Here is a 137,710-nt window from a genome sequence, read left to right on the forward strand (position 1 = left end):
GGGACCTACTGATGACTTGCTATTGGCCAACCAGAGGTTGCTTATGTTCCTCCTCCTCTTTTTTGGGGGGTGCTGGGGATGGAACCCAAGTCTTGAGTATGCCAGGCAAGTGCTCTACCACTGGGCTCCGTCCCCATTTTATTTTTGAGGCAGGGTCTTGATGAGTTGCCCAGGCTGACCTTGAGCTGGGGATCCTCCTGCCTCAGCCTCCCGGGTTGCTGGTATTAGAGGCACGAGCACCGCACCCTGTACCTGTGAAGAACGTGCTTTTTAACTACTATCTTCTGGGCCAGGGGCTGGCAAAGTAGGAGCCAGGGGCCGAATCCAGCCCACTGCCTGTTTGAGTTCTTGAATGAAAAACAATTTTTATAGACAAGGATTTGCAATTGACTTGATTATTGAGAACATGAACTTTGAACTCAATCATGCAAAATGTCTAGATCCCTAGAAGAAACTATGGTGTTAGTAGGATAGTAACATTACAAAAATATTGTACTCTGTGGAAATTTGCTTTCTCATATATAATTACGCACTTACGTAAGAATCCTGACTTTTGCCTGTTGGCCCAAAAATCCTAAGTATTTTTCTACAAAGGACCAACGAGTCCCAAAGCATCTGAAGCATTAATACCTGCCAAATTAATATGCCAGGAGGAAGAACAGCACAGCCTGTGAAATATCAATGCACACTTTTTTATTATATTAAAATCAGGCAATGGTCTGACAAGAAAAAGGCTGCTTATGGAATACTGTTAGGTTAAACTCCTTAGAACTAAGATTTCCCCCAGAAATAGATTAATGGGAACATCCATTGCTTCTCAGACTTGATAGTTGCTGCTTCAAAAGGTGATTTTACACAAAATAGTAAGAAAAAAAAAATCAGCCCTTCAGAACACCACGAATCGCCTTTATTTGTTTGCATCAGGTCTCAGCACAGTGATCCTGACCAGGAAAAGTGGGAGGTGCAGCACGTGCCGGGAGGCCAGGCCCCACCAGCGCTGGGAGCTGCTGTGCACACCAGCTCCTCCTCAGTCCCTGCTGAGCACCTGGGAGGCAGCGGCACCAAAACCAGTATCTGCGCTGGGTCCAGGTTCCTCTAGTTCCAGTTGTCAGATTCCACTCTGGGCCTGCGGGGATGGCAGGCGCGCCCCACAGGGAGCCCTGTTCACCCTTCTTCACGTCTGAGAGCCACGTCATGACAGGAAAGGGAACAGTCCACAGGGGCCCTGTGTGCTCACAGGTGTCTCCAGGAGGCCTCCTGCAGGTCTAAACAGAGGGACCCTGAGGGCTGGCAGGTTACGTCACCCTGGGGACTGCCCTGTCCACCTTACAAAGACCTGGGCCAAAGATGCATCGGCTGAGGGTGACAGCAGAGTGGCAGGACCCAGGACCCAAAGCTCATTTCCCGGGCTGGTGGAAAGTGGTCAAACGTGGTTCCAAATGTGGAGGAGGAGGTCAGAGATTTCCAACCTGACCTGATGGCTTCTGGCCAAGCCAGGGGGGAGGTGGAGAGTGCCGGGTGGTGAAGGTGGACAAGGGAGTTGAGGAGGAGGGAAAAAGCAGCACCCCTCGATCAAGGTGGGGGAGGGGGAAAGCCCTGAATTCTTCGTGAAGGCCAATTTCAAAGGGGGCGGAGGGTTACAATCTATGCTTCGGCCAAGGACAGGAGTGGAGGAGAGTGGGGCAGGACGATGGCTTGGAAGGGGCGTCACTTAAGACTTAAGAAAGTAACCAGGGTGCAAGCAAAGCACCCCACACCCAGCAGCAGTCCCCAGGGTGTGACCTGAAATCTTTGCTCTACTCTAGCAAGCCTCTGCTGGAGGGCTGTCCCAGGGCTGGCAGGGCAGGGGGGAAGAAGGCAGAGCCCCCAGGCCGAATCATCAGCAGCAAGGAGATTGTGTGACGTGTCTTTTCACAGTTGAGTTAGATGTGCCCCACCGGTCAGGATGGGAATCAATTTAAATAGACTCTCTTGATCTCAGAAGTTCAACTACACGGACAGTGGTTACACTTGACAGGATGATTTGTTATAGCACAACTTATATATTTCAAATGGACAAAAAATTAGTATCATTTACAGTATCTTAAGATAAATTGCCTTCAAATGGGAGCTTCCTTTTCAGTACTTTGAGGTCTACAAGACGCATCTAGAAAATTTACTACGGTGGAGAATGAAGACTGCTTAAATCGAATGGGGGAGGGCTGGTGGTGTTGCTTTTGATTAATTGCTGTAACACTGTCCTTCCGGAGGCTGGGGGAGTTTCATATTTTCTTTAGACATCATTAAGCGCCGCAGCTCTTGCAGAACAACTTTGATGCTATATGAATTCTGCCACTTTGCTAGCACTGATATGGCTCTTGGGTCCACCTACAAAAGGCAAACAAAACCAAATTACTCTCAGGGTCTCAAACAGCCGCATGCCCGGGCTAAGCCACAGCACGAGCTGGGGAGAATGCAATTCTTAAGCTGAACGTGCTGATCACAAAACCATACCTGACATGCAGGACACCCCCGTGCAGGGTCCCCTCCTCCAGCCACTGTTTTTCCTTTGTGTCCCAATTTGGGAGAAGGCAAGGGTAACACTGGCCCTTGGCAGGACTCCACCCTGCCCAATTTGGCTGGACAAGAATGACCTGCTGTGGGCCAGCTGTGGCCATGCCTGGGCCCTGGATGCTATGCCTGGGCAGGAGATGACAAAGATGATGCCAGGCAGCAGGAACAGCAAAGGCATGGTGGCCTGCACCCGCGCTGCAGTGGCCAGGGCCCCCCCAGAGCCAGGTCTCTCCACCCGGCACAGCGCTCCCCAGACGCCAGGTGGCCCAGACACATGAATGCTGCACCCAAAGCATGAGGCGCCTCTGACTCTTTCAAGTCCTCTGAGTCCACCAAGGACCCAGATTTGGCAGATCTTAACGTGGGCAAGAACCGGGACACGCCTTTGCCAGCAGCACATATAGGAAAGGCTGATGGGCGGCGGCGGAAGGGGACCATGCGCCAGGCCCTGGGTTCCATCCCCAGCACAAAAAAGGTCTTGGAGCATTTTGGATTTCAGATTTATGGGTGCAAATCTAAAAATCAGTTAAAAAAGCAAGGTTATTAAAAGATAAAAATATCACATCCCAGGCTTAAGGCCTGGGAGGTGGTGCTGTGGGCAAGGCCTCTGGTCTCCCGCCTCGTCTCCTCATGTGCGCGGGAACTGAGTGAACTCTCATCTTGAGTGCGCAGCAGTGCTGGCCAGGGTGAGTGTGACACGAGGGGCAGGTGGACACGGCTGGGACACAGGCACTCGGACACAACCTCCAAAGGCCCCTGGTGTTAAGTACAAAGCAATTCTCAGCCCAGAGGGACAAGTGGGGACAGAAAGCATAACTTACCACTCCATTAGAACTATTAACTCCATTCATATTAATTTTTGTTACAAATCTTACAAAGGGGGGTGCTTCTGGGTATTTAGGTCCACATTCTATTTTAAGGCTGTATATTCGGTTTTCATAAATTGTCTGGAAAGAAAGGGCACAGAGATGTCAGGCAGTTACAGACAAGGAACTCAGACAGACAGAACTCACTGAAGACCATTTATCATTTACTCCTGATGAGGAACTCAAGTGCCGTGGAAAGTCGGCAGCAACTCCTCCCTGAGTGGGAGAGTAAAGAACATTTAGGGGGGATCAAGGACGTTTCCAGTCATTGTGGCCAAGCCCTACCCGGGGGCCTGTGCTGCGCCTGTCCCTGGCACACCTGCCCTGCTCTTGGGGAATGGCTTGTGAGGGGCACTCTTCCTTCCAGAAGCTGCGCTAACTGTCCCCTCACCCCAGGCCCATCAGCCAGTGTACACCACCATGTGCAAAGCGTGACACTGGCCACGGCTCAAGGGAACTTCAGGTGAAGCACAGGCTGGGCTCAGGCCGAGGCGCTCCCCTTCCGTCACCGTGGGGCTGGGCTCTGCCTACGCAGGGTCTCCACTGGCCTGCGTCGTCCTCCCTCCGTATTTTTTCCCTTGGCAGGCACAGTGACCGAGGGACCACAGACATGCAGCGGGGGAGGCAGAGGAGGTCACAGGTCCTTTTAGAAATGCCAACTATGTCTTTGCTGAGCAGCACAGGGAAGTCCAATGTCCACACCAGGGACCTTCCCCAGTGCCTACTGGCCACCAAGGGCATCAAGACTGCTGCTGGAGCCAGCTGCCCGTCTTTCTTGCAGTGCTCCTCCTGCTGGCCTCGCCCACCACCCCCAAGACCCAGCTCAGGAGTCACCCAGTCCCTAACTCTCTGTCCTACTCTAAGCCGCACTGGTGTCCTTGTCTGAAGACCATACTGAAGGTGTGCCTCCCACTGTGAGGGCAGCCAAGTGTCCCCTCTCAGCAGTCTCGCTGTGCAAACGCTGCTCTTGTGGACAGCGACACCTAGTGGTCCTCGGGGGAAAAGAACCACAGAGGCTCTTTCTCCCTGGATTGAACCCAGGGCAGCCCGCGAGCCAGGCAAGCTCTCACCACCGAGTCACGCCCTAGCGCCCACCTGCGGCATGTTTCCCACACCTCTGAACACGTGGTGTAGACTGCTCCCGACAAAACCCGGAACGTATCTTAAGATCCAGAAGTCATTCATGTTACACCCATTAAAGCCAGCTGTGTCCCTGGGGATCCCAAACCAACAAAACCAAAGCTCTAATCTACCCACTGCCTGCCTGATCCTCTCCCCTCCTAGGAAGTGCTGCCACCATCCACCCCACTCGGTTAGTGCAGGCAAGGAACTAACAGCTATGGGGCGCAGTGGTCACACCTGTTATCCCAGTGACTTAGGAGGCTGAGGTAGGAGGATTGCAAGTTTGAGGCCAGCCTCGGGAACTTAGCAAGACCGTGTCTCAAAAAATAAGAAGGACTGGGGATGTGGCTCAGCGGTAAAGCAGCCCTGGGTTCAATCCTCAGCACCAAACAAAACTAAACAAAAAACCCCACAAAAACCCTAAGGGTCAGCCAAGTCCCTTTTCCCTAGCCCCATCATCCGAAGGCCACCACTTCCCTCTCCAAGAAACCTCCTCCACCACCAGCCCCTCACTGGACCCACCCCGGCCTCTGCTCTTCCTGCCCCCTGCATCTGCTCCCACAGGGGACAGGCTCCGCTGGCTTAAGCCCGCCACCCACGCCAGGCTGCCTCTACTGGGGCCCACTGGAGGCAGCACCACGCCTGGCCCGTGGGAGGGGACGCCGCGCTCTGCAGTCTTCATGTGTTTCCTCAAAGGAAAAAAGTTCTCTCAGAAAACGTGACTAAGGCAGGCGCAGAAGAGGGCCCGACGGACACGGCCTCCCTTTCAGTTCTGGTGGGGATGGGACTCAGGGCCCTGCACACAGCAGGCAAGGGCCCACCCTAGAGCTGCAGCCCGGCCCCTAACAGTGCTGGCAACACCAACCTGGTCACCTGCCGGCACGTCCGTCCTGCGGCTCACTTCCGGGCTCACTAATCCACAGGCTAAAATGGGGAAGGCGCAGCTGCGGGGCGGGACACTGGTCTCCAGACCACGAAGCAGAATTCTAAAATGCCCACACTCACCTGATTAACAGTGAAAGAGCTAATGGACTTCTGGCCACTGAGGCTCAAGTGGCCCTTTCACTGGAACACAGTGACCTGCCTCAGGCCCAGGGGGCGCGGACACCTGAAGGCCAGTCAGAAGCCCTCGCAAGACCTCCTCCCCAGAGATCGGGGCTCCGCCTCCTCCTCGTGTTCTGTCCCCAGGGCTCCCCAGGCCTGCTGGAGGGTTCGGTCCAGGGGAGAGCGGGCGCCTGGGGAGAGCCCCCGAACCTCGCTGGAAGGAACCTCGCTCTCGACTCCGCATTTGCTTTATGGAACACGTGACCTGGACGATTATGCCAATTAAATGTACCTAAAAGGGCTGGGGCTGCGCTCAGAGGCAGAGTGCTCGCCTAGCATGCGTGAGGCCCTGGGTTCGATCCTCAGCACCACAGAAAACTAAAATGAAGATATTGTGTCCACTTAAAATTTAAAAAAATAAATGTTTTTAAAAAAATGTACCTAAAAGATTATTTGATCATGAAACGGTGTCCATTTTGATGACATAGATCAAATGTCAAACTGCAAAGCCCACAAAGAAGGGAGGGGGGTGCAGAGCTGCGAGCCCCTCCTTGCCGTGTCCTGCGGGTGGCCGCCCACTGCACATTAGAACGCCAGGCAACTGGAGTCCACCTGCAAAGGACCAACTGCATTCTGTGACATGTCCACACACATGCAGACAGAGGCCAGGACGCAGCACATCGTGCACCACCTACAACAGTGACCGCACCTTCCTCCAAACTGGGGTCGATTTGTGCAGTCTGTTTCTTTCTTTTTTTTAAATTGGTGCATTAGGTAACAACATAATTTGGCAACCTCACTTCCTAGTTGTCCCCTCCTCCTTCCCCCTACACAGTCCACTCTACCCATCACACCACCCAGAGCCTAGGAATCATAAGCTTTTCCTGGGCCTAAGACACACCTACGTGAGTCAGCCCAGTCGGACCTCCGAAAACACCAGGCAGATCCCAAAAGTACGTGACCAGTGTTCCTCCAGTCAGGGACATCAGAACACCCGGGAAACTGCCGGAGCCCTAGGAGCTCGGGCTGTCATGACCCAGTACCATGGAGGACGAGGGACAGAGGTGGAGACCAGGAACGGAAAGTGCAGCTTCGCTGGATGACCACTGTCGACGCTGGCTCACCGGCTGTGAGGGGCTGCGCCATGCTGGCCAGCACTACAGGCTAACACGGGGGACGGGGGAAGTGTCTCGAGAACTTTCTGCACCACCTTTACTACTCTTCTGGAACCTAAAAGCATGTGAAACAAAACTTATTTTAAAATGTAAGCAGGCGCCTGGCACCTGCGGGTCATTCTAGCTACTTAGGAGACGGAGGGAGAAGAATTGCAAGTTCTAGCCGGCTGGGCCACTTACTGAGACTCTGTCTCAAAATCAAATGTAAAAAAGACTGGGAGTGTACCTTCGCAGCAGCCGCTGTGGGCCTAGCATGCAGATAGGCCTGGGTTCAATCCCTAGAGCTGCAACAAAGGAGAGAAACAACAAAGTGTGCGACATAGGAAACATAAGAGGGTACAGCAAAAATAAAACCCAAACATACAAAAAGGTCAACATTAGGTCAGCCAGCCACCTGCTGCCTTGATTCTAAATCTATATAGTTACATTCAAATTACGTTTGTATGCCTGTTGGGGAGCCAAGCCAGGGTCTTATGCATGCTACGCACACACTCCACCACGGAGCTACACCCCAGCCCTACAGATCACATTTAATGACACATGCTGTGTTAGAATGGAGGGTGGATCCTCAGAGGGACATTCTGCAGAGCCTGAGAAGACTTGCTGGGCACAGTGGTGCACACAATCTATAATCCCAGCTACACGGGAGGCTGAGGCAGGAGGATAGAAAGTTCAAGGACAGCCTCGGCAACTTAGTGAGACCCTGTCTCAAAAAAACAAAAACAAAAACAAACCCTTCATGGTAGGGCACCCGTGGGTTCCATCCCCAGTGTCTAAATAAATAAGTAGACAGATAGGATCTGAGTGGCTCAGGATGTAGACAGTAGGTAAGTGCACAGAAAGGGGCAGCAGAGACTTGCAACATTGCTGGTCAGTTACACTGGGGACAAGTGGTGGGGACAATATGGTGGTTAGGTACAAGACAGCACAATAGGTATCGAAAATAGAACTGGGGCCTGGGGAGAGGTCCCGACAGCCGGACTCGGCCTCCCCAGGAGCTGTGCCTGGTTGCTGCCTGGGGCAGGAAGGCAGGGGATGCCGTGGGCTGGACCACTGCTGACACCAGCAGGAGGGGCTGTCACTGAGGGCACAGAGGAAGGGGAGACAGGATACAGCAAGTCCCCTCGACCTCTTCCTGTCTTTCAGGCTCTCCCGTGTCGCTGCCTGGCAGAACCTTATCGGGAAGTCAGAGGAGGAGGAGGAGGAGGAGGAGGAGGAGAGTCCGCAGCGCCAGGCAGGCTCCAGAGCAGGGAGGGAGGCGGGCAGGCACCAGTGTCCCCTGCACACACTCCCTCGTCCCCCCTAGGTGGCATCCTTCTGGGGCCACAGGCCTATACTTCAGTCCTGGTGCCCTCCAAATGCCCTGCAGCCCAAGAGTAAACCCCCAGCCGTACGCAGGGGCCTGACGTGAAGTGGAGGAGGGCTGCTCCTGTCAGCGCCGCCCCCAGCTCCTGTGGGCAGCCCTCAAGGGCCAGGGTCCTCCTGCCCTACGCCCTCCTCTGCCCAGCGGGCGGTCCCGCTTTCCCACTGTGCCCTTCCAGGCCACACGAGCTGAGCAGCTCCCTACACTGACCGCCCTCGGTGGAAACAACAGCCCAGGAGTAAGAGCAGGATCTGCAAGGCTCCTTCTTGCTCCCCGAGCATCGTCCCAAGACCAAGATGTGCAAACAACCCGGGTGTCCACTAAAGGCTGAAGGGACAAGGGGGGACAGAACACCCGAATCTGCCCACAAAGACTGAAGTCCTGCCACCTGCAATAACGTGGATGAATATGGGGGACAGTGAACTAAGCTCAATAAGTCAGACACTGATCAATACTGTGCCATCTCACTAGTATGTGGAATCTAAAGCCTGAATTCACAGAAGCAGACGGTAGCATGGTGGTAGCTGCTGGGAGCTGGTATGTGGGGGAAAAGGGTCGAAGGGACCAACTATCAGTTATGCACAAATCCTGGGGATCTGACGTACAGCCTGTTTTTTACTTGACATTTGCTAAGAAAGGACGTCTTCTTTCCCTTTGCAGTGCTGTGGGCTGAACCCAGGGCCTCATGCATGGCAGGAAGCGCCCTGCCACTGCAATACACCCCAGCGCCTTTATAAAAAAACTTATTTTGAGACAGGGTCTTGCCTAGGCTGGCCTCCAATTTGTGATCCTTCTGCCTCAGCCCCCCAAGCAGCTAGGATTACAGATGTGCACCACAACGCCTGGTGAAAGCACATCTTAAAAGTCTTCACCACAAAAAAAGATACGCACACACTGCATACACACAACTGTGGTGACGGATGTGCTGATTAATTTGAACGAGGTAATCATTATAAAATGTGTATGTACCAAACCACCAAGCTGTGCAACTTGAATGTATACAACTTTTACTGTTCAATTATATTTCAAAGCTGGGGGGGAAAATCTGATACAATTTCTTGAGTGATGCAGAGAGTTAAGGAGAATGAAGTTCGCCTCCTGCGCTACATGCTCAGAATCGCTGAGACTTTTTATAACACATTCAGGTGTCAGTCACATAACTGAGAGCTGCTTAAAAAGACAGGCCAATGTGCACTGATATGGAAGATGTCCACCATCTGCTAACTTCAAGAAAAAACCTGACTGCAAAATATCATGCATAGCTGGTCTTGTTTTTCTTCAAAAGAGCAGGTAGGTATGTGTGCCCCCTGCTGAGAGCTTCACCCTGGGGGGACTGACCAAACTGGGAAGCGCTTTCATTTTCCTCCTGTGCCCTGGGAGTCATGCTCTGCCCTTCTGGACATGGGCGCAGCACTGTGGGGTGAGCATGTGCACAGACACAGCTGGGCTCTCACCTGCATTTAGGAGGCCTGAGGGTGCTTCCTATTCAGGGCCATTTCTGCCCCCATGCCAGGGACATGGGGAATTTAATTTAGCATTTTCTGAAAATATTTATGGATGTCACAATCGGGACAGGGGTGTTAATGGCACCTAGTGAGTAGAGGTCAGGGATGCTGCTAAGCATCTTGCAAGGCACAGGACAACCCCACGACAACAACAAGAATGTCCAGTGCAGCACCAGGCAGGCAGACTGTTGTGGACTAGCTACAAAGAAGACAGTCCACACCCGGTGCTGTGGACGGCCATATGTGCTAGAGCCTGCCAGAGATGGGAAGCTTCGCTTTGAGGTTCAGAGGAATTTTCCAAAAGAGGAAAACAAAAAAAAAAGTATGTGTGAGATGTGTGTGTGTGTGTGTGTGTGTGTGTGTGTGTGTGTGTGTGTGAGAGAGAGAGAGAGAGAGAGAGAGAGAGAGAGAGAGAGAGAGAGTGAGTTTGTGTGTGTCACTCACTTTCTCCCCCTGCTGGCCAAGCCGCTACTTCCTTCTGAAGAGGCCCACTCATGTCACCAGCTCCTTAAGTGTTCTTTCAAAGACATTCTGAGCGCCCAGCACTGGCACACAGACGACCTCCTACCCCCCCACCCAACTGCAGGCTACCCTATATACGGCTTGAGAACTTTTTGTCACTTAAATGCCACAGAGAGACCATTATACCTCAGCTATTGGAAGAAGGAGACATACATACTAAGTGGCATATAGTATGCTCTATTAAGGACGCTGGGAGGTCATCTCTAGTGTCTTGGTGTTACTGGCCACTGCAGGAAGTGCTGGTACACTGCCTTTCAGCACTGCAAAGGAAAAGCTGGGGAATGAATTCCTAGCAGAATTACTGGATCGCATGGTTCATGCCTTTAAAAAAGTTTTATTAGGGTGCTAGGATTGAGCCAAGGCCTTGTGCATGACAGGCAGACACCTGCCACTGAACCACACCCCCAGCCATATCTTAAAAAAAAAAAAAAAGAATTATGGTGCTGGGGATCGAGCTCCAGGCACATGCTGATCGCGTGCTCTACCTTTGGGCCACATCCTCAGCATCGTCCCCTCCATCCCCCTGCAGTGCTGGGGAATGAACCCAGGGATCCTCTTTACCACTAAGCTATGTTTCAGCCTCTTCTTTTCTTTTTTTTGATACTAGGGATTGAACCTAGGGCACTTTACCACTGAGCCCCTATCTCAGCCCTTTATTAATTTTATTTTGAGACAGGGTCTAAATTGCCCACACTGGCCTTGACTTGTGATCCTCTGCTTCAGCCTCCTTAGCAGCTGGGACAACAGGTATGTGCCCAGCCCCTGCCTTCTATTATTTTTTGGTGGTGTTTGGGATTGAACCCAGGGCCTTGTGCATACAAGGCAAGCACTCTACCCACTGAGCTATATCCCCAGCCCCTGCCTTTAAATTTTAATAGAAGACTTTCTCTTGGGTAAGACAATTAAAAAAAAAAAAGAAAAAAAAGTTGAGTTACTCAAGTTTTCTATTTAGAATCTTTAATAATTATGTTACTACGCCAACTACAGACTAAATATCATAAAACTGACTGGTTACAGGCCACATCTAGAAGCAGAGAGTTCCTTTTATGACTTTTGTTTTTAACCTTGGAGAACCAAAGGTTAATAAAATTACAGGGGTACAAAGATAGACAATAAGATAAAAGTATGGGCAAGGATGTGAGAAACGAAAACCCCAAGCCTGCTAGGAGGGATGGAGAGCGGCACAGCAGTTCCGGCAAACTTCCTCAAAACGTGAGACACCACTGCCACCTGACCAGCCATTCTACCCCTAGGCTCATCCCCAGGAGAACTGAGAATCCATGTCCACACAGATGCTCCCACCATCATTACACAGCTCCAGGAACCAAGTCAAATGGCAATCAACTAATGAACGGATAAATAAAATATGGTGTATCCGTACAATAAAATATTCCGTCATAAAAGGAGCTAAGTACTGAGAGACACTGTAACAGGCCAATGGAGCCAGACCCAGAAGATGACACATGGTGTCCACCAATAGGCAATGTCCAGAAGAGGCAGATTCGTAGAACTCGAAAGTAGTTTAATGTCTGTCAAGGTTTCAAAGTAGGGAGTAGTGAGTGACTGCTGATAAGTAGGGGGTTTCTTTTTGGGGTGATGAAAATAGTGACATTTGCACAACTAATGTGATAAAAAACATTGAATTATACACTTTAACAGGGTGAATTCTATAATATAGGAATTTATACCTCAATAAACCTTTTTACCAAATAGATATATGGAAAGCATCTGGCATTCTATAGCTACTTACTAAAACTTATTCCCCTTTGGAAAGAGATAAATTGAAACTCAGGGTAACCCAAGCTGCTCTAGGTGGAATAGAATATTCCCAGTAGAACTTACCGACTGTCCCTAACCCTCATACTAGGATTTAACCTAGGGACACTCTACAACTGAGCCACACATACCCCCAGTCCTTTATATCGCTAATTTTGAGACATAGTCTGGTAAGTTGCTGAGCCTGGCCTTGAATTGTGATCCTCTTGCTTCAGCCTCCTGAGCCGCTGGGATTAAAGGCATGTGCTACCACGCCTGGCTTGTTTTTTTTTTTTGTTTGTTAAGTATGTTAATTCAGTGGTATTCAGTGGACTTATTTCTGGGAACTATAAATGAGGGAACTGGTTGAACAAATCCACTGAACAACTATCCCATTCTGAGTCATTTCCAGGTCCTCTGGGAATAAGGACAAGGAAGAAGGGTCTCATCCTCAACAATCCTAAACCTTTCTTAAGAGAAGAAATGCAGAGAAGAAGCCAAAAGCGTATAGTGAACTTTCAGAGACAGCAAAGAAAATCATCTCAGTGGAAAACAAGACTTTTTCATAGGAAAAAGAGACGAATAAGCACATTATCAAATGTACACACCCTACAAAACTCAGGGTCACAAAAATGACTCAAAAAGCAACATGAAGTGCCTTTTTAGGTGCTGAGCACCACGAGTGCCAACGGTCAGGATGAAAGTCAGTGCGCCCCAACAGTGAGCTGGGCTCTTGCCTGCTCCGGCTGGGCCTCGTCCCGCATCCTTCCACACCACAGTGCAAACTCAGAGCCTGTGGGCAGTTAAGAGGAGGCGTGGATGGTGTCATCCTTAAGCACATTCAGCCAAATCTCCCACAGCCTGTCTGAAACGAGTGTCATGTTAACAGGAACCTGGTTCTTGACGTCTATGTCAAGTCACTATGGTCGTGAGCACTCTGGGTGATTCTATACTGGTAACAAATGAACTCTCAAAACATAAACACGGGGAACAATGTGGCAGGTGGTCACTGAGGAGCACAAGCTCCAGTCACACAGACGTGGCCGAGCAGCTATGTGACTTTGGGCAAGTGACTTCAATGCCCTGGTCTGTCTCCCCAACTGTGAGGTGGAGTGCGATCACACACAGGAGAGCCACGCGGCAGCTCCCATCACAGAGCTGGAAGGTCACCTTCCCCACCCTCTTGACTCGGCCCTTCTTGGCAAAGGTCTCTGGACCTATCAATGCCTGGAACAGAGCACAGAGGACAGACAGAAGCCAGACCTTTGCTGAATGGCCCCTCGGATTGGGACCCAGGTACAGCAGACCTGGGAAACCAGGAGGCGAAACCACAGCTGTGTGGGCTTTCCCGAATTCCTCTGGGACCGGCCTCGGGGCTGCTGGCTAGACCTGGAGTTGGGTTCTTTGATAGCTTGCTCTGAGGGACATCCAAGGGTTCAAAGATCTCAACTCACTGATACGTGACATGTAAATTCACACTGAGTCTCAACGGGTTTTTGCTTACCATTTAGAGGGATTAAACAGCATCAGAGGAGGTTCACATATATAAACTGAAACTGGTCAAAAAAGAATAGCCACATTTCAGAAAGTATACCATGGGTGAGCTTTTTTTCCGCGATAAGGCTAGTGTATTTTTAAAAGGAGGCACAGTGAGTTTAAGACATTGACATTTATAGCCGTAGCTCGACGCTTACTCTTGGAGGCCCAATTATCATCCCTGTCCATCTCGTAAGTGTCATGTCTTCGTCATCTTCTAGACCCCAGCTAACTGTGCCATCTCCTACTCCTTTCTGGCCTTCTTCGAGTTCTTCCAACAGTCGGAAATTGCGAGGGACTTTTACTCCTAAAATAAATGGAAAGAAATTCAAGATACTAGCAACTACAGGGGACTGCGAGCCCAGAGCCGGCTCTTGTTACACTACCTGGCGATGGGGATGCCAACATGCAAACAGCTCCTGATGGCTGTCCCGCCTCAGACGAGCCACTTACAACAACTAGCACGACCAGAGGGAAGGAGCTCGTGTTCTGTGACAGGTGACATGATCGGGGCTGGATAACCAAACTTAGACACCCCAACCCCAGCCATCTGACACACTTCATCAACTTTTACATGTCCAAGTGTTGATCCAGTGGGTCACGAGAGTGTGATGAAAACCACCCACACCAAGTGCCCACCAAAGTATCCTGTTGGAGACGGGCTATGTCTTTGGTTTTGCTCTCATGACATCTCTCTTCTGTTCCCTTTCTTTTTTTGGTACTGGGGACTGAACCCAGGGTGCTTTACCACTGAGCGACCCCCAGCCTCTCCACTTTTGCTTGGTGGTAGTGTTTCTTCACTAAGTTGCCCAGGTTGGTCTTGAACTTAGCCTTGAGCCACTGGGTCCCAGTGTGTGGCACTAGGCCTGGACTGAACACCTACTCCTGAGGCAAAGGGTATGCTCACCTGTTGGAATGACTCTCAAGTGACATTAGGAGGAAAAGCAGCCATGGACAGATCAAATAAAAATGGTGTTTACTTAATCAACCAAGAGCCAGCGAAGGTGCCATGGCTAAGATGTTCCATTGCCAGCTGCTCTCATTAGCTGCTCTCCTGACTGGTGAGAATGTGGAAGGTGGCAGCCGGTTCTCTAATTTACCTGCTTTCCAAAAACCCCAAGTCTCAGCTAGGAGCTCAGGAGAGCAACACTCCGGCATCAGGCCACAGGACCTAAGTCCACACAGGCCTGAGCCATGCTTAGGTGTCCTCCAGAAAAGACCCTGGGCCCCGGGGCCTTCAGGGTGGGCGTGGGAGGGGGGGACGCCAACCTTCTTCCTGGCTTGGGCATGGAGCCTCTCTACTAGGGCTCCCCCAACCTCTTCTGCTGGCCTCCACCCTCCCCCATCTTCTCTGGCATTTGCAATATTTTTTTTTTGGGCGGAGTGAAGTTCAGAATCCAGACAAATTACAAGCTGCCTATGCCTTGAATGCTGGTTCTCCATCTGGTCAGACTCTCAGTAGAACTTACCACGTAACTGTGAAGAGAGGCCCAGAGGAGGGACCCAAGACTATGAGAGGTCCCCCAGTATACATCAGCCTTTCCCTAAGAGTAGGACACAGGCCAGTATTAATCCAACCAGAGTACGTATCTGACCCCCATGTGTGTCAGACGCTCCTCCAGGCCCTGGGCAACAGGCAGTGACAGAACAGCGCTGCCTGCTCTCGTGGAGTTCCACTCGGTGAGGCCCACGGCTGCCCAGACGAACGGGAGACGAAAGGGAGCCGAGGGTACGGGAGAGCCTGGTGTTCTGCAGCAAGTGATGGAGGGCAGGGCTAAGCTTTAAATTACTGTCACCAGGTGGCATGACTGAAGGAGGCGAGGGACTGACTGTGACCTAAGGATGCTGAGGGTGGGCCTCGAGGCAGAAGGAAGAGCAAGCAAAGAAGGAGGCGTGGACAGAAGAGCAGGGAGGGAGGCAGAGCAGGAGAGGATGGATGGACGGGCCGGACCCGAGTAAAGACCGCAGGCAGGAAGCTCCTGTGACTGCCCGGTAGAGGCCTCAGCCACCTGTTGAGGTGACAGCTGTGACGGAGGCTGGGTGCAGAGGTCTGAGCTGACACTCTGCTGTCTGGGGCTGTGAAGTGTGAGGCGCAGCAACTACAGCTCCCAGGGTTAGTCTGAGCAACTGGAAGGACAGAGCCGCAATGGCACATTGGATGACGCTAGGTGTGACCAAAGCTTCATTTACAGTAATGCGTTTTTCTTGTTTTGTTTTGGATACTGGGGATTGAGCCCAAGGGCGCTTAACCACGGAGCCACATCCCCAGACAATTTTTAAAATATTCTATTTAGAGACAGGGTCTCACTAAGGTGCTTAGAGCCTCACTAAGTTGCTGAGGCTGGCTTTGAGCTTTCTATCCTCCTGCCTCAGCCTCCCGCGACACCGGGATTACAGGCGTGCACACGCTCAGTAATACATTTTTAAGAATAACTTATTCAGAGGCTGGGGGTGTAGCCGAGGTACAGCTCTGGTCTAGTGTTGTGAGACTGAGATCCTGGGTTCCATCCCCGTTACTGGGGGGGTGGGGGGGAACAAAAAGAAAGAAAAACTTATTTACGACAAATAATAGTATCTTAACCTCCCATTTACAACAATGGTAAATTATTCCTTTTGTTTGTTTTTTGGTACAAAGATTGAATCCGGGGGTGTTTAACAATTGAGCCATACCCCAGCCTTTTTTTCTATTTTTATTGTGAGGCAGGGTCTTGCTAAATTGCTGAGGCTGGCCTTGAACTTGTGATCCTCCTGCTACAGCCTCCCAAGCCACTGGGATTACAGGTATACGGCGTTGCATTTGGCTAAATTATTGCTTTTAAAATAAATATAAGTAGTCAGCTGACTGAAAAATAATTATGGACTATCACATATAGTACTTGAAGGGAAACAGCAAAAACCATACTTGAACCGCTGGCTAGAAGAACACTGGCATTTTTCATTCATCTGCAGTATGGCTGAGTGGATTATTCAGCTATGTGGAATTAAGTCCCCTCTCAAAGACATAAAATTGAAATGTTTGTGACATTATAGGCACAAAGCTAGACAATATTATTAATTTTACTCAACAAAGTTAAATAATCCTAATTTAGCTAAGAAAAAAAAAATCAGCGTGCATTTCTACTTTTACTACCGGTAACTTATAAGCCTACCCCAATAAAAATGAAAGCCAAGAGAACACTGGAGCAATTGCTAGGAAGGCTACTGAGTATCTGAGGTTCTTGTATACGGACAGTGTTGTGGAGGCCTGGGGTCCAGCTAATTGCAGGGTGCCTGCCTAGTGTGTGAGAGGCCCTGGGTTCTATCCCCACACGGCCTCTCCCCACATCCACTAAATAGTATATAAAAAAAAAAAGTGATCATATGAAAACGAGGCTCTTGGGAAGGACCCCACCCTATCTAAGACCCAGAAAAAAGCACCAGGGATAAGTATATACAGAGGGAAGATCATGTGAGGACTCCACAAGAAGGTGGCCATCTACAAGCCAAAGGGAGAGGCCTCGGGAGAAAGCAGCCTGCTCACAACCGGATCTTGGACTTCCAGCCTAGAGCCAGGAGGAGTAAATTTGTTGTTTAAGCCACCCAACAGGTGGCATTTTGTTATGGAAGACCTAGCAAACCAACACAGAAGGTAAGAGACATCTCAAGAAGCTTAAGAACACTGAAGGACACAGACTAAGATGTTACAATGGTTGTGTGGGCAAGGATTATGGGTGATTTTCCTCGTAAACCAGAATTTCCTGATTTCTTTTTTTGTAATATTTTTTTAGTTTTAGATGGACACCCTACCTTTATTTTATTTGTTTATTTTGTATGTGGTGCCGGGGATCGAACCCAGTGCCTCACACGTGCTAGGCAAGTGCTCTGCCACTGAGCCACAGCCCTGGCCCCTGATTTCTTTTTCTTCTTTTTTGAGAGAGACAGGGTCTTGCTATGTTGCCCAGGTTGGCCTTGAACTCTTGGGCTTACGAAATCGCCTGACTCACAGGCAGGCACCTAGCTGGAACTACTGGCAGGCACCAGGTTCTGATTTCTTCTACTATAACAAAGCAAAATGAAAAAAAAAAAAAAAAAAAAAAAAAGGAATTAAGCCACCTGTGCTGTGCTTCAGACAAGGTCCCTACCTTGGGGCCTTTGCAGTTGTCTTCTCTCCTAGAAGACTCTTCCTTCTAGATAACCGTAAGCCATGTCCCCTTCAGTTACATGACCCCTGACCTCAATAATAGGTTCCTTTCTGTGTCAGGTATTTAAAAGCCAGGAAGGACTGTTTCTAGTAGTGCTATCCATCTTGTAGACTTCAGCAGAGAACAGCCTATGTATGGCTCAAGTGATACCTTCTCCTCTAACAAGCAGACCTCACTGAGAAGTTCTGACATCTGAATATCACAAGATCACTGCTATTAGTTTCAAAATAGATGATGAATTCAAGTTCACCTTTTTTCAGATGTTTAATTTGAATTTGTGAAGTAGGACAAATATTATTTTGGTAATTAATACTATACTTTCAATACACATTTCTATTGAATTAAATATACAATTACTTTAAAAAATAGACAATATTATTAATTTTGTGCAAAACCCCCGTATACAATTGAGCCAAAGAAATTTGGAGGTCAGCTGGTGTGGTGATGCACGCCTGTAATCCCAGCAACTCAGGAGGCTGAGGTAGGAGGATCAAGTTCAAAGCCAGCCTCAGCAACTTAGCGAGACCCTGTCTCTAAATAAAATATTAAAAGGTCTAGGGTTAGGACCCTGGGTTTGATCCTCAGTACCAAAAGAAAAATAGGAAAGAAATATGGAGGTCAGTTCAATGTATTTTAAGTCAGCACTTGGTAAAGTAACTAAGAATCATGGAGGCCAAAGTAAGCTTTCTGTTTTCACTGCAATCCTGGAATCATGGAACAATTCAAACCAGATGACTTTCAAGGTGCTGGGGATCAAGCTAGGCAAGTGCTCTACATGCCTTAGTCCAGCAATTTTCAAGTTGCAGAAGAGGCATCATAAACAGCTTAATAAAGGAAAAACTTTGTATTGGTCAGTATCTATTAGGCAATGTAGAAATATTTCAAGTAGGAGTTGAAATAGACACATAAATATCAGAATAACTACACTATATACTAAGTAATGATGATACACATTTATTCAATTTGAATAGTGCTCTCAAACTTGTCTCCAGACCCCTTCACATCCTTAAAATCTAACAAGGACTTTTCTTGGTTTATGTGGGTTTTACAGCTACTGATATTTGTCAAATTAGGAATTACGACTGAGAAATTTTTTAAACGTTTTTTCAATTAAAATTGCAACAAATGGGGCTGGGGCTGTAGCTCAGGGGTAGAGCACTTGCCTCACATGTGTGAGGTGCTGAGTTTGTTCTTCAGCACCACAGAAAAATAAAAAAATAAAGATTAAAAAAGGGGGGCAACAAATGAGCATGTTAAGGTAAATAATATATAATGAAATAACTATTTCCCAAAGAACAAGAGGGGGTGGTGAGAGGAACGGCGTGGCTCCGTAACCTTCTTCACTATCTGGCTCAAAACCGGAGTGCCAAGACTGGAGGGAAGTTGGAGAGCAGGTGTCCTGCTCAAATTGGACAGTCACTCCTGGGTCTGGACAAGCCCACGGGCCTCACTCTGTTCATGGAGCACCATTTTGCACCTAATTGGGCTCAAAAACTCCCCTGGGCAGAGCTGGGCGCGGCTCAGGGGTGGAGTGCTGGCCTAGACCTCCTTGAGCTCAAACGTCCCACACTCAGCTCAGGCAGAACCTGGCACTGGCACTTTAGGTAAATCTAACCCTTTAGGTGAATCTTTTTTTTTTTAATTGGTTGTTCACAACATTACAAAGCTCTTGACATATCATATTTCATACATTAGATTGAAGTGGGTTATGAACTCCCATTTTTACCCCAAATACAGATTGCAGAATCACATCGGTTACACGTCCACACATCCACATTTTTACATATTGCCGTATTAGTAACTGTTGTATTCTGCTGCCTTTCCTATCCTCTACTATCCCCCATCCCCTCCCCTCCCATCTTCTCTTTCCACCCCGTCTACTGTAATTCATTTCTCTTCCTTGTTTTTTTTCCCCTTTCCCTTCACATCCTCTTATATGTAATTTTGTATAACAATGAGGGTCTCCTTCCATTTCCATGCAATTTCCCTTCTCTCTCCCTTTCCCTCCCACCTCTCATCCCTGTTTAATATTTTTCTCATGCTCTTCCTCCCTGCTCTGTTTTTAGTTGCTCTCCTTATATCAAAGACGACATTTGGCATTTGTTTTTTAGGGATTGGCTAGCTTCACTTAGCATAATCTGTTCTAATGCCATCCATTTCCCTGCAAATTCCACGATTTTGTCATTTTTTAGTGCCGAGTAATACTCCATTGTGTATAAATGCCACATTTTTTAATCCATTCATCTATTGAAGGGCATCTGGGTTGGTTCCATAGTCTAGCTATTGTGAATTGTGCTGCTATGAACACCGATGTAGCAGTATCCCTATAGTACGCCTTTTTTTTTTTAAGAGAGAGTGAGAGAGAGGGGGGGACAAAGAGAGAGAGAGAGAGAGAGAATTTTAATATTTATTTATTTTTTCTTAGTTCTCGGCGGACACAACATCTTTGTTGGTATGTGGTGCTGAGGATCGAACCCGGGTCGCACGCATGCCAGGCGAGCGCGCTACCGCTTGAGCCACATCCCCAGCCCCTATAGTACGCTCTTTTAAGGTCTTCAGGAAATAGTCCGAGAAGGGCAATAGCTGGGTCAAATGGTGGTTCCATTCCCAGCCCTTTAGGTGAATCTTGAAGAACCCGTCCACAAACCAGAAAGCTCCTGTAAAGAAGGCTCTTAGTTCATTTTTTAAGCCATCAACTTTAATTTTAACTCAAAAATTAAAAGCAAAGTTTGGGGAAGAGTAAGGCAGAAATCAGAAATTACTGCACTCTCCCAGTAAAAACACAACGCTCCTGGTCAAGGGACCACAGTGGCTTATCGTGTTCAGCATGTGTCAAATTGGACACTACATTTACAAGCCAAAAAACAAACAAACAAAAAACCCTACACCTTCAAGGACTGCAAATTTGGGCTTTTCACCTGCCCCAACAACAACAACAACAACAAGCTGCCTTATACATAAATTATCAGTAACAGGGCTGGGGCTGGGGCTCAGTGGCAGAGCGCTTGCCTAGCATGTCTGGGGCACTGGGTTGGAGCCTCAGCACCACATAAAAATAAGTAAAATAAAGATTGCGTCTGTCTACAACTAAAAAAACTTTTAAAATTATCAGTAACAGGGCTGGGGATGTGGCTCAAGCGGTAGCGCGCTCGCCTGGCATGCGTGTGGCCCGGGTTCGATCCTCAGCACCACATACCAACAAAGATGTTGTGTCTGCCGAGAACTAAAAAATAAATATTAAAATTCTCTCTCTCTCTTTAAAAAAAATAAAATAAAATTATCAGTAACATACATGCATGTACACCTTCTTTCAGTATGATAATCACACCAGTCCTTCCAAGGCTCCGCACCAGGCAACGCAAGGCTAAGAAGAAATAAAAACCGGAGCCTCCCTGCAGCACACCACGTCTCAGTGGAGACCACACACACACACACACACACACACACACACACACACACACACACAAGTGCAGCCCGCCACGGGACTGTTCCTCAGCTTCTCAGGGCTCCCACACGACTGTGGGATTCACTGAGCTGAAGAGGCTGGGCAATGTCACCAAACGACTGGACTTTTGGGTAACTGGTGGGGAGCTGCACCAGAGAAAAGGCACAGCAGGGCTCCAGGTGATGCTCAGGACAGGCTGGGAGGCCAAGGCCAGCCTGGGGCGGCTACTGCTAAGGTTTCAGGATATAAAGTCAGAAGCATTTGCTTAAAGCCAATTCTGTGCCTGGCGCGATGGTGAATGCCTATAATCCCAGCAGCCAGGGAGGCTGAGGCAGGAGGATTTCGAGTTCAAAGCCAGCTTCAGAAACAGCAAGGCACTAAGCCTCAGAGAAACCCTGCCTCTAAAGAAAATACAAAATAATAGTGCCGGGGATGTGGCTCAGGGATTGAGTGCTCCTGAGTTCAACCCCTGGTACCCCCCCTCCCCAAACAAAACCAATTCTGTGACAAAACTTGTTACGAACTTCTCCCAGGCCTGGCTGATGGGAAGCAGAGGGACTGAGAGATTTACAGTGGCCTGTATTATTGCATAGAAGTGCAGCGAAGTTCCTGGTTTTACAATGTGATAAATAAACCAACTGGCCTGTATATGTCTCAGATAAGCATTTGTTGAAAAAATTTAAAAAACAGAGCATAAAAGAATAAAAAGGTTTGCAATTCCACTTTATTAAGGGCAAACAAAGTCCACCCCATTTCTCCATGTGTGCAGACCCACCTCACCCAGCTCTGGATGCCAGAGGAAAGCAAAGCCATTTGGTCTACCACTCTATTTCAAAAGAGCAGGTTGGAGTGTTGGCTATACTAAACTCCCACAAACAAGAATCAGAACATACTTTAGTGAACAGTCCATAATTTTTAAGCAGAGGATTAGGAACACAGACCTGGGATCTTGGTACTGCTGGAAAAGTCCCTCCCAGGGCCTTCAGGCCTGCTAGGCAAGTGCTCTACAACTGAGCCTCAGCCCCAGGGCTCCGACTCCACAGCCTTCCAGCAAGTTGGCTGTATGCCTGGCACATTACCTTGAGCCCCAGCAAACCAGGGGTCACAATGCTCCTGCCTGTACATGTGGCAAGGGAGAAGGAGTGAGTTCAGACCTGGAAAGCACTTGGATAAGACCTGGCACTTTGTAAATATGCTACTGATCACCTCCTTCAGCACACTGCTATCTATCATGAAAAACAATCAACCCACAAGCCCCTTGCTTCACCCAGTATCCTCTTTCAGCTACCACCTTCTTTGTTCCTTATCAGCAAAAAAAATCTCAAAAGGCTCGCCTAGGGGCCGGGTCGTGGCTTAGTGGTAGCGCACTTGTCTTGCATGTGTGAGTCACCAGGTTCGAGTCTCAGCACCTCATATAAATAAATGAATAACGCGGTTATTGGTGCTCTGGACCGCACCCTCTAGCACCCTCCTTGCCTCCCTCAGCCCAGGTTTCTTCCTTTCCTGGCTGCTGGTCCCTCCACCTCTGCTCTCTGAGGGTTTGATCTGTCCCATCCCCCAGGTGACTCTACCCAGATGGGGATCCAAGTAAGGAGCCTCCAGTTTACCTCTCCAGTCAGCTGCCTCCTGACCATTCCCACCAACACATCTAAGAGGCCTTTCAAAGACACCCCCAAAGCAGAGCCCCTTGCTTTCTTCCTCCCCAAACACCACCCACTCCTCAGTCTCGGTGTGTGGCACAAACATTTCTCCTGACCCTAAATCTCATAGTCCCGACAAGCACTCCTTCCCACATCCAGCCCATTTGCAAATCTGGTCAGTCTTACTCACGGTCTCCACAGTATTTTGCTCTGATCCACAGCACCAGATTCCTAACTGCCTAGTCTATTCTCTAGTTTCTTTTAAAGTGCCCTTCTCCACGCCCACCACCTGCTTCCTGCCACAACTAGAGCACTCCCCAGTCCCGCCCTGGCCTGCACCCCACCGTCACACACCATTCCCTGCCGCTCCTTGCTTGCTCCCTTAGCCTCAGCCACACCAGTGTGCCACCTTTTCTCCTCCTCTGCATTTGCTCTGCCTCTGTCCCAGAGCCGGGAGTGGCTGAGTTGATCCCTTGTTCCTCAACCTAATGACTAACTGTTCCATTTTCTCATCTTGATTTATTTATCAAAACTTTGGGGTACCGGGGGTTGAACCCAGGGGCACTTTACCACTGAGCCACTGAGTCACACACCATTCCCAGCCCTTTTTGAGACAGGGTCTAGCTAAGTTGCGAGGCTGGGCTTGAACTTGTGATCCTCCTGCCTCAGCCTCCCAGGTCACTGAGGTCAAGGGCGTGCAGACTTATCTTGTAGTATTTTTCTTTACTGGACTTGTTGCCACTGAACATTTTAGACATATTCATTTCCACTTCATTGGCTACGGTGATGAGAATAAATCTCTGTCTTTGTTTAGTACTGTGTCTCCGATGCCCCTAAGGTGCTCTGCTCTCTAGAAAAGGCACTCAGAAGTTTGTGGGTGAATGAACAAACGACTAGGGGTTAACTAGGGGTATCATTTCAGAATGAATAACTTCAATGTCACAAAATTCTATCTCTGCTTTATTTCTGAAAATACAAACAGCAAACAAGGCACCATTAATAGGGAGTCTAGGGCTGGGAAGGTGGCTCAGAGGTTGATTCAGTTGATTAAAGTGCAGTAGGAATAAACATGTTAGAATATGGGGTTTCTGACCAGTTATGCTTCTGTTCTTCTAATCAACTGCATGCGTGAGGCCCCGGGTTCACTCCTCAGTACCCCAACACATCTGCAAAAGAGGAGTCTAACATCATGAAAATCATCCTGGGGTGAGTATGGGTTTTAAGGTCCAAGAAAAATTATATTTTTAATATAATGATCTTAAAATCTACAAATCTTACTTGGAAGGCAGTAAACTGCAGAGGACCTCTCAGAACCCCGTCCCTATACACCTGGATCTCCACATGAGGCCTGCGCTGTACTTTTTCTTTCTGTTTCCGTTTCCTTTTCTCTTTTTTATTCTGACTCACTCTCTGAGCTTCTCAAGGCAGAGCTGTGACTCATTCAGTCTGCCTCCCTAGAACCCAGCAAGCTATCTGGCACACAGTGGTACTCAATAAATGTTTCCTGGCTGAAGAAAAAGCAGAATCTTCCCTTTTCTATTAACAGTCTTAACCTACTATGACCGACACATCGGACACCAACAGCGTATAATTGAGATGCTAAGGTTTTTAAATTTTGATATAAGTAAAATTTGGTACTATTTTCATTTTTTTAGAGATCGAGAATTTTAAGGAGAAATATACTTTTTTTTTTTTTTAATGAGGGAAAACTGTTTTCTCACCTAAACCACATAGGGAAAGGATTCTTCACTTTTGTAAAATGAACTATGTTTCATATAATCTGTAGGAAAGCATGTTACTAATATTCCAGATCTGCACATAAAGTTAATATATCAACACTTTCTACAAAACAAAGAGCATTTAAATCCAAATGGCCAAACTGCACCCCAGTCCTAGAATTTCAGGGGCTACTTTAGGTATATAAATCTGAATACAGGTGGAGTTCAGAGACCTGCAGACTTAAGGATGTACCAGTCACCAGAAGTCCACCCCATCCCAAATGGAGAGTGTAAGTTCAAACTCATGATTTCACTTAAACAAAACATTTCAGTGAGTAAATTAAAAAACCAAGTCCACATATGCCAAAGAACAGAAGCATAACTGGTCAGAAAACCCAATATTCTAACGTGTTTTATTCCTACTGCATTTTAATCAACTGAATCAACCTAAATTTTCAGATTCCCAATATTTGTCCATCTGACATCTAAAATGCAGCTGGAAAAACAGCATCAAGTGATGACACAGAGGATATAAAAATGGACTCTGTAAGAACTAGATATAGATAAGGAAAATCTAAACATGCTAAGATAATCTCACCAAGGTGCTAAAATATCACAGTAACCCAAGGCCTTTTACAAGAAAATATTTGTTCCTATTACTTCAGAATTCTTTCCAGAGGATTTTCCTGGACCTGTGTCAGTATCAAAAGCAGCCAGTAATTCTCTTGGCTAAATATAAACCTAAAAGTCAGCAGCTGCAGGAGGCACGAAGAAAATACAACAGGCAGGTTGAGAAAGCATGAATATTTGATGAGTCTGACACGGAGTAGAGCGGGACACTTAAGGCAGTCACCAGAAGCACCGCTACATACTGAAATATCTGTGGTACAAAGGGACTCCATAGCAGGCGAAGGCTGCGAGGCCCGCGCCTGACCCAGGCCTTGACTTAGAACAGGAGAGCTTCAGGGTCCTCCCGAAAAGAAAGCTGCTGGCTCCGCAGGATTCTGGGCTCCTCCAGGAAGACAGCAACCTGGGTTAGGAGTGTGGGGCTGCTCCCGCCCCAGGAGGCTCCCACTTCAGGAGACACGGAGGCCTGGAGGGAGGCACAGGGCTCAACCTCCGAGAGCTAAGGTCAAAGCTGAGGGAGCAGCTGGTCTGGCTGCCCAGGAGGCGGTTCTCCCTGAGGGCTGCTTCATGGAGCGGGGGTCCTCAGCTCCTCCAGAACTCCAGCAGGCCCCCAGGCCATCTGAATGCTCCCTAGTTTGAGACAGTTGCTCTAGGGGAAGCAAACTGCAATGACAGAATGAAGACCTTGAGCTAGGGTCAGGCTGGTCATCGAGGAGGCAAGGGTCAGATCCTCCCTCCCCTCCCGGGGTGGAGCAGAGAAGCTGTTAAGAAGTGCGACAGGGCTGGGGAAGGCGAGGACACAGTCAGTTCTACAGTAAAGCACCAGGGTGAGACCTGTCCTGGGGAAGACTGAGGGTCTCTTTGCTCCTGTCCTATCAGATCCAGTTTCCCCACATGCCGAATTGACATATTTGGTGACATCAAAGTAAGACCCTGGATTAACCCACTGCAACTTTCAACAAATATTTATTGAACAGCTGACTATAAGGTCAGGGACTACACCGGGTGCAGGGACACAGCAGAGAACTAGACAGAATCCTGCCTGACGAAAGGCACAGAAAATATGCAAGAAAAGAAACAAGACTCAGGTAAGCCTGCGCTTTAGAAGAAAACCAAACAGGCACCTGGGATAGCGACCAAGAAATCTCCTTGCAACCATGCCCTGAGGTGCACCTGTAATCCCAGTGACTTGGGAGGCTGAGGCAGGAGGAACACAGGCTCAAGGCCAGCCTCAGCAACTCAGCGAGACCCTGTCTCAAAAAATAAAGAGGGCTGAGGAGGTAGCTCAGTGGTTAAGTGCCCTGGGTTCAATCCTTGGTATCAAAACAGAACAAAAAGCCATTCCATGCAATGAGGTGGCAAGGGATGAGCTTTCTGGGGAGTGTTGCAACCTGAAGAATAAGAAGCAGCCGGGCACGTGGAGACCTGGGGCCACAGCACACCCAGCAGGGGAGAAGCAAGAACAGGAGTGTGAGGCAGCGGGTGCAGGGCCAGGACCACTCAGCGCCTTATGGGCCATGGGAAGATCCTGAGTTTATTCTTCAAGTGCAACAGGAAGGGCTTTCTGAGGGGAAATGACAGTTTTTGACATTCTGCTTCCTGTATAGAAAATGTATTAGAAAAGGGCAAGTCAAAGCAGGTCTCCCGACTTCCACACAGGAGAGAGGTGGTGTTCTGGTTACAGGACGACAAGGGGGATGGAGGGGACTGGGGTTACACCAGCTAGACCTGTGACAGGGAGGGTGTGAAGCTGAGGAAAGACTCCTGCCAGACACCATCCACTCTCATCAACTTGAGGGAAACTGCGTGGCCGAGGTGGAAATGTGGACAGAGGCCCAGTGCTGAGGGCCCGAAATGCCGGCTCTGGAGAAGAGGCAATGGGGGCCGGAGATAACAGTCCAGTGGGCAACCTACAGAGGTCCCAGGGCCTGCCGCAGACCAGGACCAGGACCTGCACGTGAGCTACTCCAGGCCCAGGCCCAGGGGGTGTGTTACACAGAACAGGGTACATGCAAGCACTTCCCTAAAAACGGTCCCAACTGCCATGACCCAGCAGGGGACACACAATGGCTAGGGATGCTATAAAAAGGGTTCCTGAAGTGGACTGCAGACACTTCTCATTCAAGTCCTTTCTTTCCCAAGATTACTCCAAGACTCAGGAAGAACATGTCAAATCCACACCTTTCCACCTGTTTCCTAAGGTCCTGGAGCAGGGTGTGTGTGCAGCGGGGAGCTGCAGTCAAAATGGGCTCTGATGTGACCACCACCGCTTCTCAGCCAGCCACCAGCTCCCTCAACTTTTAGTTCTTCCCTCAGTAACTGACACTTGCCCTGTTAGCTCACGGGGCTGTGAGCGCTAAGAGGAGACAACAGGAAAGGCCAGCAAAGTCCTTGGAATGCTCCGAAGCACCACATGCAGCATGAAAGCAGTAATTTCACAATATTTACTCCAAAAAACGGGCTACTCTGTACCTCCCTGTGGCCTTTTAGAATTAGGCAGATTCACAGTTGTACTCTACTTTGATCAAACTACTGTAGAGTTCAATTCAAAATGGAGGAGGAACAATGAGGAGGAGAAAGAGGAAGGGGGGAGGGAACAGGGTGATTTTAAAGTTACTGTGGAAAGGACAAAATCAACACTGAAATGAACCCTGGAGGTCCCTTAACAGAACAGCTGGCACTAGCCCAGTTAAGCCAGTTAGCACGTCACTGAGCACACTGCAGGCTCTCTGGCTGAGCCACTATGGAGCTCCTTCCTTGACTGCAGGGACCACACTGCAAAAGTCACTTAACTACAATTGACTCAAGATGGCTCACAGTGAGACATAGGGGAACTGAGACCTACTAAGGGACTATGAGTTCTCATCTCCGGCTTTCTCTGGGAAACACCCTTGAACAGAAGGGACAACTGTTTAATTTCCACTGCCCACATGGTTAACCTGTCATAAACCAGATGTGTACGGGAGCCACTCCTAGGTATGCAAATTTGAAGTCATGCCCAGCTAGGGTTCACTCCTCTTGCACTTGGTTTCTAGTTCACTGTCAGGGAAGTCTGTGGGCTGCAGGGTGACAGCAAGGACCACTGTCTGAGATCCTGCACTATTGGAAAAGGCAGGAGAAATCCACCAGTCACAGTGTGGCATCCTGAGGGACTGAGAGGGATGGTTCTCAGTTCTACTCTCCAGGATCTGTGTGGAAAGTGCACATCACAGACCCAAGGGAAATGAGAGGAAGGTGGTGCAGCAAGCGCTGACCATGAAACCAAGTCCAGCCTCTGCAGGAACTCAAGGCTTCACGACTCTCTCCTGGCATCAAGGGCACAGATTAATCAAAAGATTCTCTTTAAACCTGAGCACAGGCTCCGCAACACACCTGACAAACTTCTCAGGGTTAGAAAGCCTGTACTACAGGGCTGGGGATGTGGCTCAAGCGGTAGCGCGCTCGCCTGGCATGCGTGCGGCCCGGGTTCGATCCTCAGCACCACATACCAACAAAGATGTTGTGTCCACCGAGAACTAAAAGATAAATATTAAAAAAAAAATTCTCTCTCTCTCTCTCCTCTCTCACTCTCTCTTTAAAAACAAAAAACAAAAAACAAAAAAAAAAAAAAGAAAGCCTGTACTACACACCTTCACTGCCTGTGGCCACAGGTCATTTTAAAGCATTCATTAAACAAACACTTCCTAAATGCCCATTTCATATCAGATGCTCATTCAATAGCTTCCCCTTGTACTTCATAAAACCCAAAGCTACACCTCCACGACTGGACTCCATAACAAGTCTCCCTCACACACCGAGGAATTTTATTCTGTTCTTTCAACATGTCAAGCTCAGAGCCACCACAGGGCCTTGGCATGGACAGTCCTCCCTATGACACAAGTTGCAGGGCTGGTTTTTTCCATCATTTGTCTCAGTTAAAATGCCACTTTCCCAGAGAAGCTCACCTTGACCATTTCTCCGGACACTATCACATCACCCAATTTCCTTCACAGCACTCCCTGTATGTGAAAATACTCTTGTTTGTTTTTGTTATTGGAGATTGAATCCAGGTGTGCTTAACCACTGAGCCACATCCCCAGCCCTTTTCTTTTTTTTTTTTTTTGAGACAAGTCTAAGTTGCTTAGGGCCTAAGTTGCTGAGGCTGGATTTAAACTTGGGATCCTCCTGCTTCAGCCTCCCAAGTTGCTGGGATTACAGGTATACACTACCACACCTGGCTGAAAATATTCTTAATTATTTACTTCTTTTATAGCCTCCTCCCTAATTTGAACAGGAACTCCTCAAGGACAGGGGCTTCATCCATCCTGTTTGCTATCTACGATAGGACATACAGGCCTTCAGCAAATGTCCATTTTGGGAAGACCAGTATAGGGTGCCTCAAAGCCTGCTCTATATCTAAGCCATGCTGAGTGCCCTTGGAGTCCACTAGACAGCAGCTGCTAATGTTTTCTGATTGCCCTAGCATTTATGAAGCCCTCTAACACTGGTAGGGCCTCAGGAAATTAGAATTAAGGAGTTGTTAAACTGGACTGTAGGTAGCTGATCTCAAGCAACTGCCAACAAGGCTGAGTTGCATGGTAACAATGGCTGCCTCCGACACACTGCATTCTCCAGCTCACAGCAACCTGGCAGGGATGGCATTCTGGTGAGAAGTTCCCCCAGCAGCCTGCCCTGACTCAGCCTCTGTCTCCTGGGAGTGCCTGTGGTAGTGCTTTGGTAAATGAACTGACTCAGCAATGTACCAACTGAAACCAAAATCTAGTTAAAAGGCTGCACCGGCTCCTCTATGTTCCAGGGAGACCCTGCTGACTTAATTGTACAAGGCAATGTAAAAGGCAGTCTGTGATGGATCGCTTTAATTAGATCCTCTGCATTCAATTCTAGCAGTTCCCACCCTATCAGTCATACTCAGACACTAGAAGAGACATCCTGAGAAGATGAGGTCCCCCACACTTCCATCCCCCTCCTGACCCTGCCCTATCTTACACCCAAGGACTTCCGTACCCAGGCTGGTGTCCCTGTCTGCTCCCTCTATCAGAGGCAACCCACCATCACCCCATTTGGGGGTACCTCCTAGGCTGAGGATGCAGCCTCCTCATTAAAAGGTAGAGAATCTCCCCCAAATTCCTGAACTTCCAGGCTCTAACTCTCTTCCCCCATCAGCCCCTCGGAGGAATCGTCCGCAGCCAATGACCAACCCACCTCCAAGACCATCTGAGTCCATTTCCAGATGTTCAAGTGCAGAATGCTAATCCTCAAACAGCCCCTTCAAGTGTCCCCTCCTGGCCCCTTTAAGTGTGCTCAGCAGGAGATCCAGTCTCCAAATGCTGCTTCCCTGAACCTACCAGGGACCACCAGAGTCCCTTCCTCGGGAGTATTCCCTCTTGGCTGTCCTTCCCCATAGTCACCCAAAAGTTCTCATCTGTCCCTCCCATCTGGCCAATGGGGAACTTCTGAGCTGAAGACACCAGTCTGTCCCAGTTATCCAAAAGTGAAAAGGAGTGGTGGCTCCACCGGACAGGCACTTCCAGGTCTGCCCCCCTGACCCAGGGCAGGACAGGAGAAGTCCCCCTCTAAGGAATCACGTCTGGACCCACTGCGGGGGCCTTGCGGGGGCTGCCACTCCCAAGGCACCTCTTCCGCCCGTCCTCTTCCGCTCGGCCCGCAGATGGCCTCCGCAGCCCCACTAGGAGGAGTCACCTGTCCCCTCAGATATGGCCTGCTAGTGCTGGGGTGCCCCTGGGTCGCCCTAGCCCGGCGCTGGCCGCTGCCCCTCCCCGCTCCCACCGGCCCCGTGGAGATGCCCTACTTCCCCCAGGCAGCCAGGCGACGCCTCCGTCCCTAACCTGCGGACTTTGCGGCCAACGCCTGGCCGTGCGGGCTGCTCCGTCGCCGGGCCGCGCTCCTCCGCCCGCCCGCCCCCGGGCTCCTCGCCGTCCGGCGAGCACACGTCCCGGGCCCCGCACCCGGAGGGGCCTCCCGGCCCGCTCTCCTCCACGGCGGCGCCGCGGGGCTTGCCCGGCCTGGCCCGCCGCGGGGCCCTCCCGCCGCCCAGAGCCTCCGCGCCTCGCCGCGCCGCCCACAGGCCCCTCGGCCCCCGCCCGTGCTTCCGGCCGCCGCCTGCTCCTCCTCCCCGTCGGGCCGCGCGGGCCACTCCGCGGAGCCCTGCGGACCGGGCGGCACGGAGACACCGGCCCCACTGCAAGGGCCTTCCCGGGTCCCCGGCCCCAGCCCAGCCCGCACCCCCTCGGCCGGCCGGGCCCGCCCCCGCTCACCCGAGCCCGTGGTGGCTGCCATCTTGCGTCGCTGTCGCTCGAAGGCCGGCCCCTTCTTCTCCCCCCGCCCGTCCCCGGGCGCTGGTGCGCAGGCGCACGCGCAAGCGCAGAGGGCGCCGCTGACGCCCGCTCGCGCACCCGCGCGCCGGGCCTGGAGGGGCTGCCGCTGAGAACTCCTCTGAGAGAGGAAATGTCTGCGTGCGCGAGGGCCCGGCAACCTGCAAGTGTCTTCCGGCCCGGGTGCGAGGGTGGTGTTGAGGTGCTTGGTGAGAGGGGCTGGGGCGATTAGGCTTGGGAGGGTGCGACTGTGAAAGGAAAAGAAAGCCGCAAAACAAAAAGCGCCTGTTCAGCCTCGGGCGTGTTCCTCTCCAGCTAGATCCTCGCCACGTCCTCACCAGGTCAGGATTAACGTGAAAAATGAAGCTGAGCCAGGCCGTGCGATTTAGCTGAACTCAGCTGTTAAGCGGCTGAATCAGAAGTTGACCCCAGGCCAGGAAGTCTTGCTTCCAGGGTTGTTGCTGCCCGGCCGGCCGGAGGCGGCTTGGGGTGAGGCGCAGCTAACTGACTTGAGACCTTTAAAGCTGGCAGCAAAAGCGTTTGCCCATCCATCCACCCATGCATTCATTCCTTCGCTCATTAGTCTACTCCTTCATCCAAATATTTGTTAAGCACCAACTGTATGCCAGGCACTGTGCTAGGTGCTGGAGATGAACCCCCGAAGAACCAAGTCCCGGCTTTCAGGGACTTAGATTCTAGTCGAAGACAAAGAGCAAGTAAACAAGTGGGACACTATAACTACGACTGGCCAGGGAATAGACCAGTGAAGGAGCAGCAGGAAATCTCCAGGAAGAGCCTCCTAAGGTGGTCACATTTCAACAGAGACCCAACTGATGCAAAGGAGGTAAAACTGCAAGTACAAAGGTCTTGGGGACATATATATTTGCAAATAAGTGGTAATTTAATGAGCAACTCCTTTATGAGCCCTTATATGGATGTGAAAACTGAGGCTGAGAAACTTGAAGGAACTGGCTCAAGGTCGTACTGCTGATCCCCAGCAGAGGAAGGACCAGCACTCAGGACAGAGGAAGCCCTCACCCAGAAGATCCCACTCATCACCTTTCTCGACAGCAGTTTCTGCCAAGCATCTCCACTGGTCTCACTCAGGGCAAGTGCCGTTGTCTCCCCTGGGTAGCCTCGGCAGCCTGTATTCTGACCCTAAGGCAGCCAGAGTCCACTCAAAATGCCCTCAGCTAAAGCCTTCAAGTGGCTCCCCATTCCCTCTGGACAACATAGATGGTACAAGCTGAATGACCATAGAGTTATCTCCAGGGAGGACACCTGTCACACTGAAGGGGTCTATTGCATTCTCTCCAGGATAATGGAAACGAGGTCTGTCCTGGACTTTGGGTCATTGTAAAGGGTCAGTAGCAAGTAGAAGCATGTGGGCAAGCTAGGATGGATGGCTGCCCTCCCTGCAAGGATGTACCCATAACGGACTAAGATGTGTCCAGGGCAGAGAATTTAAGGAGGTTTCCACTCAGGTCCTAACTGCACTTGTGAGGCCGACTGAGGGCTTCGCTTGCTTCCCCCCAGCCTGGCTCTTTTCAGGGAGCACAACCTTTTCAGAGTCCTCTCTCCGCAGGGCCTTTGCCTGTATTCTCAGATCTAGGATCACCTCTTCAGGAAAGCTTTCCTTGGTTCCTCCAAATGGGTCAGCTTCAGCTACAATCGGCTCCCATAATGCCAGGTGTTCCCCCCTTTTCAGCCACACACAATGCAACCTGACGATGTAGCACAGGATACAAATTTGATTTGGGGAGCACATTAAATATGTGTCCTGGACTTTGGGTCACTGTAAAATATCAGCAGCAAGTGGAAACATTTGGGCTGCATAGGTAGGCGCCCCTCTGAAGGGAAATCTTCTAGGTTCACGTCTTTCTTTACCACGTACTTCACTGCACGACTCTCCGGGCGTCAGTTTCTCTTTGAACGGGAGAGGAAAGTATCGACCCATAGGGTCGCTGTCGAGAAAATACTTTGAGAAAACCCCTTGGCACAGGGAGAAGCAAGGGACGCCAGAAAAAAAAAAAGGCATTTATCAAGCCATTATATCCTGCTTTTACTAGCTCCCAGCTGGATGCAGCCACCCCTTGGGACAGCCCCATTTCAAAGATGAGCAGACGGAGACCCAGAGCCTACGGGTGGAGGAATGAGGATTCAAGCACAAGTCCCTTTCCACGATGCTCAGAAGATGTTTATTCGCATAGATTTTTCTGGTTCTTGTTGGGAGTTCCTTAAAAGTAAAATTGACAATAACGGGAAATTCCTGTGCAGAAGGCCTCGCAAGAGGTTAAGCGGGAGGCGCGGGGCCTGCTGGCTGCTGTAGTCCGGAGGTCGCGGTGCCTGCTGGGAGTTGTAGTGCTCCCGGGGCTCACAGCCCGCGGGAGGCTCCGCCCCTTCCCGGCCGGCACAGCCAGTCCCAGGAGCTGGGTTCCTCCCGGCCCCCGGCGTGGTCCCGCCTCTGCCCGGAGCTGATAACTCAGCTGCTGGCGAGGAGGGAATCCTGCTTCATCGGATTGTTGAGGATTAAGATGGTTAGCAGAGCTAGAGTGCTCAGAAGGCTTGACGCTAAGTGCTACTTAAGCATTAGTTGCTATTATTGCCTGATCCTCAGTGACCCTTGCAAAGTAGCCTTTGCCGTCTCGGTTTTGTCGGCCGAGGAACCCGAGGCTGGCGGAGTTAGGTGGCTTTCCCGGGGTCACACAGCGAGGACGGCGGAGAATCCGTTTTGGAATCTCCTCCTTTGAGCCCGGCTGCACCTGCTGGTCCCCTGTGCGAGGGACGCGGGGTCTGAGGTTGCCAGCCACACGCTGAGTCAGCGGCAAGGTCGGGGCGGGAAGTCCAGGAAAGGGGGGTGTTGGGCCCTGTCCGCTGCCCGCGTCCCCGGGGAGGCGTCCCTTTCCCGGGTTTTTGGTCTTCCACTCCCTTCTTTCCACCATGGGAAGTGGCGAAGTGGCCCCAACGGCCATGTGAAGCCACGAGGCCAACCTGAGGCCCAAACCCTGACGCTCCAGACCAAGATGACAACGCAGAGGTGGCGAGCCAGGTCCTGAGAGGGGGTGGAGCTGCCCAGGGAAATCTGGGCCCCTGCTGCGGACTCAGGAAGGCCCGAGACGTCACTGTCCATTGCTTAAGCGGCCTGAGGACATTTTATGTGTGATGATGTTGCTACAATATTCAGTCAAAAAGGAGCGGGAGTGGGAGGGGGTGACGTCCCTCCCGCGGTCCTCTGTTGGTGGACCGTCCGTCCCGCAGTCCTGTTGGTGGACGTCTGGATTGTTTCTTTTGGTTGGTGTCTCCCCGCCGCCCCCCCACCTTCTCTCTCCCCCTCTGGTGGGGGCTTGGACTCAGCGCCTTAAGCCGTGTTCTCCCACTCGAAGTCCCCAGCCTTTGGTTTCTTTCTAGACAATTTGTGTCTACAACGCCCGCTTCCGTATCCTCCGTCACCTTCTGTAGCCATGGAGAAAGGGATGAAACTAGGGAGCTGGACGGGTTGATTTAAAAAGTGTCCTTGAAATCCGTTAAGCAAAAAGCGCTAGGGTATAACTAGATGGTGGAGCACTTGCCCAACATGCACAAGGCCCTGGGTTTCAACCCCAGCACCACAAAAGAAAAGAGAAAGGCAAACATTTATTGAGCATTTACTGTGTTCCCAGAACACAGTGTTTTTCATATAGTAATTTCTTTAACCTTCATAACTAGCCTATGTGTAAGTGCCATTATTCTCCCCATTTTACAGATGAGACAACTGAGACACAGGAAGGTTAAGTGATTTGCCCATAGTCACAAGCTTGTCAGTGGCAGAGCTGGGATCTGAACCCCAGACTCTTAACCACTGCTACCCTGTCCTCCAGGAAATTTGGGAAGGGACATGAACAGATGAGGAATTGCAATGCCTTTTAAACTCACAATGAGATATTGTGTTTCAATGATTCTAAGATACAGATTTTTACATTCAAGCATCTCTGAAACCAGGATGCATCTTAGGACGCATGACATCTTAGATTCAATAAAATACACTAAGAGAAATGCAAATTAAATTATCAGGTTGGCAAGGATGTGGACCACAGGCTGCTCAGCAGCGGTGAGTGTGAATGCACCAGCCTCTGGAACAGGGATGGGTGCGAGCTGTCACAGAGTGTGAATGCACCAGCCTCTGGAACAGGGATGGGTGCGAGCTGTCACAGAGTGTGAATGCACCAGCCTCTGGAACAGGGATGGGTGCGAGCTGTCACAATTTTTAAACACAAACACCCTTCGGCCCTGCAATTCAGTTCCTAGGAGCTGACCCTTCAGATCCAGTGGCCCTATGAGCAAAGATCTGAGATCTCTGTTGCAAGTAACGGCAGTGTGCAAAACTCTGGACTGAAAACAACCCAACAACCATTGGAAGTAGATTTAGAAAGGTTCGGTCCATCCTGAGGTGGAATACTACACAGCTGTCAAAAGGAGTGAGTCAGGCTGGGTATGGGGATGCTGTAGCCCCAGTGATTTGGGAGGCTGAGGCAGGAGTACAGCAAGTGCAGGCCAGGCTCAGCAACTTAGCAAGGCCCTAAGTAACTTAGTGAGACCCTGTCTCTAAATAAAATATTAAAAGGGCTGGGGATGTGGCTTAGTGGTTAAGCGCCCCTGGGTTCAATCCCTGATATAAAAAAAAAATAGAAAATAAAAAAGGAAGAAAGCTTTCTGAACATTGATAACACTATTTCCAAAATGGTTATGTGAAAAGGGGGAAGGTGCAGAGCACAGTCCCGCCTACTGTGTGTGCCTGTATAAGGGACTTGCAAGGGTACTTCAAAATGATGGGCCTGGTGGGCCTGGGAGGGGAGCCGAGGGCTTGGGGAGCAGAAACTGGGGTGTTTGACTTCGCTGTGGGTCAGGGACTGAGAACCTTTACTGTAAAGGACCAGAGAGTTGGTCTCGTGGCTCTGCGGGCCACCTGACCTCTGTGGAAACCAGTTACCTCGTTGCTGCAGCACAAAGGAGCCAGGGACAAGTGAGTGGGTGGGCATGGCCATGTGCCAACTAAACTCTGCAACGGGGCGCTGGCATTTGAATGTCCTGTACTGAAAGATTCTCCTGCCAATCATTTAAAAACAAGCACTTGTGGCCACAGCAAAACCAGCGGGCTGGATTTGGCCCATTGTCGCCCGCTGACCCTTGCTGTGGCCTGTTTTGTGTTCACATTCTTGTGTGGAAGGGGGTACTGGGGTCTAACACAGGGGTGCTCTACCACTGAGCTACACCCGTGGCCCTTTAGATTTTTTTTTTTTAATTTTGAGACAGGGTTTTGATTTCTGAGGCTAAATTGCCGAGGCTGTGATCCTCCTGCTTCAGCCTCCCGAGTGGCTGGGATTTGGGGTGTGCCCCACTCTGCCTAGATGGCTCATTTTCTTTCGAATAATACGTTATTTTTAGGACCCAGAGACACCCCACCACTTATCTACATCTCCTGCCCTTTTTAACTTGAGGCAGTCTTGAGTTGCCCAGGCTCGTTTGGAGCTTGCCGTCCTCCTGCCCCAGCCTCTGGAGTCCCTGGCATTACAGGTTTACCCAAAGGGGTTGGGGTCAAACAGTGGACAGGAGCCTGCAATGTGTGCCTAGACCCCCTCTGAAGAGAAGCCGGCACAGACCTGGACGCTTGGGAACCAGTGTTTGCCCTGCATGTCACCTACCCTGCTCCACCACCAGATGGCAGCATATGCTCACCGAAAGCTGGCGCCCAGGTCGGGTGGCTGTCCCAGGTGGCCCCTGACACCTATTTTGCTTGGCCCGCTTTGTTTTTGTTTTTTTAAACTCAGGGGTGCTTAACCACTGAGCCGCATCCCCAGCGCTTTTTGAGACAGGGCCTCACTGAGTTGCTTAGGGCCTTGCTAAGTGGCTGAGGCTGGCTTGGAACTTTCGGTCTTTCTGCCTCAGCCTCCCAATTCGCCGAGATTACAGGTGAGTGCCAACGCGCCCGGCTGGCATCATGTTTTAAACATGGAGCCAGCATTTGAAAAGTCTGGACTGGGGGCTGAGTTGTGGCTCAGCGGTAGAGCGCTTGCCTAGCACGTGCGAGACCCTGGGTTCGATCCTCAGCACCACGTAATAATAAGTAAATAAAATAAAGGCATTGTGTCCAACTACACCTAAAAAAAATTAAAAAGAAAGAAAAAGAAAACTCTGGACTTCTGGCTTCTCTTTAATCAGCTGATGCCCAGGGCAGCTGTGTGTGGAGAGCTTCGGTCACCCCGGTCCCCAGCATGGCTGCCATTCCCATGTGGACTGCGGTTTTCTTGAGGACCTGTCACTGGCCTCCCTCCCTCCTTCCTCTGGGGCTACTGATGGGTATTTGAGGCACAAAGGCTTTGGGTGGGACATGAGCTTGGATCCTGTTTCTGCCACCTACCAGCTGTAACCTTGAGCACAACAGGTAACCTCCAGGCCTCAGCGTCCCTATCTGCAAGTGGTGCCAAGAGTGGTCACTCCCCAGAGCTGCGGGATGGCCCCAGGCCCTGCCGTCTGGCAGGTGCTGGTTTTCAGGGGTTGAGTGGCATTTCCTGTCTGGCCACCACACTTCTTTGCAAGCCCTGATCTTATCAGTGGCCAACACACACTGACCTGATGCAGAATGGAACTCCCTCTGGTTTGGGAAAGCATCTTCCAGCCCTTGGGATTCAGGCCAGGCGGGAGCGGGAGGCCTGGCTCAGCCATCCTTGGCTGTGGGACCTGGTGCCAGTCACTTGACCTCTGGACTCGTTTCTTTTGCTAGCTCCAGGGCAACCGCCACAGGTTGGCAGGGCCTGGGGACAGGACAGCGACCCTGGCAGCCCCTGGCTGCTCACCCAGCCCCTCTGGAGTCTGGCCCCTGCCCATCCATCACACTCTCTTGTACAGACACACTCTCTTGTACAGATGCCCTCTCTTCTGGGTACCTGCCTCCCTCCTGGGGTTTGAGAAGGTCGCAGGGACATGTTTCTCGCTCCTGGCCAAGCGACACTTACCCGTGCCCCACCAGCAGGCCAAGGTGGTGGATTCAGGGTAGGCACAGGACCCAACCCAAGCCACTGGGCGTCCACTCCAGGCCTCTGCAACTAGTGGGAAGGGCGAGTCCCCGGAGATGGGCCGCTGTTCAATGTCGTCTCAACTCAGGGGAAACTGAGGCAAGACAGAGACGAAGTTCTGATGAACTGTGAGTCCCTGGGTCCTGTCCGACTTCAAGGCAGGGCCACCCCCTGGGCATCTGAGTTTTGTGAGCTGATACAATTTCTTTAGCTACAAATTTCTTCTTTAGTTTTCTTTTTTTGGGGGGTACTGGGGACTGAACCCAGGGACACTGCCCACTGAGCTCCATGCCCGGCCCTTTCTTTCTTGACACAAGGTCTTGCTCAAGTTTCCCAAGCTGGTCTCCTACTTGGGATCCTCCTGCTTCAGCCTCCAGAGCAGCTGGGGGTCCAGGCGACCATCACCACGCACAACTCTGCTTCCGTTTCCCGTCTCTGTGACACATCAAACTCTAACATCCCTTCCGTTACTGGTCCCCTCAGACACAGGCATAAAAAAGCCTCGTGGTGACCAAAGTTGAAGAAAACAAAGGTATGGGTCACTTTTTTTTTTTTTTGTACCAGGGATTGAACTCGGGGATGCTCGGCCACCAAGTCACACCCCCAGCCCTGTTTTGTATTTTATTTAGAGACAGCGTCTCACTGAGTTGCTTAGCACCTTGCTTTTGCTGAGGCTGGCTTTGAACTCACGATCCTCTCGCCTCAGCCTCCTGAGCCAACACACTTTTAAAAATAAATCCATGTTGTGTGTGACTGCTCTGATCTTACTGTTTTCCTGTCCCCGACAGGCCTTCTCTTCTGGCTAACTGCAGAAACTAGTCCAGAATAGAGTTCTGTTTTGCTTTTGCAGGGCTAGGGATGGGACCCAGGGCCTCACACCCGCCAGGCAGGCCCTTTACCCCTGACGAGAGTCTGTAGCGTCCACAACTGAATCCCAGCCTGACACGTGTGCCTTACGGTAACTTGTTCAAAATATAAACAACTTCCTTTGTTTAAAATGTCCAGTGGCCACGCGCTCACGTCGGCCTGGGAGGCGGCGACGCTCTGGGTTTCCCAGCTCCTCTCCACTGTCCCCCTGCTCACTCCAGTCCAGACTTGCCTCCTCTTGGCCTCAAACCTGTTCCTGCCTCAGGGCCCTTGCACTTGCCATCCCACCAAGAGGCCCCTCTCCTGCTGCTCTGCCTCCTCCTCCTCCAGGTCTTCCCAGGTGGCCCCTCCTCAGCACCTCCCCACTGCCCATGTCCCCCACCTTTCCAATGGGGTTCTACCCTGTTCCTTCACAGATCACCATCTGAATTTCCATGTGCATTGATTTATTTATGTTTATTGTCTCTTTCTTGGGGGTCAGATCCACCAGGCGGGTCCTTGTTGGTCTCTTGCTGCGGTGCCTCAGAGCCTGGCCCACGTCAGCCGCAAATGAACATGTGCCAAATGGCCTCCTGGACTGGGGTCAGTCCTCGTGACTCTGCCATGATCTACAGGGAAGGCCACCGAGTCGGGTCCCTTCCCCAAGCGTTTGGAGCCTGTCAACACCGATTCATTGCCTCAGAATGCAACCCCCATCCTGAGGCCAGGGCTGGGGGAGCTGGGATGGGCCAGGTGAGCCCCCACCTGGCTCCTAAGTGGCCCTCCCGGCCCCCAGGGACAGCGGGCGGCCAGGTTAAGCAGCCTCCTGCCTGTTATAAATACATATGTACACCCAGACATGGCGTTAAAATATCATTCCGTGTTACAGAAAAGGTATTAAGGCTTTCTATTATTTACGTTAAACAAGCAAGCACCTTTAAAAAAAAAAACAAAACAAAAAGCCCGGCTTCCTCCTTCTCTGACAACACCCTGGCCAGAGGGGACACGGTGCCCGTCCCCGGGGCCAGGAGCCTTGGCAGGGCCCTGTGCTCAGCATCTCTGTGCGAGACCCCAGCTTGGGCCAGAACCAGAGAGCAGGGGATGGGGGTCAGACTTGGGGGTCCCAGCCTTTCCTGGCCAGCTGTCCCCCGACCTTGGGGGGCGTGCCATCCCTGGGTGGACAGGCAGGCTGAAGGCAGTGGCTAGGACTGTCCCCTACCAGGGCCTCTGGGTCAGTCTACAGGACAAGGCAGGACAGTGTCCTGGGGCCTCCTGGACCTCTGGTGTCAAACAGGGAAGGACACAGAGGGGACTCAGCAGCCAATGCCAGCCACGCTGAAGGGCTGCCTGGGTGGGTGGCAGGCGCGCAGGGCGCGGTGACCCTCTGCCTGAGGGACGGGCAGGACAGGGCTCTTTTCTGCAGTCAGGCCCGGCAGATGGCGCGGCCGCTGGCCGGGGGCCCAGGAAAGAGAACGGAAAGAGGAAATGGGAAAATCAGTGGCTCAAGTATTCTGTGTCATGGGGGCGGGCGGGCGCCCGGGCGCAGCCCAGGAGGGGTCCTCCACGTGGAGGGGCCACTCCAGGAGGCCGGAGTTGGCAGATGGCTTCTGCGGGGCGGGGAGGCCGGCGGCCAGCTGTGCTCCAGGCTACTTGACCTTCTGCGCCCACTTCATGTCGTCGGCCCGAGGCTTCTCGCCCGTCAGGCCCTGGATGAGGTCCTCCAGGCGTCTCCAGAAGCCCACCTTCTCCAGGGGGTAGTTGAGCCAGCCTGCGCAGGGGGACGGGTGAGCGGGACGGCAGCAGGGAGCCCGGCCCCGTCTCCCGCCCGGCCACAGTAGCTGAAGAAGCCCGGGGGCCCGGGGACCCTCACACGGGCATCTTCCCCCTCCACCACGGGCCCGTGTGTCTGTCCCAGCAGGGTCCCCAGCTTGGGCCTTTGGACTGTTTCCTCTGCCAGACTGACCTGTCCCCATGTCCCTCAGGACCACCCACCTCTTCCAGATCCGAACTCCTCGCTCCCTGCCTCCCATCTCCCTGGCTGCACACCCGGGGTTCCCCAGACACCTCAGCTCCCTCCCAGTTCCTCCAGGCCTCTGCTTAACGTCACCTCTGACACCTTATTCAAAGGGGACCCTCCGCTCCCACCGTGCCCCGCTGACACCCCCCCCCCCGCCCGTGGCACCAGCAGATGAGCTGCATCTTTACTTCCTGTGCCCACCCCCTGGCGGCAGGGAGTCAGTTTTATCCACTGCTAGGTCCTAGGCCCAAAGCAGAGATGGGCACACAGTAGGTGCTCAACAAACACCTGCTCTGGCTGGTGGGTGGCGGGAGTCAGGGCTCCGTGTGGTGGGTTTACTGTGGCACCTGCAGGGTGCCGGGCACACAGCTGATGCTTGTCGGTGTGCCCTGAGACCCACGAGGGCCAGGACTGCAGGACCCCGCGAGGCCCGCCCGCCCCAGGCCCCGGCCCGCCGGCCCGCACCTGTAGTGATGCAGAAGTAGGTCTCGTGGGGAGAGACGTGGTGAATGCGGTGGTGTTTCCGTGGCAGGATGATGTGCCAGTCCTGGAGGAAGGTGACCCAGCGTGGCAGCCCGAAGTACGTGTGCGACCACTTGTGGATCTGGTTGGTGAAGGTGCCGAAGACGCTCAGGCAGAAGACGAAGCACTCCCAGGGGTACAGCTGCGCCAGGGCCTCTGCAGAGAGGGGCGTCACTGGGGCCGGGCTGGGCCACCAGCCCTCACCCTGCAGCTCAGGGCCAGGGGCACCTGGGTGGTCTGCCAGCCTCAGCGAGCCTCAGGCCACCTTTCCCCTGGGGCCAGGAGGGAGGAAGCACAGGGACAGGGGGACGCAGTGGCGGCGCAGCGGGCGGGCCCAGGCTCACTGGGGGACAATGTCCCCGAGTCTCACTTCCTGACCACTGACGTGGGGATGAGCCTCCCCCAGGCCCCCACGCAGACCTGGTCCAGGAGTCTCCAGGGGACAGACCCTGCGGGAGGCAGGCACAGCAGGGGCACAGCTCTGCAAGGGTCTGGGGACCGCACGGGGGCTCTGGGGGTCATAGCCCATGGAGCTGGCCCCACCCGAGACCCGCGCTGGCCTTCCCTTCTTCTGCGGCCAGCTCCAGCCTCGTCCCAAGGGGAGAGGCAGGGCCTCCTGGGCAGGTGACGGGAGGAGGGCAGCAGGGGCACTTGGCAGCCACTCAGCAGCTGTGACAGGGGTGGGGAGGCACGACGTGGCACCAGGCACCCTCTGCCCTGCAGATATTCATCACCAGCACCCACGGGAGCCACTCTCAAGCCCACTGAAGTGACCAGGGTGTGACTGATCTCACCTCCACCCGGCTGCAGTGGTCTTGGGACAAGTCCTTTCAAAAGGGGGCGTCACCGGGGCTGAGTTCAGTGTGGCTGCAGGGGGCCAGCAGAAAGCGCACAGGCCCGGGTGGGCAGGAGCAAGCAGCAGTGGCGACAGGTGCGTGAAGCCAGGCGGGGCCGGGGGCCGGCCGAGCCCAGTTCCCACTGCCCAGGGGAGCTGACCCAGTGTCTGTGTCCGACCCCTGGACTCCAGTGACCACCGACGGCGCCCAGCTGGAGCACGAGGGGCTTGGGACCCGCTGCAGCCCCCCGCCCTGCCCCCGCCCGGCCTCACCTGGGCTCTGGCTGTGGAACTTGTAGGCCATGTTGAGCAGCGGCAGCAGCATCACCAAGCAGTTGTCCCCGTTGGTCTCAATGAAGTCGTGCCGCGTGATGGCCGTGGGGTCGATGTGGTGCTCCCGGAACGGCCGGATGAAAGCCTGGTGGCCGCGGGGTGCCGACCAGTCAGCCAGGGCCGCCTGCCACTGCAGACCCCCGGACAGGCACGCCCAGGGCCCTCCACCCACAGGCACCGATGAAGCCCGCGGCCTGCAGGGCACAAGGAGCCTGGCCGGCCACCCCCGCCCTGGACTCAGCCCCCACTGCGCCGGCAGCAGAGCCCCTCCTCAGGAGAGGACGTCCCCGCCTCTCTGGCACAAGCTCTCTGAGAGCCGATGTGCCTACAGAGCACCGCCCCTCTGGCCACTCGGTCTGACTGGGCAGTGGGCACGTGGCCCAAGCGGGGCCGTGGGGTGAGTGGGGACTTTGGCTGTGACGGTGGGGGACCTCTCTCATTGTGGGTGGGCTGGGCAGCCACCCTGCAGCCGTGAGGGGACGTGGAGGGGTGGGAAGGCCGGGGTGGGCCGCGTCGGATGAAGCCTGGTCCAGCCAGACTTCCTGCCCCTGAGCCGGGGTCAGCCCCAATCAGACCAGCAGCCAGGGCGGCGGGAGGGGACTCCAAGTTCAAGGCAGGCCCACACCCAGCTCCCGGACCACCGGTCCTGATGCCTCTGCTTCACCCGCCGGAAGGCCGGGCTGGCCCAGGGGGCCCCCAGGCCGAGCAGCCCCACGTACGCACCTTCCCCACGACGGGCAGCTCCACGGAGCCCCACGTGTCAGCGCCCCAGTGCACCAGGCCGGAGAAGAAGTCCGCGGTGACCGCCCCTGCAACTGAGGGCGGGGAGCGAGCTGCAGCCGGCCCAGGCAAGCCCCGCGGCCAGACGCCCCGTCCCACCTCCACCCGGGACATCTTCCCTGTGGACGGAGCCCCTGCCTCACGCCTGCTCTGCAAGGGTCTGGGGACTGCGTGGGGGCTCTGGGGGTCACAGCCCACGGAGCCGGGGTCAGGAGGACAAGCTGGGCTCAGGTCACCTGGCGCCGCTCCCGCCCTCCCCCACACAGTGCGCCCGCGGCTGGAGGACTGTCCTGTACCTGGGTCAACACCGTCCTGAACCTGGCGTCCTGCACCTTCTGCCCCAGCCGTGGGCAGAAGTTACTCCCTACCCCAGCTCTCAGTCCCAGGGCCGTGACCCTCTGGTCTCTAGCCGCCTCCCTCGTCTTTGTTTCCCGCCTGCTCAGCACAGAGTGGGTCTCTTGGAGACCAACACCACTCGCCTGAGGGTTCAGAGCAGCACAGTCACATGCAGTTCCAGCTCCACTGCTCGCTTGCTGTGTGACACTGCACATGTTACTTAACATCTCTGCGCCCATTTCGTCTTGTAAGACAGGAGTGATTCTTAGGCACACAGTGGCCACCATTTATTAGGCCCTTTCTCAGTACCAGGCACATGTGTCTACAGGATGGAACTCAACCAACCTCACCATCTGCAAGATATCACTGCCCTTTTTATTCCCACTTTAGACAGGAGGAGACAGGCTTGGACAGCAGAAGTCAATGGACAAGGTCACACACACAGCAAGGGCCACACCTGGCTCCTGACCTGCCCCGAGACCCAGATCTGGCACAGCAGCACACACAGCCACCACTCGGGGGACACAGGCCAGGCAGCGACTGCGGCAGGTGATTCTCAGGGCTGTGGCCATCCACTCCCTCACCCCTGCAGCGCCCCCTGCTGGCTTTCCCCTTCCCTCACACAGCCCCGTGCACCTCTGGGCTCTGCCGTGCGGCTCCGTCCGCCAGGTATATCCTTTCCAAGATGCAACACAGTGCACCAGGCCCTCTCCCAGAGTCCACTGACGTGTCCTCCCTGGACACCTGACCAGGTAACCACACCTGCCACATCCCCAGCCCAGTTTTATTTTTACTTTATGTTTTTTTAAGGCAGGTCCTCCCTAAGTTGTGAGGCTGGCTTTGAACTCATGATCCTCCTGCCTCAGCCTCCCGACTGGGATTACAGGCTGCACACTGCGCCCGGTGCACACAGCTGAGATTCTGGTTTCTTGTTTATGGCTGTGACCTGGATGTCGGCACATATCTGGGCTCACGGGGTGCGTGGCACACAGTAGGCCCTCAATATAGATTACTGTTATTTGGGCAGAGGCTGCATCAACCAAGCAACATCTGGCAAGGGCCCCTGTGTGCCACCTCAGGGGGACACAGTGACGATGAGCTCTCTGCCACCTGTGGCAAAGGGCAGGGGACCAGGCCAGCGGGAGCAGCGTCACAGGCAGCGCCCTCCTGCTCCTTCCCACTCGGCGTCCCCGTGGACTGCTGTTGGAGGCCCAGTCCTCAGCCCCTGGGCGACAGGGTGACAGGGCCCTGGAGCACTGTGAAGGCTGCAGAGAGACTGGACACCTCCCCAGAGAGCGTGGCTCAGGACCCAGGGACAGAGTGAGCGTCTGGGCCCCTGCAGTCTGCAGTTCTGATGGCCAGGCCAGAATCAAGGGCAGCTGCTGAAGAACCTTCTGGAGAATCTAGGACTCCCGAGCCCTGCGTGGAGTGCGGGCGGGATGGCGGGCAGGGGCCACACAGCTTCTGCAGGCCCCCTAAGTCCCTGGTGAGCAGGGCGGGTGGGGACGTGGAGCAGAGCCACCTCCTGGCAAGCGGAAGCCACAGGGCAGGCGGGAGGGTGTCCCCGCACAGCCCGCAGGCCTGCTCCTTGCGGGGATCAGGGCGGCTGGGCACGAGGCAGAGGACGTCCTCGCTGCCCCTCAGAGCCCCTTTCCCCCAGGTCCAGGCAGCTGCTTCCTTGGCAGCCATTTCCCTCGGGGTGCCTGTCACCTGAGGGTCCCCTGAGTGAAGCCACACTCCAAGCAGACACTCCAGGCCACACTTCCCTGCTCTGTTCCCTCCCCAGCGCCGAGGACACCCGAGATGGCTGTGTGTGTGATCTCCATTTCTTGGATAAGGAAAGAGGCTCGAAGAAGTCAAAGCACCCCCCCTCGTCACGGGGCCTGGAAGTGGCAGCCTCAGGACAAGAACAGGGGTGCCTACCACCTCCAACCTGCACCACGGGAGGCCCAGGGCTCAGCAGGGCTCCTCCTGCCCACACTGCCTCTGCCCACCAGGGGCACGTCTCTCACCACCATTTGGCTGTGTGACCAGGACAAGCCCCTTACCCCCTCTGGGCCTCAGCATTCACGTGCATAGTGAGGTAGCTGAGGGTCTCCAGAGGCCTGTTCCAGCAACGCCGGTGTCGCCTTTCAGCACTGCCGTCTTCCCTTTTCTCTGTGGTGCTGGGGGCTGAACCCAGGGCCTCCTGCGTGCAGGCGCCGCCCACTGAGCTGACCCCAGCCCTAAACTCTCCTTCTTGGGCAAGGAATAGCCGTAGGCAAGAAATGGCTAGAGGCAGGAGGGGTGTGGCCTGGTCCTTGTTCTGAGTGCTGGGCTCCCGGTAGAACCCACGAAGCCCTTTCCACTCCCCAAACCGCAGCTCGCCTCGAGGTTTAACGGGCCTGGCCCACACGTGGCCTGTGGCCCTGGCCTGACAGCGCTGGTCTTCTAGGAGGCCTGTCCAGCCACCTCCCAGTCGGGACCGGCATCCTCGCCTATCCACAGTGCCGGGTGGGAGCACCTTGGGGGGCCACATGGGTGTACTTCCCACACTCAGGCTGCCCCGCAGGCCACGGACCCGCTGGCCCGCCCCCCAGGCTCCCTCCTGCCCCTCATCTCCCTCCCACCCCTGCCCTGTGCAACTGCAGACCTGCTGCCAGGAGCGCAGACTGACCAAGCTGCTCTAGAACTTTCTACAGTCCACTCACACGGTCACGGGCATCATCAGTGAGCCCTGCTCTTTGCCGACCAGGTGGAGAAGGATGTGTTCTCCACCCGGCCGTGGTGGCGTCTGGGTTGGCCCAGCTTCCCCTGAAGCCGGGTGGGCACACGCCCTGGCTCCCCTGGGTGAAAATGGCGCCCGTGTATTTTTAACCTGAGGCTCCCAGCCCCGGCCAGCACCTGTCTGCCTCAGGTCCCCTAATCCCCCCGTGGCAGCCCAGCCGGCCCAGGCGGCCACACGTCTAATCGCCTTAACTGTCCTGGCGCTGCTGCTGCGGGTGACGAGAACCCCGGTCCCACGGGAGGAGGCACCTGCGGCGAAGGTGTCCTCATGTGCTTCCTGCACACGGCACCTGGCCAGGGCTGGGGTGTGCTCAGGGGCACGGCTCTCCACGCCTGGGGAGCGGCCGGTGCAGGGCCCTCTTACCAAAGAGGACAGCACGGGGGGGGGGGGGGGGCAGGGGGCGGAGCCTGGGTGGACCGCACACCTGAGCCAGGTGCCCCAGGGCAACGGCGACAGCCCGCTGCCTGGCTATGACAAGGTGGAAAGGCCCTCGGCCTCCGACACCTTCCCCCAGGCCCAGGCCACAAGCCAGTCACCAGGAAGCCCCCAGCTGAAATCCCACGGAAGAAGGCGGCCGGGCGCCGTGGTGCACACCTGCAATCCCAGCGACTGGGCGGCCGAGGCAGGAGGACCACAGAGTCCAGGCCAGGCTGGGCCACACGGCCAGACCCTGCCCCGGGAAGGAAGAGGGGCATTAGCAGGTCACGGAATGGACGGTGCCTGGCCTCTGCGTCAACACCGGGCCTGACCGTACCGGGAGGCAGGACGTGCACGGTGCCCGGAACAGGGGTGCACAGGGTCAGCCCCGCCACAGCCCATGTCCCAGAGGGACAGAGACTCCAGGGTCGAGGCCCGTCCAGGCTCACACGGTGGCAGGTGGCTGGGCGGCTGCGAGGCCACCAGAGGCCACTGTGAGGGTGGCTGCTGACTGAGCGGGTGGAGGAGCCCCCACACTCGGGGCTGGGCAACGGGGGTGCGAGCCCTGCCCCCTCCACAGGGTCAGCCCAGGCTGGACGGGCAAGTGCCCGGTGGCCCTGGGCTCCTCAGAGGAAGCTCGGGTAGGTCGAGGACTCCCCTTCCGGTGCCTCGGGCTTGTCGCCTGTCAAGGGACCAGTCCCTGGCCTTCAGGCCTTCGCGCTGGGGACAGCGGTCAGGAAGGGGGCAGGGAGGGGCCTTGTCTCCCCCGCTGCGGGCACTGGCCCTGGGTCCAGGCTGGGGATGGCTCTCTAGGGACAGGCTCCAGGCTGCCTGCTGGCCTGCGAGGCCCCTTTGATGGGGGCAGGGGAGGGACACAGAAGACTCTTTGTCCCTGCCCTGCTGGTGGCTGGCTCCTGGCTGGAGACTGGTTCGCCCTGGGGCAGCTTCAGCCACCGCCCTTCCGGCAGACACTGGCACAGGGACAGTTCCCTCCAGGCTCCACTCACCAGTGATGTGAGACCTGCCGGGGCCGCGGGTCCCCAGGCAGGGGCTCTGGGGCTTTGCTGAGCCCTTCAGGGCGACTCACGGGACTCCCACCTCCACCTGACCAGGGCTGGGCCCCTCGCCCGCCAGACTCCCACCCCCTGCGCCCGCAGCACTGGGCCAGGGTCTCCCGCTAGCGTCTGGGCTTGGACCCCGCGTCCTTTTCAGGCTCCTGATTCCTCCCTCCCGCCGATCGGCCAGCCGGGGGCAGTGGCCGCTGACCCTCCTTCTCTCGCCCCCCAGCGACCCCACAGCCCAGCCAGCAGAGCGCCTGGCACAGCTCTTCCTGTGTCCCACAACCTGTGCCACCTCCACGGTCGTGTCCCTTATGGCTGAGCGGCAGCCACCTCCCCAGGGAACTCCCAGGGCTCCTCGCGGGCGTGGAGGATCACCTGCACGCAGACCACAGCCCGATCCCCTGTCCCCACTGCCTCTGAGCTGCCACCAACCCGTTCCCTTGGTGAACTGCCCAGCCTCACTGCACTCTTTCCTGTCCCCCTAACCCGCGGGCACACAGCAGCCGCAGGACCTTGGCGCTCGGGACCTCCTCTCTGGGACCCCCCTGCCACACTTCCCGCCTGGCTGCCTGTCAGCCTGTGTCCCCCGTGCCCGCTTTACCAACCACACACCTTTCAGCTCTTGCGCTGCCTGATTTCTTGGGCCTGCCCGGGGCACCGTAATCTCTGGGGAGATAGTGACGGGCAGGGGGCTGGCACGGTGCCCTCCGACGGCGTGTTAACACACAAATCAGGGCAGCTATTTAAATCGATCAGGGCTGTGTCAACACCGCTATCAGGATTGTCTGTTGTTATCAGCCGGAGGCAGAGGTGTGGGGCGGGGAGCCACACCTCCCCACAGGGTGCGGAGCTCAGGCCCCAACCAACCAGGGAAGGAGCCCGAGCCCTGCGCCACCAGCACACGCCTGGCGTGGGCCCCAGTCCCCTGGCCTCCCGAGGACAGTGCCCAGGACCTCCTCAGGAGGCTGCCACAGATGGGAAGTGCCCGGCACAGGGTCACCAAATAGCCACTGCGGAACTGACCAGGGAGGCCGCGGTGCCAGGTGCCTCACGGTGGTGCCCCCCCAGCAGCTGGCCTCCCCGGCACTAGGCACACCTCAGGGGCCAGGGCCTGTGGCCGTCTCGTCTCATTAGGCACCAGGGACTGAGCACAGGGTGCCTGACCACCGAGCCACCCCCCCACTTTTATTTTTCATGTTGAGTCGGGGTCTTGCTAAGTTGCCAGAGCTCCTCATGAAGCCAGGGGTGGCGACAGCACCTCCCAGCAGCTAGGGAGGCGGAGGCAGGAGGATCGGGAGTTCAAAGTCAAGCCTCAGCAACCTGGCGAGGCCTTGTCTCTAAGTGAAATACCAAAAGGGCCGGGACATGGCTCAGTGGTTCAATCCCCAGCATCCAAAAACCAAAAAAAAAAAAAAAAAAAAAAAAAAAAAAAAAAAGCCCAGTGGCCTCAGACGTGTGCCCCCGCAGGCCCAGCAGTGCTCTTCTGCGTGTGTGCAAATGAGGCTCGGAGACGCCAGGGGCACACGAGCAGCAAGAGTGACCCCCGTCTGTGGACACCTGCTCGTCTGAGGAAGGGCTGGGTTGCTGCAGGTCCCTCCCGTCCCTGGGGGCAGGCAGGGCCAGGCTCTGCAGCACTGCACAGGTGCTGGCTAGCCTGCTCCCCTCCAGCTAGTCCGGCCCCCCAGCCCCAGAGGGTCAGTTGGTGGCCTGAGCGCCACTGGCTTGGCCGCCAGAGCTTTCAATGAGATGGTGGGCACTGAACCCTGAGGGAGGCCAGGCGGGTGGGAGCAAGGGCCCAGCTGCCCCTGGCCGGGGAGAGGAGGGCAGCTGAGCCCGGGCTGCGAGGGGCAGGGCACCCAGGGCTGAGTGGCGCTCCTCCTGGAGGTGGCCCCAGCCCCTCCCTCTGAGCCGCAGTTTCCTCATCTGGAAAGTGAGGACATTTGCTTCACTGGCTGTGGACAGGGGAGGCGGACCTGGGGAAGACACCAGGAGGTTCACTCACGGGCTCAGCCGATACTGTCACCCGCCATGCGCAGGCCTTGGGCTTGGGGCAGAGAGAGCGAGAAGAACTGACGTGGGGACGGTGTGGAGAGTGCAGTGGGGGTGTGGCATGTGACAGGACTGTTATTTTTTATTTTTTTAATAGAGGGGATAGGATCCTGGGGCACTCGACCGCTGAGCTGCACCCCAGCCCTATTTATTTTTCATTTTGAGTCAGGGTCTTGCTAAGCTGTTGAGGCTGGCCTTCAACTTTCTAACCTCCTGGGCTGGGGTTGTGGCTCAGTGGTAGAGCACTTGTCTAAGCACTTCGATCCTCAGCACCACATTAACGTAAAATAAAGATACGGTGTCCACCTAAAACTTAAGAATAAATATTAAAAAAAAAAACCTTTCTAACCTCCTGCCTCAGCCTCCCATTGCTGGGATCACAGGCACACCCCACCGGGCCCCAGGGCTATTTTTGAGGAGCCACCAGGAAGGGCCTCTCTGAGGAGGTGACCTCTAAGCACCTTGAGTCCTGTACCTACATATCTTTGAAGAAAGAGTTCTGGTCCCAGGGAACAGCCACACAGAGGCCCCTGAGGGACGTGGGAGAGGCCAGAGGCCAGCGTGGCGGGAGCGGGGCGAGCAGCAGGAGGTGACCGTGGGTGCAGTCGAGGCGAGGAGCTGGGATCTGCCTAAGCACACGTTGGGCAGGGCAGTAGGAGGCCTGAGGCTCCTGCAGGACCCCTCCCTGGGCCACGTGTGGACACTGGCTGGTGGGGTGGGGACGGGGAGTGAGGACCCCCAGGCAGGCGGGGCAGAGGGACGAACCCAGCCTAATTCCCTCTTAAAACGGGAGCCGTCAGGCCACAGAGGCACGAGAAGTTCATTCTGCTTTCCTGTAAGTCACTGCGGTTTCTAACCTTGCTTGGGATGCCACCCGTGCCCTGCACTCACCCGCGCCTGGCGCCCCCGGCCAGACAGCAGCCCTCTCCGACCCGATGGCGCCTCGTCAATGCTGATGCCGGGATCTAGGTTCCCTCCCTCAGGTGGACCGTGCAGACCTTTACCCACTGCCTGCCTTGGGCCATGCCTGTCGAAGTCCTGTTACCCCTAGGTTCCCAGGACACCCCCTTTGGCCACGCTCCGAGAGCCTGCTGCCCTCTGCTCCCGGGGGTTTCAGGGGAGGGACCGCCCGCCGGAGGGAAGCTCGGGCCGGGCTTTAATTTGATTTAAACGGGAGTCGGTGGCCTTTCCTTGGCGTCGTGGTCACCACAGAGGCCGGCTCAGCAGCGTTGTGAAGGTGGGGCCAACAGCTCGTGCCCAGGGCAGGAGAGGACCCAGGGCTGTCACGGTGCTGGGCCCGGAGGACAGGGCAGAGGTGCCACCAACTGAGGGGAAGGTGGGGCTCCCACAGCAGACTGACATGAGCGCACACATGCACACACGCACACACATGCGCACCAGGCAAGCCTGGCCACTCACCGACGCCCAGGACGACGGCGGGCGCGTGTTCCCAGCGGGCCAGCAGCAGCAGGTGCAGCAGGTTGTGGGCGAGGAGGCTGAAGCACAGGACCACGGAGCACCACTCCTGGAGACGCTTGCCTGGGGGAGAGGACAGTGGGGAGGGTGAGGCAGCAGGCGCCAGGCGGCCAGGGTCCAGGCCACCCCCCAGGAGCACGCGGCCCCCTGCTCATTTCACAGATAAGCCCACTGAGGCCCAGAGGGGGTCAGGCCTGCCGACCACGGGCATGGTGCCCTCCTGAGAGCAGGTCCCTAGCGTGGCTCCCCTGCTCGGGCAGCTGCTCCGCTCGGGCCGATCCTGCGCACAGGGGCTCGCGCCCTGGCCCCACAGGCTCTCTGCAGAGGGCTCTCCTCAGCTGGCCACTGCCTCCAGGTGGAGGCTACCAACACCCTCTGATCCTGGAGGCTCCGATCCTGCCCGGCCTCCCCTGAGCAGTCCCGGGCCTGAGCCAGGAGGTCTTTGGGACACAAGGGCTGGCGCTACCTGGGCGACTACCGGGGGTGGGGTGGCGGGGTCGGCCGGGGGCTGCTCCTCTGGACAAGAAGCCGAGCTCAGGACAGCCAGGGAGTGTCGCCACCTCCCCCGAGGGTCCATTCTTGGCAGCCCTGGGGCTGGGCGGAACCCAGGGTGCTCCTCCCCCAGCCACAGCCCGGCCTCCTGAGGTTTTCACTCTGAGCCAGCCGATCCGGAGCAGTGGGGTGGAAGGCCAGCGCCGCGGCACCTGCGCCCCCATTTCTAACAGCCCGCAAGCCGGGACGCCCTGGCCACACGCTGCAGCTGTGACCGAGGGGTCAGAACACCGCAAATGGCCGAAGGCCACCAGGCCAGGGACTGACCATATCAACCCGGCGCCAGGCACCTCCCCCGCCAGGGCAAGCTGGGCAGCCATCTAGTCGCGGACACGGAGAAACGTTTGGGACAGACAGTGATGCACAGGGCCACCAACAGCCACCATGAAAGAAAAGAGCCCGGTTGAGGCTGGCTTTCCGTTTACGCCTTTTTGAACACAACACACCAACTTTTTTCAACCATAAGCTAAAGGTTTAAAAAAATAAAAGGAAATCTGAACATCACGTGGGTGACCAGAACCCAGGGCAGGCAGCTGGTCCCGGCACGAGGCCCTTACTGTGGGACTCTGGTGGTCATCAGTGTCGGACACCTACGGAGCACTAAGTGCGGACACCTGTGGAGGGGGAGACCTGTGGAGGGGGAGACCTGCGGAGGAGAAGGCTGAGGGTCAGAGTGCTCAAGGAAGTCACTCAGGGCCACCTGGCTCGTCAGCTACAGACTGGGATCCGCCGGCCCTCCCTTACCCTACCTGTCCGGCTCCAGTGACATTCTGGGTCAGGAGCCCAGGGCCAGGCAGGCCTCTGACACGATCAGGCAGGCTCACGCCCCCTCACCCGGAGACCTGCTCCTGCTCCCGCAGCCCTCAGCCTGGGGTCTCCTTGGAATCTGGGTCCCTGTGCCAGTGGGGACCTCAGTTCTGATCCACAGAAAATCCATCCCAGCCCCTGTGCTCTCCCAACACGGGGCGCAGCACTTGGGACCGTAGCCAAGCGAGCTCTTCAGTTTGTCCCTGACCACGGTCCGAAGGGAGAGGCCCAGGCTGCCTCGGCTGTCCCTCACCAACACACCTTGAAGGAAGTCTCCGGTTCTGTCCAGACAGGGACGGGGGCTCAGTCACACTGCTCCACGCCCAGCCTGAGCCGGAGCCAGGACAGCTGCCCTCCCTCACCCCGTGGAGACCAAGGCTCAGACTGGCCAGGGGAGCGCCAGGGTCACATCCATGTGGCCTCTTGTTCAGAAAAGGCCAGAGACCAAGAAAGAGCAAGGACTTCAGCAGAGGGCCCAGCAGAGGAGTGGGCCTACTGCAGCCCGGCCTGGTCCCCTACGGAGCCCCCTGGCCCAGAGCCCCAGCCCAGGGCCACTATGGGCAGCCCCAGCCCAGGGCCTTCCCCTTTCCAGTTCCTGTTCGTCCAGGGCCCAGGGCTCAGAATCAGGAAGCTCAGGGGTGGGTGGAGGGCGGGGGCTGTGAGGGCACAGCAGGAACCAGGACAGGTGACCCCTCTCTGCCAGCCCCCACTCAGCCTGCAGGACAGAGTGGGCAGAGTGGACAGCAGCACCGGGTCAGACAACAGCAGCACTCACGACGCCCATGTCTGCTGGCCGCTCGTGGAGTCCAGCCAGGCCCACACCAGAGATGCTGGATCCCAGGGAAAGATTTGCCCCGTTTTTCTTTTAAATGAGCTAAATTTAAAAATCATATCAAGTCCTAGTTTCCCGCTTCCCTGGAGAACACAGGCTCTGGCCACTCTGGCCACCTCATTTGATGGGGTCTGCCCTGCCTGTGTCCTCACGCCGCCTCAGAGGCAGCCTGGCCGGGCTTGTGCGGTCATCTGAGGAGGGGGTCACGTTCAAGTCTCAGCCCCTTTAAAGAAGGATGTGGAACCCACGTCCCCAGGTGAGGACGCTGAGGCTCAGAGCTGGGGTGGATCTGGACTCGTAAATGGAACAGCACGTCCAGCCTGGCCGTCCTGAGTCCAGAGATGACCCCGCTCTTCCCCGTCCACGAAAAACATCCCGGAACCTGAATGTTCCCGCCTGAACTCCATCCCCCCATGGAATATGAGTCCCTGTGCCCCCGGGGACCTCAGTTCTGATCCACAGAAAATCCACACACGACGGTCACCAGCCCTCGAGGGCCACTGGTAGGAGCGGGGTGCTGTGCTAAGGACGGCCCAGGCCCCCTCACACCTCCCAGCTGGGGACCTCCCCCCACCCCTGAGAGGGAGAAAACAGCCTGGAAAGATGGAGTGACCTGCCCAAGGCCACTCGATGGTCAAGGCTTGGACCTCAGCCCCCCAGGCCGGGGAGGGCAGGTAGACTGAATGCTGCCACTTGAGACAGGCAGGTGGAGGGTGGGCGGGTGCAGGGCTTGGCCCAGGTCGCCCACCTCCGCTGGCTCCAGCGCTGAGCCCCTCTCCACCAGCCCAGGCTCGGCAGACGTGGGTGATGGGGGCTCAGCTACAGCAGTGGCCGCCTGCTGGCCGGGGAGGGCAGGGCCGCGTGCAGGCGCCATCAGGCTGCCCCGTCCTGCTCTGCGCTTCTGACTGCCCCCGACTACCCAGAAACCCTGGACCTCCCAGAGAGGGAGGGGACCAGGACAGAGGGACAGAGATGACAGTGGGAATCCGGCGGGAAGGAAGAGAAACAAGAGCAAAGGCAGAGCCTGCACCCCCACCCTCCCCACCCACCCAGAGCCCCCTCCCCATGGCGGGGCGCCCCAGGCTGGCCGGGGGAGTGGGCAGCCAGACCAGGACCCCCAGGCCCCCCTAGCCCAGCAGACTGGGACACCTGAGAAGTGGCACACACACACAGCCAGGTTTCAGTGGCACCTTCTGGAGGCTGGACACGTGCCTGACCTCCCGGCCTGCCCGGGCTGGACCCCAGACCCTCACACCCGGACACTTGGCACGGGGTCTTTTGTGGCTGTGAAAGTCAAACCCAGAGTGGGGTGCTGCGCAGGCCCATCTGTGGCTCTCAAGTCCCCAGGATCGGCTGGGACCAGGCTGCTGTCCCCTCTGCCTCACCATTCACAGGTCCCCTGCCCTCCACCCCTGCACACCCCCCCACGGCTCTGCGTACCAGGCCGCTCCGACACAGCCCCGCACAAGCGCCGTTCTGCTAACCTGGAGCATTGTCCCCTGGCCTCAACACCGGTCCCTGGTTGGCTCCCTTCAAAGACAGTTAAGAATGTAGAACCCTCCCTGGCTCCGCAGGGCGCACCCACAAACCCACCAACCCGGGAGGCTGAGGCCAGCCTCCGAGACTGACAAGACCTGCCTCCAAGTGAAAACGAAAAGCACTGGGTGCAGCTCAGAGGCAAGGCGCCCGGCCAGCTCCGGCTCTGAGAGGGAGGGCCCCAGCACTCGCCAGTCCAGTGCTGCTTCTGACCAGCTGCGTGACCTTGAGCAGGTCACTGCTCTGCCTCAGGAACCTCTCGACAGAGGCAGGCGGGAGCTGCTCAACACACTCACTCCCTGCCCTCGCTGACCTTCCCATCTGCTGGGGACAGACATGGCTCATCCCAACCAGGACTGGCATGCAGGATACGTGCGTGCCTGGTGTGGGTGAGGGGCTAACGGAGGCCTCAGCCTCCTCTTCCTCCGGAAAGCAGAGGTAACACCGGGCAGACCTCACAGCTGGAGTGGGGATGAATCAAGAAAGAGCCTGTGAGGAAAAGCCTGGCACACAGTTGGTGCTCAATAGATGTTGAATGCATCAACTGCCCTTGGTATCCACCATGAACTGTCAAGTGCCAAACCACCTCTGGCCCAGGAATCTCAAGAATTCAGTCCCAGAACCCAGAAACCCCTCCCGGCTCTCCCTGTTCACCATCCTGGCCCACAGGCTCCCTGCATTCTATAAATGTGCCCAGCGCAAGCCCACCCCAGGGCCTTTGCAACTGCTGTTACCCTGGTCTGGATGGAACCCTTCTTCATATATCTTTAAGGTTCTTCTCTCTTCCTTTCTCCCCCCTTCAGGTCTCTGTGCAAATGTCCTCTGCTCAGAGGCCTGCTGCCTCTCTCTGGAATGTCACCCCCTCCCTAGCCTTCTCCCTTTCCTGCTGTATGTATTTCATAGAGCTTGCAACCATTGGGCAGGAAAACTTTTCCTTATTTTAAGGTTTACTGGCTGTTTTCCTACTAAAATACCGCTCTAGGTTTTCTGTCTTGTTTGTTGTTTTGCCCCCAGGGCCTGGAACAGGGACAGGAATATAGGTGTTTCTCAGATCAGATCCACAGAGGTCAAGGTACTTCCCCAAGGCCACACAGTGAGGAGACAGAAGCCGATGGAAAGTAATTTGGAAGAATCGGTTTGACCAGGCTCTCCTTTCCCTCCAGGCCAGGAGGACAGAAGGCCTTGACCATGGTTTGGGGTAGCAGGAGGCTGCAGACAGAGGGGCTATTCTTCAGAGAGAAGGATGCTTGGGGAACCAGAACCAGATATGGGCAGACACGCGGTCGTGATGGAGTGTGAGACGGGGGCTTGCAATGCCTGCCGACCGTTTGGGCTGGCCAAAGGCAGGCAGGCGGGCAGAGCTGGCTGTCCAGTGGAGGCCTTCAAGCCTTGGCCCTCCATTCCCAGGGGGGAGCCTGAGGACCACAGAGACAAGACGGCTTGCTCTGGGCTCACAGCGGAGGTCCTGGGTCAGCTGAGGGAGCGCTGCCCCTGCCAGGCCCGAGTTGATCTCACTTCCTTTCCTAACTGGGCGCCCACACTTTATCCTGTGCTTGTTCAGAAGTGAGGAAACTGAAGCCGGGGAGGAAAAGTGGTCTGGCCCAGGTCACACAGTCCCTCAGGGGCCAGCCCCCAGCCCCCCCCCCCCAGCAGGAGGTTGACATCTAGAGGCCGGGTGTTTTGGGTGTGGCCCGAAGAAACCATGGCAGCAGGAGCAGGTGCCCAGTCAGGTTTGAAAAAGTGCACACACACACAGCTCGGCCCTGGAAAGGCACGGGCCCAGAGATCCAGGACCCACAGAGGAAAAGCAAAGGTCCCAAGGTCCCGGGACAGTGCATGGTGGCATCTATCCTGGCAAAGGAAGATGTCAGAATGTTCCACAGACAAAGCTTGAGTGATGGCAACAGGCTGGCAGGGGGACCCCAGGCAGCTCCCTTCGCCTCACTCTGGAGTCCCCCTCCAGGGGAAGCAGGCAGCGAGGTCCTGGGGCTCCGGTGGGAGTCGGGGAACAGGGTGGGGGTTGGCGGTTACTGAAGCATGAATGTTGGACAAAGCAGGAAGAAACCAGGAGGAACCTTGGCCGGTGGCAAAGGGGCAGAGCTGAAGCAAGGATGCCATCGTCTGAGGAGCACAGGGCTCCACAACCAAGTCTTAATGGAGGGGGATGACATATGAACGTGGGGAGAGGCGACGGCTGGAATTGGGGCTTGTGTACAGGGGGAGCTTACACTGGGGGGGCTTGCATCCCCCCACTCTTGGAATCCAGGAGCCTGGGGCCAAGGGTGATGCTCTGCACTGGAGGGTGCCACGGGGTAAGGGCGTCTGGCCTATTCTGCAGCCTCCAAATTAGGGTTCCTAGGAGGAGTGGGGTGAGGTCACTATCTGCAGCCCAGGACCCTAGCAAAAATACAGATGGGAACTCTGGGTAGATTCCGGATCCGGGGGAAGCCAGGATGGGACGTGACTTTAGGTGGCCGGGGACAGCGCCTGTAGCCAAGGGGCTGCCTCAGTCTTGAGACGGGTCCTGAAGTGAAGGTTCCCAAGTCTAGGGGCGCTCACTGCAGCCCGCAGCGCTCCGGGGACAGGATTCCGGATGTGCGGGTCCCATGGAAGCTGCCTGGGGACGCGGGACCTGAGGGGGTGGTATCATTGATCTGGAAGTGTCTCTGCAGCCAGGAAGCCGCGGAGCTGGGGTTCAGGCTTGGGCTTGGAGAGGACACTGGGATGGGGACCCCGGACCTGGGGGCGTTATTTGCAAGTTGGAAGCCTGGGCCGGAGTTCCCCATCCGGGCCCCCGGCTGACGTTCCGACCTGGGCAGCCCAGGGTCGCTGTCCGCAGCCGGGCTGGTGACTGCAGGCCCGGAGGGGGGCCCGGAGGTCCTACCTGGCGAGTAGAGCGCGGCCAGCTCGCGGGCCCCGGCGTGCTGCGCGCCCCAGCGCCGGCAATACGCTGCCTCATCCTCGTCGAGCTCCGGCTGCTGGCCCGGCCCGTCCTCGGCGCCCGCCATGGCCACTCGCCCGGCCCGCCCGGTGCGCTCTGCTGGCGGCGGCGGCGGCGGCGGCGGCGGCGGCACAGCCGCGGAACCGCGGCGAGATCACGCCGCCCAATGACCGCCCGGCGCTGGGCGCGGCGGCGGCGCGGGCGGGGGCTTTGCCCGGCCTCGCGTCACAGCCAATCGGGGCCCGCACCGGAAACGCGCCGGCCAATCGGCGGCCCCCGAGCCGCAGCCAACCGCGGCGCCGGGGGCGGGGCCGCAGCTGGGCGCAGCTGGGCGCGGAAGCGTGGGGTGGCGGCGCGTCCCCGCCTGCCCCGCTCCGCCCCCGGCCGGCCGCGCGCCGGCCTCCAGGAGTCCCCGCACGTCGCCGTCCGCCGCCCGGCTTACCAGTCGGTGCCGTGGGCCTGGGCCGGGCCAGCGGCGGGCGCTGCTCCAGCGCGTGCCATGAAGCGCCCACTGTGCAAAATACGCCAGGGGAGGCGCCGGGCACCTCGAGGGCGGCTCCTAGCGGGGCAGCCTACTGTGTGCAGACCTTACCAGGACCTGGCGCCCACCAGCTACGTGCCGCGCACTAAGAGCCCGGGGAGAAGACACCTCGAGCCTGTCCGGGCCCCAACTCATATTCTTTCCGGGGCGGGGACAGAAAACTGATGAAAAGGACCGTAGAAGTCACTGTAAGATTAGTTGAGCGCTCCCTAGCAGCCCGGCGCCGGGCCAAGAGTTGGAGAGGGGCACCCAGAGAGGCCCCCGTGACTCCCTGCTCAGAGGTGCCCCCTCCACCAGGCACTGTGACATCACCCTGTTTTGTCTTCACAGGCTTGTCTTGTGGGCAGTGAACTTGCAGTTCCTGTCTGCTCTACCATGAAACAGTCTCCTGAGGGCTGGGACTTCCTTTGTTCCCAGGGGAACCCCCTCTGGCCGGAGGAGCAGCTGGCGCGCTGTAGACGCTCCAGAAATGCTTGAATGCTCCCGGCTCAGCCAGATGCCTTCAATACTGGGGCAGGTAAATGGCAGCAGCAGGCTTTACCCCAGGTCTAGCTGACTGCACAAGTAATTGCTCACTTAAATTCCACATGCTGCCATCAAGTGGGAGCTGCCTGGAGGCCGGGAAGGACCTAAGAGGTTCCAGGAGGGGAGGAAGGCTCTTCCAGTTTCATTCAGAAGCTCTGAATTCCTCGGCTTCCAGCCTCCCCGGGGCTATTTTCTGATCTTTCCTACCCTGGGTGGCCACTGCCCTGGTCAGTTTCATGTCCTTTTCTGTCACCTTCCCATTCTCCTCCCAGAGAAGAAGAGCCACTTTGGAATGGCCCATACAGGCTGCAGCCCAAGTCCTGGCAAATTCTGGTGAACTGTCTGGCCTTGCGCCAGGTTTGACTGCTCTGTTGGGTTTCAACCCAGGAGGTTATCTTGCCTTGCTTTGGTGGGGCCTGGATCTCAGATTTCAGGGACACACCTCTAAAGCTTGCTCTGTGCCCCAAGGCGCCAAGCAGGATGAAGTGGCTGGTGTCTACAGGCCCCCTCTGTGGCCAGGGCCTGGTGGCCCTCCGCCCACTCACTCCTCACTTGTGTGTAGAGGGCCGGTGGCCCAGCTTTTCTGGAGAAGCCACAGCCGGCAGCGCAGGGTACTGGCTCTCCTGGAAGGTGAGGGTAGAGGCCATTTGTTCAAGAAGGTGACATTTGAGCCAAGGCTAAAGGAGAAGGAAAGCAGCTGTGCAGATGGCTGGGACAACTGATTCTAAGCTGAGGAGCCCTGAGTGCAAAGGTCCCAAGTGAGGAACTTGCTTGTGGTGTTCCAGAAACAGCAAGAAAGCAGGTGAGAGAGCGAGGGGGGGGAGGGGGGGAGCGGGCAGGAGGCCGGGCCTTGGAAGGGTTATAAAGTTTTACTTTAAATGACCCGGGCATCCCCTCCACGCAGGGTTTTGAGCAGAGAAATGGCAAAATTTGACTTCCACTTTAAAAAATTATTTTATTTTTAATAGGTAAGACACATGCTTTGAAAATCAAAATGACATAAAAGGATATACATCAGAATATACTACCTCCCCTTCTCCAGTCTAACCCAGAAAATGAGTTACCTGGGAATGAGTTTCTTGTCCATCCTACAAGTTTTATGCAAATACAGACAAAATGCATACTTATTGCTATTGTCCTCCTCTTTTTACTCAAAAGGTACCTTACTATTCTGCTCTGGGGTCATTGTTTTTAATCTTGCCCTAGCAGTTGGAGTGAACCCAGGGGTGCTGACCACTGAGCCACCCTCCCAGCCCTTTTTATTTATTTTTTTTTAAAGAGAGAGTTATAGAGGGAGAGAGAGAGAGAGAGAGAATTTTTTAATATTTATTTTTTAGTTATTGGCGGACACAACATCGTTGTTTGTATGTGGTGCTGAGGATCGAACCCTGGCCGCATGCATGCCAGACGAGCGCGCTACCGCTTGAGCCACATCCCCAGCCCCCCTTTTTATATTTTATTCTGAGACAGGGTCTTGCTAAGTTGCTGAGGCTGGCTTTGCACTTGCAATCCTCCTGCCTCAGTCTCCAGAGTTGCTGGGATTACAGGTGTCCACCACCGCCCGGCTCCCCCCTCACACTCTTTTAAAGATATAAATTACACACTTTTTAACATGCAGCGTGTACCTTATTAAAGTGTCTAACTCAGCGGTTTTTAGTGTATTCACAAAATCGTGTGATCATCACCACTGACTAATTCTAGAACCCAGTCATCATTCCCAGAAGAAGCCGCGGATCCATTAGCAGTGGGTGCTCACTGTCCTCGTCCCCAGCCCCCGGTCTCCACTGTCCACTTCCTGCCTCCGTGGATCTGCTTCCTGTGGCTTTTCATACAACAGACCACAAACCCGCAGCCTCTGCGCCTGCTTCTCCCCCTCGCTGAGACTCGTCCCGGCTGAAGCTGGCCCAGGACCTCAGCCAGACACAGGGGCGAATCCTGTTCAATGTCCCCGTGTGTTTAAGCGTTCCACTGATGGGCACTCGGTTTGTTTCCACCTGGGGCCTAAGCAGGGCTGCTGGGCACGCTGGTGCCGGTGCCAAGGTTTCGTGTGGAGCAGGTTTTCGAGTTGCCTAGGGGCGGACCTCGGAGTGGAACTGCTGGGGGGTGTGGTGAGCCCTTTGCTGCGGCAGCCGTACCCACAGCCCTGTGCCACGTCCCTTGCCCCCCCCCCCCCCCCACGGCTTGGCCACTTTCCACTTCAGACTTCAACCTTCTGGCCAAGGGGCCGACACCCCTCCGTGGTTTGCTTTTCTTCCCGATGGGTGATGATTGACCATCCTTCCAGGTGCTGGTTGCCTATTCACAGATCTTTTTTTGGAGAAATATCTATTCAATCCTTTGCCCATTTAAAAAGTGTTGGTTTTGCCTTGTTTATTTTTTTGTACTGGGCATTGAATCCATAAGACAGTTTCTCCCTAAGTTCCCCAGATTACCTGGAAATTACAGTCCTCCTGCCTTTGTGTCTTGAGTTGCTGGGGTTCACAGTCATGCGCCACCAGGCCTGGCTTATTTATCTTTTTGTTGTCGAATTGTAAGAGTTCTTTATATAATATGGTCATTAACTTTTCATTAGATAGATGTTTTGAATATATTTTCTACTATCCTATTGGTTGTCATTTTACTATCTTAATAGACAAGCACATATTTTACTTTGGGTAAAGTCCATTTATCTGTTTTTTTTTTTTTTTTTTTGGTTTTTTTTTTTTTTTTGGTGTGTGTGTGTGCCTTAGGTGTCACATTGCCACACTTTTTTTTTCATGGCTGCATCATATTCCACAATGTGGCTGGACCATAATTCAGCTAACTGGCCACTTGTGGACGGAGATTGCGTGGCTTCCTCTTTGCAGGTTACAAACTTAATGTCATCATGCTTTGTGGGTGCAGGTAGACCAGTAGCACACACCTCTGAGGTGGGGTGGCTGGGACAGATGTTAAATGCCTTTTGATTGCATTTTGATAGAGGCTGACGAATGGATTGGCAGGTGGGTAGATCTTGCCACTGGAATCCTCTACTAATTTATATCCCCACGAGCTGGGTTTCGACAGCCACCTGTTTCCCCAGCCTTGCTGACCTGATGTGGCCATTAAGTAAGTCAAGTCACAGAAGATTTAAAACTCAGTCCTTCCGCTCTGCTGGGCACATTTCAGGGGTTAATGAATCAACAGTGCAGAGAGAGTTTGCACAAAGTTCTGCTGGACAGTGCTGTGACCTTGAGCACAGTTGGGCAGTGACCTTGACTTTACATGAAAAGAGGATCCCTCTGGCTACGAGGGTGGCCGGGTTCTGGTGGCCCCTGTGTGGGAGGTGCTGGCCGATGTCCTGAGTGTCAAGTGGGCACCAAGTGTTCTTGCCCAGAGAATGACACATGAGTGTGGTCACGTTTGAGCAAAGCAGAGAGGAGGAGGAGGTGGAGTCACAGACTGGGGGGAAGGTCGGGGGCAGGGGTGAGTGACGGGAGGCGCGGCCTGGAGTGAGGACCGTCCTGGTGGTGGGCAGTGGCAGATCTCTGGCCTGGTCAGGTCCGTCTTACGCCCCGGGGACAACGCCCTCTGCAAGTTGAGGCCGGAGATGGGGGATGGATCCTTGGCATTTAAGGCCTTGCCAACGCGCCAGCCCCTCTCCTGTCACCTCCCACTGCTGCCGTGGGGCCTCTGCACGGCCATTCCTGCTTCCTGGTGCACCTTGTCCCGGGTCCCGTGACTGCCCCTTCTCCTCCTTGGTCCCTGTTCTCCAGCTCCTCCCAGCCCTGAGACCCCCAGATGTCACTGTGTTGGGGATGGAGCCCGGGATTGGCCTCAGGTCACGTGGACTAGATCACCGCTTTCATTCAGTGACCACATCTCTCCCAAGGCCTGCTGTGGGCTGGGTTTGGGGCCAGTGTGGCAAGACAATAGTGAAGAGGATGTCTCCACAGTTGCGAAAGGGACAGGCAGTCACGAACAGGGAAGAAGATGACAGGTGGCCAGGTGGGGCAGGTGCTGTGGAAAGAAATGAAGCAGGGTGAAGACAGGGGAGTCTGTTAGAGAGGGAGGATGTCAGCAAAGGCTTCTCTGAGGAGGTGTCCTCTGAACAGAGACCTGAAGGAAGCAAATGAGCCACCTGCAGATACCCAGGTGAGGGGAGTGCAAAGGCCCTGCTGGGTGTCTTCAAGGAAGATCAGGAAAGCTGTATCATTCTGTTTTCTGTTACTATAGTGAAATGCCTGAGGCTGTGAGTTTTGCAAAGAAAAGAGGTTTATGAGCTTATATTTCTGGAAGTTCAAGGACTAGCACTGGCCTTGACTCAGCTCTGCTGAGGGTCTTGTGATGGATGGTGTCGCCAGGAGCATGTGCAAGAGGGAGCGATCACATGATAAGACCAGAAGCCGGGAGACTGGAGGGGGCTAGGCTTGCTCTTTTATAACATGCTCCTGTGAGAAGTAACCAGCGTCCTAGGAGAACCGCAGAGGTTCCTTCCAAGGGCCACCACCTCCCAGCACTGCCATGTGGAGGACCAAGCCCCAGTGCATGAGCCCCATGGGGGACACCCTCGAATCATGTCCAGACCATACAGAGACCATATGGGGGGTGCTGGGGTGGAGAGCAAGGGGGAGGGCAGGATCAGAGAGGCATTAGGGGCCAGACGGCACAGCACGCGCAGGACAAAGATGAGTTGGGAATGCGCGTGTTGTGGGGCGACCTGCCCCAGGGTGAGCAATCAGGGAGGGCTTCCCGGAGGAGATACAGGGCCGAAGCTGAAGGGTGAGAGTGGTGTTCTGGGAATGGGCTCTGGGAGGAACTGTCTTACCATGTTCCAGGCACAGGGGACCCTGTGTGCGATGGCCTCCAGATGAAAGGCTGTTTTAAATCCTGGAACTGTGGTGGGGGGGACGTCCTGGGGACTGGAGGGGGAAGCTGGGTGGGGTGAGCTTGGTGTCCCCCCCCACTGTGGAATCTAGACTTTACCCAAGTGCAGGGGACGACCTGCTGTGAGAAGGTCCCGGTGGGGGCAGAGGTGGGTGGTCAGCCCTGGGGGGAGGGGCACGGTGGGAGGGTCTGGTGTCAGAGGTGACCATGGTGGGGCTGGGGGAAGAGGGACAGGGGCTCTCCAGGACACCCCCTCCCACCCCCTGTGAGCCTGACCACCAGGTGCCCCAAAGCTTCCCAGTGCCTGCCCTGTGTGCAGCCCATGCTGGGCAGGGGCCTGTCCTGTGGCCACCTGAGCATTATTCCTGCCATGTTCCTCGTGACACACAGTGTGCCCTGTCTGGGATCCTTGAGGACACCCTCTGTGTGCGAAAGCGAGTGCCACTGTGACCGTGGAGCCTCTCCTCACGCAGTCACTCGTAGCGATCATTTCTTGAGCATGTACTACGTGCCAGGACCTGTCAGAGCTGTTGGAAACGGTGGGGGTGGGGGGGCAAAAAAATGACAAAACCTCCCTCTTGGAACAGGAGCTTGGGTGGGGAAGGCAGGGGAGACACAGCAGGAGATAAACTGCCGGAATGTGCTAGAAGGAGACAGAATGTGTTAGAAGGAGCCGGAATGTTCTAGAAGGAGACGGCTGCTTCAAGAACTATGTTGAGCAGAGGAGGGAGGATTGGTCTGGGAGGACAGAAGGCAGGTGCCACTGTTAATGGATGGCCATGAAGGCCACTCGTGGCCAGTGACACGTGAGCAGACTGGAGGGGGAGGGTATGGGTCAGCGCTCCCTGCCCCACCTGAACGGCACGTTGGTCACAGCTGAGGAGCCCCGCTGACCCGTCCTCGTCACCTGAAGACCCGCTGACTCTGGGGTTCAGTCTGACGTGCCTTCCGTGGGTCGGAGCCCACAGGCGTCTTCAAGGACCCAGGCCAGCGCTGGAGGGAGGCCGGGGCCTCAGAGAGACTGCCCAGGCGTCAAGGGCAGCCCGGGGCCAGCAGGCTCCCAGAGGCCGTGTGCCTGGCACGGCGGCTCTCCCTTCACCAGTCACAGCAGGAAGCTCCTGGGGCCATGCCCTGGCCCTGCGCAGGCTGCCTCCACCCAGGGCGACGCCTCCGACCCTGGGCGTGGACAGAAGGCCTTTCCCTGCAGGGACACGGGAGGACCAGGCGCTGCCTAGACCAAGCCTCCCGTTTCCTGCCCTGTTCACTTCAAAGTGCTGTGTTGTCCGTGTGAGTTGGGGGGCTCCGCTCTGGCTGCGCATGTCCATTCCTTGTCCTTGGTGAAATGATACCCTAAGATTTTGGAGGAGTCTCCTTGGCCCCATTCTCAGCCCGGGGTTTGTGCAGTTCTGAAGCCCCCACCCCCCCAGCACATGGTCCAGGCCCTGAAACAGTGATTGGTTCAGAGATGGGCATGTGACCTCAAATAGTCCAACCACAGGAGCTTCAGGACCCTGGCATGGAAGGGGGTGTGAATGAGCAAGTAGGCCCATTCCGGGTGGGGGCATCCTTGGGGTGACCAGCATTAGAGGAGGCAAAGAGGAGAGACCAAGAGAAACCTGGTCCTTACTGAGATCTTTGAGTTGCTGGATCAACCTTCCCCTGAAAGAGGACCTTTGCAGTCAGACAGATTTAGGTTTGAGTCTCAGCCCCACCACGTGTGTGCTGTGTGACCGTGAGCAAATTATTCACTCCCATCAGAATGTCAGTAGTAGGAAATAAGGGTAGTAAATGTCGCGTCCACCTCACAGAGTTGTGAAGATGGACACGTTAGTATATAGTAGTTAGAAGAGCGTCTGGCACCTTGTAAATACTCGGTAAGCTTTAGCTGTTACTAGGAGCACTGAGCCCCAGAGCAAGCCCTACCTGCTCTGTGACTTTTCTCTTGACTTCACAGTTATAAGAATCTAATAAATTGCCAGGCGCCATGTCCCCACCTGTGATCCCAGCAGCTCAGGAGGCTGAGGCAGGAGGATTTCAAGTTCAAAGCCAGCAAGGTGCTAAGCAACCCAGTGAGACCCTGTCTTTAAATAAAATACAAAATAGGGCTGGGGATGTGGCTCAGTGGTCGAGCACCCCTGAGTTCAATCCCCAGTACCCCCCCAAAAAAAAAGACACGAGGGGATGGGGATGGGGCTCAGTGGTAGAGCACGAGAGGCACTGGGTTGAATCCTTAGCACCACATAAAAATTAAATTAATAAAGGCATGCTGTCCATCTACAACAACAACAAAAAATTTTTTTAAATATACATGAGTAATCTCAGTGGCTTGGGAGGCTGAGGCAGGGAGAATCACAAGTTCAAAGCCAGCCTCAGCAACTTAGCAAGACCCTGTCTCAAAATAAAAAGGGCTGGGGATGTGGCTCAGAGGTCGAGCGCCCCTGAGTTCAATCCCTGGTATCCCCCACCAAAAAAAAAAAAAAAGAATCTAATAAATTTTCTGTTTGCTTTTGCAGTATTTGCACAGTGGGGGTTGAGGTCGGGGAGGGATGGGAACTATGTGCTGGGCTGTTAAGTCTGTGCCAGAGGGGCTGGGGACGTAGCTCAGTCGGTAGAGTGCTTGCCTCACATGTGCAAGGTCCTGGGTTCAATCCCAGTCTGCGGCAGGACTTTCAATACCTGTGCTACTCGATGTCTTTTACAGAGGGGGACACTTCAGCCAGGAAGTGAACGTGCCCGAAGCTGGTGATGTTTCACCAGGGGAAAGGTGGGCAGAGGACGTGTCAGAGCGGGGCCAGGAGGGGGAACAGCGGTCACCTGCAGTCAGTGGCAACCTAGGGCCAGGAGGCCAGGAAGAGCTGGCTGGGCTCAGGGAGACTGGGCTTGTGATGTGGACGCAGCTGCTCCCCTCTGCCGGAGGGAAGTGCATCTGTTTGCATTAGATTTGACTGCAGGTGACAGATATCCCAAAGTCACAGTGACTTAAATATGGCAGACATTTCTTTGTGTCTCACGCAGTCACAGGAGACGGGGATAGTGTGGCTGCTCCACAACCAGGGAGGGGGGCTTCCACCTCAGGGACCCAGGAGGTTGCTCCAGCTCCAGCCATTGTGTTGTGTTCCAGCTAGTGAGACGGAGCAATGAAGGCAACAACACTTCCCGGCTTCTCCCCTACTGGTTAGAATTTAGTCTGGGCCACGTGCAGTTTTTCTCCCAGGAGACCAACTGAAAAGCTGGAGTTGCAGAAATAAGAGAAGAATGAGTACTGTTGGAGGACTGGAAGCTTCTGTCCCGCAGGCAGGCTCCTTCCTTTTGGCCTCTGCTCTCTCAACTGCTATCTCACTTCTGCTGCTGTCCCAGGGGGTCCTCGCAGTGCTTCTGCAGCAGGGGGTGGACGGCACCGGGGATGGGAACACGGGCCCTGTGATGGCTTCACCCCCAAAACCCAGTCGTCAAGACACCGCAGCTCCATGGCTTCTGCCCGCGGCTCTGGGGACTGGCTGGGGGAGCCTCTGCTGGGTCCCTCTGGGTCCCCGTCCAAGATGGCCTGGCTCGTGGCATGAGGGGATCTGGCAGCAGCCGGTGGGCTGTTGGCCACTGCGCAAGGCCTTTCCTCTCCTGCAGGCTGGACGGCAGTTCTTGGGGCGGCATCCAAAAGTCCTAGGCTCAGATCCTCCTGGGGCCACTTCCTCCAGTTTTATTGATCCAAGCAAGTCAAACACCAGCCTGGGCCTGCCGCAAGGGCCGTTCCTCCTCGCCGCCCGCCCCCGTCTGTGCCCTTGCTGGCTCAGCGGTAAGATTGCCCTTTGCCCTTAAGGGCTCCTGAGGAACAGGGGAGGGTCACTTCCCGGAGGCACCAGGCTGCCCGGGGCGGGGTGGAGGCCAGCAGCCCAGGCACAGGGACCCCCCACTGGTCCCATCTGTAGTCTTCCTCCAAGGAGCCGCTGCTCTTCTTGCTCTGAGGACCCTTCTCTGGGAGGATCTTGGGACCAGGTCCCTAAATGGGGCCCCGATTCTGGGCACAGCCTGATTTTTCCTTTTCCTGGGAGAAATGGGAATGACAGGTTAAACGCATGTTTTTATAACTAGAATAAAATATAGTTTTTTTTTTTTTTTTAAAAAGCTTTTGTTGGATGGTAGTTTTTAAAAGGATTTCAAATTTACAGGAAAGTTGCAAGAATACTACGTCCCGCCCGGGGCCCCGGGTGCTGCACTTCTGTACATCCCTGTCCGCACCCTTTCCCTGACCCATCTGGGAATCAGCACAGACGGTCGCCCTTGCCGCAGCATGGAAGGGGGAGCAGGAGGTTCTTGGTGTGACCATGAGTTTCCCAAAGCAGGAGATTTCACACTGACACTCTGTCAGAATGTCATTTGCATCGTCCATATTCAAACCCCACTAATTGTCCCAATAATAACCTGAAGCCCTTAGTCTTTTTTTAAGGGGTGGGGGGAGGGTGGTACCGGGGATTGAACTCAGGGGCACTCAACTCTGAGCCCCGTCCCCAGCCCTATTTTGCATTTTATTTAGAGACGGGGTCTCACTGAGTTGCTTGGCACCTCGAGGTTGCTGAGGCTGGCTTTGAACTCACAATCCTCCTGCCTCAGCCTCCCGAGCCACTGGGATTACAGGTGTGTGCCACCGCACCTGGCTTCTGAAGCCCTTATTCTGACACTGGTGACGTCACTGTACCCCCTCCTAAGAGGACACGCCGTGCACCTGCGTGGAGAGAAGAAAATCAATGACACCCGCAAATCTACCTAGAGCAGCTGGCCTCGGCAGTCGGCCCTCAGGTGCGGTCAGAGCAGCAGGTCTCCACGGGGCTGAGGTGACTCGGGGGACACGGGGCGACGTCTGGAGACATCCGTGGCTGTGCAGATGGGGCACAGCTTGCTCCTGGCATCCAGTGAGTGGAGGCCAGAGGTGCTGCTGAACGTCCCCTGCTGCACGGTCCCCAGAGTTACCCACCCCGAGGTCAGTAGGGCTGAGGTCCCTGGGCAAACTGGCCGCCTTCCGTTGTGCCCGGAGCCCCCACGCGCCTGGGCGCGGACCTGCCAGATGGCGGCAGGAGCCCAGAGAAGCCTTGCACACCTCGTCCCCGGCCGCTGGACAGGTGGTCCCTGGCGCCAGGACGCCCTCCAGCTCTGCTTCCCTGGAAACGGGAGCCAGCCTCTGTGCCCATCAGGAGGGCAGCACCAGGCTGGGCGGGGCGCCGAGGCCACCGTGTCCCCCGACCAGCTGTGGCTGTATGACCGGCACAGAATGGCCTCTGACTCAGGCTTGACCACTCTCGGGCTTCCGGGCTGCACCAACAGGAGGCTACCCTGGAATGTGCCCACTCAAGGGTGGGGCCTCTGCTGAGTCACCTCTGGTCCCTGGAGCCCTCAGGGGCTGGCCTTCCCACAGCAGCTGCCATCTCTGTCTGTCCCCCCAACCCCGACTTAAAAACCTGTGGTAAATATGCGTCCCAGCAGCTACCACCATGTACCCCACAGGCACAGTCCAGGTGTGGGATCCTGTCCCGGGGGCGCGGCCTCACCTGCACGCGTGCCCAGCTGTCCAGGTCATCTTCCCGGACAGACACTCGGTCACCAGCCCCTCCCCCGCCCGGGCAGCCGCCCTTGGCCTTGCCCTCCTGTGAGTGGAGGCCACAGTGTGTATCTTTGGTGACGGCTCCTTCCCCCTGGCATTGTCCTCCAGGTGTGGGGACACTGAGATGCCTGCCACATCTTCTGAGTGACATCTGCTGTGTGGGCGTGCCACGTTTTGCCTATGTGTTCACCAACACCTGGGCGACTTCCACGCTTTGCGATTGTGAATAGGCTGCTGTGTTCTGGTCATGGGCGTGCGGATACCTCCTTGAGATCCTGTTGTCCCGTCCTTTTGGGGACAAACCCACAAGGGGACCTGCTGAGTCACTTGGCAGTCTGCTTGCCTGCGGAGCTGCCCTGTGTCCTCCATTCTGAACCTTTTCCTTTTTTCCTCTGTGGTGCTGGGGGTGGAACCCAGGGCCTCGCACGGGCTAGGCAAGCGCTCTGCCACTGAGCTTTACCTGTCCTTTTAAAAAAACGTTTATTTTGAGACAGAGTCTCGCTAAGTTTCTGAGCCTGGCCTCCAACGTGTGATCCTCCTGCCTCAGCCTCCCCAGTAGCTGGGGTTCTGGGTGTGCGCCACCTCACCCCGCTCGATGACCCCATTTTACATTCCCAACAGGAGTACATGAGGATTCCAGGTTCCTCACATCCTCGATCCTAGCAGGCCGTGGGCGTGCTGGGCAAGAGCTGACCACTGAGTGACACCACCCCAACACACAGCCTGCTTTTGTTGTAGTTTGATTAAAAAAAAAGAAGAAGAAGAAGAAAGAAAGAAAGAGAAATGCAGCGATCCTAATGGGTGACGTTGGTATCTCCTGGACTTTAATTTGCGTTTCTGTGATGGTCAGTGGAGCCGAGCACCTTTTCTTCTGTGTTTTGGCCACTCGTACGTCTTCCAAATGTCTGTGCGAGTCCTTGGCCCATTTTGAACTGTTCCTTGTTGTGAGTTTCCCTTCTGTGCACCCTGGACCTGAAGGCCTTACAGAGGAGGTGGCTCGCCGAGGCCTTCTCCGCCCCTGGGCGCCTTTTCCCTCTGTCCGCGGGATCTTTGATGAAGACGTGGGACATGGCCGGGCAGCTTGTCCACCTTTCCCCCTCTGCCTGGGCCTCTGCGGCCAGACCCAAGGGGTCAGTGCCAAATCCACGCTGTGAAATTTCGCCTTTCTTATTTCCCCGGACGTTTTAGTTTTAAGTCTCATATTTAGGTCCTTGCCCCTTGTTGAGCTGATTTGGGGGAATGGCGTTAGGTGAGGGCCCTGCGTCGTTCTTTGGCACGTGGATATTCAGTTTTCCTAGCACCGTTAGCTGAAAAGACCGTCTTTCCCCATCGAGTGGTCTTGGCACCCTTGTCAGAAATCATGTGCCTGGGGCTGGGGCCGTGGTCAGTGGCAGAGCGCTCGCCTGACAAGTGCGAGGCCCCGGGTCCCATCCTCAGCACCACATAGAAATCAATCAATAAAAAAGGGTATTGTGTCCAACTACAACTAAAACACATTTAAAAATCATTTGACTCTACGTATGAGGGTTATTTCTGGGTTTTCTTTTTCTTTCTTCTTTTGGTATCAGGGATTGAACCCAGAGGTGCTTAACCACTGAGCCACGTCCCCAGCCCCCCCCTTTTTTTTGTATTTTATTTAGAGACAAGAGTCTCACTGAGTTGCTTGGGGCCTCACTAAGTTGCTGAGGCTGGCTTTGAAGTGGTCCTCCTGCCTCAGCCTCCCAAACTGCTGGGATTACAGGTGAGCACCACTGGGCCCAGCCTATATTTCCATTTAAAAAAATTTTTTCAGCCATCTTTTGTAGTTTTCATTGTACAAATATTTCACTTTCTTGGTTAATTTTTAAGTATTTTGTTCTTTTTGATAATATTATAAGTAGAATCGTAACTTTCTTTTTGGGTCAGCCATTGTTACTGTAGCAGTCAGTGCTGGTGGTGTTCTGTGTCGCCCTTGTGTCCTGCTGAGGTCATTTATTTTGACAGTTTTTTTCTGTGTTGTGTGTGTGCGTGTGAGTGTGTGTGTGTGTGTGTGTGTATGTGTGTGTGTATGTGTGATATTTAGGGATTTTACATTTCAGATCGTGTTATCTGTGAACAGAGATAATTTTGCTTTCTTCCAGTTTGGACACCTTCTGTTTCTTTTTCTTGATCACCCGCTCTGGCTGGAACTGCCTGTCCTATGTTGACTAGAAGGGAGAAAAGTAGATACACTTGCATTATTCTCCATCTTTTTTCAATATTTATTTTTAGGTGGACACAGCATCTTTACTTTACATCTGTGTGGTGCTGAGGGTGGAACCCGGAGCCCCGTGCTTGCTGGGCCAGCGCCCTCCCTCTGAGCCCAGCCCCAGCCCCTTATTCTTCTCTTATAGGAAAACCTTTCAGGCTTTTCCCATCGAGTCTGAGGTAATCTTCTTCAATTTTGATTTTTTTTTCATGAAAGGATGTTGAATTTCATCAGATGATTTTGCTGCATCAGTTGCAATGATCTCATGCTCTAAATTTGTTTTCTTTTTTTTTAAAGAAAGAGAGAGAGAGAGAGAGAGAGAGAGAATTTTATTTATTTATTTTTTTGAATTTTTTAATCTTTTTTTTTTAGTTCTCGGTGGACACAACATCTTTGTTGGTATGTGGTGCTGAGGATCGAACCTGGGCCGCATGCATGCCAGGCGAGCGCGCTACCGCTTGAGCCACATCCCCAGCCCTAAATTTGTTTTCTTAATGTAGTGTTTGACGTTGATCAATTTGTATGTTGAACAATCCTCTTAGTGGAGGAAAAGATTCCACTCGGTCCTGGCGTCCGATCCTTAGTCCGCTCCTGGATTCACTCTGCTGTGTTTTGTGGAGGATTTTGCATCAGTGTCGTTTGCCGGGACGCTGTCCTGGAATTTCTCTTCTTGTGACGTCACTTCTCTGGCTCTGGTATCAGGACCTTGATGGCTTCATGGGATGAGTTATGAAGCACTCCCTCCACTTTGATTTGTGGAATATTTTGCAAAGGACTTGACTTAGTCTTTCTTCAAATGTTTGGTGGAATTCACCAGTGAAACCACTAGGTCCAAGGCCGTCTTCTCACCAGCCACAGGTCTGGTCAGATTTTCTTCACGATTGGATCGATAGCTCTTAAGTGTTTAGTGATCTGTCCCTTCCTTCGAGGTTGTCCAACTTGGCGGCATACACGTGTCCGTCGTCTCGTGATCCTTGTTGATTCTGAGAGCGTGTACTAATGGCCCCACTTCAGTTCTGATTGCCACCACTTCTTCAGGGCCACCTGTACCCCAGCTCCGTGCTGAGACGGTGTCGCGGATCCTCGTGATTCCTGCACGGGGTGAGAGGCCTTATCCTACTCACTGCACGAATGAGGGCACCGAGGCTCATAGTTGGGAAGGCAGAGTCAGGATCCCACCCGCACGGCAGTCTGTGTGGTCCCCAGCATGCTGCCCCCCACACGCTAGATGCTCAGGAAACACGGTGGCAGAGAGCGCACCACGTTCCCATCGGCGGTGGAAGCTGGATAAAATCATGGCTGCCCAATTAGCTAGAGACCGCGGCTCCCGCTGGGGTGTGATATGTGACCAATGTGCTCACAGAAGGAGCAGAGAGGTGATATGGCCCCTGTGGTTCTGCCCTTGAAGGGGATGCCTCCTCTTCTGTTGAGAGCCACAGCTCAAGGGGCCCCAGCAAACTTTCAGACTGCCAGCTGATGATTGGCTCACAGCGGCCTCAACAACATCTAGCTGATTGGCTCCTCTGCGGTGATGCTCATTGGGCTGTTTCCCCGCCCTTCAGACTGCCAGCTGATGATTGGTTCACAGCGGCCCCAGCAACATCTAGCTGATTGGCTCCTCTGCGGTGATGCTCATTGGGCTGTTTCCCCGCCCTTTCAGACCACGGAGCTGCTCATTGGGGGACTTTTTTGGCTCCGCCCACACAACCCAGCCAATCGGCCTCAAGAGCAGGAGGATTGTGGGAGGTGATGAGGCTTGTGGTTTTGGTGAGAGGCTTGTGGGAAGCCGGTGGTGGCAGTTGGGCTCTGAGGGTTTTTCCTGAGGAGCTGTTTTGTTTGGTGTGTGTGGTTCTAAAAATAAAGTTCGTTTCTTTTCACAAGTGGCGCCTGATTGTGCCCAGCCAGACTGCGGCAGTCTTCCTTCTCTGCTTCCCACAGGCCCAAATGGGAAGGTGACGGTAGGTGCTAGTGATGACCACGTCATCTTGGACGTGGGGTGGAAATTGCCATTTGGTGGAACGAGGAGGCGTGGTTGAGCCTGTCTCTCCGCATCGCCCCATCTCACCAGCGCACTTAGTCTGACCGTGAATCAGTGGTGGGTGGGGACAGCCAGACACAGGCCCCTGCATGTCTCTTCAGGCACAGACTGTGCTGGAACCTCGGTGAGAGCCGCACCAAAGCACAGTGGAAATGTTTGCGGCCGAGGAACTAGGCGTCACCTGACCCTTGGCTCATTTGCTGTATCCCCAGCTAGCCTCTGGGTCCCTCGTCCTAAAGCAGGCTTAGCAAGGTAGTGGAATCGATGCAATTGACGATATCTTTTGTTCTCTGCGATTTCATTTCTAGGAATCTGTCCTTATGGCCTTGAACACAGGTGCAAGGATGAGGTGCAGCAGAACCTTGGGGACAACCTTTCTTCCCTGGTGTTCCCCATAGCCCTGGCCACCAGGGATTCTCTGGTGCCACCTGCTGGCACAAGCTGGTACTGCAGCTGAGCTTGGCTTTAAGCTGGGGAATCTCCAGAAGCGGCCACCTCTGGGTGGCCTGGGTGTGCCCCTGAACAGCGCCTGGGGTGGTGGAGCTTCACCGCTTCCTAGCTGGGCGGGCGTGGCAGATATGGCTCCTCCGAGCCTCGTTTCTTTTCTTTTTTTTAAGAATTTTTTTTTAATATTTATTTTTTAGTTCTCGGCGGACACAACATCTTTGTTGGTATGTGGTGCTGAGGATCGAACCCGGGCCGCACGCACGCCAGGCGAGCGCGCTACCGCTTGAGCCACATCCCCAGCCCCCTCGGTTTCTTTTCTATTAAAGGAGGTCACGGGCCACCTTACAGATGTCTGGTGGGGTTGCTTGGAAGGGTCCGTTTGGTTATTTATTACGGCAGCACTAAGCACCCAGGTGGGAGTGCTGGGATCTCACAGAGGCACTCAGGACACCCCAGGCCTTGGCCCTGCTGTCCCAGAGCTTGCAGTGCAGTGTGTGTGGGGACAGCAAGCCAACAGCAAGCACGTGACGTCACTCCAGGCACTGGTAACACTCTGAGGACCCTGGAGCAGGCGTGGCTGGGCGCAGTTTATAGAGATGGGGGGTCTCCCAGGTGTTGCAGAGGCCCCGAGGAGCTGCACCTCATGAGCATGTCACATGCCTCCCAAATGCCAGCAGGAGGGCTGGCACCCGGGGGAAGGCTCAGTGTGTGGTGGACAGTCTCATCCCAGATGCCCGAGGAAGGGGAGGAGAGGGGAGGCTGGACTCCACTGCCCAGGGCCCGAGGCAGCCAGAGACTCCGATGGCCTGGGGTTTGGTGGCTGAAGGAGCAGCCCTTGCCACAGCAGGGGGGAGCAGGCCTGGGGACAGAGCACAGGCCCATGCGTGGGCTAGTCATGTCGGTCCTCCAGTTCCCCATTTGAGGACAGGGTGGGAAACGCCCACCTCATGGGACGGAGGTGCTGTGGACTGTGTGTGAACTCCTGTCCTTGGTTCCTTGGGACGTGACTGTATTTGCAGACGCGGTCTCTTCAGTCCTGAGGTCCTGAGGCTGGGTGAGTGGGCCCTAATCCTATATGACTGTGGTCCTTATAAGAAGAGAAAGTTTGGACACAGACATGCCCAGAGGGGTGACCAGAGGACACAGGGAGAAGGTGGGGGATCTATAAGCCAAGGAGAGGGAGGGGCCTCAGGAGAAACTGGTCCTGGCCTTCCAGCCTCCTGTGACACTTGGTTACAGCCGCCCGAGCTCTAACATGGGGTGATGGATGGATGTAGGCTGGCACACAGTAGGCACTCAATTGAGGCTGGTTGCCTGGGTCCAGCATGCGCTGAAGTCAGTCAGTCCGGAGATCCCAGCGTCGCGGTGGGTGGTCGCCGGCCATCTCTGTCCTCCTCCGGTGGTCACCCAGCCCATCCGTGTACCTGGAAGGACTCTGTGGCCGTTGTGTCAATCACGGCCTGGCTGGCGTACCGCTGGGGTCTCTAGAGCTGGAGGCCACTTGGGAATCCAGACAGGACTGGGCTGCAGGCTGCTAGAGCAGGAGGCCGGGCGCTGAAAGGGAGGACACGCACCAGGAGGGGTGCAGCGGAGCCGCTCCTGAGCCTGAGCGGGCTGCAGGGACAGGACCCTGGTCCCAGGAGCCAGGGCTGGAGGCTCAGCAGGGGCTGGGACTGAAGGCAGGGCCGGCCCTCTGGGTTCTTGGACCCGGTCTCTGCCCTTCCTGTTCTGTGGACCCCAGGGTTGACCTTGGCAGGCCACGTGTCCCCGCCTGCAGGTCAGTTAACTTCTCACTGGTCCCGGAGAGGCCCTGAGGGAGATGAAACAGAGCAGGGGCAGGCCGGGTCTGCCTCCCTCTGTCTAGCACCTCAGGCCGCATCTGTCAGAGGCTGCGGTCCTCTGGGGCTGCAGCTCCTGCAGGAAGACGCCATTCACCAAGTGACCGCAGGCCCCGGCCACTGTAAGGCCCCCCCTTCCCCGTCCCCCTGGCTGGGGGTCATCGAGGCCTGCTGATGCTGTGGACTTCTTTCCCTGCTTGGTCCCGGCCTTCTCCATCAACCCTGTGACCCGTTCCCCACGGGACAGTCACAAATAAAGCACGGTTTGTGCTGCTCTTGGTTAAAGGTGATGCTCAGGAGGAGAAACCCTGGCCGCAGGTGACCGCCTCCCGCCTCTCAGATGGAAGCCCAGGGGCCTGCAGGCGCGGCGGCGGGGGCTGGGGTCCAGGGGCTGCCATGCTGTAAACAGGGCGCGACGTGGAGGAGACAGACTAAGTCATGGCGCCGGACACTGTGACTCAGCTCCCGCTGGGTGCCCGGGGAGCAGAACCTGGTCAGGGTCATGGAGGTGCTGGGCCCTGGGCAGGAACTACTGTTTAGTGGTGTAGACCCGGGGGGGGGGGGGGAAGAGGATGTTTGGGGTGTAGATAGCGTGAGGGGCACACAGGTGGTGTCACAAATGCCACTGAGTTAGACACTCAAAGTGGTAAAATGATGACTATCATGACTATCTCTACAGTAATAAGAAAATACTAAAACCTCCCGACCCCGAGTTAGGGGAGGCCAGGATCTCTGCAGCTGCAGGTGGGGGGGCCTCCTAAAGGGGACCTGGGAGGCCAGGTGTTGAAACAACCCAAACACCGCGCACAGTGGACAAGCACACGAGGCGGTGCTACCTCGCTGGTCCCTAGGAGGACGCCCTTCACTGGTGGCCATTATTTGAAGAGACAAAACAGGAAACAGGTGTCCAGCGGAGGCCCAGCGCCGAGCCTGCTCCGGGAGAGTCAGCTGCCCAGCTGCTGCAGCAAGTGGCCCGGTGCGGCCTCCAGGGACTAAGAAAGACCCCGAGCCCGCGAGCCCCCGCAGCCCTCAGCCTGCAAAGGGAAGCCCGACCCGGCTCGGAGGGACGCGCCCGTGTTCCTGCAGCACGGCGCCCGGTGGCCAGCAGGGGGCGACAGCGGGGAGTCCGTCGACGGTTCCAGAAACCAAAGGCGGCACCCGGTGGAGGCCGTAGGTACTCTTCAGCCTCAAAATGCAATTAGATTGGGACACCCCCTGCGACCTGGGTGAATCTTGGAATTGTCAGACTAAAGTAAGCCAGACCCAGGACTCACTCCAGTTCCACTTACAGGAGGTAGCAGAGTGGTCATGGGGCTGGAGGGAGGGAGCGGGTGCTGCTCCGTGGGTAGAGTTGTCTGGGATGACAAGAACATTCTGGAAATGGATAGTGGTGATGGTTGAGTGGTTTTTTTGGGGGGGGTGTTACTGGGGATTGAGCCCAGGGGCACTCGACCACTGAGCCACACCCCCAGCCCTATTTTTGTATTCTATTTAGAGAGATTCTCACTGAGTTGCTGAGGGTGGCTTTAAGCTCACGATCCTCCTGCCTCAGCCTCCTGAGCTGCTGGGATGATAGGCCTGCACCATTGTGCATGGCTTTGAAGCCAGATTTAAAATTAGGCAGTCAGTGTAGTTAGGTCAATCGGGTCTAATATCGAGTGAAATCTAAAATGGAGGCCATGCTGAGAATGAATTTCCGCAAAAGTTGAGCAACTCTTGAAATGTTAATGAAGTCCCGAGAAAAGCCCTAGGCCTAAAGTCCATCCCAAAGAAATGTTAATGAACAGCCCCAGCAGATTTGGAGATAGCCCATCCCAAAGAAGAGTTAATGAAGTCCTGCCTGCCCAGATCACTTCTTTGGCCCACCGGTGTCCCACCCCTCGGGCCTTCCCACCTACGTTCCATCACTGAAAGAACTATAGAAAGGGGAGACAACCGCACTTCCACGGATTGGGTCCCCTTCTTCCTCCGGGAGAAGTCTTTTCTGCTGTCCTTTAATAAACCTCTACTTTCCACTCTGACCTGGCCTCGGCCTGCTTCTCTGGCGTTATTCTTCAACATCGGGGAAGCCAGGACTCGTCCCCGGTCAACAGCGGTAACAGCTTGATTGAGTGTTCGTGCACTGAACTGTACACATCAGAATGATACATTTCACGTTATCTAACTTTCATCACCAAGAAGCACAAATGTCTAAAAGGCAAAATAAAATTTTAAAAAATACTTACTTTTTAGTTGTAGTTGGACACAATACCTTTATTTTATTCATTTTTATGTGGTGCTGAGGGTGGACCCCAGGGCCTCACACGTGCTAGGTGAGCGCTCTGCCGCTGAGCCCCAACCCCGGCCCCACAAAAAACTTTTTGGATGACACTGAAATGAAGCCATTCTGCTCCGGGGGAGAACATGGGCAAAATACATGTGGGGGGGAGAAGACTCTGGGGTCTAATTCACTGTCCCTTGAGTAGGGCAGGGCCTGGACTTGATCCCTGTGAAGAGATTGTGGCCCAAGTGGCTAAAGTGGTCCTCAAAGGCGTTGGGCCCCCTTCATGGCTGTCCCCGGGGATGGTCCTTTCTGGGAAGACGGCCTCCCTGCCAGGAGGGCTCTCAGAGCTGCTGTGGTGAGGTCCTGAGGCCCCCTGCCCACAGCCCAGGCCTGAGCCCTCTGTCACAGCTCAGAAGCCCCCAGCCACACGTGGTCACTGGACCCTGCAGAGTGGCTGCTCCTGTTGGAAGGAGCTCTGTGAAGGCAGGGCTCTAAAGAGACCTTCCGCTATCTCAGCTTGTTACTCTTTATTGATTCTAAGACTCAGAAGATACATTGTGTCAACAAAACACACCTCGAAGGTGGATCCCATCTGTGCTGTATTTGTTTATTTGTTTATTTACTTTTCAAAATGTGGTTACTAGAAAATTTAAAATTAAATGTGTGTTTTGGGCTGGGCTGGGGCTCAGCGGTCCAGTACTCGCCTGGCACGTGGGAGGCCCTGGGTTCGATCCTCAGCACCACATAAAAATAAATTAATAAATAAAGATATTATGTCCATCCACAACTAAAAAAATCAAACGTGTGTTTGGCACGCGCAGCCTTGCTGTTATTCATCGTGCATGTTTCATCCTGTGCCACTCGGGGCCTGGCCAAGCTTTCCGATGGCTGAGGTCTTCACTGTCACCCTCTGAGAGTACCGAGGTCAGGCTGCCTCCTGGCCCAGGAAGACAGGGAACCAACCGTGGATCGCTGTGTTTATCTCACGTCTTTGTTGCTGCAGAGCTGGGGTCGGACCCAGGCCCGGTGGTGCCAGGCAAGAGCTCTCCCCGAGCCACGCTGGCGGCCCTCGCTATTGTTTGATGAGGCTAAGTTTTGGGGTGACTTGTTACATGGCCGTAGGTTGGTGGAGGCCAGCGTCCTCCCTGGGTGCTACAGTTAGTGGGTGAAAGTCGGATGGAAAACTGGGAAATAGTTTAGAAATCTCTCTCCATTTATTATAAAGAGAAAAATGGTAACTTGTCAGTGGGCACCTGGCAGCGGTCACTGTGACCAAGTCATCCATCGATATCAACTTCTCAGCAACAGGACACAGGGATGTGGCTCCTCATGCAATGGGGACAGCATCCCTCCTGTGGGTCCCGACAGAGGTGCAGAGCCTGGGTGTGACCACAGAACCGCAGACAGACCCAGCTGCCAACCCACCGGCCTGTCCTCTCCTCTAGTGTCAAGGTCATGGATGACAAAGAATGAGGGACTGTCCCAGTCACAGGAGCCCAAAGGGACAGAACAGCTGATGCAAGGGGACCACATCCTGGACCCAGAGAGGACATTTTAGGGGCAAATGGTGGCTTTTGATTAGGAACCGTGGAGTGGAGAATGATGGTGTTGTACAGCACTGATTTCCCACATCCTGGTTACTTAGGAGAACTGAGTTTTAGGACATGTGCCCTGAGGTGCTCGACGGTGCCCAGAGGCCGTCAGAGGCCTGAGGTCTGCCACCTGCGCTTCTGCCGGTGGGGGGGGACCTGAAACCTGCTTGGAAGAGGGAGAGAAGTTAAATGTGGCAGAAGGATAACACCTGGGCATCTGGAAAATACCTGAACCCGGTGTGTGTGTGTGTGTGTGTGTGTGTGTGTGTGTGTGAGTATGTGTCCCTGTGTGTGAGTGTGAGTATGTGTCTGTGTGTGTGTGTGTGTCCCTGTATGTGTGTGTGTGTCCCTGTGTGTGTGTGAGTATGTGTCTGTGTGTGTGTGTGTGGCCCTGTGTGTGTGTGTCAGTATGTGTCCCTGTGTGTGTGTCTGTGTGTCTGTGTGTGTGCGGCCCTGTGTGTGTGTGAGTGTTTGAGTGTGTGACTGTGTGTCTGTGTGTGTGTCTGTGTGTGTGAGTGTGTGGGTGTGTGGGTGTGTGAGTGTGAGTGTGTGTGTGTGTGTGGGGGGTGTGGGAGCCCCCGTGGCTTTTCCTTGACTCTAAAATTATTTCAGAATTGAAACATTTAAGAGGTGGCTTGGAGCATGGCGAGGGGTTGCATCTCCTGTCCCAAAATAGAAAGGGCTCCGTGGTGAGGGGCTCGATCCCTAGTACAAAAAATAAACAAAAAGTGGCTGTAGGGGGCCCGAGAGGGGACCTAAAGGCCCCCGGCCCTGGGTACTTGGTCAATCAGTCCCCCAGACCTGGGGACCCACGCTCCAGGTAAAAGCCCCAAGCTGTCCTCCCTGTCCTCCCTGTCCATGGGGGTGCCCCGGGGATGGAGGGGTGGCTGGGACAGGGGATGCCCGCAGAAGGGACGGTGCAGGGCCAGGAGCACCACCAGGACACACAGGGGCCCTCAGGTCCTGCTCTTAGTAGAACCCGAGCAAGAGCCAGACTCCAGAGGCCTCCGGATGCAGCGTTCATGCTACAAAGTAGCCCCTGGTGTCCTGCAGGTCACATTCAGACAAGACACCCGACAGCGGAGTGGCGGCCGCTGGAAGGGGGTGGGGGGGCCGGGACAGGCACGAGATGAGGGGACATACAGGAACAGCGGAGCCTTCCGCCATGCCTGGCTCCCAGCAACGCCCAGAGAGCAGAGGCCAGCTCCGTGCCCCTGCAGGGCAGGAGGGAGCCACCCTGAGCTCCTGAGGGGCACCTGTGAACACCTGGCACCCACCTGACCTGCTCTCTCTGGGGGTCACTGACTCGGCCCCCAAACCTGGATGGAGGCGGGGACATCGTCCCTATGATTCACAGATACACCGGATCTGAGTGTCCCTGTCCCACCCAACCCAGGTCTCCTGGGGCAGGTGCGAGCGCCTCCTGGTGGCAGTTCTGGGCCATGCAACTGCGGGTGCCGGCTGGGGGCCCGGCTGCCGGGGAGGCCGCCCTCGGGCGCTCACATTACTTGTGGTGACAGTAACAGGACACAGGGATGTGGCTAAGCTTTCCGATGGCTGCTGGGGTTGAGCCCTCAAATCACAGAGCACCTGCTGGATGCCACCGTGTGTGCGTGTGTGTGCAGGGTCTGGGGGACACAGGGCTAGGCTGACCTTGGGGGCTCCTGGGGGAAGAGAAGAACAACACTATCCCAGGGGGGTGTGGAGATCTGGCCTGGCAGGCGGGGACAGCCTCGCTGGACCCCCACAGCTGAGTGGGAAGGACGCCATTAGGGGTGGGGGCAGAGCGGGAGCCGCGGGGTGCAGGCGGGACAAGTCACACCCGCTCGGCTCTGAGACCCGAGAGGAGCCATGTCCCTCCGCCCCACCTGGCACAGGTGCTCTTGAGTTGTCCCTTCCCCATGGATCTGGGCTGTGACAGAAGAGGTGCCGGTGTCACTCCTGGGTGCCACCGGCTGCGGCGGCACATGCCTATGACCCCAGCCTGGCCACGTGGTGAGACTCTGCCTCAAAAAAAAAATGGAGGCCAGGCAGCTCCCTGTTCTGCTCTGGGGGGTGCTGGCCGCCCTGCTGAGAGGGAGGCTGCACGGAGAGGCCACGTCAAGAGTCCACCTGGAGAGAGAGGTGAAGAGGCTGGGGGGAGGGGAGGCCACGCGGGGAGAACCGGGGACTGAGGACCAGGGCTGCAGACTCAGGGTCCAGCTGGCCTTCAGCCACTGTGACAGAGGGCTGCACCTGGCACGGAGGCCTTGGATGCCAGCAGCAGGGCTGGAGCAGACGCAGGCTGTCCCCTGTCCCCTTCCAGGCTCCTGGCCCACAGGATGGTTAGCCAACAAAGTGGTGGTGGGTGTGAGCCACCGAGCGTGGGTGCACTGGACCCGGCACCCAGCGCCCCTCGCCCGGCCGCTGGCCCCCCCTCGTCCCTCTCCTGTCTCTCTTGGTGTCGGGGTGGCCCAGGGCTCTCTCGCTGAGCCACCCCCAGCCCTTTTGTGTTTGTTTTGACACAGGGTCTCTCTAAGTCGCTGAGGGCCCGGGTCGCTGGGGTCACGGGGCCCTCTCGGCCCTTCCAGCAGGATCTCCGGGTCCTCCAGAAGACCCCCCCCACCACCCTGGGCACGGGGAGCTGTGCACCCACCCGGCCTGCTCTGGGCTCCTCTCCATCTACCCGAGGCCTTGGGGTGGCTCTAAGCGGTGCTGTCCCCTACGGCAGTCACCGGGGCGGCTGAAACCTAATTAAAACCCAGTTTACAAACTGAGCTCCTCTACTGCACTGGCCAGATGTCAGGGCGCAGTGGCCACCCGGGGCCGGTGGCTGCTGTCTGGTGTGGCCCAGGTAGAGGAATTCTGGCCACCCCAGGGCTCTGCAGGTCAGCACAGTCCAGGCCCCCTGCTTTGTTCTCTTAGCGTTCTCTGTGGGGACAGCACTGACATCGGGCGAGTGTCCCCGTGTCCCGGCATGTGAGGTCTCTGTGGTGTCCGTGTCTGGGGTTTCTGGGCCCAGGGACGCTTCCCACCTCAGTAGCTGTGGCCAAGTGACACTGGAGGTCTGCAAGCTGTGACGAGTGTCCGAGAGCTTGGGACAGTGTCCGAGAGCCTCTGCCCCACTCCTCATCAGCGCTCCGGGTCACTCATCAGCTCTAGCTGGTGACAAGGCTTTTGAACCAATACCATCTCCCGGGACCCTCCTCTGCAGTGTCCTCTGCCGCGTCCCACGGAGGGAGACCTTCCGGGTCCCACGTGATCACGTGATGCTCCATCCTGACCGTTACTCTTTTTAAATTTTTTTTTTTTTTACATATTGTGGTAAAATACACAAAACATAAAATTCACCATCTGAACCGCTCAAGCAGGAAGCCAAGGGCACTCGGTACCTGCACACGAGTACTGGCTCCCACCTCTCCCCACGCCCCTGGAGACAGCCCTCCTGCTTCCCTCTGAGTGGATTGGACGACCCTTAGTACCTCACAGAAGCCAACCAGAGTCTTTGTCTTTTTTTGATTTTATAATTATTATTTTTGCAGTGCCAGGTATTGAACCCAGGGCCTCACTCATGCTAAGCAAGCACTCTGCTCCCGAGCCCACCCCCAGCCTACCTGTGTCCTTTTGTCTCTGGCTTATTTCATTAGCATAATAGTTCAAGACTCATCCATGTAGCACATAACAGAATCTGCTTCTTTTTTAGGGCTGAATAGTATTCCACTGCCCGTGCGTACCACATTCTTCTTACCCATCCATCCGGGGGTGGGTTGGCTTCCACCTTTTGCCACTGTGAATGATGCTGCTGTGATCACATGTGCACATCTCCAAGGCCCTGCTTTCAATTCTTTTGGGCATGTGCCCAGAAATGGGAGCTGCTGGGCCACGCGGCAGCTCTGTTAATTCCCCCTGACAGAAGTGCGCCTCCTCACCCATGCTAGCGGTTCTGCTTTTGGTGGTTCCATCCTGATGGGGGTGACATGGGTCTTGATCTTGATCTCGGGGTCTTAGAATGCGTCTTGGTGACGGAGCGCACCTTCTCACGTGCTTACTGGCTGTTTGCATATCTCTGGACAAATGTCTCCTCGAGTCTTTGCCTCATTTTTATTTTTTTTTTAGCTGTACATGGACACGATACCTTTTTTTTTTTTGGGCCGCACGCATGCCAGGCAAGCGCGCTACCGCTTGAGCCCCATCCCCAGCCCCGGACACGATACCTTTATTCACTTATTTTATGTGGTGTGAGACTTGAACCCAGCACTTCACACATGCTAGGCAAGCGCTCTGCCTCTGAGCCCCAGTCCCCTTTGCCCATTCTCATGGCGTTTTGTGGTCACTGTGAGTCGTCAGAGTCCCTGTCCACCCTGGATTTGCCAGAGCTGATCTCAGACTTATGACACACACACTTTCTCTCCCCGTGGCTCCCTCTGCATCCTCTGCCCGTATCCTGACGCACAGGCCTTAAACGCTGACGCGTCCAGGTCATCTGTTCACCTGTGCTTGTGTGTCACATGCTTTGTCCTTTTCTTGTGGGGGAGGGGTACTGGGGACTGAACTCAGGGGCACTATCCCACTGAGCCCCATCCCCAGCCCTATTTTGTATTTTATTTAGCGAATGGGTCTCACTGAGTTGCTTAGAGCCTCACTTTTGCTGAGGCTGGCTTTGAACTCACGATCCTCCTGCCTCAGCCTCCAAGCCGCTGGGATCACAGGCGTGCACCATTGCGCCTGGCCTGCTTTGTCCTTTTAAGTGGCTGTCCCATTGAGCAGCTGATCTAGAATCAGGTCCGTTAGCAAATCCTGAAGATCCTGCCTTCTGAGTCTGACCCCTGCTCCCCAGGCCCCTGGCCAACACCCTGATGGGCTCCATCTCTTGTCAGCTCAGCAGACTTCCTCCGCCATGGCCAGCTGCACCCTGGGAGCTACATGCAGCAGAGGAGTCTGTTAGAGCCCAGGTCAGAACTGCTCAGAGCTCTCTCTGGCTCCTGATCACCCAGAGTCAAAGCCAGTGGGGCCCACAGAGCTGGGGAGGGGTGGTCTGGCCTCCACTGTTTCTCTGACGCAGTTCCCTGCTGGTGTCCTCTACTCCACCTCAGCTGTGCAGGGCTGGGGATGCTGCTACCTCAGGGCCTTGGCGCTGGCTGCCCCCTGCACGGCCCACTCCCTTTGTGCAAGTGTCACCTCCACGAGCCCTCTCTGGACCACCTTAAGGTCCCCTTCCCCTGCAGTATTTTCTCCATCACAGAACACGATGAAGACATTATTCACTCACCTCATTCACTGTGTGACTTTCCAGGAGAATTTCAATTCCCCAAGAACTGGAATCGCTTCCGACTTGTTCAGGAACGTGTCTTGGGTCGGGACTCTGGCCAGAAGGCATTTGATGGATGGCTACACGAAGGCTGAGCCTCTCTTGTCTGTCTGTTGGGCATTCTGTTCCTGTTCGTGGCCTGTTCACGTCGTGGGACATTCGCCAGGCACCTGGTGGGTCTCCAAGCCAAAGGATCCACCTCCATCGCTCCTGCAGTCCCAGAGCCCGCCACGTGGTGGCAGCAGACACCCAGGCTAGCTTCCCTGGGGCCGCTGGGCCTCTGGGGACTCCAAATCCAGGGTCTGAGGGTGCTGGCCTGGCAGCCCCGGGATCTGACCTGCCAACCCCATGAGGCAGGTGGGGAAGCCGGCCTCCAAGAGGAGGCAGGTGGGGAAGCCGGCCTCCAAGAGGAGGCCGTGGGGACAGCCTCGGACGCTGCAATCTGGAATGTGACCCTTGCCAGTTTCCTGGGATCTTGGGGGAGTCCTCCACCTCTGGGCCCCTTTGTCCCCATCGGGCCAGCCTAAGCTTCGGGGTTTAAAAGGAAGCTGGGAATCTGATTTAGACGTGAAGTCGCCTGATGGTTTTTATATAAGCAATAAATTCACTTCAGAAAAATCAACTCTAGCGGGGCACAGTGGCCCACGCCTGCCATCCCAGCAAATCTGGGAGGCTGAGGCAGGAGGATCAGAAGTTCAAGGCCAGCCTCAGCAACTTAGTGAAAAGGCCCTCTCCCAAAACAAAAAATAAAATGGGCTGAGGTGGGGCTCAGTGGCAGAGCTCCCTGGGGTCCAAGTCCAATGCTGAAAACCAAACCGAACACCGGAGGACACTGGCTGCCCTTTGAGACCCCTGCAGGCCGGAAGGGCGAGGGGAGGTCTCTGGGCTCCGCTGCCTGCAGGGGCCTCCGGGCGTGAGGCTCCCGACCTCCCCTTCCTGGGGAGAGGGTCAGTGGCCGTGGCGGGCAGCAGGATCTGTGGAGCCATAAGCCTGGGACCAAGAAGGGCTCCCACCACGGGCCGCCTGGGGCCACCTCGGACAGGACCCCAGGGGGGTTGTCGTCCCCAGAGATGAGGCAGTTCCTCCTGGAGGCCAGAGAGCAAGACTCCAGTGGGCCTGAGCTGGTCCTTGGGGACTGTCCCTTGCTCCACGGTGTGACCCTAGGCCACCCTTCTTTGGCCTCGCTTTTCCGTCCAGGATGTGGGACTTCACTGTCAGACTCACAGAACTGACTCCAGACCCAGAGGGAAGGCCAGCCCGGAGTGACTGCTTCTCATCCCTCCTTAAGGTGACCTTGAGCAGACACCTAGCTCTGCGGGGCCAGGCTTCCTCCTCTGTAAAGTGCAGGTAATAACAGGGCCCACCTCCTGCGGAGTTCCAGGAGGATTAAGTGAGTTAATACACACAGAGGATTTAAAATATGGATCAGAGGGGCTGGGGATGTGGCTCAAGCGGTAGCGCGCTCGCCTGGCATGCGTGCGGCCCGGGTTCGATCCTCAGCACCACATACCAACAAAGATGTTGTGTCCACTGAAAACTAAAAAATAAATATTAAAAATTCCCTCTCTCTCTCTCTCTTTAAAAAAAAAAAAATATGGATCAGAGAAGGAAGAAGATCGCCTGAGGACACACAGCAGACCTCCCAACTGGCTTCAGATCCCCAGGACTCACTGCGTCTTCCCCAGAACCCTGTCAGGCCAGAGTTGAGGGCTGAGGCTCACAGTGTTCACTGGGCGTTTTGTGTGTGGTCATGTGGCCCAGCTGACAGGGGACCCCACCTTTGTCTCAGCCGCTTCCATTCATTCCCCGGTACCTGAGCACCTTCTGTGTGCCACATGCCAGGCACGGAGGGAGCCGAGGGAGCCGCAGTGAACAAAGGAAACCTGCATCCCTGTCCTGAGGGCTGGCGCTGGGCTGGGGCAGCAGGAACAGACAGCAAGACAGGCAGGGGGACATGTGAGGTCATGAGAGTGGTGGAGGGAGGAGCAGGGTGTGAGGGGAACCAGGAGGGCTTGGGACAGCAACCACCTGGGGCAGAGCTGAGGGAGGGACTCCTCCTACTTAGGGCCAGTCCTCACGCAGTCTGGGGGAAACTGAGGCAGGCAGACCCCCTGGGTAGCTGAGACACAGCGGGCAGAAGCAGGAGAGCCTCTTAGAGGCCGAGGCCCTCCAGCGAGGTCTGGAGTCTCCTCTTCTGCAGGAAGGCCCGGCTGGGTGGCCCTGGGGAAGTTGCCACGCCTCTCTGAGCCTTGATCCCTCCCCAGCCCAGAGGCTGCTGGGAAGGACAGAAAGGCGGGAGGCAGGGCCCTTGTTTTATCCTGTCCCTCCCTGCCCCCCACCCCCAAGGGCACACTGAGATGTCATTTCTCCAGCTCTTGGGGGCAGAGGTCACCCCAGCTCGGCAGATAACACTGAAGGTTGAGCAATGCCTGCCGGGCCCGCTGGGGCCAGGGCTGGGGTCAGTGGGCCGGGGGTCAGCTCCAGGCAGGCTGTGAGCTCCTGCCTGGCGGCCTGGGCTGGGAGTGACAGAGGTGGGCCTAGGTATGAGGCCTGGGGGTCACAGAGCCCTCTGAACCAGGTGGAGGAGGCAGGTGGTGGAGGCCCCAGGCTGTTCCCACCCCTACCCGTGACACTGGCAGCCCACAGCATCTTCCTGGCAGGGAACAGTAACCCTGGCCCAGGTCCACCCACAGGCAGAGTAGGGACTTGCTAAGAATGGGGGGAGTCTTTCTGTTTCCTGCACACCGCCCCCACCCAGGTGGGGCCTGGCTTGATTCCCTCCCCAGCGGCCTCAGGAACAGGCTTTGTGGCCTTTGTGGCCTCTGGGATTGGCAGGCAGGTCTTGGGGAGCCCTGCCTGCCAACTTTTCTTTGGGGACAAATGTGGGGACGGGAGGCCATGTAATCTGGGGTCTGCGGCGTCCCCCTCCATTGGTACCCTCTGTGGGGGTCAGTTTCTCTCTGACATCCCCCTGGCCCCAAGGGTCTTAAAAGTTAAGTGTCTGGGAATCTGTGGTGGGGACAGCGCTGCTACCGACCGTAGCAACACCCTTCACTGAAGCTCAGAGATGTGGAGTGACTCACAGTGACACAGTGTGGCAGAGCTAAGTAGCCCCCACCCCTTCCACCCTCTCGAGGCCCAGGTGGGGTGGAGCAGGCAGGAGAAGAGCTGGGTGTGGTCTAAGAGACCAGCAGGTGCGGCGGGCGGGACTAGAGAGGGGCGCGGCTGAGCCGGACCAAAGCCCCCGCGGGGCGCGCTCCTGGCCTCACCCCCATTCTCAGGGTCCCCATGTCCACGGTGGCTTCAGGGGAGTCTCCAAAGGTGTGGAATCCTCTCCTTCCACGAGCTGGGGATCGAGTGGGGGGCGCAGGGACAGAGCGGCGGCTGAGGAATGGCCCTGGGGATGGGATGGTCCCTACTCCAGGAGCCAGGGCTGGGGCTTGGGGTCTCCCAGGTCCGAGCGGGGTCAGGAGCGTCCTGCTGTAGGACCTCGGAGCTGGCCTGGGCGATACAGAAACCACTGCCTCCTCCAGTAGGGGGCGGGCCGCGGCCGTGTTTGGGTGGGGGAAGGCGACCAGGTCGCCCCCTCCCCGCTTCCCTCCCCTTCCAGTGCGGCCTCCAGCCCGGAGGGGGCGGTCCGGGGGCGGGGTCGCACCTCCCCCTCTCCTTCCCAATCCCCGGGCTGCCGGGCAGGGGTGGGCAGGGGGCGTGCGACCGCCCCCCGCCGCCCGGGGACCCCCCGGAGGGCGCGCTCCCAGCTCCTGCGGGGCCGCCGCGCCCAGCCGCCACCCTCCGGGGGGTCTCGGGCGGTCGCGGCCGTCGCGTTCCGGCGGCAGCGGGAGGGGCCGGGGCGGCCTCCCAGTGACGCAGCCGGTTACCATGGTCCGCCTTATAAATAACCGGGCTCCCGAGAAACTTTAGCGAGTCAGAGCCGCGCACGGGACCGGGAAGGGGACCCATCCGAGGGTCCAGCGCCAGCCCCCGCACTAATAGCTGCCACCCCGGCAGCGGCGGCGGCAGTAGCAGCAGCAGAAGCAGCAGAAGCAGCAACAGCAGCAGCAGGGACACAGGCGACAGCCCGGAGCCGGGAGGCCGCGCCACCTGCGGGCCGGCCGGAGCGGGCTGCCCCAGGCCCCCTCCCCGGGCACCCGCGTTCATGCAACGCCTGGTGGCCTGGGACCCAGCATGTCTCCCCCTGCCGCCGCCGCCTGCCTTTAAATCCATGGAAGTGGCCAACTTCTACTACGAGGCGGACTGCTTGGCTGCTGCGTACGGCGGCAAGGCGGCCCCCGCGGCGCCCCCCGCGGCCAGACCCGGGCCGCGCCCCCCCGCCGGCGAGCTGGGCAGCATCGGCGACCACGAGCGCGCCATCGACTTCAGCCCGTACCTGGAGCCGCTGGGCGCGCCGCAGGCCCCGGCGCCGGCCACGGCCACGGACACCTTCGAGGCGGCTCCGCCCGCGCCCGCCCCCGCGCCCGCCTCCTCCGGGCAGCACCACGACTTCCTCTCCGACCTCTTCTCCGACGACTACGGGGGCAAGAACTGCAAGAAGGCGTCCGAGTACGGCTACGTGAGTCTGGGGCGCCTGGGGGCCGCCAAGGGCGCGCTGCACCCCGGCTGCTTCGCGCCCCTGCACCCGCCGCCGCCGCCGCCGCCGCCCGCGGAGCTCAAGGCGGAGCCGGGCTTCGAGCCCGCGGACTGCAAGCGGAAGGAGGAGGCCGGGGCGCCGGGCGGCGGCGCAGGCATGGCGGCGGGCTTCCCGTACGCGCTGCGCGCCTACCTCGGCTACCAGGCGGTGCCGAGCGGCAGCAGCGGGAGCCTCTCCACGTCCTCGTCGTCCAGCCCTCCCGGCACGCCGAGCCCCGCCGACGCCAAGGCGCCCCCGGCCGCCTGCTACCCGGGGGCCGCGCCGGCGCCCGCGCAGGTCAAGAGCAAGGCCAAGAAGACGGTGGACAAGCACAGCGACGAGTACAAGATCCGGCGCGAGCGCAACAACATCGCCGTGCGCAAGAGCCGCGACAAGGCCAAGATGCGCAACCTGGAGACGCAGCACAAGGTCCTGGAGCTCACGGCCGAGAACGAGCGGCTCCAGAAGAAGGTGGAGCAGCTGTCGCGCGAGCTCAGCACCCTGCGGAACTTGTTCAAGCAGCTGCCCGAGCCCCTGCTCGCCTCCTCCGGCCACTGCTAGCGCGGCCCCCGCGCGCGTCCCCCTGCCGGCCGGCCCCCGCTCCCGCCGCCGTCCCGGTGGCGCCGGCAGAACTTTGGCACGGGGGCGCTCGGCAGCGCGGGGAGCCCGTCGGTAATTTTAATATTTTATTATATATATATATCTATATTTTTGTCCAGACCAGCCGCACGTGCAGATGGGGCGCCCGCCCGTGGTGTTATTTAAGGAAGAAACGTCCCTGTGCACAGATGCGTTTGAACTCTGTCCCCCGCCCCTCTCGGGCGCCGGCGGGCGGGCGGGTTTCGGAGTTGATGCAATCGGCTCAAACATGGCAGGACGCGTGTGTACACGGGACTGACGCAACCCACGTGTAACTGTCAGCCGGGCCCTGAGTAATCGCTTAAAGATGTTCCTACGGGGTTGTTGCTGTTGCTGTTGTTGTTGTTTTTTTTTTTTTTTTTTTTTTTGTTTTTGGTCTTTTTTTTGTATTATAAAAAAATCTATTTCTATGAGAAAAGAGGCGTATGTATATTTTGGGAATCTTTTCCGTTTCAAGCATTAAGTAAGAACACTTTTAATAAACTTTTTTTTGAGAATGGTTAAAAGCCTTTTGGGGGCACTAGTTGGCTTTTGATTTTTTTCTGTTCGTGGATCTGCAGGCGCTTGTTTTTGCGTTTCTCGGGTGTGGGGGGGCCTGTGAGGGGGCTGCTGTTATTTTTGGAGGTTTGAGAGCTGGGCTGGGGGTGTGCAGCTGGGTTTCCTCCTCCTCTGCTCCTCCCCCAGGGTCTGCTGGCAGATGGGGCGCCGGCCCCTGGGGGATGGGGGGGGGAGAGCCCTGGGTCAGGTTTTCAGGGTGACTCAGCCCCCCTGGGTGCTGGGAGCGGGCTGGGAACCCTGCGTGGGGAGGGGGAGGGGGAGGCGGGCTTGGGGTCTCTGGCTGCCCTGAGTGTCATGCTTGGGTTTGGAAGGGCCAGAGGCCTGAGACCCCTGTGCTGTGTTTTGGGGGCCAGACAGGCCTGTCTCTCTGGGAGGAGGAGCTTGGTGCCTGGGCCCTGCCAGCCCAAGTCAGGGCAGATTCTTTTGGTAAGTGTATCGAGGTGGGCTGTTGAGAAAAGACTTCTATGGTGTGTGTGTGTGTGTGTGTGTGTCTGTGTGCGTGCGCGCATTAAGAGGGAAGCCAGGGTGTGTGTGTGGGCGAGTTGTTTGTGTGTCTCTGGCTGCTTTATGTGTCCCGTCCAGCTGGGGAACCCTGGGCCAGGTGGAGGGTGGGGGCAGGTCCAACACCTACACTGCCTTCCCCGGGTGGGAGACTTGCCTCCTTGGTCCCAGGTGGCCACCGAGGCCAGCCCTACCTGCGTGCTCAGGTGGCTGGTCTGGGTTTGAACCTGGGGCCCTTATCGCCGATCCCTGAGACAGCCCCCGCACCCCACTCCCTTCCCGGGTGGAGGCTGCGGATGGAGGGCTGGGAGAGGCGGGCGGCCGTGCCTGGCGCCGGGTGTTATATAAGCTCCTGCTCTTGTTGTTATTTTCTTGCCGGGAGGCTCCTGGCACGGACCGGCTTTGGTGCGGTGTGAGCCCGCCAAGCTTTTGCTGGCCTGTGTCGGCAAACCCTGTGGCCCCATCTCACTCAGACCCCACGGATGCCTGGGGGAAGCTGGGTGCCGTTGGGAGCCTGCTTTAGAGCCCTGGGTGGCTTTCCGCTCTCAGAGCCGGTGGAGAAGGAGCTGGCTGGGGTCACCCTGCCCTGAGGAGTCCCAGCAGCTGCCAAGGGCCTGGGGCAGCCTGGGATCTTGGGAGCAGCTGCTGAGACCGCCCGCGGCTTCAGGAAGCGGGGAGCTTCCCCCCCCCCCGGCCTGGAGTGTGGGAGACAGATGGGGACCATCAACCCGCACCAAGCACCGCTCAGGACCAGGGGCTGAGGACCCGGCAGTCGCCACCTCCCTGGGCTGGCGTCTCCATTGTTGGCACCAGGGCCGTGCAGAGCACTGGGTGCGGGGGACTGCACTGTAGCCTGGGCCTTGGGGTGGCCCCGACAGGTTTGCTCCGGGCCCTGGGCACGTGGACAGCGTGCCAGGAGGGCGCCTGCAGCCCTGGTTGGTCCAGGCCTGGGCCACAGTGGCCCGCATGGCCTTCCTTAGTACCAGTGACCACACATCAGCTCAACTGCCTCCAGGATTTGTGTACCCAAGGGCAAAGCCTGGGGGATGGGGGGCAGGTGGCATCTCCCCAGTCCCCACCGTCCCCTTTGTCACTGAGAGCGGGGCTGCTGCTGCTCACCTGTTTTGCAGAGGACACACAGGTTAAGGGGAGCAGCCCGGCAGACACCCTCCGTCTTCCTCCCCCACCGTCCCCCGTGAGTAGCCCGTGGACACGGAATGAGGTCCGCGTTCCGGGTGGATGCCCCGTCTGAGTCCCGGGTCTCTGCGGAAGGTTCCGCTTTCCCAGAGGGTTCCAGCCCCAAGTTCAGGCACCCCAAGTCCCAGAGTGAAGTGACTTCCACTCGGTGTCACAGTCTGGAAGCAGCAGAAAGATCTGAAGCCCAGCCCCCTGGTGACCCTGAGAGGGCAGGAAAGCCGGTGCTGGGCTGCCGGCTTGGCCAGGGAGCTCTGTGGCCTGGTGTGGGAGCGCTGGGGACAGGGTTGTGCCAAAGGACCCGGGGGACGTCATGATGGGGTGACATCCACCCCATGGATCACGAGTCTGCGAGGACCGAGGGCTTGCAGGGCGGAGGGACCAGTCCTTTCAAAAGTTCAGAGACCAGAGGGAGTGGGCTGGGGAGAGGCGCGGAGCAGGGCCCAGGATGCGCCCAGGTGGACAGCAGCAGGGTGAGTGGGGACTGGGCAGGCCACCGGGGGTGAGGTCAGCAGGCCCAGCTGCGGGGAGCCTGGAACCCCAGCCCACACGGCTCAGGTCAGGGGACAGAACACGTTCCACCTCCTCATCCCACAGGGTCGTCCCGTGGCCTGGTGACTGGGCCGACTGAAAAGGGCCACAGAGCACAGACTCCTGTGAGGGGCTCTCGCCAGTCTCCTCCGCTCCTCCGCCTCTTGGAGGCTGCAGGTTCTGCCACCAGCATTTTCCTGCCAAGAGAACGGCTCAGAGAGGGGAAGTGACATGTCTAAGTTGCACAGCTCGTGGCAGAAGTCGGGCCCGGCGTGGGGAGAGTAGCCACTCCCTCTCAACACTGCAGAGTGTTCCTCGCCCCCACGGGCCGCTCAGACTTGTCGGGATTGTTTCGTCCTCATCTCTTATTGCCCGGTTATTTTTCATTAGTTAGACAAGCATTTATTGAGCACCTGCTGTGTGCCAGCCCCGTGACTAGGTGCAGGGGCCTGGCGGTGACCAACATGAAGGAGAGACAGGCACTAAGCATTCAGTACCTGGAACGAGACTGTGGCAGGTGGGGACAGGGACTCCCAGGGGACAGAAGTGGGGCCATCCTGTGTGCTTCTCGTGCCTTGGTCCTTAGGACAGCCCGGTGACAAGGACCCGCCATCTACCCTTCCTCAGCCGGGGCAGCCCAGGCACAAGGGAAGCGTCCTCCCAGGGCTGGGGGGGCAGTGAGAGAGGGGACTCGCCCCAGGGAGGCAGGGAGGTCCTGCGGCCAGTCTCCCTGTCCTCTGTCCTCCCCCCGCCCACCGAGTCCGTCTGGGGCTGGCTGCTCTGGATGCCCCCGGCTGTCCCCTGGCTGTGGCCCCTTCGGAAGGCCTGCGAGCCCCAGGGACAGAGTGGGCCGGGAAGGCCTGGGCTCTCTCTGGGGTCCTCTGAGGCCCAGTTTAGGGGGTGCTGAGGGCTGAGCAGCAGCATCGGGAGCGTCTCTTGCTCAGAGATCTTCGAAGCTGGGATTCGAGTCTAGGGCCCTCTGTGTCCCCAGCTCAGCCACCTCCCTGCTGGCCTGGTCACACTCAGGGACAGACGGGCCCTGACCACTCTACACCCTACGAGAGGCGAGAGGCCGGGGCGCACACACACACGCGCCACATGGACGCTCTGAACTTCGTCCCCTGTCCTCTGGAGACCTTGGGCAAGGCGCTCGGCCCGTCTGGGCCTGGGCTTCCTCACCTGTGAACGGACAGGACGGACCGGTATCAGGGCTGTGGGCCCAGGACAGCCCCTGCCCCGGGAGCCGTGCAGCTCGTGAGGTGGCAGGCGCATTCTGATTGTGACAAAGGCCTCAGAGAGAACCGAGTGGGGGCAGTGGCAGAGAGCACCTGGGCGGGGTACTGGGGGGGCATCTGGACAGAAGGGTCAGCAGGTGCCAAGGCCCTGAGACAGGCTGAGCCCATGTGAGGGGAGAAGCCAGCAGCAGTGTGGGGTGGGGGGAGGACAGCGAGGTGGCGGGGCCCTCACGCTGGGCCTTGGAGGCCAGGGCCAGGCTGAGAGAGGTTCAGAGGAGGAGTGCGTGTGTCCCTGCCAGGGCCTGGCACCAGTGAGTCCTTGATGAGTCTCTTGACGGAATGACACGGGCCCTCGGCCTCGGGAAGGGCGCAGTGCAGTGGGTGAAGGGTGCTGCGCGGCCTGCCCGACCCAGGAGAGCCGGGTGACAGCCTGTGACCCAGGGCCTGGAGCCATGGGGAGCTGGTGGCCAGGCAGGAAGAGGGGCAGGGCTGGCCAGGAGGGGCCTGCAGGGAGGCTGGCGGCCAAGAGAGGGAGAGTGCTCTGGGAAGCCCTGACTGCAGGCGAGAGGGCACAGCCCCGGGCAGGAGGCCGTCAGGGCCAGGGCGGTGAGGGCTGGGGACAGGCGGGAGGCTGGGCCCCTCGGTGCTGTCTGCTTTTTAAGTTCCGAGGAGCAGGCTGTGGTGGGGCGTCAGAGAAAGTGGAGAATCACCAGGAGAAGGAGATCAAGAGCTCCCACGGCTCGAACCCGGGACGAAACCTGGCGGCTCTGCTGTGTGGCCCTGGGTAGGTTCCTCCACCTCTCAGTGCCTCTGTCTCCTGGCTTAGGAAAAGAATAGCTACAGCACCCGCCTCCTCGGGCCGCGGTGAGGACTGAGTTCATCCACACCGTGTGTCTAGAGCAGTGCCGGCACAGGGCACGTGGCAGCTGTCATTGTATGGCCACTGTCACCACTTGGTGGGTGAAGACTCACGCGCTGGAAGTGGCCACCTGGGTTCCAGCTGCAAACCCACCCCCCCGGCTGTGTGGCCTGGGCAAGTGAATGTGTCTGGCTGGGCCGGCTTTTCCCTGTCTGTAACCAGGGATGGTGACATTTCTCAGGTTTTGTAAAGGGGACCCTGCAGAGGACTGTCCAGAGGGCCCTGTGTGGTGGCCCACAACCCTCGGGGTCTTCATTCTCCCTTCACGGTCGATTCGCAGTCACCCCTTCCTCCTCTCTCCTTTAGAATGGGACTTCTCCGTCTTCAGGGACAAGAACCCTATGAAGAGACTGCATTTCCCAGATAGAAATGGAAGCTGTAGGTGGGGCTTCCAGGGAAGGGCCTCACAGGGGGCTGACTCAGCTGTGCTTTCTTTCTTTACTGTCCCCATCTTACTTCTTCCTACTTCCTACCTGGAACTTAGACGTGATGGCCAGAGCTGCAGGAGCCATCTTGAACCATGAGACAAATATGGAAGCACAGAAGCCACGTGCTTCATGTGTGGTGATGAAACCCAAAGACAAGAGGCACTGGAGTTCTCTGTGGCAGGGACACAGCCACCCCAGACCTTTCCTGCCAGGCTCTGGGCTTGTTTACATGGAGAAAAAGAAATCTCTGCGACAGAGGCCCTGTCATTTGGCTTCCTGTTACTGGCAGCTGAATCTATTTCTAACTGATACATTCGCCAAAATGGAATGGAGCCGCGTGAGCTGCTCTGTGACCTGCATTTCTCCCGGGTGGCCCAGCGCTGCCTTGTCTGGGGATGTTTCAGGGCTGCGTTGCCCCTGAGTGCAGAGATGAGCTCTTTGCTCAGGAGAAAGAATCTCTTTGATTCCTTTTAATTATAGAGGACATCCCGCCACGAGAACGCCCTGCCTGTCTTCAGACGTCTTCCCGTGAGTCTCGAGTCTCCGTGAGCATCAGGTCCGGCTTGAACCAGGGCCTGGAATCCACAGGAACTTCTCTGCTGACCGAGTCCTGGTCAAAGCCACCAAGGGGCCCTGAGTTTGGCACCAGGAGGGTCAAGGTCAGCCGCAGCTTGGAGCGTGTTGGCAGCTTTGAGGGCCAGATGCCCCGCGCCACCCTGAATGACCCCTGGGCCCACACCGCTGCCCGGCCACCTGCTCCCAGAGGCCCTGGCTGGCAGGTCTGTAGGCGGCCTTGCCAGCTGCCCGGGGCCTGCCCCGCTGAGACCTCTGAGGTGCGTCTGGAGCCGGGGAGCTGGGCCCGGGAGCTTTTATTTTTATAGCTGACTTGTCACCAGATCCCTGTCCCAGCCCTGGAGCCCTGGCAGGGACAGAGGTGGCAGAGAGGAGGAAGGCTCCAGGGAAACTGGTGGCAGGGTCACGGGCTGTGGAGGAGAGATCTGGGGCGGGGGTCAGGGCCTGGGCTGCTGGTCACCCGTCTCCGTCCTCTGGTGCAGGTGGGGTCACTCACAGCTTGTCCGGCTGACCCTTGGGGTGTCCAGGGACAGAGGGGCCTTCCCTGCGTCTGTCCCTGGAGCCCAGGTGCAGAGCTGGCCATGCTCCCCGCAAGACCTCGGCCCGCGGCCCCCGCCCCCCCCGCCCCCACTCCAGCGCCACGCCTGGCCTCCTGAGGGTCCCCTGTCTGTCCCCCGGTGTGAGAGGGGCACACGGGGAGTGCACGCCACACGGGTGCCGGCTCCTGGGTTTTGCTGGCACAGACCCACCAGCGTCCAGGTCAAGGGTCGCCAGCACCCGGGGGGCCAGGACCTGTGCACCACCCCCACACGGAGGGCGACCATCGTCCCCATTCCCACAGCGGTCAGAGCCCCGTGTGTGCTTCACGGAGTGGACGGCGTGGCCTCGGGTCTGCTTTCTGACCTGGCAACGTCACTGTCACAGGGTCCTGCCCCCCTGCGGCCCATGGCGGCCAGGCCGACCCACTGCGCGGCTGTCCCTCCACTTACTTGTCATGTTGCTGCCCACAGGGGACAGACAGACCTGGGTGGACTCGGACTCAGTTGGGGGGACGCGGGGCGCTTTGCCCAGCCGTGGGGAGCGGGGGGGGGGTCTGTTCTAATTCTTGCGCGCGCGCTTTCTCTCTCTCTCTCTCTCTCTCTCTCTCTCTCTCAAATCATCATTTTGAAAAACATCTCAAACTGACGGAAAGACTGCAATACCCCACGGAGGACCTTCTTCTCAGTTGTTTGTGAATAAATTGCCGATCCGTCTGTTGTCCCCGCGTCCATGATGTTTTGAAATGTGGTTCCGTGGCAGAGGATGTCTGTCCCTGTCACTACAGCCCAGCATCGAAGCCGGACACAGGCTCACCGCCGGCCGGCGCGGCCTGAGGGTCCAGCTGGACTCACAGGGTGCCCAGTGCCAGGCCTCCTCGGCCTCCAGGAGTGAGGCCAGCGCCTTGGGCTGCCCTTGGCATTGGTGACCTTGGTGCCTTGGAGGACACAGGCCAGGTGCTCTGCGGCCTGTCCCTCGCCGGCTGTATCGCGGGGTTGGACTCGGGTCCTGCGTCGCTGCAGGAAGCACAAGGGGCCCTGGTTCACGTGTCCTCTGCTGGCCGGTCAGGGCAGGGTGGGGACCATGCAAACAGCAGGCGCCTCATCAGACGTCCAACCTCCCTCGGTTGTGACTCGGGGCCCTGGCTCCCGGGAGTCCTGCCCTGCTTAAAGGACAGGGCTCCTCGCCCACCTGAGTCCCCACCTCAGCTCCCAGGTTGAGACGCCCTGAAGCCTCTCCAGCGCCCACATCAAACCGTCGTGAATTCAGGGGAAAGAATTCAGAGCAGTGACAGACGGACATGGGCCACAGAGCCCTCGGTGCTGCTGGCCCCAGTGCCTTTCCGTAGCCAGGGCCTGGTGGGAAGCCAGTGGCTGAAGACAGTCAGGGCCTCGGGCCTCCCTCGCCGGTGGGCGTGAGTGCAGCGGTCGGGGCTGGGAAGTCTTGGCATCTGGGGTAGGATCGCTCAGTCCTGGGACCCAGCTGTGCACCCAGGGGATTGAGCAGCATCTCTGGTCTCTGCCCCTAGATGCCAGGAGCAGCTTCCCCGGCTGTGATGACTCAGATGTCACCCCAATTGCTAAGTGTCCCCTTGGGGGCAAATCCCTCTTGGTTGGAAATGGCTGGTGTGGAGGGTGCAGGGGGCTGAGCCCTGAGGGCCGGGTGGCTCCCTGTGTGGCCTCCCTTCCCCATTACTAGGGGACCAGGCAGGGCCCAGCTCGACAGGCCTGCTGCCCGGTCGGACTAGAATTCCAGCTCCTCAGTCTGGGGTAGGTTCTGGGACACAGAGCGAGGACCGGGCCAGGAGACAGGCCTGGGCCTTGGCAGCCTGCGCGGCCGTTCCCCTGGGCCCGGCCCTCCCTGCAGGTGCCGGGAGGTGAGAGTCGCCCAAGCCAGCTCCTCTCCTCCTGTCCCGGCTCCGTGGGGCGGCATCCCTCACTGTCCCCGATTTCCAGCAGTGAGAAGTCACAGCTGTGTGTCACCTGATGGGATCCCTGCAAAGATGCACAACCTGAGTCCCATCAGGAGACGTCACCAACCGGGGTAGGGGACATGCCACAGGAGGGCTGGCCGGGCACCCAGGGCTAGCTGAGGGGAGCGGGCGTGATCGGGGACCAGGCAGGCCACACAGCCGGGCGGAACGTCACCGGGGCCTGTGGGTTTGATGACAGGATTGTCAAAGATAAAACGTCCTGACTGCTGTCCCCACCAGGCCGTGTCGGAGGTCAGGAGGTGGTGCAGGGAAAGGTGGCCTGTCGTCCACACTGACTCCAGATGATGACGAGAGGGCAGGTGGCTAAGTGGGGGCCGGAGGAGGCCCCGGGCCCCTGGACACATGGTCATTTTTCTGCAAGTTCAAAATCATGTCAAAATCAACCCCGGCCCTCAGTGTGCCCCGAGGAACAGACCCCACCCAGGAGGACCCGCAGGCCACTCTCCAGTTTTATTTACAGTCGCCCCAGCGGGGGGCAGCCCAGGGCCTGGAGCCAGGAGGCGGTCAGTGAGAGAGTGGGCCGCTGGAGCTGCGGAGTGAGGCTCAGGAGCCGGCAGCAGGTCTGGGAGCCACCGGGGTCCCCTCTGTGGCCAAGGGGTCATGGCCCAGAGAGGGCAGGGCAGCCGTCCGGGTTGCTGAGAAGTTTCTGTCCTGACCCGAACTGGCCCTGCGATCGGGCGAAGTTCACGTGTGAGAGACAGCCACCACCCAGGCCACGTGCGGGAGGGACGCCACCACTCGGACGCTGAACCTCCATGTCACCATCAAAACGAAGACCCCCAAGAGGCCCAGCAAACAGGGGGAGGAGGTGGGCAGGGAGGGGGGACTGGAGACGGGGAGGTAAACAGCTGACTCCGCGCCTCGTGAGGGCAACTGTGATGGCGTGGTGAGTTGAGAACCCCGAGGTTCCAAAGCTCAGAGAGGGGGTGTGGATTGCCCAAGGTTGCACAGCGGGAGGGCGTGCAGAGCCCACAGTGCGCTCGTCTCCAGTGCTCCTCCGGCCTGGCCTCTCCTGCCTGACTGCCCTGCTGTGCCCTGGAGGCCCTCCAGTGCCGGGGATGGCGTAACCAGCGCTTGGCAAAGACGGCGCAGCCCGGAGCCGACGGCTCCCAGTGGGGAGGGGAGTCAGTGGGGCAGAGGGCAGCTCCATCCTGAGCCTCCTCCCTGGCCGGCTGGCTGCCAACCCCTGCCCGCCGGCCTTTGCCTTTCTTCCTGGGCCAGTGGTGAGCTCGGAGCCCCCGCAGGCTTGGGTGCAGTCTACGCCCTGGTCTACCTGGCCGTGCGGGCTGGGCGCTGCCCCTCTGTGCCCGGCCCCTGAGGGGTCAGGAGGCCTCACTCCTCAGTGCTCGCCATGGCCCTTCTGTGGCCGGGAGCCCGTGGCCTGCAGCCTCCCAGCGCCTACCTGTCACCATGGCTGCCGCGGGGAGGGAACTGGGAGGACGGGGCTCTGGCTGGGGAGGTTACCGGGAAGCCCCAGCTTGCCACCGTGATGGTGAGGTTCTCGGTGGCCAGGGAGGGGCCAGGAGGGGCCAGGAGGGCTTCGAGGTGGTGGCTGCCACCTGGCAGTTCTTAGTGATCCTGGGAGAGGTCCTGGTCTGGCCTGGCAGGACGGTGGCCCTGCGAGCTTGTGGCCCCAGCTCGTCTGCGTCCACCCCTGGAAGTGGCAAGGAGGGGACAGCAGGGCCCGGGGGGGCCGATGAACCCGGGTGGACTTCTGCTCTGAACAGAGGACCAAGGACGGGCACCGGGCGCCGGGGACCCAGGAGCTGTGGGATTCCCGCTTGGCCCGAGTTCCCGATGATGGTCACTGAGGCAGCCACTCTCTGCCCCCGGAGACGTCCCCATGAGCTGTGGTCAGCCTGTGGTCCGGCCCGGCCGCCCCCGCCCCGTCCAGCGCCCTTGTGGGGCCTGGGCTCTGAGCTCCAGGTCTTTCTAGGGTTTCTTCCTTCTTTGCAAATGTGTCTCCTTTTTTTCTCTGAAAAAGACTCTTCTTTGGACTCTGGACTCACTGGGGCGGGCAGAGAGTGGGCGCAGAGCAGCTGGGCCCCTCTGCAGCCACCGGAGGCTGTTGGCACCGGGGAACCAGTGTTGGGCGCCGGGCGGGCCAGCTGGGCTTCCTGGGAGGATGCTGCTGTCCCAAGGGCTGGCAGACGAGAGGCTCTGATGCCTTCAGCCCGTCGTGACATCTGCCTAAAATCTGAGGTGTCAGGGGACGCGCCTCCCTCCTCTCCGTCTCCCTGCATTTAGCCACCCCAGGAATTTTATTTTTCATATTTAGAGACAAGATCTCCCTGAGTCGCCGAGGGCCTCTTAAGTTGCTGAGGCTGGCCTTGAACTTGGGATCCTCCTGCCTCAGCCTCCTGAGTCGGGGAAGCGCAGGCTGTGCCCGTGGTGTGGACTTTTTAAACCACCTCGGTCAGCCTTCCTGCGAGAACGTGCCTCGGCCATCTGCTGTTGGGGACATTCGGTCGACCCCGGGTTTTGGTCCTGGACACGGAGCTGCCGTGGACCTGGTACGGTGCTGCTCTCCTCCCTGCTGGCTCTGACCCTGGGCTGGAGTGTCCGGCATGGCCCGGGGCTTTCATTCGCGCCTCAGAGGAGCCTTGTTTGTCTCACCCCCAGGGGACTCTTGGCAGCCACGTCTGAGGGACTTGTGCTGTACCCTGCGAAGCCCTCTGGTCTGTGGGTGGGGACGCCACATGCCCAGTGCCTAGCAAAACAGATGTCGGGCCTGGAAACAGCGGGGTCAGAGCCCCAGACCGACTCGCCCCTTCCCACAGCCCACCGGCCCGGGGTCAGCTGGGTTCCCTGGGAGCCCGGGAGGCGCAGCAGAGGCCCGTTTATCAGCGGCCGCGGGCCTGGCACTTTCTGAAGAAGAAAAGTAACTGCGGAGGTCGCAGAGTCCTTGAGAGGAGCCAGGACGGCCCTGGGACAGTGCTGGCTTGCAGAACAGCTCCCTCCAGGCCTCCCACCAAGTCCTGCCCTGGGGCAGGGGTCGAGTGAGGCAGGCTGGGCTGGCGGGCCGGGGGCCAGTGTCCCTCCAGGAGGGCAGGTCCGGCTGGTTCTTCCGAAGAGGGTGGGAGGTGGAGCAGGTCCCCAGGGGCGTCCACCTCCTCCCTGTGCCCGCCCTGGCCCCCACCGGACCTTTTTCTTGGCCTCTGTTGGGTTTCTGCTCCCTGGAGGCTGCGTTTGTCACCAGGCTCCGTCTCGTCCCCGGCTCCCCGGCTCCCCGTAGCCTCAGAGGCCGAGGGCAAGGGGCCCAGCCCTGACCCTGGGCTCTGGGAGTGGAGCAGGACACCCAGCTGGACCCTTCAGCCACTGGCCATGGCCGCTGCCGCAGGGAGTCCTCCTCCCTCCAACGCAGAGGCCGGGCTCCTCCAGGGAGGCCCACTTTGGGGCTTTGCAGCTCGAAGCCCAGAGACCTGCAGCTCTGTGCTCCTGACTTCGGCCACCGAGAGGGCTCCTTGGTCCCGCAGTGGCCACTGGGGGTGTGCGCCTGTGCATCGTGAAGGTGTTGGGGCCGGGATCGCTGTGACACTGTGTGGAAGCAGACTGGGGACCACCGGGGTGGCCGTGAGCGAGGGGGCTGGGGCAGGTGTGGAGGCAGGAGGACCAGGCAGGAGGACAAGGCGGGGAGACAAGGCAGAGGACCAGGCAGGGGGATAAGGCAGAGGACCAGGCAGGAGGACAAGGCGGGGGACTAGGCGGGGGACCAGGTGGGGGACCAGGCAGGGGACCAGGTGGGGGACCAGGCAGGGTTCAGGTGGGGGTCCAGGCAGGGGGGACAAGGTGGGGAGACAAGGCAGAGGACCAGGCAGGGGGATAAGGCAGGGGACCAGGCAAGAGGACAAGGCGGGGGACCAGGCAGGAGGACAAGGCGGGGGACCAGGCGGGGGACCAGGTGGGGGACCAGGCAGGGTTCAGGTGGGGGTCCAGGCAGGGGGGACAAGGTGGGGAGACAAGGCAGAGGACCAGGCAGGGGGACAAGGCAGGGGACCAGGCAGGGGGACAAGGCCGGAGGACCAGGCGGGGGACCAGGCAGGGGACCAGGTAGCCCTGCAGTGGGGAAGAATGATGTGCAGAGCTCAGGGATCAGGAAGGACTGCGGGAGCAGCGTGGGGCTGGGGCCGGAGACCATTCACTGGAGCCCGAGGCAGGGGCTGGATCCCTGGCCAAGCACTGGGTCAGCTGAGTGGTCCTGAGGGACGCAGCCTGAGCCTCCGATTCCCCAGGTGCAGGCTGGTGTGGGGACAGCGAGCGAGGCTCACGTGGGGCCCCCTTTCCAGCAGCCCCCTGGGCCCAGGGTGTGGGGGGAGAGGAGGGGGGCGGGTCCAGGGTGGGGCTGAGCTGGAAGAACCGGCAGGTTGAGAGCGGGCCCCCACCCCACGCCCCAGGGGATGGCCCAGGAGCGTAGCCCCCACCCAGCGGAGGGCAGAGGGGCTGGGCCTGAGCTGGGGTCTGGGGTGGAGGATGGATGGAGCCACGGGGGAGAGACAGGCTCCCCGCAGGCGGGCGGGGGGGGGGGGGGTCAGAGCCGGGGAGACAGGCCCTGGGTGGAGCAGGAGGGAGGGCGGGGCCTGGTGCCCCCTGGGATGGGCGGCTGGGTGCAGGGGGCTGGGGGCATCCCAGCAGGACACTGCCCACAGCCCGGGTCCAGCTGGGCCAGGGCAGCCCTAGGAGCCGGGCTCCTCACTCCACTCCCTCCAGCCTCCCTGCGGAGGCAGGGCTGGTGGCCTCCTTGGAGGTCCTTCTTGGAAAAGAGCTGGGGATTCTGAGGGGAAGCGGAGCTCACTAGTTCTCAGCACTGAGATCATCGCAGTCTGGAACGTTCCCTTGGGGTGTGGGGGCGGGGGCGGGCAGCTATGAGGCCGGGAGGGTGCTGGGTTTGTCCTGTCAGACCTGCTGACACCTGGAAGACAGGCCTGGGCCCTCAGGTGAGAGCTATGGTCACCCGGCCCCCAGGTCAGTGTGGGAGAAGCCCAAGGGGGCCCTGGACTCCACTCTGACCAGGTCCATCCCATCCCCAGCCTTTGAAGCCCCCCACCCCTGGCTTTAAGCTAAACTCTAGGCTCCTCGCCTCAGCCCAAGGGGCTGGGGACCTGCTCTTGCTCCTGCCTCACCAAGCTGGCCCTCCCTGTCTCCACTTCCCTATTTGCATGGCAGGAACACAACAGGCTTGGCCACCTCAGGACCTTTGCATGTGCTGTGCCTCCGTGCTCTTCTCCCGATCCTCCCAGAACTCTGCCCTAGGCCTCAGCATCCACTCCAGCCTGCCAGGCCTCCCTGCCCTTCTCCGTGAGCACCCTGTCCACTTCGTGGTGTTCCGCAGGGATACGGATGCTGGCCTTCTCATGGGGCTCCCCGAGGACAGACACCAGGTCACTCGTCACTGCCCTGTCCCCAGGGGTCTCTGCCAGCAAGCACCACGGAAGCAGCTCAAGCCATTTGCAGCATGGGTTCCTCCTGGGAGGGACCCACTGACCTGGTCCCCAGCCCGTGCCTCCCAGTGTGGCCTCACAAGGTCCTCCCTGTGTCCTCACCCCCACGGGGTGACCTGGCTGAGACGTGGTCATGAATCACTGGCCGGAATCTGGTCACGATTATCTCTTGGCTGGCCGTGGCCACCGAATCAGGGAACCTAGGGGTCCAGCAAGATAGTGCCCAGGACTGGGGAGGCCTCGTCCAGCCACAGGCACCTGCGCCAGGGACCTGCCGGGTGGCCTTGGCAGGCTGCTGGCCTCCAGGTGGCACCGTCGGCCACCCACGGGGGTGGAGGAGCTGGTGGAGATGGGGTCTTCGGCTGGGATCCTTGGGGTGTGACTGATTCTCAAGGGGACGGCTGGGGAGGGGGACGTCCAGGGCGGCTGACCGTCCCCGTCTGAAGGCCCAGGGCCAGGTCTTGGGGGCAGGGCTGGGAGGAGCGGTGGGGGTGCCAGGTCAGCAGGTCCCAGGGGAGGCAGGCCTGGTGTCCCGAGGACTCCACCCAGAGGCCGGCCTGCAGAGGGAGGGGACGGCAGGCCCGGCCTGGGACCCGAGGGCCTGAGGTTCCCGAGTGTCCCCAGCTCCAGCTTCCAGGGCACAGCCCACCAGGCCAGGTCCTCCCTGTGGGGAACCTGGGTCAGGGGTGCTCTCAGCCCGGCAGCCATGTCACCCCTCTGGCTCTCTCAGCCCCCACCCACCTCGTGTGTCCACCACGGTCAGCCTGGAGCGACGCCTCTGGACGGGCCGCAGCCTCCAGGTCCCAGCCTCCTCTCCACCTGCTGCCAGCTGACCTTGCGACACGCAGGCCGGATCGTGACCCTGCGCTGCCCTCTGACCTCCCTGACTCTCGCCCTTTGGAACAGACTGACCCCCTCGCGACCTGTAGGTGCCCATCACGGTGTCGCCTCCCTCCCCCACCCTCAACTGCAGGACTTCCTGGGGTTCTTTCTGCATTTCCTGCTCCCGCCTGGTCCAGGGCCTTTGCCTCTGCTGCCGCCTCTGCCGGGAAGCCCTCCCCCTTCTCTCCCACCAGCGCCCAGGCTCAGACCAGGGGCTCTGCCTCGTGGTGCTGCGGGGACCCACCCGGGCTGGCTGCTAGGGGCCCGCAGCGGGAGTCCCTCTGGGGCAACTGCCTCTGAGGACAGACGCCTCCTCACCTGGGAGGTCCTCCCACCCGCGGGTGGCAGACAGGACACAGCCCAGCACCGATGAGTCAGGGGCACGGGAGCGCAGCCTCCCCGTCCCGCAGGCTCGGCCCTGGGCCGGCCACACTCCAGATCCTCCACCGCGGGCTCCGTGAGGCCGCGTCCAGCCCTGCCCTGCCCTGATCCCCTGCTCCCTCTCTCCCGGGGCATGTCCTCATGGATCACGTGCGCCCCAGCCTCTGCGCTGGGACATCTGCTTCTGAGCGACCTGAGCCCAGACACGTCCCCAGAACGTCCTTTCCCACCACTCCCTGCCCCTGCTCTGGTCCGTCTGCGGGGATCTCCCTGGCAGCCCTCACGGTGGCCGGCCGTGTCTCCGCGGTGGCCAGATGAGTGCTGGGTTGAAGCCCGACCCCCACTCCAGAACGTCAGGCGGGATGGTGTTGACACGCTCTGCTGTGTTCCCAGTGCGCATCACGAGGCTTGGCACCCAGTGGGGGTTCAGTAAATATTTGTTGAATGAGTGAACAAACAGTGGGGTGAGTTGGAGGTACTGCTGTTAGGGCTCCTGGTTCTACAATCTCCACTCAGGCTCCTCAGAGCTGCATGATGGCTGCCAAAGCACCTGCCATCTCGTCCTCACACTGCTGAAGCTAAGGCAGGAAAAGGCCCTCCAAAGGAGAAACCTGTTCCAAGGAGCCCCAGGGCAGCTTGTCCTCCACCAGCCACACCTACATTCCATGTCTAGCCTCAGCCAATCGCTGCAAGGGGAGGGAGAGGGCCAGGTTTGACTTGGGCCAATCAGCCTTGGCCTCTGGGCTCAGTGGGCAGAGCCCACCCTGGCCAAGGAGGAGGACAGCTGGCTACAGCTGCAGGCCCCCTGAACCCAAGCACTTTGAGTGTCCCGGGGGCTTTGGGTCTCCGTCCCCCTGTCCTCCTGTCCCTCTGTCCTCCGTCTCTGGGGAGCCCGTGGGTGGCGGGTGTGAGGGGAGGGGGGCTGGGCAGGGGTCTAACAATTTAGGCGGCCAGACACCTTCACCCCAAAGGGGACGGGGGCCCAGGAGGGCTGCAGGAGGAGGCAGCCCAGCCAGAGAGGCCCAGAGCCGGAGGACAGACGGGCTGGTCAGAGGGCCAGGAGAGAGGCCAGCGGGGTCTGTGGGCAGGGCCTTGGCACCTGGCCTCTCGCTGCAGGCGCCCCCTCAGGCGAGACCAGCAGCCCCACCTGGGCGTGTCCCTTCTCCAGCCTGGGCCGTGGTGACCCCTCTGCCAAGTGGTGCCCCTCAGGGAGATCACCGTGGGCCTGGTGGCCTCCTGTGACCTGGAACAGCCCTGCATGGTGGGTGGGAGCTTGGGCCTCAGGGGACAGCAGGCACGTGCCCAGGTCACAGTGGTAGTGGCAGACTGGAGCCTGTGTCCATGCGTGGCCCCAGGCCAGGAGGGGCTGGGAGGTGGGACGGGGACTCTGGCTGCCAAGGGCGGCCGTCCTGCTAGCAGCAATGGCCGCTGGGTCCCAATGTTCCTGGGCCAGGCGTCGGCCGGGCGGGAGGCAGCTGACTTTCCTCAGCTCCTGGTCCTCACTTCACAGGGAGGACGCCTCAGAGACTGCCCAGCAGGGCCCAGCCCCTGGTCCACCCTGACAGGCCAGCTGACCTGGACGGCCACGTCTTCTGTCCCAGCCTCAGTTGACCCGCTGACATGTGGACAGTGAGGAGTGCACAGGGGACCTGCCCACGGGCCAGGCACATGCAGGTGCCCAACAGGGTCGACCTTGGTCACATTATTAAAATCACTTTTAAAAGGTCCTTTAATCATACTTTTCTCTGGAGAAAAAGCTGAGGCCAGAGAGGGTCACTTGCTCAAGGTCACCAGCCAAGGGGAGGCTGAGACAGGCCCTGCCACCTGCAACGACCAGCTCCAGACCCAGTCCTCGTGGGGACGACGTCCACGGCCCGGCCTGGCGTCCCTCTGGCCTGGTGCTGGCCATGGCTACCCACGGCGGCGTTGCAAAATCCTCCTCCCGGTGCCTGTTGATAAAGGGAGCCCGTTGCAAAATGCGGCGGAGAAATTATCCCGTGTTGTGACATCCTGCGGCCGGCCCCAGTGCCCCTTCCTGCCAGGCCTGGGTGGGGCCAGCTTCTGGCCCTCCTTGCCTGACCCTGACGGTGGGATGCTGGGCTGGGGGCCACAGGGGACCCAGCCTGGTCCCCTGTCACCCTCTGCCAGACCTTGGGCTGCCCTTGCCCGTCTCTTGCCTCAAGTCCAGTGACCGGGCAGGAAGTCCTGTGGGCGCTGCCCGTACCAGCTCTGAGGCCGCAGGCCCCTCCACCTCCACGTCTGACGGAGCCCAGTCCCCTCCGGGTGGGACGGCTGCAGGGGCCTGCCCGTGGGTCCCCCGCTCCACCCTGCCCTGCCCAGGCAGCCCGAGGGGTGCTGGGGCCTGTCCCTCCTCTGTTTGGAGTTCTCCTGGCCCTGGCCCTTGGTCCCCCCTGTGACCTCCTCCTGGTGCAGGCCTGGTGCCACTACCCTGGACTCCGCCCTCGCCCTCCGACATCAGGGCACGTGGAGCCGGGCCCTGGCCTGCTGTCCCCGCTGCCGGCTTGTGTCCCCGACGGTGGCTTTGTCCACCTCGCCTTGAGCCCCTCTTTGGTCTTGTTTTCTGCCTGGGCGGCTCTCCACCTCGTTTGTGTTGAACGCGGCTCTTGCCCCTGGGACGCGCCTTCCTCGGGGCGGGGACCGCGGGCTGTTTTCTCCCTGGGCATCCAGGCTCTTGAGGTTTGCTGGGCCAGCGGTGGGTGCGGCCTGTCGTGCGTGGCAGGCCCCTTTCTCTGCCTCGTGGTCCCTGCTGCCTGCACCTGCCTCACCCTCTCCCTGCGTCCCCCAGTCCTGGGGTGTTCTGTTTCCTATTTACTGTTGGTCCCTCTGTCCCCCAGGGCTCTCAAGGACAGGGCTTGGTCTGCCCCCTTCACCGGGTCCCTCCGGTGCCCAGAGTCCCCATGAGGGGGTCCTGACACCGGACCAGGGTTTGCACTGACCCCCATGTCAGGGCCAGTCCTGGCCAGGAGGGAGCTGGGAGGAGCCGCCTGGACCCACTGGGCCTCAATCATGCCCCTTCTCCTAATGATGCGTGTTATAATGGGCACCAGGCGCTAATCTGGTGTTACATCTGGGCTTTGGACAACAGATACCATCAGCGGCCACAGCTGGAACTCCTTCTCCACCTGTCCACTCCCACCTAGACGGGTATCAGCCTCCTCGTGAGGGGGAGGGCCAGCTCGCAGCCCCGCCCGCCCTCAGCTGCCCGGGAGGAGGGTAATAGCTACTCCCACCTGGGGGAGGCTGGCCACCCACTCCCTCCCAGCCTCGTCCCAGGCCGCGGCAGGACGGGCCTGCTCCACGGGCCAACGCCACCACCAAGGGCCCAACCCAGGGGCCCTGGGCTGCTGGCTGAGAACCCTGGTGTCCAGCCAACTCTGGAACCAGGCGCTCAGATTCTGGCTTCCGAGAAGGGGGACGCAGGAGCCCTGGGCTCACAGTGCAGGGGCTGAGGGTGGCTGCCCCAGCAGGCAGGACGTGACTGTCACCTCCCAGTGTAGCGACCTGGCCTGGCCCCTGAGGGGTGCTGCGTTCCCAGCCTGCTCTGGGGCTCAGGCCGCCACCTGAAGCAGGTCTTGGACAAGCACCTATAGCTGCGCGCTGGGGACAGTGACCATGCACACAGTGCCTCCTGCTCCTCGCCCCGTCACCTTTGTTTCAGGGTAACGGGATGTGTTAGGGACAGGCCCTCGCAGGTCCCTGGAGGTGGCCAGAGGCAGAATCCCACAGCTGCTCAGCTATGGCCAGGACGGAGGATGGTTCTGGAAGGTTCCAGGGCCTGGACGCAGCCATCTTGGAAGGAAGACAGTGTTCCCCACCATGGACGCCCCATCCTCAACCTGGCCCTGGAGCAGGAAGGCCGACGGGCTGGGGACCTTGGGGGACACAGGGGAGTCCAGAGGGCTCGGTGGCATCCTCCAGACACAGCGCGGGGCCTTTCCCATCCTGGATGAGCCAAAGGCGCCTCACCAGGCTCTCCCACTTCCCCTCTGAACACAACCCAGGGAAGGAACACGCAGCCCCTGGCCAGTGCAGGCGGGAGAAACCTTGCTCAGCCGCCTGGGAACCGGCCCCCACAGTGCCGCCTCTGGCCTGGAGGAGGAACTGCAGCCGGCACCCCCACCCCCACCCCTGGTCCTCAGCAGGGGATCCACTTGGGTCACATTGACCCCAGCGGCCACTGCAGACTAGCTGGCTTCCCAGGAGCCACATCTGAGGCGCATCAAGCATCCTGCACGCTCGGGCAGCCCGCTCCCCACTGACGCGGGGGGATGAATAACAGTCTGAGCTATCATGTGCGTTTGCTAAAAATAAACTTGACATACTTTCGAGTTGGGAAACAATGTGGATTCCAAACATTCTCCAAGGGCAGAGGGGGGAAAGGAAGAATGGAAATCAAGTTCTTGAGCTTAGTAATTAATTAGGGCCTGTAAACAAATGATTCATGCTCTCTCCTGGCTGTTTTTCTTTCCATTTTGCGTGGATTTTCGTAGGGTAAGGGAAGGAGGCCAAGGACAGAGGCCCATAGTGTGGCAGAGCCCAGGGGACCGGACTGAGCAGGCATCAGCCAGATGGAGTGTGAGGGAGCCCTTCAGGTGGACAGGAGGCCCTCGGCAGCGGCTCTGAGAACCAAGAGGTCCAGCATGTCCAGGGACCATGAGGCCGTGCGGCTGGACCTGGGGGAAGGGGTTGAGGTCAGAGGGTCCACAGGGCCCCGGCACCCAGAGTTTAAAGTGGTGACCCGTTCTCGGTGCGCTGTCTGGAGCGTCTGTTACTTGGACTTCCGGGCGATGGTCCAGGGGTCGTGTCTCTTAGAGGTGTACTTGCTCCACACCCGTCTCCTCCCTATAGAGCATCAGCCTCCTCTTGGGGGCCCTTGTGGGTTCCTGTGTCACTCCTGTGTCCCCAGTGCCTAGGTCATGGCTAGGCACAGACAGGAGCTCGGCTCATGCTGCAAAGTGACCGAGCCCTTGCTGCAGAGTTGGTGGCTTTGTTCCATTTCACAGGACAGGGGCTCTCCATGGACGGTCCTCAGAAGAGGCAGGTTTTATTGGGGAGCAGCCTTGGGTGGGAAGTCTGCTCTGCAGGGGGCCTGCAGGGGGCCCACGCCTCCAGGGCCACCGTGCCTCCCTGCTTTGCAACGTCTCTGGGCTGCCTCGGAGCGCCCACCCAACAATCTGTGATGGTGGCATGTGGGTATGTGTTGTGCACAGAGAAACCGGGCCCAGGGAGCAGGGACATGTTCAGAGTCACCTGGGTACAAATGGGGCCTGTTTTTAACCCTTCCAGCTTTATCCCTCGGAGATAAAGGGACCCGGGCAAGTCACTCTGACCTTCTGAGCCTCTTTTACATGGACACGGGGACACTGTCTTGTGGGCTGCTGGGTGGAGGTGAGGAGGTCCCCTCTAGGTGCTCCTGCTGTGGTCACCGTCCCAGGCCAGCAGCCCCTCGGAGTGTGCCAGGACTTCTCTGTCCCCCCCGTGTCCCTCGCCCACACCATGAGGCCCGCCCTCTGCTGCCTCTTCCTCCTTTTCTTGGTAAAACCGCCTGCTGTCTCTGATGGCCAAAGGTCCTCCTGAGGAGCAGGGGACCTGTCACCCACAAACCGCCTCCGCTGTGGGCTGAGGTCACCAGGCACGGGGCTGGCGCTGGGGACATGGTCATAGTTGGGGGTTGTCAATCATCTTGAGGGGGGCAGGGCTCTGTCCAGGGTCCCCTGGGGGGCGTGGCTGGGGGGCAGATCTCTCACCTGCGCAGAGGGCAAGGGGGGGTCTGGGAGGCTGCCTGGAGGAGGTGGCCTGGAGCTGTCTGGGCTGCGGGCCGCTCACCTGGGCTTCAATCCCACTTCTGCCCCTTTCCCGCTGGGTGACGGGGTCAAGTTCATGTCCCCCTCTGAGGTGACGCCGAGTGAGCTGGTGCAGATGATGGTCCGGATCCGGGCCAGGCCCGGCCAGTGCTGGCCACGGGACAGCAGCACTCATCCTCCCTGCAGTCTGTGGAAAGTACTGGAAGGCCAGCTGTCCCGGCCCGCGCACAGCCCTCAGCCTCAGACCTCTCACCTGCGCAGGAGGTGACGGGACTTTGAGAGGTCAGTGGTGAGGGGGAAGCCTGTGAAGCCACACCAAGTGTCCGGCACCATGCTGGGCGCACAGTGGGCGCTGGGTGAGCGGTGGCCAGTGTCCTCCGGCCCGTGGCTGTGGGAAGAGCAGGTTTGAGGTCAGGTCCACCTGGGCCGAGTCCTGGCTCTGCCCTGAGCTGCGGTGGGGACCAGCGGGGACCTCAAGCAGAAGGGCCCAGCTTGGCACCGGACAGAGCAAGTACAATCAGGGGTTTGCACCCAAGCCTGAAGCAAGGCCACCTGACGGCCCACCTGGCAAGGTGACTTCCCTCTTTGTGAGGTGGGGTCATCCTGCCCCAGGGAACAGCTCAGCAGACTCACAGGCCCGAGGCAGCCTGGGCACCGAGTCTCTCTGGAGGTGGGGTCTCAGGGCGCAGGCACTGGGTCTTGGGGTGCAGCACTGGTGTCTCGGGACGCAGGCACGGGGGTCTCGGGGTGCAGACGCGGTGGGTGTCCCTTGGAGACTCAGGCCTGCAGCATGTGAAGGGACCTGGGTCCAGCGATGCCTTTGGGTCCCCTGCTCGCACTGGGGGCTGGGAGGGTCTTGGCCTCGTGAGGGCTGGTTGGGGTCCTTCTCCCCCACCATCCCGCCAGCAGCCCCCCGCTGTGGCCTTGCTCCTGTGGAGCACTTGGATACATTCTCCCAGCTGTCCTGCCCCTGAACTTCCTGTGTGAAGGATTCTCTGCTGAGAGGCTGGCTTGCTGCCTCCCACAAGGGAGGCCCTCTCCTGCCTGGGCTGCAGCTCGGCCCCTGCCTTGGCCGGTCGGGTGCCCGGTTCTGGATCTGCGGGGGTCTGTCTGCCTCCATCCAGAGGCCTCCACGTGCAGGTGGTGTCCCTCTGGGGCAGGACCCCCACGGCTCCCCATGGCCTGGGATGAAGCCCGACTCCTTCCCGCTCCCCAGGTTCCCCGCGATGGAGGCCAGCTGGCCTCTCCTCCTCAGTCCTCTAGCCACGTGGGCCTCCTGTGGCTGCACCGACTCACGGAGCGCACACCGCGAAGGGCAGGGAGCTGGCGGGCCCTTCTGCTGCTGTGTCCCTGTGTCCCAGGTGAGGGGACAGGGACAGGAAGGGGCTGACTGCAGGGTGGAGGCAGAATTGGAACTGAGGCGGGTTGGCCTCTGCCGCAGCCTGAGTGGCCACCTTCCTGCAGGAGTGACAAGTGGCTGCCCCTGGGGTGGGGGGGGCACCGCCGTCCCTGCCCGCTCAGCTGCCTTACTCCAGGGCGGGGGTGGGCACGGGGCGATGTCCCCCCAGGGTGGACGCCGACTCCTGTGGGTGAAGGGACCCAGGGAGGGGGCCTCGGCTTCTCGATTCCCTCATTCCCTGCGCTGGGAAGTCAGCGCTCTGTCACCTGAACTCACGCGCCCGGGTGCCCGGGGGACCCGCCTGCGTGGGCTCCGAGCACCTCCCTTGATGGAGCCCACCACCCCCTCGCCTCACCTGAGCTCGGCTCTGCTCGCCTCAGTCGACCCCGTTTAATCCTCCTGCGTCACCTGGCCCGGGCCACCTCCCAGCCCTGCCCACCCCCCGCCCATCCCCTCGGGGCTTGTGCCCCCCCAACTCACCCCGCTTGCAGGCCGCTCCCCAGACGCCCTCCAGGCCCTGTGGGAAGAGGCTTTCCCTCTGGCCCAGAGCACCCCTCTAGCTGGGGACTCTGAGGGGTACTCACCACAGGTGCTGGGATTCGGGGACCACAGGGTGCAGCCAGTGAGCCCCAGATGATCCCATGCAAGGAAGAGGCGGGATGGGGGAAGAGCCTTCCGCGAACAGGAGCAGCATGTGCGAAGGGCTGGGGGCAGGGGGCAGAGACAGACACACGGGCACAGTCGCGCAGGCTGGGTACAGAGTATAGGGAGGAGGACCGAGTTGGAGGAGGCCCGAGGACATGCTCAGCCCCCGGTGAGGGCTGAGCAGAGGAGAAACGTGATTGGAAACAGCCATCTGGCTGCCGGAGGGCTGGGAGACGGGGCTCTTGGGTAGTGCCTGAGCTGGGAGATGCAGCCTGGGGGGCCGTGGGGCAGGCAGGGGGCGACTTAAAGAGGGGACTTAGAACATCATTGGTAAAGCCGGTGGGAACTGGACTCTCTGAACCAGACCTTATTTACTCGCCCTCCAAGTATTAGCTGATTTAATCCTATCAACCTCATTATTATAATTGATCCTCTTTCACAGATGAGGAAACTGGGGGCCAGAGAGGTTAAGACATTTGCCCAAGGCACACAGCAACAAAAGGCAGAGCTGGGCTCTGAGCTCAGAAGCGCCGGGGGCCTCAGGAGCAGCTGGGGTGCTGGCTGTGGCAGGTGTGTCTGGGCCCCTCCCCCAGAGGGGCCCAGGGGGTCCTTCCCCCGTGAGTGGGCCGGGACTGAGGTCAGAGAGGACACAGACCCACAGCCCCTGGCCTGGGGCTGGATCTGGGCCTCGAGGAGGAGAGCCTCCTGGGAACAGGCCTGCGCTCACCCTCAGCATCCCCCGCCACTGGGGCGGCAACCTGGTCCCCCCTCGCTCCAGTCTCCCCTGCTGCTCTCGGTCCTGGAGGATGACCCAGGCTCCTTGCTGTATTCCAAAGGCCTCGCCTGACTTGCTCCCCACCCTGTCCCCACCCTCTCACCTCCCACGACTTTCCTGCTCTCTGCTGCAGCTCCTCCAACATACCAGTCCCCACCCCAGGCCCTTTGCACGTGCCACTCCCTCTGCCTGGAATGCTCTTCCCATGGCAGCTCCCCCATCCTTCTGGTCTCAGTTCCACTGTCACCTCACCTCTCCGGGTGGCCCTCCCTGAGCCCCTGGGCCAAAGTTCCCTGTTTTCCTCAGCACGTCATCTGCTGTTTCTGAATAATCTACTCACTTGCTGGATTTCTCCTGGTAGTTTAGTGTCCACCCCCCCAGGGCGCTGTCTTGTTCCTGGCACACAGTAGGTGCTCAATAAGCACTTGTCGAATGACTGAGCAAAGGGGTGCTTGGGAATTGCTTAAGGATTTGGGGGCCCGGAGGAGGAGAAGGCTGGTTCCGGCCGGGGTCCCAGGCCTCCCGTCCCGGTCTCCCTGGCCTGAGGAGGCCCTGCCCAGCCAGAGGGCCGCGGCGCGGAGGCAGCGGGCGGGTGGCGAGGCCTCCTCCCTCTCCGCTGTTTTCTTCCTCTGGTAATTATGGGCTCAGACACTTCTCCATGCTCCCAGAATAATAGCTGCCTGTTATCAGCGGCATCTCTGGGACCAGCTCACAAACAGTCATTAATCGCGTCTCACCGCCACCCTGCCCTCCTCCTGGTGGAAACTGAGGCTCAGAGAGGTGAGGCCACTTTCCCAGCACCACACAGCCCGCGTGGGAGGATGGGCAGTTTTGCCTGGAACCCTCTGGGGTGGAACGGGGGTCCCTTCCCTGTCCTACGGGAGCCTGCTGTGTCTGAGGGGCCCTGCCCCCCATTCAGGCCCCCAGTCCTCCTGGAAGCCCTGGGGGCCTCCCGAGGTGGCCTCTTAATCACTGCCGGTTAATTAAGGAGGTTCAACCCTTGGCGCTCATTCAGGCCTGCCCGGGAGAGGGCAGCGGGGCCAGGCTCTCAGAGTAGGCCACGGCCCCCAGCTGGGCCGGGTCCCCTCCTGCCTCTGGGGCCCAGCAGGGACCCAGGGGTCCCTGGGAAGGTGGGGCTGGGGCTGGGGCTGTCCGGGCCTCCTCCCGCTCTGGGCGCTGTGTGGGCGGTGCTGGCCCAGCGAGGCCCGCGGCCAAGGCAGCGGAGGAGTCGAGACAGGTTCTGGGTGAGGTGGTTTCGTGGGCCGGGCAGAACGTGGCGCGGCGCCAGGGCCCGCTCCCTGGGGCCCTGGGGTGGGCGGGGGACCCCCACCCGCCCCGTGTCCGGCCCTGTGCCCCGTGGATGAGGTGGGAGCAGAGGAAGTGAGGGAGGGGACCGTGGGGTGACCGAGGGAGGGGACCGTGGGGTGACCGAGGGAGGCTCCCACCCCACCCTCCACGCTTCCCACCACAGACCTGTGGGGACCGGCCACCAGAGCAGCAGCCTTGGTCCTGGGGACCACTCACCCACGCAGGACGCAGACCCGCCCGTGCCCGGACCTGAGGACACGGAGGACCACCCGGGCCTGCAGCCCGCACTCCAGAATGGCCGTCGTGGCAGGGCGGCCCGACTTGCTGTGGGACCTGGGGCAGGTGGCTTTCCTCCTCTGAGTTCCCACAGCTCTGACGGGGGCCTGGAGGTGGTGGACGGAGTGGTGGCTGGGGGCTCCCGCAGACCCCCGTCCCCTGTCCCCGTGAAGTGCCCCTGCCTCCTGCAGAGACCAGCCCGGCTTTCTGCAGGTCCCACGAGGAAAGCGTGCGGCCGTCCTGCTGGCCCTGGACTCGGCAGCGGGCACAGGAGGAATGTCCCAAGGCCAGGCTGCGGCCAGAACCCGGAGGCCCGGCTCAAGGACAGTCCTCTGTCCCCAGCCCCTGCACCCGAGCCTGTGACCACGTGTGGCCGTACCGCACACCGGGGATCCCACCCTCTCCGTGGCGAGCAGCGCTCCACCGACGCGCTCACCAGGACCCAGGACCTTCCCACCCAGAAGGTCCTGGTGCCCTGGGTGGTCGTCCCCTCCTGGGCCCTGGCCCCCCAACACCCCCCAGCCTTTTATGTTGAAAAACTTGAAACATTTTGAAAGTTCAAAGGCCATGAGCTGCAGTCGCGTCCCTTCCCCGCTCCCAGGCTGGTGCCGGTTGTGGGGATGCAGCGACATCCCTCCCCCGCCCCGCGGTGCGACCCTCCCCCACCCGCGAGCGTCCTGCACAGTCTTCTCTGCTTGTGTTTTACTTTACTTTTATTTTAATTCACTTTTTCTGGTTCACGTCCAGCCAAGGGCCAGGCCTGTGTTGGGTGGCCAGCCTCTTCAGTGTCGTTTTTCTGGAATGTTCTCCCTGCATTTGCGTGACTACAGGGTGCGTTCTCCACGCCAACCCCAAGGTTCTCTGAACCCGGACCTGCTCGGGGTGCCCAGGGGGGACCCGAGACCCGGGGGGGCTGCTGACTTGGACAGGGGGTGCCCAGGCTTCTTCCAGAGCATTGGGTAAAAGGGGGGGGGAACGGAGGCCGGCCTCGCTGCCTCCGCTTCCAGTCCTGAGGGAATTTCAAAGGAGGCAGGCGAAGTCTCTGCTTGCCCTGGCCAGGGTCTCCAGCCCTGAGGCAGGGGCGAAGTCCCGCTCTGGCCCCTGGCTGTGAGGCCGGGGACCGCACCTATGGGCCTCAGTGTCCCCTTCTGTGAAGTGAAGACAGCGCGGCCTCCTCCAGCTCCTGAGGTGGGGGGCCAGGGAGGGGCCGTGGAGCCCTGGATGGCGGTGACTTCAGTGGCCTCCTCTCCGGCCCTGGATGCCCGTGAACAAGACTGGGTTCCCCAGTTTGCTAAACTGGGTCAAGAATTATCACCAGCCGGGCACGGTGGCACCCGCCTGTGACCCCAGCAGCTGGGGAGGCTGAGGCAGGAGGATCTCGGGTTCAAAGTCAGCCTCAGCAAAAGTGAGGCACTAAGCAACTCAGTGAGACCCTGTCCCTAAATAAAATGCAAAATAGGGCTGGGGGCGTGGCTCTGTGGTCGAGTGCCCCTGAGTTCCATCCCTGGTACCCGACCCCCCAAAAGAACTTATTACCAACGTTCCCCCGCGTCCATGGACACGGCACTTGTCCATCACGTAAAAGCCCAACTTCCCCGAGTCTGTGCCCCCACAGGCCGGAGCCCCAGGGGCCTGCAGGGCAGCGGCCTCCCCGGCTCCTGCCCACTGCTCCTGAGACAGCTAGCTGGGGGGCTCCCTGGAAGGGCTCTGGGGACACTGGCCCCATTTTGACTCCTGGCAGGTGCCAGGAGACTGTGCCCAGGTCTCAGCTGTCACTCCCTGACCCGGGGCCGGGTGACCTCGTGGCACCGGGTGACATCCCCCCTTGAGGGCTGTGGGTCCTCGTGGTGGAGATGGGCCATGATTCAACACTCCAGTTCCCTCTCGATGGACGTTGAGGTGGCTCTCTGGCTTTCGCCACCACAGATTGCAACAGAGAGCTTGCGCGGAAGTCTGGTGTCATGGCAGCTCATGGGGGGACATTCCTAGAAGTGGACTTGATGGGTCAGAAGTCATGTGTCTCTGAATGTCACCGGCCATCTGTACTGGTCCCATCCGGGGTTCCAGGGCACCCCCGTCCCCTGCAGTCCAGGGCACCCCCGTCCCCTGCAGCCCAGGGCACCCCCGTCCCCTGCAGCCCAGGGCACCCCGTCCCCTGCAGCACAGGGCACTCCCATCCCCTGCAGCCCAGGGCACCCCGTCCCCTGCAGCCCAGGGCACCCCCGTCCCCTGCAGCCCAGGGCACCCCGTCCCCTGCAGCCCAGGGCACCCCCGTCCCCTGCAGTCCAGGGTGCCCGAAGTCCCATGCTGAGGTGGCTCTGGCTTGCCTGTCCTATAAACAAGGCCACAATGAACATCTTTGTGCCGCTGTCTGAGTTACAGGGACGTCAGTGTGTGGGGAATTCCCGGACCAACAGGAAGCAGTGAGAAGGGACACCTGAGCCAGGGCAGCGGCCCTGGCCCGTGGGCATGGAGGGCGGCCAGAGGGGCTGTGGCTGCTGGGCCCTCCCTGGCCCCTGTGGCCACAGGCTCCCCGGAGGAGCAGCGGCCTCCCCCAGCCCGGGCTGTCCCCACCTGGAGTCTGTTGGACGCAGAGTCCTCCCGGGCCCTGTGACTCAGGGCCTGGCCTTTGAACGAGGCCCCAGGAACATGGACAAGAGCTTCCGTCCACCGAGCGCAGAGCCCCGCAGCCTGAGGCCAGGCCCGGCCGGCGGCCTCCCTGGGGGTCAGGAGCGAGGGCCGCACACGCAAAAGGCTGGGGACCGCCCCGCACCCAGTAGGCGCTACCTGAATACCTGACTGCCTCGGAGATGCGTGTTGGGGGCGGGCTCCAGCTCTGCCTGTTCTCCGCCTCTCCGCGTCCGCCTGTCCCTCGGCTCTTCCCCGCGTCTGTCCATCTTGGCTGCTTTCCGCTGTCTCGTGTCCCTCTCTGGCACTGTTTGTGTCCCCACAAGGACCCGGAGCGCCGTGAGCCTCTGTGAGCACCTAAGCACCTGGGAGGCGAGCCACCCGCGAGCGGCCGACCGGGAGCCAGTGATGACGTGAGGAAGACACCCACGACCGGACCCCGAGGGCCACCCCAGGCTCATGATCTCAGGGGACGGGGCCTGCAGCCTGTTTGTGGGTGGCACTGTCCTGGCCAGTGTTGTCCCTGTAACCAGGGTGGCCTTGGACAGGGACAGCACGCGTGATTAGGAGCCAGGGCCCGGCCCCATGTGGTCACTGCCTACCTCCTCTGCCGGGGCCTTGAGGTGTGGCCCTGGTGGCACCGTCACAGGCTTGCGTCCTCCAGCCATGGACACAGCACCCAACAGGACAGAGTGCCCGCCTCGCGCAGGTGGCCGTGTGCGCTGACACAGAAGGGCAGAGCACATTTGCCGAGTGGCTCTCAGCAGCGCTGAGTTCTGGGAATAGAATAGAACACGTTCTGTGCTCGGGAGACACCGAGTGGGGCTCCTTCACCTTGGGCTGACAGTGGGGTCTGAGAGGGCTGCTCTGACTCCGTACAGAGACCAGGATGATGAGAAGGGCCTTCTGGGCAGGGGGAACAGCAAGTGCAAAGGCCCTGGGGCAGGAACATGGGCCAGCCATGACTGGAAGCTGTCACAGGAGGTTAAAGGAAAAGACCCTGGGAGCGAGACAGTCTTTGCTGAGTGTCCCCAGCAGGTCATTTGCCCTCTCTGAGTCTTAGTTTCAAACCCCCTGTGTAAAATGGGAAACTATGGACCCATCCCTCGGGATGGGTGGGGCTTAAATCTACCAGAATTTCTATGCTGAAGGGGCTCAGGGTTGGCTGGGCGGTGGGGGGATTTGTCATAAAGCGGTGGCCCAGCAGTGACACTCTTTGTACTTGGGGCTTTGGGGTGGCTTTAGGGTGATGATGGGGGCTGAACGTGGAGGCTGAGCCCGACCTCAGGAGTTAACCGCCTGCAGCGCTTGGCGAGGGCTGGGCCGGGAGCAGGTCGGCAGGAACCGGCGGCATTCCAGGTGGGAGGCGGGCGGGACGGGAACGCTCAAGGCGAGAGGGAAGAGGGACCCGCCTGGCTGGTGGGGACCGGCAGGGAAGAGGCCGGAAAGACAGGCTGAGGCCAGGGGAGGGAGCCGTGGAGCTCTGGGGCGGCCGAGGGAGAGGGCTCCTGGTTCCCCAAGAGCTCAGACACTCAGACAGGCGAGGGACATCAAAACAGGCCACCTCAGCCAGGAGAGGGAACGCGGGGGAGTGACCCCTTTCCCTGCCCAGCTGGGTCTCGAGACGTCGAGCCTGGGCTGGCCCTGCGCCTGGTCCCCACGAGCACTGCAGAAACACGAAGTGACTTTGGTGTCGGCGACTCAGCCGCCTCGCTCCTTCCCGTCTAAACCCCACGCAGCAAAATGCACAGACATCAAGGGGGGTGCCTCTTGGTGGCCTCGATGTCACCCACAGGTCAGGGTACAGAGCAGTTCTAGCTCCGGCGCGTGTCCCCGTGAGGCCCGCGGAGGCGTCTCCCCCTCGGCTGTGCAGGGTCGGGGACTGAACCGCCGGCGTCCTCTGTGGCCACGCAGCAGCTTCTGGGTCGCCCCCTGCCTGCTGCCCCTGCCCTGGGGCGCAGCCCTGGTGTGTGTCCTGGGCCTCGTGGGGGACACGCATGCTCCATGGCCGTTTCCTGAGGTGGCCGGGCCACATCTCTGCACTTTTGGACACACGCCCGAGGACTAGGGTGGAGCCTGGCTTGGGTGGGGTCCTCAGGGTGACCTTGGGCTCTGCCTCTGTGACGGGCTTTCGTCCACTCTGGAGACGCAACCCCTGCGGGCAGCTGGGGCACCTGCTCCTCCTCCACTGGCCTCTGTGGCCACCACAGGCTGCGGGGCTCTCCCGAGCTCCTGACGTCCATCTCTTGCTGTTCCCGAGGGGGCCGAGGGGTCTGTCCACGTGTGACATGGGGACCAGGAGCTGTGGCACTGAGGGACGAGGGCCTCCTGGGCAGCCCGGCTGTGGGAGGGAGAAGGGAAACAAGACCGGGCCCCGGGGCCAGAAACCCGTGTTGGGGCATCTGTCCCCACTCCGGCTGAGTGACGTGGGCAGTGTGACTGCTATTCGGAGCCTCATCTGCAACTTGGGGACATTTAACTTTCTGGCAAAGTGACTGAGGCTGGGGTCCCCAGAGGCCTCGTGCGCCTGGTCAGGCTCCTAGTCCACCTCTGGCTGGTGGCCTCGGGCAAGTCACCTTGTGAGCCTCATCCCCTCGTGTGCCAGGCGGGGGCCCTGCCGCCCAGTCAGAGCGGAGCTTCCGCCCGTCGAGTGCCCCTTCGGTGCCCACTCTCTGGGGCCACCTGCCGCTCCTCGGTGCTCTGGGCTCTGTCCCTCCCCCGAGGGCGGGTGGGGGAAGGGACGTAGGACTTGGCCCCCATCTTCACCTGTGGCCCCCCCCCAGAACAGATCTGGGTCCCCAGCGACCGCCGGAGTCCACCCACACAGGGCTGCAGCCCGGGCTGGGGTGAGCCGGGGGAGCCCTGGACGCTTGGTCTTCCGGGACGTGGCGTCGTGGAAGTGCCCACCGACCAGGCGGCCCCTGCAGGGCACCTGACCTGGCGGAGGGGAGGCCCTCCAGAGCCCGCCAGGTGGGGCCCTGTGAGGGGTGACGTTTTCCTAGCCATGTGGTGGCTGACACAATTTTGGGGGGGTCCTCCCAGAAAAAGGGGGCTTTGGCTGAGCCCCTGAGGAGGAAAGCAGAGGTTGGGGGGCTGAGAAGACTCTGGCTCCGCTCAGCCCGCGAGGACAAGTTTGGCCTGTGGGATGCCCGAGTCCCCTGCTTGGCGGGGACACTCAGGCCACACGGGAAGGAGCCTGGCATCCCAGGTCCCAGCCGGCCTCTGACACCCACGTGCTGTGTGGCCCGGGGTCACTGTGCGTGCTTCTCTGTGCGTGGCCTTCCCTGTGCTGGGAGCCTCAGGGAGGCCTTTCTCCCTCGCCTGCCTGTTCCTGCCCGGTTCCCGGCCCCCGGGGACCCCCTGGCCCGGCCCCCTGCCCTCATGGAGGCTGGCCAGGGATCGGGGCCAGGGCTGCGCACCTTGACAACCCGCCCACGCCGGGTACAAAGGCCCATTGTCTGGCCACGTTGGCGGGACGCGGGCGGAGCTGCGCCTTTCACCCAACCCCTTGCGGTCGTCGGTGGTGGGGACTGAGGAGCATTCACAGAGGCCCCGCCCCTCCGGGCACCTGGCCAGGCCACCTCCCGGGCAGGCACCCTCGCCAGGCGGCTGCTCCCACCCTGGCCGGGCCTCAGTTTCCCCGGCTGAGAGCGGAAGGCAGAGGACAGCGGAGGCCGGGAGGGCGGGGACGGCTCCCTGCCACCAGCCCCGGGTGGGGGCGCAGCCCACTGGTTCCGGAGGCGCCTGCTCAGCCCGGCCTCAGCCTCCCCCGTGGAAGGGGCCCGGAGTCCGTGACCCTCCGGTGGAATGAGCACGGCGCCCGGGGGACATCTGCTCGTCACTCACTGGGGACGCGTCCCGGTGGCCGTGTGCGCAGGGCCACCTTGGGGCCATCAGAGGCTCCTGCTTCCCGACACACTGCAAGATGGGGACAGCGTGGGGCCCGGCTCGGGCCCTTCCGAGCCCAGGGCCGATGGCGAGGCCCAGCCGCGCGCCTGCGGAGCCCGCCCTGACCGTGTGCCGGCCGCCCGTCCAGGCGCCGTGGCCAGCACTGCAGACACACTCATGGGCCCAACAGCGTCTGCCCTCGAGGAGCGGATCTGGCCGGGACCCAGACTCCGAGCCTGCGGATGGCGAGGAGGACCTTCTCCCGCCAGGGCCGGCCGCTGGGTCCCCCTGGACGTCCGCCTGGGCCAGGCTGGGAGAGCAGGGACACCTGGGCATCCCTGGGGGGCATCCCTGGGCTCTGGTGTTGGTGACCCTGCACCCGGCTGGGCGCCCACCACGAGAACACGGCAGCGGCTGCTGAACCCATTCTGTTCATGGCCACTGCAGGTGGCTCTCCCAGGTGACCTCAGAGCACCCCAAGACCACCCTGCTAGGGACCAGGGCCCCTGTGTACATGGGGGTCAAAGCCCAAGCTCGCTGCCCGCTCAGCTGGCCAAAGGCAGAGGCGGGACTTGCACCTGGCTGCCTGGCCCCAGGGCCTCGGTCTCCTCCTGTCTGCCAGGGGGACAGTGACAGGCTTCCTGCTGCCGGGGTGTGAGGCTGGGAAAGTTCGGGTGTGCTGGTGGCCTGCCAGCTGCCACCTGGGTTGGCCCCTCTGCCTGGCCCTGAGTCACAGCCCTGTGCCCTGGTAAGCTGGCTGTGCCCCGGGCAGCACGGGGCCTGAGTCACAGCAGCGCACACCCCTCCCCGGCCCGCCTCCTGCCTGGGCCCAGGGACAGGTGGGCCTCAGAGCAGGCCCCTGCCCACTCTCGGGCCAGCAGAGGGCTGTGCGTGGCCCTGGATGGACATGCCCTGTCCTCCCAGTGAGCCCGAGCCTCCCTCTGCACCCTCCGGGAGGGGCCGGCTGTGGGGAGCACCCTCGGCTGGCAGCCTTTCGGTGCGGCTGGGTGCTCCTGTGTCAGCGGGGCCTGGCGCAGCGGCAGGTGGCCTCAGGGTCCTCGGCCTGGCCCCGGGCCGTTTTGAAACCTCCTGTGAACAAGCTGCAAAAATCTACAAGGAAAAGCGGGTCTGGGGTGAGACCTGCTGCCCGCCCTCCCCGGGGGCCGTCCCTGTCCCCAAGGTCCCCAGAGCTCCTTTCCACACAGGAACAGCGGGGTCGGTCCTCCCTCCCGCCCTCCTCCCTCCCCTTCAGTGGCGGCCAGTGTCCCCCACCTGCCTCTTTTTCCCTCTGGACAACTTGGGCCACTCAGGCCAGTGCCCCAGAGCCGCCCACCCGCCTGGCCCGCCACCTGGCCTTCGCATCCACCCAGTTGGCGTGGACCCTCCAGACGGAGCTGAGCACCCGGGGTCGGGGGAAGCTACTTCCGTGTCCATTTGCTGAGCACCTACTGTGTGCGAGCACCGTGCTGAGTGCTTTCCAGCCCCCACTGGGTCCAGCCTCCCGCGCGTTCAGGCCGGGACCATGGGGCCCAGATGGGTGCCGGGACCACACAGCTCAAGTGTTGGGGCCTGGACCCCAGACCCTGGGCCTCGCGGCCACTCTGATACTCCACAGGACAGGAGGGACAGCTGGGAGGTCCTGCCCGCTAGACTTGACCCTTTCGACCTCACTCAGCTGCCCCCGCCCAGAGGCCTTCAGCGGTGCCCCGTCTCCCTTCCAGAACCTTCCTGTGATGGTCCTCCACCCAGGTCCTTTCTCTGGTCTCTCTGAGGTGCTGGGCAGCCCCAGGCCTTGCTGGGTCTGGCTGGGCACCTGGTGGCTGCAAGGCTCTCTCCCTTCTAGGAAGGGGATGCAGGTGGCATCGTGGGTCCTGGGACTTGGTGGGGACTGACACCCTGGCCCGCCTCACTGGTGGGTTCTGAATGTGGCTGAGACCAGTTTTGGTCCCTGGAGGCCTGGAAGCTCATTCCGCAGCTGAGCCCTCTCTGGCCCGCCCTTTGTCCCGGCCCTCTGGGTCCCTGGAGGCAGCGTGTGGCAGACCCTGGCCTGCGAGAACTGTGCCCCTGCTGGGTCTGTGTGGGGCTCTCAAACCCTACCGACTCTTCAGTGTGCAGACGAGAAATGAGGTTCAGAGAGGTGAAGTGATTGTCCGAGGACACACAGCAAGGGAAGATTAGGGCCAGGACATGAACGCTGACCCTGAATCTGACTCACCACCACCCACACTCCTGCCCCCACCTGAGGTTTTCCACCAGTGGCCCCTCTCCCTCGCTCCCCCTGGCCTTCAGGGGAGGGGTAGTGGTCCCTTATGCCCGGGGGTTTGGGACTTAAAGGGGACCTGTAGGTGGCCCTGTCCTCCCCAGCGGCATCCAGACAGGCCAGGGACCTCCTGCCTCCCCAGGGGAGAGAGAATAATAGCTGGTTCAGATGTCGGCTGCTGTGCGCCTGGGAGACTGGTTGAGCAGGTCTGGGGGAGGGCGGAGAGGGACTCACTGCCAGCAGCCGCCCCCCGCAGGCCTGGGACGATCTGCTGTGTCTCCGGGGTGTGGGGCCGGGTGCTGATCCCGGGACCCAGCCCAGGGGTGGGGGCAGCGTCCCGAGGCCTGCTAGGTGCACAGTGGCCCACCCTGGCCCCCCGCCTGCCGTCAGCCTGGGAGGACTGACCTGCCAGGTCAGGGGTGACCCCGAGCACCCCTGGGCCCTCAGAAAGGGCCTCTGCAGGGCTGGGGTCTGGTCCTCAGAACCCGCCGGGGTTGCTGGCCCTGCTCTGACCTCGTTGACAGTGGGGAAACAAAGGCTGGGGGACAGGTCAGGACGTGACCCGGGAGCTCCGAGTGTGGGTGGGCAGCTGCACTGTCCTCCAGGTTTCCTGCCTTACTGGGGCCCAGATGGTTCTAGAAAGGCCCTACCCTCTCCCCGGCCTGACATGGCCCGCTGCCTGCCTCGGTTTCCTCGTCTGTAGGAAGGGGACCAGAGACCGTCCCTCCAGGACAGAGGCCGCGAGGGAGGGGTGGATGGGAAGTGTGGAGTTTGAGCTGCTGCCCCGCCTCCCTTCCAGAACCTTCCTGTGACTGTCCTCCACTAACGTCCTTTCTCGGGCACCCCTGCCAGCCTGGTGATGGCCACCAGGGCCGACCCCCTTGCTGGGCTTTGGGATTCACCTGGCCACGTCTGCGAGGGACCACTTTACACCTGACCAGGGGCAGATCCTGGGAGGTGGAGTTTGGGGCAATGGAAAGTGGGGTCCCGGGAGCCTAAAGCACCTCTGGGCCTGGCGCTAACTGCCACTCATGGCCAAGGCCCCTGGCGGGCCCCGGGCCCCGAGACAGTGCGACCACGTGGGGACCCGTGAGTGTCCTCGCGGCCAGCCCCCACAGGCTGATAAGCCACGGCCTGGAGGAGGAGGCGGCCCTAATTACAGCCTTGGTGGTGGCGGGCGGGGAGTCAGGCGGTGGGGGTGACTCAGAGGACTGCTCCCCAGCGCGGGGGCGGGGGCTGCCCGTCCCTTGCCCGACTGGCCTGGGCCTCCCGGAGCATCACAGCCGGTGTCACCCTGGGGCGCTCGTCCCAGGCCTCTGTGCCACTCGACACCTGCGGGGCTTGGCTCTGCCGGGCCTGGGACTGGCTGGGTTTCCCTGTCTCGGTCCTGGGGTCCGCTCCTGGGGATCAGGATGCAGAGGGACCCAAGGCCTGACCCAGAGCCACCCACCCGGGCCCTGGGCCGGGAACGGAAGATGGCGCAGCCACACCCCTCAGTGTGTGGGGACCCCAGAACCTGCGGACGGGGTTCCCAGCCCGGGGTCCAGGTCTCAGGACAGCGGGGTCCGCGGGTCTGCGTCACGGGTCTGTCACAGTCACTTCCAGGCGCCTGGTGGCCTGTGACCTCGTGTCCTTCTAGGGCTCTGCCCCCGAGTCCTCTGGGTCCACTCACTTGGTTTTCACGCACCCGCCTGTGGGCTAGGGGGCGGGAAGCCATTCTGGGCTTTGCTGGTGACCCACTCGGCTCACGGGCATCGCCAGGGCCGTCCTGAGCGGTGACACGCAGCAGCCCCTCGAGGTGGGCGCTGTCCCTGCTCATTTTACAGATGAGGACACTGAGGCCCAGGGACGGGGGCAGCACGTGTGCCAGGCTCTGGGGTTGTCCCTGTCCTGGGGGAGCTGGGCAGGGGACAGGAGCAAACCAGGCCCCTCGCGGGTGTGAGGAAGAGGCTGAGCCCTGCTGCGCTGGGAGGTGGGCGCGAGGCTCTTGGCCGGGGGCACCAGGAGTCCCTCCGGGAGGTGGCGTCTGGTGACCTGGAGAGAAAGGAGGAGTTGGGACAGAGAGCATGCCTGTCACTTGCCCGGGCTGTGCCCAAGAACCTTCCCCCGCTGCCCTCTGCCAAACTCCCACCCACGGGCCAGGCCCGGCCGGGCGGGCGCCTCCTCAGCTGTGGGAGGAGGACTGGGGGCTCCCCGGCCTCCCCCGCCTCCCTCCCCTGTTCCCAGCAGACCTGGAATCAGCCTGTCACCTCTGAGCCAGGCACGGCACCGGGTCTGACCCAACCCTGAATGGGAAAGGGGGAGGCCCAGAGAGGCCGGGGAGCTCGCTGAGGACACACAGCCAGCAGGGCCACAGGTGGCCTCTGGTTACCAGGCTCCTCCCGCTGAGGGTCTCGAGGGCCGGCCAAGGGGCACTGGTGTCAGCTCCGGGCCAGCATCGCCCAGCCCTGGGCCTGGGCTGCTTGGGGCTTGTGGAAGGAAGTGAGAGGGAGGCCAGGGCCTGGGACAGCTCCATCAGGGGAGGGGACACGCTCACGGGCCTGAGGCCCCCACCTCTGCCCCCGCCAGCTCCCTGGGGCGGGAGGACCTCGGGGCCGGGGGCCAGCGCCTGGGAATCCTAGTGTCCACCAGCACAGGCGCAGAGGTGGCAGGACGTGGGGACGACGTGACTCCAGGGGGCACAGCTTGGCGGGCACAGGGCCACGCTCACACTGCTGTGGCCAGCGGACAGCGACACAGCACCCAGCCTGCTGCTGGGCCTGAGTGGACTCTGCGCCTCTCTGGGCCTCAGTCTCCAGATCTGAAAAACGCGGGCAGAGGTGGAAGGTGAGGGAGGCTCAAGGCCTGGCTTGGCGTCCCTGTCCTCCCTCTGCCTGGGCCCGGGGACCTCCCCAGGGTGTGAGGAGCAGCCGGGCCCAGGGCTTCCCTGTGCCCACCTGAGCAGTGGCGGCCCACTTGGACCCAGGAGCCCCAGCCACCCACCCGGCCCGGGTCCAGACTCCCCACTCCCCACACTGGTTCTTGGCCCGAGTGGCACGGGGCCAGGCTGCCCACAGGCTGGGCCCAGGGAGGTGCCCGGGAGGTTCTGTGTTCACCAGGGGTGCGTGTGAGCAGGGTGGGGGGCTCCACTCCCAGCCGCCTTGCCCCCTGGGGAGAGAAGTGGGTGGTCAGGAGGAGGTCCCGGGGGTCCCGGGACTGGGCTCAGAAAGCCCTACACCAGGCACAGCCACCAGTGCATAGTAGGTGCTCAATAAATGCCAGTTGTCCGGCTGCGGTCAGGGCCACTGCTGGGGACTCCTGTGGTTCTAGGCATTCACTCGCTCCCTCCCTACCAGCTTGTGGGGCTCGCGCGGCAGGCCTGGGCAGAGGTCGGGTCGTGTCAGTCAACGCAGACAACCCCCTGCCCTCGCGGAATGGCGGTCCAGTGGGGAGGCCCAGCTTGACCAAGGACTGTGTGGCTGGCGGGGGTGAGTCGGAGGCGACAGGGTGCCTTCAGTGGGTGCAGCTGTGCCCTGAAGAGGGGGTTGGTGGTGTCCCTCCACAGGCCAGGGTCTGGGGTAGAGGACTGGGGTTCAGACAGAAGGGGGTGCCACTATGGCCCAGAGGGAGGGGGTCGGGAGAGGGGAGAGCCCTGCGGGAGGAGAGCCAGGGTCATTCGGGGTGATCATCATAAGCAAAGGCCAAGGTCAGGAGTGACCACTACACACCAAGTGCAAGCTCACCCAGGTTCACGGCAGCCGGAGCCTGGGCACTTTGGCTCCGGTACCGGAGAGAGGCACCTGCCTGGCCTGCTGGAGGCTGCCTCCCCCTCCTCCTCCCCCTCCCTTCCCTCCTTCTCCCCCTCCCCCTCTTCCTCTCCCTCCGCCTCCTCCTCTCCTTCCTCCTCCTCCCCCCTCCCCTCCTCCTCCCCCCTCCTCCTCCCCCTTTTCTTTTTTTGGGGGGAGGTGCTGGGGGCTGAGCCCAGGGGCACTGAACCCACGGAGCTACATCCGATTGGATTGTACTTTTGCACTTGATTCAGTTTAGATTTTGAGGCAGGGTCTCTCTAAGTGCCCAGGCTGGCCTCAAACTGCGACCCCCCGGGCGGCCTTCTTCTTATAGGTAGGCCCAGATGGTGGGCCTTCAGCACCTGTTAGGCGAGAATCCAGTGTCCCATGTGGCTGACGCCGGTGCTTGTTGGGGCAGTGAGGTGGACGGCCTGTGGGCAGCCCCGACCCCGACCCCGTGGCCCTGGGGAAGGTTGCCCAACCCCTGACCGCCCAGATGAGGAACCTGAGGTCCAGACGAGAGGAAGTGGGGGGCAAAGGTGGCAGTCTGAGTCAGAGGCCGGGCAGGACTTGAACCCAGGCCCCCGACTGCTAACCCAGACTTTCTGAGAATGGGTGTCCCCCTGACCCCCTCCACTCCTTCCTCCCAGACAGTGTCTGCTGTCCTCCGCGGGGACCCGGGTGGGGGCCGAGGCTCGGGTCCCCTCCTGACTCTGCGGCAGGCTCTGAGGCGCCGTTGGCATGGTGACCAGGTCACCCGGGCTGCTCCTCAGACAGGACGCCTGACCTGGGGATGGTCAGGGACGTGGCTCGAGGAGAGAGCTGGTGACAACGGAGGGAAGGACAGCACCTGACTCCGGTCTAGTGATGCGTTCTGGGGCGTTGGCCGCAGGGCAGTGAACGTGCACGTCGGGGATGGGTCCCCGGCCGCGGACCCAATCCTGCCTCAGAGGGTCTCCAGGAAGGCCACTGCCGGCCAGCTGAGTGGGGCAGCCCTAGGGCTGGGGGCCTGAGGTGGGACGGTGACCCCAGGGTCAGGGCAGAGGGTGGGCAGGAGCCGTGAGCGGGGTCGAGACTCGGAGCGGGTCTAAGTGAGCCGAGGCGCGACGGTGGCGCTTCCCCTGCTGGTGCCTGGCCGGGAGCAGGGCCTCTGGGACAGTCGGGAAACCGCGTCCGGAGTCCCGGGAACCCAAGTCCCGTTCCTTGGGTTTCCCTAGTTCTCACTTGTGGCCCTTTTCTGTCCCCAGGGCCCCATCCAGGGTGCAGGTCACATTGAGCCGTCCTGTCCCTCCAGGCTGGTCGTCTGTGACAGCGTTGGGGCATGGCCAGGACTTTGGGGACGCCCCCTCCTGGGGTTGTCTGGGGTTCCACGTGATCACGCGGTGGGGGGGTGAGGGTGTGGGCAGGAAGGACGCGAGGGACAAGTGCCACCTGAGTCTCGTGCACCGAGGGCACCTGCTGCCAGCAGCCTGTGACCGGATGTTGGCCTTGGTTCTGGCCCCGGTGGCTCCTGTCCGCGGTTCCCTTGGAGCTGCCATCTCTCCTGTCCTCTTTAGGGGTCGTGCTCTCTGGAGAGAAAGGGGAGGGGCACCCCTGGAGGGCGGTGGCTGCCGGGTGAGGGGTCCTGACTGGAGGCTGCGATCCGGTGCCGCTGTCCGGCTGAGCTCAGTCTGGACCCGGGCTGCGCACACGGGGCAGGGCTCCGCCCGGGGACTCTCACCCCAGGGCCACTTCCCTGCTCCCACATCCTGCGGTGGCCCTTGGGGGCTCTTTCAGTGGACTCCTGCGTCCCTCGACGGTCCCGTGGGTGCAGCTGTCTGGACTTTCTGGCACTGCAAGTGGCTCAGGGTCCCCCCGTGCACGTCCTGCCACAGTCTGGGGCCACCACTTCTCCCAGGAGCCAGGGCCCCCTGACTGGAGAGGTGCTAGGACCCAAGCTCGGGTGCCCGGGGTGCCCAGGGTGCTCAGGGAGCCCAGGGTGCCTGGGGTGCCAGGCTGCCATCCCTTTCAGGCCCTGCCCCCTGACGGAGCCGCGGCTGTCTGAGTGCGCACGCGCCCTCTCTGCAGTTTCTGCGCGGGTTGGTCTGGGTCTCCATTTAGCCAAACGCTAGTTGGCAGCTCGGTCCTCTCCGGAGGCCCTCGTCAGTCACGATGGGATTTGAAATGGCCGCGTGTCACTTAGCAGATACCTTAATCATCTCCACCGCTACCTGGGGATGGCCACGTGCCACCTACTATTTGGTCACGTGTCTCCTTTAAGGCCGCAGGACAGCCCTGCCTGCACGCACCGTCCCCTCAGCCCCCTGGGCAGGCACAGAGAACAAGTGTCCTTCCCAGGTCGCCCCTGGGGAGGCGGTAGAGTGGATTCTAACCCGGCTCCCTGGGTGGCGAGCTGCGGGGCCTTGAGTTAGATACACTCATTGGACGGAGCTGCCCGCGGCCAGCGGCCCCTGGCCTTGAGCGCCCGTCTCACAGCTGAGCTGGGTGCTGCGGGTTCCTCGGGGCCCACGCCTGTCTGCTGGACGGGAGAGCGCAGCCCTGTGCTGGGACGTCTCCAGCCACCACGGCCCTTCTCGGCACCTCCAGGCCCAGCTGCTGGGAAGCCCCCGCAGAGACAGGAGGGTGGGGTGGGGGAGGGGGTGGGGATGGGGGAGGGATGGGGATGGGGTGGGGGAGGGGTGGGGATGGGGGAGGGATGGGGATGGGGTGGGGGAGGGATGGGGATGGGGGTGGGGGAGGGGGTGGGGGGAGGCCACTGACCCCAGCTGCTCCCGGGGGGGGGGGGGGGGGGGGATCTGGTCAGACCTGCTGGGCCTCTTCTTCTTGGACAGGCCGTCTTGACCCCCAGCATGGCCTGAGGGCGACCCAACCCCAGACCTTCCTGTTTCTTCTCACACAGGGCCTCTCCCTCAGGCCGGAGATCCAGCCTCCATCACCTCCTCCATCACCTCCCCTGCCTGCCCACCTGAAGCCGTCCCAAGTCTAGTCCCAGGCTCCCAGAGGCTCCTTCTTTGTCCTGGGTGTTTCTGAAACGCTTCGCTTCGTTGCCCACGCTGACCTAGGCCAGGCTTGGGGGCGCCCGCCTGCAATCCACCATCCAGGGGCTGAGGCAGGGGGATCTCAAATTCAAGGCCAGCCTCAGCAACTCAGCGAGGCCCTGAGCAACTCAGCGAGGCCCTGTCTCTACATAGATATAAGGGGCTGGGCTGTGGCCAGTGGATAAGCGCCCCTGGGCTCAATCCCCAGTACAAAAAAAAAAAAAAGATTTCACACAAAACACGTGGACTCCCAGCTTCTCTCAAAAAGGTCAGAAGCCCAGCAGCCCCAGCTCAGTGTCCACACTCCTGCGGGCCGCCTCAGCCGGGGCCACCGCAGGTGCCATATGAGTGCCCAGACACCTCAGCGTGGAGGCTCGGCGGGGACTGGCCCGACGGGCCCTTCTTGACCGTGGGACCTGGGGAGGCCTCTTGCCCGGCTCAGTTTCCTCATCTGGAACATGTGGTTACAATAGGGCCCCGTCCAGGAGGCCATGGGAGACCAGGGAGCCACCTCCCGGGGTCCAGGCCAGGCCGACCTGGGAGCTGGACCGGCCATGTTTCCTTTCCTCCTGGCCTTCCTGTGTCTGCACTGGGATTTCCTTGCAGCCCTGTCCCTTCCTGCTACGTCCGTCTGTCCGTCCAACCATCCGCCCGCTGGGTCCACAAAGGCCCGTGTGTCGCCACCCTCCTCTCCTGGCTGGGCTGGGAGAGGCTGTTGTCTGTCCACGTGTCCACTGACTGCAGCAAATGTTCGCTGCGCACCTACTGTGTGGCAGGAACTTCCAGAACATTCGGAATCTGGCAGTGAACAAAACAGACAGAAATTCCTGTCACCGGGTGCTGACGCGCTGACGTGTTGGTGACGCATGAATCAACTGAAGGCTCGGTGGGAGAGGCCATGAGGGAGGGAGGCACGCGGCTGCGCCTCTGTGGTAAGAACATTCCGCGAAGGGGAAACAAGTGCAAAGGCCCTGGGGCAGGCAGGGGCCTGGATGGTCTGGGGACAGTGAGCAGCCGTGTGACCCAGGGGGCGGGTTCCACGGTTCCATGGTGTTAGGATTCCTCTCCTCCCGGTCTCTTGCTCTTTTTTTTTTTCTTGTTTTACACTGAGTCTCTCAGTTTTGTAATCCAGATACACAATGACGATTCATGAAAATAGAAATACTGTCTGGAAGCCCCTGGCCTGCTGGGCACGGGGCAGGGCCTGCTGTTGCTGCGTGGCGTCCCTCGCGCCTGGCCGGATGAATCACGCCACCAGCGTTTCCTAAGAGGCGATGGCCCGTCCTCCCCCGAGCCCTTCCCTGCCCGCATTCTGGGAGTTTCTGGAAGGTGACTGTGTGGGGCGGGGGTGGGGGGTGGTGGCTCCCTCCCCCCGCCCCTCCCTCTCCAGGGGAGGGGGCGCCAAACCCAGGGCACTTGGGGGGCGCCGAGGGAGGCACTGGCCGGCGGGGAGTGGGTCGGCTCTTGGCATCAGAAAGGGGGGACCCGGGGTGGCCTGCAAGCCGGTCTCAGGAACAGGGCTGGATCCCCCTAGGTGTCCTTGCTTGTCCGCGGGTCTCAGGACACGGGACCTGCCTTCCCAACCCTCCTGCCCGGGCCTTGCAGGACCCTCCTGGCTGGCTCCCTGCACCCCCTGGGCCCGTCCCTCCCCACACTGCCGCAGAGGGTGGCCGAACCAGGTCACAGGGTCCCACTGCCCTCCGGCTCTCTCTGAGGCACCGGTGGGTCCCGAGCGTCCTGCAGGATTGGCCCCCGGCCTCCGGAAGCCCCTGTCCCCTCACCCCAGCTCCAGCCTCCCCGACCTCCTGCCCTGCTGGCCCTCGTCCTGCCCCAGCCACTGGCCCCGGGGTCAGGTGGCCCAGGACCCTGGCTGCCCGCCCTCCAGGAGCCTGGCCCCTCTGCACCCTCCAGCCCCTCCGCCCACACCCGTGGGTCCCGCAGAGCGTCAGCCCTGAGTGTGGGCTGGGTCTGGGGCACCTGTGGGCCCGGTGCCTGAATAGTGTTCGTGTCAGTATGCAGTAGGCGCTCAGTCTGTGCTTGGTGAGCGAGGAGGCATGGCATGCTGGACTTTGAAGGGCTCCACATTCCAGTGTGGAGGGCGCGGGGCTGGGGGCCGCAGGGCCCAGGGTGGCCCCAGCTCCACCTGTGTGTCCGGCCTTGGCCCCCGTCCGCGTCCCTCTCCGCCCGTGCCCCCCGCCCCCCGCCCAGTTCGGTCTCCGCGTCTCCCCTCTCCGTCTCTGTGCTCCACCGTCTGGTCTCTGGCGCTGCCCTCAGGGGACACCATGCCCAGCCTGCGGCAGTGGCTCCTCATCTTCTCTCGCTGCCGCAGGCCCGCAGGTGGCCAGTCCCGCGAGGAGCGCTCTCTGCAGCCCTCTCCCTGTCTCTCCAGGACAGTGGCCACTTCGGGGACCGCCTTGACGTCCATCCTAAGCTGCTTGTTATCTCACGGCCTGGGTGCGTGGTGGGACCTGGGTAGCCCCTCCAGGCCCAGAAGCCGGAGGCCTGCAGGGGGTGGGCCCGTGTGCCCTGGGCGGCATGTCCCTGGCTTGGTCACAGCCACAGTCTGCCCAGGCTGGCACCCAGTGGCCCTTCTCCCAGAAACTCGGACTTGTCAGGCTGCCTCCACCCCGGGACGCCCCTCCTTGTTGGGGCTCCACTCCTCCAGCTCCAGGAAGCCCTCCGTGAGGGATCCCGGCCACCGTCAGTCCCTTTCTGCTCCGGAGGTGACGGTCTCCACTCCTTTCGCGGCTGATAGACGGGGCCCAGCACAGGGCCCCAGCCCAGGGCCCCAGCCCAGGGCCCCGGGCCTGTCATCAGCCGGGTCTGCTTCCTTCCTGGCTCCTTCTCCGGGCGGCAGGGGCTGGCCTCCCCCAAGAGGGGCTAAGTTTGGGGTGTCTGGGTGAGGCCCTCCCAGCCCCCACCCCAGCTGTTCAGCATCAGGCTGCCCCGGGCTTTCCGTGCTGAGCCCTGTGAGCTGCCCCTGTCCACCCACTCGGCCAGCTGGACCAGCAAAGGCCACTTTCCAAACCCTCAGCCGGGCTCCAGCCTGCCCGCTCCAGACCCTTCCATGGCTCCCTATTACTCTTAGGGGCAGCCCGGTGCCTCAGCGGTGAGCTGCCCACGGCCTGGCCCGGCCTCTTCCCTTCCCGCCTCAGCAGCACCAGCTCCCGGTGGCTCCCTGCCCCCTGGCCTCTGCCCAGCTGTCCCTGCACTCGGACACTGTTCCCCCAGGGCTCTCCCTCACCTTCAGCCAGCGCCCCCCCCCCCAACCGTCCTGTGAAGTTTGACCTCCAGCCTTCGCTCCTGCCTCCTGGCCTCTCCCCACAGCCCTGACATCTGAACTGGCCACACCTGGTGCCTCGCCTGTTCTCACAGGCTCCCTCTCAGGGAGGTCCCCAGGTGGGCGCCTGTCGGTCCTGCGAGCTGGTCCCAGCCAGGAGCCAGCGAGGCCCTCTGGTGTCACAGGCCTGTCTCCAAGGCCTGTCTCAGTCCGTCTGGCTTCCTCCTCCCTGAGCCTCGGTTTCCTCATCTGAACAATGGGGGGAATCAGGGCTGGGAAAAGCCTTGTGTGTCCAGAGGGGAAGAAAGAGCCCAAGGGAAACCCACACGCATCATGTGTGAGGAACGGATGGCCCCGCGCTGGTCCGTCCGCACCATGGAATATTATGCAGCTGTCAACAGTGGTTCCCTGCGCTCCCCGAGACGTCTTTCCGTTCGTTTTTAAGTATCTTTGTTGTGCACATTATTTTTTTTCCCTCTTGAATTTGTTTTTAATTGAGAAACTCAAAGAGAATTACAGCTCATATAAAATCCTGTAAAAGGAGGAGGGATAGGCATCTGCGTGCTTTCTGTGTTTTCAAATTGAGGTCAAGATCACGGGACACAAAAGTAACCGTTTTAATTAACCCTTAAGTGATTACCGTTCTCAGTAACCAGGAGGGGGTGGGGTGGGTGCCAGGTGCAGGGTGACCTCCCGGAGCCGGGAAGGGACCTCCAGTCCTGCAGCCCTTGCGCTGGGCTTCCTCGGCCCACAGAGCGCCCTCTGGTCCCGCCACCTCGTGCCCGCGCCCGCCGGCCGTTCCCTCTGCGGCCCCTGACGCTCTGGCCTGGACGCCCACGGCCTGCTCCCTGCTGCTCATGGGGCTGCCTCCCCCCCCAGCAGCGGTGATGGGGGCTGGGACACCTGTCGGGAAGCAGACGTGGGAAGGGGCGGCCCGTCCTGCTCTCCCGCCCGAGAGCCTGCGCCAGGACCGGCAGGAGCCACGCGGGAAGAAGGGAAAGGCCACACCGAAGCCAACAGGCGCCAGGACAGCGCCACGAGGGTGTGGGACGAGGGACACACTGTGCGCACGGACAGAGGCAGTGAGACCAGCTCCAGCATCGCCTCAGCCAGGACCCACAGGGCCGTGGGGGTCGCTGCCGTCTGGAAGGGAGCGGGGATCCCCAGGAATGTCCCTCTCACAGCCAGGTCCTGAGTGTCCCCAGGCTCTGCCCGACGCTCGGCAGGAGGTGGCTCTGGGGGTGTGAGCAGGGTGCACGGGCCCAAAGAGGAAGGGGCTGGTGTCACTGGGCTGGGGGACGCAGGCGTGGGTGGCCTAGAGAGGCCACCAGGCAGGGACCGAGCCAGGGGAAGGACGGCGCCCATGAGGGGACCCCGCAGGGGAAGCCAGCGACCCCTCGCAGCCCCCAGGAAGCAGGGCCGTGGTGTCCCCTGCCTGGGCAGCCTTGGGAGCCAGGGCCGTGGGAAGGGGGCGTCTGGGGGGCAGATGGCGGGGCCAGCGCTGCTCAGCCGCGGTCCGGGACGTGGCCCCACCCCGGCCCTGCGGGGGGACGAGCAGCCAGGTGGCCTGGATGCTCTGAGTAAGTCCTGGACAGGTGACGGGCCCTCGGGCTGGTCACTTCCTTTCCCAGCTGCTGGACCGTGGCCCATCTCAGGCTTCGGTCGTTGGCCTCCTTGGGTTGAGTGCTCACTACCTGCTCAGCGCGCTCGTGCCCGCTGCCTGAGTCTGTCCCTGGGCCACGGGAAGGAGCCATGGTTCTCTCCTGTGACAGGAAACCAAAGACCGGGGACAAGCAGGTCCCTGCGAGGCAGGGGCAGAGCTGGACTTGAACTCAGGCAGACTCCTGAGCCCCGAGTCCCCTGCCCCTAGTTCAGGTTCCCCAGTCCCTGTCCCTCAACAAGCCCCCTGATTCAGCCTGACCTGAACTCCACCACCTCTACCTGGGTGAACCTGAGCAGTGACTTCCCCTTCCGGCCTCAGTCTCCTCACGCTGAGGTGGGCACAGGGTGAGCCCCTCTACCGAGAAGCTTCGAGGTGGGTGGAGGCCGGGGCCTTGCTGGGTTTCTGATTGCCACCCCCCACGCCTCCTGGGGGCCGATCCCCAGCTGGAGGAAGGACGAGGCCCGGGGGGCCGGTGCAGACAATGCAGAGCATTGAGCTCGTGCCAGCCCTGGTTTGGGGTTGGGTAAACACGGTGATCTGGGAGGACGAGGACAGGACGGGGCCAGCGGGCGAGGGGCGTCAGGTTACCCTGTGCCGCAGCCACGTGGAGGCTCCGGAGGCTCTCCCTCCCCAAGAGGGTAATTAACGGAGCGGAGCGCGGGGCCCTGGCGAGGCCGAGGCGGAGGCCGTGGAAGGTGGTGTCATTACAGGAAGAGCCACACGGTGGGCGTGTCCCCTTAGCTGTGGTCCTGAGTGACAGCAGCCTCCGGGCTCCTGGCCCGGCTGCTG

The 137,710-nt window shown here is 59.1% G+C and overlaps 4 protein-coding genes and 1 long non-coding RNA gene across 11 annotated transcripts; 3 read left to right on the forward strand and 2 right to left on the reverse strand.

Moving 5' to 3' along the window:
- Positions 1-885: 885 nt before the first annotated feature.
- On the reverse strand, positions 886-32,185 carry UBE2V1 (ubiquitin conjugating enzyme E2 V1). Of its 5 annotated transcripts, XM_081289553.1 has the most exons (5): positions 31,328-31,375; positions 23,801-23,873; positions 13,600-13,748; positions 3,375-3,500; positions 886-2,367 (listed from the first exon to the last, which is right to left on the reverse strand). In XM_081289553.1, the coding sequence occupies exons 3-5, from the start codon at positions 13,642-13,644 to the stop codon at positions 2,221-2,223; spliced, it is 318 nt and encodes a 105-aa protein (XP_081145679.1). In that variant the 5' UTR covers positions 13,645-13,748; positions 23,801-23,873; positions 31,328-31,375; the 3' UTR covers positions 886-2,220. The 5 variants fall into 5 exon arrangements, with proteins under 5 accessions (XP_081145679.1, XP_081145678.1, XP_081145680.1 ...); XM_081289552.1 differs by lacking the exon at positions 23,801-23,873 and having other exon boundaries at positions 31,328-31,443; XM_081289554.1 differs by lacking the exons at positions 23,801-23,873; positions 31,328-31,375 and adding an exon at positions 30,899-31,031.
- A 7,544-nt stretch (positions 32,186-39,729) lies between these two features.
- On the reverse strand, positions 39,730-58,706 carry LOC308646521 (plasmanylethanolamine desaturase 1). 2 transcript variants are annotated; one of them, XR_014021412.1, is made up of 7 exons: positions 58,484-58,706; positions 51,816-51,935; positions 43,710-43,801; positions 42,927-43,071; positions 41,762-41,974; positions 40,090-41,047; positions 39,730-40,044 (listed from the first exon to the last, which is right to left on the reverse strand). XR_014021412.1 is itself a non-coding variant. In XM_081289551.1 (6 exons), the coding sequence occupies exons 1-6, from the start codon at positions 58,605-58,607 to the stop codon at positions 40,926-40,928; spliced, it is 816 nt and encodes a 271-aa protein (XP_081145677.1). In that variant the 5' UTR covers positions 58,608-58,706; the 3' UTR covers positions 39,730-40,925. The 2 variants fall into 2 exon arrangements, 1 of the variants encoding a protein (XP_081145677.1); XM_081289551.1 differs by having other exon boundaries at positions 39,730-41,047.
- On the forward strand, positions 43,636-61,968 carry LOC308647412 (uncharacterized protein; the record flags this gene model as incomplete). The annotated part of the gene is made up of 5 exons (XM_081291448.1): positions 43,636-43,937; positions 46,999-47,128; positions 58,419-59,060; positions 59,412-60,408; positions 61,308-61,968. The coding sequence occupies 4 exons, from the start codon at positions 43,636-43,638 to the stop codon at positions 59,556-59,558; spliced, it is 1,221 nt and encodes a 406-aa protein (XP_081147574.1). The 3' UTR covers positions 59,559-60,408; positions 61,308-61,968.
- Positions 61,969-89,547: 27,579 nt separating this feature from the next.
- On the forward strand, positions 89,548-91,508 carry CEBPB (CCAAT enhancer binding protein beta). The gene has a single exon (XM_081290417.1). It carries the CDS (start codon positions 89,890-89,892, stop codon positions 90,919-90,921), a length of 1,032 nt encoding a protein of 343 aa, XP_081146543.1. The 5' UTR covers positions 89,548-89,889; the 3' UTR covers positions 90,922-91,508.
- A 150-nt stretch (positions 91,509-91,658) lies between these two features.
- LOC308648665 lies at positions 91,659-97,330 on the forward strand. Of its 2 annotated transcripts, none has more exons than XR_014021900.1 (3): positions 91,659-91,983; positions 94,775-95,802; positions 96,244-97,330. It is a non-coding gene; the product is annotated as an uncharacterized lncRNA (long non-coding RNA). The 2 variants fall into 2 exon arrangements; XR_014021901.1 differs by lacking the exon at positions 91,659-91,983 and adding an exon at positions 91,990-93,725 and having other exon boundaries at positions 93,850-95,802.
- Positions 97,331-137,710: the final 40,380 nt, after the last annotated feature.

This window comes from Spermophilus citellus (assembly GCF_964194105.1).
Source record: "Spermophilus citellus genome assembly, chromosome: 4".
NCBI lineage: Eukaryota > Metazoa > Chordata > Mammalia > Rodentia > Sciuridae > Spermophilus > Spermophilus citellus.

Bases quoted from the DNA above. Each gene is read 5' to 3' on its own strand.
- LOC308646521 (XM_081289551.1), bottom strand. From the start codon at position 58,607: ATGGCGGGCGCCGAGGACGGGCCGGGCCAGCAGCCGGAGCTCGACGAG. The intron at 43,802-51,815 runs GTGAGTGGCCAG...CCCCGCCCTCAG, and splicing joins CGCCGTCGTCCTGGGCGTCG to TTGCAGGGGCGGTCACCGCG. The intron at 41,975-42,926 runs GTGAGGCCGGGC...CCCTCTCTGCAG, and splicing joins GTTCCACAGCCAGAGCCCAG to AGGCCCTGGCGCAGCTGTAC.
- UBE2V1 (XM_081289552.1), bottom strand. From the start codon at position 31,349: ATGGCAGCCACCACGGGCTCGG. The intron at 13,749-31,327 runs GTGAGCGGGGGC...CATTTATTTTAG, and splicing joins GGCAGCCACCACGGGCTCGG to GAGTAAAAGTCCCTCGCAAT. The intron at 2,368-3,374 runs GTAAGTTATGCT...TGCCTTTTGTAG, and splicing joins TTAATAGTTCTAATGGAGTG to GTGGACCCAAGAGCCATATC.
- CEBPB (XM_081290417.1), top strand. From the start codon at position 89,890: ATGCAACGCCTGGTGGCCTGGGACCCAGCATGTCTCCCCCTGCCGCCG.